Source organism: Abramis brama (assembly GCF_963993115.1).
Source record: "Abramis brama genome assembly, chromosome: 3".
Lineage (NCBI taxonomy): Eukaryota > Metazoa > Chordata > Actinopteri > Cypriniformes > Leuciscidae > Abramis > Abramis brama.
The window spans coordinates 14,205,168-14,334,048 of record NC_139965.1 but is presented as its reverse complement, the minus strand read 5'-3'; the positions used below and the strand labels follow the sequence as shown (position 1 = coordinate 14,334,048).

The following is a 128,881-nucleotide window of genomic DNA, read 5'->3' as shown; positions in this document are numbered from 1 at the left end:
ACATCCACAAATGAATAATGAAAAGGCCTGTAAAACTACTTCTCTAGAAAGCCCCAGAACTCTTGCATGTATAGTAGGTCTTAACCTCAGTGCACCACAAAGGAAACAAGATACCAGAGTGTGTCTCCCTAGATGTTAATCAGCCAAGGTGCTTGGCAGCAATGGCCACCACATGGACCTTAGCGTGGAGGATGATAGCCCAGCAGAAAAGCGATCCTGGACGATGTTCCACCAATGAGTGATTATACAGATGCTTCAGACGCAATCACGCAGAGGCGTTCACATAGCGTCGCTACTTCCGACGCAGCGCGAGTTCCCTCAATAGGGAACATAAAAGGGTACGCCTACTTAGGAAAAAATAAGTCTTTAATTAGTCTTTAATTTGTTTTTAATACCAAAGTATTATTTTCAAATACACTTCTACAATGCAGTACAAAATAGAATGCAAATGAAAATGCCGTTCAAAGGTTTGTTTTAAGGATTAAGATTTGTTTATCTGTGTGTATCATAGTGAATATACATACTTATCATAGTGTATGGGGTGTAACAGTTCAGTTTACTCCCGGTTCAGTTTGTATCACGGTTTCGGTACGGTTCGGTATGTGCTATGATCAAAGAAAAAAGGACTACTGTCAAATAGAAATAAAGAAAATAAGATCAAATAATCAAACTACAAGCAACAGCCCAAATAAATACAATAGAGCAAAGATACAAATAAAATAACATTGCATATTTTACTGTATAAATTAAAGATTAATCTTTATTAAAGTTACAAAAAAAAAACTATTTAGTCAAGAGCAGTGAGTGATTTCCTTGTATTTTGTTGTTTGATTAACATTAAAAACACAGCTGTTACCTGTAACAATTAACTATTAACCTGTAACTATTAACCTGCTGTCACTTTAAGGCGTAATGCTCAGATTCAGTACACTGTAACTGTAACTACTCGCTGGTTATTAAACAGTCCACGCTTCCGAAGTACAGATGTCCAATTTTTGTTTATTGAAGAGACACCGTGAAAACTAGACACAAAAGGAAAACAAACCATAATTTTACACACAACACCACTACGGACACAAACCAAACATAATATACAAAACATTAACACTTTTACCGTATTCGCCTGGTAACCAGCAGTAGATTAAGTCAGGAGCACTAACGTGTATCAGAATTCACATCTCATCGTTCAGTTGACGCTAACACGTCCAGGTGGAATAAATCAGCACGGGTCACATGACACAACTTAAATAAGCTAAATAATAATAATAATAATAATAATAATAATAATAAAGTAGGAATGGCAAACCAAATTATGAAATTATCACAATACACAGAGATACACATTTAAACTATAAAGTCAAAAAACAATAAAATAAATAAACATTAACCACCAAAATCACCAAGATGTCATAACCCACAGCTGACCTTCCAGCGTCAGCTACACTCCCACCAAATTACCATTGAGTAAAAAAAAAAACAACAGCAAAAGAAAACAAAAACACCTACAAAATACAACCAATCAAACAATCAATGGTAATTTCCAGGCTCCAAGATGAAAACAACAACAATTCAAAAAGCATAATTCATAATTACACATCCTTACACTAAAATGAACAAATTGTTCACCATACTTCACATTCTAATATTCACCAATATTAAACAGCACAAATCAACATGTATCCAAGATACCACCTAATACCAGCATGATGCTAATATGACTAAACTTCTAATAAGTGATAGGGCGATATTAATTTTCAACTTTTGGCTACAAGAACTACCAACTTTTGGATAGGGCGTTCGATAATAGAGGGTTTAGTGAGGCGTTCACCCCTTTTTCCCAACTTCCGATCCCCAATCTGTATTGTAACTTTCCGTACCAGTCCATCCTCAGCCTTGCAAACTTCAATGACCCTAGCCAACCTCCATTCGTTGCGGGGAATTTCCTCTTCCTTGACAATGACAATGTCCCCCACTTGCACATTCCGCCTTGGTATATGCCATCTTTGCCTGAGAGAGATATTAGCAAGATATTCTATCTTCCATCTGCTCCAAAACTGTTCACTCAAATACTGCACCTGCCTCCAACGTTTCTTTGCATAAAGATCTTCCTTAACAAACGTACCCGGTGGAGGAAGTGGAACAGACGACTTCATGGTAAGCAGGTGGTTGGGGGTTAGAGGCTCTAGGCTTGTAGGATCACTGAGGCCATCCACGGTCAATGGGCGGTTATTGACTATAGACATAGCTTCATAAAAGAACGTACGTAAAGAAGCATCATTAAGTCTTCCAGTATTTTGTGCCAAAACTGAACTCATTACGCCCTTTATAGTTCGGATCTGCCGTTCCCAGACACCTCCAGCGTGACTCGAACTGGGTGCATTCAGACAGAAATCGCACTGCTTCGCTGCCAGATATGCTGCCAGTCTCTCTTTACTCACTTCCTTTAAAGCATTCTTCAACTCATTCCTTGCCCCCATGAAGTTGGTTCCTTGGTCTGATCTAATATGTCTGACAGCTCCCCGGATGGCTATGAAACACCGTAAAGCGTTGATGAATGCATCAGTCGTCATGTCCCCCAACATCTCTACGTGGACAGCTCTGGAACAAAGACAAGTAAAAAGGAGGCCATATCGTTTATATGTCTTGCGACCTTGATTGGTGTAAAAGGGACCAAAACAGTCCATGCCACAATAAGTAAATGGTGGAGAAGGATCAGTGCGGTCACGGGGCAAGTCCGCCATCCGTTGTTGTTCTGGCGGCCTACGAGCTCTCCTACAAGGAACACACTGGCGTATATAGTGTGCTACCACCTTACTGCCACCCATAATCCAAAAGCCATTGGCTCGCAATTCATTCAGAGTCTGTCCCCTGCCTTGATGTTGAATTTTTGATGATGGTGCGCTAAAATAAGATGTGTGACAACACCATCCCTTGGAAGGATTGCTGGGTACCTGAATTCAAAAGGTGCGCATGCTCTCCTCAAACGTCCTCCCACCCTCATTATTCCATCCTGCATGAATGGATCAAGTTGATGCAGAGGATGGTTAGAAGGCAGCGTACCAGAATCTTGCCTGAGTACATTCAACTCTTCTTTAAAGGCATCCTGTTGTGCAAGCTGAATGAGAGTGAATGAGGCCCTCCTCCTTTCCTCCACACTTAAAGATTCTGATGTCTTCATTTTTTTTGCTAATCTTTGAATCCGCGCAATGACATTCACAGCTGTAGTCCATTTTGATAATCGTGACAGTTGCTGTTGAAAATCCACTTGCATCATGGTCTCGGTCCTCAGTACCTGGACAGCCTTGACCTCTGGGTCTCCGACCAACAGCTCCAATGTTCCTTGTTTAGCAAATACTTCTTTCTCCCAGAGGAATCTGGGCCCTGTGAACCAATTTGAACTGATCAACTCTTCTACAGTGAGGCCTCTCGAGGCATGGTCAGCAGGATTCTCTCCCGTATTGATGTAATACCACCTTCTTGGGTCAGTGGCCTCTCGAATTCTCTGGACACGATTAGCAACAAAGACATGAAATCTTCTTGCTTCATTGTTGATGTAACCAAGGACCACTTGAGAATCTGTCCAGAAATATTCTCTATCAACTCTGAGTGCCAACTCCTCCTTCAGCATACTACTCACAACAGCAGAAATGACGGCTGCAGTTAACTCTAATCTTGGTATAGTAACAACTTTTATGGGAGCAACTCTCGCTTTACCCATAACCAAGGCACAATGTATCTTACTTTCACTCATCAATCTGATATAGGAGCACTGTCCATAACCTTGACTACTAGCATCAGAAAAGTGATGTAATTCAGTTCTCAGAATCGGTCCGAAATTTGGAGGGGTGAAGCATCTTGAAATTTGTACCTTTTGTAGTTTGGGCAGATCATTCAGCCAGCTCTCCCACCTTGGTCTCAGCTCAGAGGGTAATGGTTCATCCCAACCGATGCCCTTATGGCACATCTCCTGTAGAACCTTCTTACCAGATATAATGAATGGGGCCAAGAACCCCAATGGGTCGTAGACTGAAGCCACCATGGAGAGAATTCCACGTCGTGTGGCAGGTTTCTCATCAAGAACAACATTAAAGGTGAGTACATCATTCTCTACATCCCACCTTACGCCCAAGACATTTTGTACTGGAAGAAAGTCATGATGGAAATCAACGTTCTTTACTTCAGCAGCATGATCACAGGGACTAATGGACTCCAACACTTCTCGGTTGTTGGAAATAAATTTGTGAAGATGCAGCTTCCCTTTAGCACACACAGCTTGAGCTTCCTTCACTAGCTTGATTGCTACCTCAACAGATTCCAGGCTTACGAGGCCGTCGTCTACATAGAAATGGTTCCTGATAAACCCCGCAGCCAAGGGATACTCACTCTCATTCATACTGGCAAGATACTTAAGGCCATAATTGGCGCATCCTGGAGAAGATGATGCTCCAAAAAGATGTACTTTCATACGATATTCTCGGGGTTCGGTGTCTGTATCTCCATTTGCCCACCACAGAAAACGCAGGAAGTCCCGATCTTCCCTAATAACATGAAATCTATGAAACATTTTCTCAATGTCGCACATGACAGCGATAGGGTGTTTACGGAAACGGCAAAGCACTCCAGTCAATCCATTGGTAAGGTCAGGCCCAGTCAATAGATGATCATTTAAGGCGGTACCTTCATACTTAGCTGCACAGTCAAAGACTACCCTGATCTTATTTGGTTTCCTATGGTGATAGACGCCTTGGTGTGGAATATACCACACTTTTCCCGTGTCTGGTTGCTCATTTGCCATTTCCGCATCTCCATCTCTAAAGACACCTTCCATGAACGTCATATAATCATGTCTGAATTTAGGATTCTTGTCCAATTTCCTCTTAAGGTGCTTCAGCCGTCCTAATGCGAGCCTCCTATTATTTGGAAGATGGGGCCGTATTTTGAAAGGAAGGGGCATCTCAAGATGGCCATATTCATTCTGATAGACACCCTCTTTTACCACCTGCAGGAACCGAACGTCATCTTGTGATTTACTCTTTTCACCTGATGGAGTATCTACAAAATCCAGCTCAAGTGCTCTGATAACAGCGGCGGGTGTCACGGAGGGGAGCTCTCTGACTGATATGCGGTGACATAAACCAGTCACATCCTTGGAATTTACACATCGTGGAATTCCTCCTATGATGCTCCAGCCAAGGTCCGTCTTGATGGCATAAGGTTCTTCATCACCGCCAACGATGACCTGTCGAGGCGCCAGAGCTCTGGAGCAATCATAGCCAATCAAAAGACCTACTCCACAATCCATCCGTGCGGGCATTTCATTTGCAATCACTTCTAGATGTCTCCACCGTTTAGCTGTATCACAGGTGGGAATGTGTGTGCGCACAAAGGGAATGAAGTCCCTCGTATAAACAGGAGGCAGGCAGATAGGGCTGTCCGAAGAAAATCCTCTAACCCGAAGTCCACTAACTCTGTGACTCAACACAACAGAATCTTTTCCCATCATGGTGGAAAGCTTTAGTTTTACCGGTTCCATTGATGCCTGCAAGCTTTCACACACTTCTTGGTCAACAAATGTGTGACTACTCTGGGTGTCTAATAAAGCATATACGCAGACTTCAGACTCTGAGTTAGATAAAGACAACCATACTGGGACAATCATAGATGTTATATCACCTTCTCCTCCATTCGTACAGCATGTTAGAGTGAATGCATTATCTTCAGTCTGCAAAGCTGTCCATGGAGGCGACATCTCTCCTGGCTGACGATCTTCATGTAACGAAGTTGGGTGGCGCTTCTTGCATACCACACACACAGCTCTATTTCTGCAGTCTTTGGAGCCATGTCCTTTTCTCAAACATGCAAAGCACAACTTATTCTCCATGACAAACTTTCTCTTTTCTTCTGCTACTTTTTCCATTAGTTTTTGACATTCCTGAATAGAATGACATTCATCACAGAACATACATTTAACTGAATTTGTGCTACGCACGAATGCAGTTTTCTTTCTACAAGACTCTTCAGTCTCACGGTCGATAATGTTACTGAATTCGGCCGTAGCGCATGCTGCATCTAAAGTCTTCGTAGTGGTTGCAAACGTGTTTACTCTTGAACGCTTTATTTCCTTAGATGGCTTCTCTTCAACGATCTTTAGTGCATACAATGACGACACAGGATTACATGCTATACGTGCTTCTTTTGATACGAATGAGGCAAACTGGTTAAAGCTTGGATAATCTTTGTCTTTGTCCAGCTGTTCTGTGACATAACGGTTCCACCTGCTCGTCACCCAGAAAGGAAGCTTGGCCAGTATCCTCTGATTCTCCTCGCAGTCATTCAGCACCTGAAGACCCTTAACGTGCGGCAAAGCATCACTACATGATTGTAGGAAGTCACTGAACTCTCTTAACTTGACGTACTCGGCTGCACCAATCTTAGGCCACCTATTAAGTTTCTCTCTGAAGGCACGTTGCACCACAAAGGAGTGACCATATCTGGCATTCAGCTTCTCCCACGCTTGCTGATAGGCCTGTTCATCTTTCCTGTAGAAGCTGCCTTCCAGAGCCGATCTTGCCTCACCATCAACATACTTCTGTAAGTAGAAGAGCTTATCTGCAGGATTTGAGCACCGTCCCTCTATAAGAGCTTTAAAGGTGGTGCTCCATTCTATAAACTTCAGTGGGTCGCCAGAAAATACAAGGGGTTCTGGAGCAGGAAGTCGAGACAGGGCAATGGACCCTTGTAACGCCTGCACTAAGGATACTTCACTTTGTGTAACTTGCTGATTCAAACATGATGTGTTGGAAACAAGAGGACCGTGGTTGCTCCTGTCACCGCTTGCTGAACCACACTGCTGACTTTTTACCCTGGACTCCTCCTCAGTATACACTCTGAGCCTTGCTTCCATAACCTCAATGTCTCTACGATCTTCAAGCTTCTTCAGTTGCTGCCTTTGTGCCTCAATGTCAGCCTCCCTTTCCACTTCAGCTTTTTTTGCAGCTAACAGCGCAGCAGTCTCTGCTCTCTTAGTTGAAATGCTTGCAGACTCCGATGCAGGTTTAGAATGGTTGCTAACGACCGTGGCTCTAGAAACTGAGGATCCATATATGGACTTAGCGTACTCACAGTCCAGCAGCATACGTAACCTTGCCCTTTCTGCCTCAGGATCAAATTCCATACCATCTTCCACCATGCGTACCCTCATTAATTTCAACAAGTCTGCCGTTACAGCTGAACATGCGTCAATTTTCCTCCTAGTTTCTTGGCTTGGTGGTGCTTGGAATCGTATGTTATCATATAGCCCTTTCAATTCAAACTCTTGCCTCTCAACCTCATCCATCATGTCACACAAGTCACTTTCAGAGCACTCATGTTTTAACTTTAAACGAACATCTCTAACTTGAAACTTCCATTTCTCATATGCAGATTTAAACTTCTTCTCTTTTTGAGTCAGTTCTTGCTCTTTTAACTCTTGCATCTTTGGTGTTAAACGTTTATCACGGGAAGATTTTCTGATTTCATTTGTCTCTAATAAAACAGAATTAAGCTCTTTAAGTCTTGCCTCAGATTTCTCTGTGCATGATGCACATGATACATGTCGATCCCTAACAACACCATCCATATTCTCATTCTCTGCAAATAAGACTTTCTCATGTGATGGAGAATCATTTTGCTCAGCTAGATCGCCCTGGACTGACATTTTTATCTAAAGGGTATGCACTTTAACAAATAGTACAAAATGTGTAATGTAATCGCAATAGATAGCAGTGAAACAATCTTAGACTGAATAACCACACTTAACTTATCAATGCCCTTAACACTTGAATATTTAGCTACTTAAAACCTTAAACACATTATAATCACAGAAGTTAAAAACCAGTTACCTCCAGGACATTTTTCTTCTCTCTGGTCCTGGGCATCTTTATCTTATAACAAGTGTACATTAACTTGTAAAACCATCCATCATTTACAAAAACATATTTCATATTGTACCTCTAACCTGCTGATGCACAGCTGACACAATTTGTGTGAGAAGATCCTCCATTGACGATGTAGCAGATTTGCCCACTAAAGCTCGCAACAGTCCATCACAGAAAGTAACACTGGACGCCAAAACTTTTTAGTTCACCACGGGACACAGTCAAACGGCACGCGAAGTCCAAGGAAAGGCGCAACAGAGCCGCGCGCTGAATACAGCAGCATTAATCACCACGGGAAACAGTCAACCTGCGCGCAGAGACCCAGAAGTGGCAGGCTGCACGCTGAAGCTGGAGGATCACCGCAAAAGCACATCTCGTAGCCGATAGTATGGAATTAGGCTACGTTTTCACTGTAACTACTCGCTGGTTATTAAACAGTCCACGCTTCCGAAGTACAGATGTCCAATTTTTGTTTATTGAAGAGACACCGTGAAAACTAGACACAAAAGGAAAACAAACCATAATTTTACACACAACACCACTACGGACACAAACCAAACATAATATACAAAACATTAACACTTTTACCGTATTCGCCTGGTAACCAGCAGTAGATTAAGTCAGGAGCACTAACGTGTATCAGAATTCACATCTCATCGTTCAGTTGACGCTAACACGTCCAGGTGGAATAAATCAGCACGGGTCACATGACACAACTTAAATAAGCTAAATAATAATAATAATAATAATAATAATAATAATAAAGTAGGAATGGCAAACCAAATTATGAAATTATCACAATACACAGAGATACACATTTAAACTATAAAGTCAAAAAACAATAAAATAAATAAACATTAACCACCAAAATCACCAAGATGTCATAACCCACAGCTGACCTTCCAGCGTCAGCTACAGTAACGGTTACACATTCGTTATCTTTCTCGACTGTTTACATTCACTTAAGACATAACCTACTATATTTGTTAGGATATTCACCAAGACAGGCATGTTGACATAATTTTTGTGTGAATTTGTCTGTTAAAGTGCAAGACTTGAAAGAGAACTCAATATTTGCGCACTTCGGATGAGTGTGCACACAAATCTTCTCACAGCGTGTGCGAGTTCTCATTCGTGTCTTCTTGCTGTTGAATGTTTAAAAAGGAAAGTGCCCGTGCAAAATCAGTTTTTGTGTGTGTTTTTAGTAATTGTTGGTTTCTTGGTAAAGAAACAAAATCAGTTTTTGTGTGTGTTTTTAGTAATTGTTGGTTTCTTGGTAAAGAAAACTATAATATTCAGAAGTAAAGAGTGTAGCTGAGTGTTTATGTCAGAATGTTTATTTTTAAACCACAACCTTCTTGGGGCTTCTTTGACCGATACAACCCTCTAATGTCAGAATGTTTATTTTTAAACCACAACCTTTTAAAAATGATATATTTAACGATATCTTTAGCATTTCTCATCCAAACAACGTCAAACTTGGCACTGCACTTACTCGTGCCCGTGGCAAGACACCTGTCGAATTTGAAATCCATCGGACTAACGGTTCGAGAGATGTGGTTAACAGACACACACACAGACAGACATACAGACGTTTCTGTAATTTATAGATAGATGCTGATTTACATATTGCATGTCACCACCTATTTGGTGTGCAATCATTTTTCACTCATTTAGTTTAATAATCTTTAATCACTGTAAATAAGAGTGACATTGTTGTATGATGCTAATTATATAATAAAAAGAAAGACTGATTAGACTAAATAACAGTTTGTGCTTGCAAAGATAACATGGCTGTAAAAGTAATTTTTTTTATGTTTACCGGTAGTTATTTTGCTCACATTTCTTGAAAGGCAAGATATATCATATAGGCCTATGTTATTTTTATTATAGAAATACATTATAGCATAGAAAATGTCCTGTTGCAAAAAAAAAAAAATCTGCACACAGATCAACGATGTGTGAGATGATTATATATACATATATATATATATAATATTATGTGCAATCTGTCACGCCCACTAGAGCCCGAACACTAAACTAACCCAGGAACATGAGCAGGTTATGTTCAGAGAGTAAGTTGCTATGGCTAACGTTACTTACATACCCTGAAAGTTACTTCCGTTGTTTTGGAACTGAAAGTTGAGGTTATCCGCTTACTCACCCTAAACATACCCGGATATGTCACATAGCCTGCTTTCTGGAATACCCCCCATGGGAACAGAATGAGTGCATTAAAACATAACATCCATGAAGTATATGACTCGACAAGGAACACAAGAAACACTGGGGTTTAAATACACAAGGGGTAGTAACAAGATAACAAGGGAGAGTGATTAATCGACATGGAAACAAGAGGGTAACTATGGGAACTAACAAGATTTAGGGAAACAGGGCCACCACGGACACGAGCAGGGAAAACACAGAAAACAGTGAAACAAGCTGAGATCGTGACAATTATATTGGTGTTTGCTCTTCAAACAGTATTGTCATGATGTCGTTTGTCACATTGCATTTATGGTTTAAGTGTTAAGCTATGTGTGTGCAGTCTTAGAAGGACAGTTCACCAGTAAAAACAAAACAAAATCTGTCATCATTTACTCACCCTCATGTGTTTCCGTGTATGATGTTTATGACATGTATAATGTATGCAGTGTTGGGTAAGTTACCCTAAAAAAGTAATTACATTTTCAGTATTGTAATTAGAATACTGTAATAATTACTCTATAATCCCATATAAACCTCGACCAGTTGAACAATGCAAGGAGGATAGACATGATACTGCTCACTTAATTCTTTCAAATAGATAATATAAAATTGCATAAATTATTCTTGAACTGAACAAAGTATTTAAAGGGTGAAGGTTACATCAAAAACATACATTTTAGCATTATTATTCTTTAAATTTTGATGTTAAATCCACTATTGTTTTATACAGAAATGTTCTATTTAAAGTATTGATGGGTGATTTAATCAAAAAGTAACGTTTAATAATGTTAAAATGTATGTTTTTGTTTAGTTCAAAAATAATTTATGCAATTTCATGTTATAGAGTTGAATACTGTATTTTTTTTTTTTATCTGTGAAACACAAAACAAGATCATTTAAAGAAAGTTTTTGTTCATTTAATTCAACAACGTTGGTCCAAAACTTTCATTGTATGAACAAAAAGACAAATTTTTCATAATATAGTGAACACTTCTTTTGTGTTCCATGTAAAAAAGAAAGTCATACAGATTTGGAACAACATTTTTCCCAATTGCTACAATGTTACTGAAGAGTAGAAAGAGAGATGCTGAGAGACATTAGAAAAGAGGAAAGCTCAGAGGACTATCACTGTAAAAGAAGGGTTATGATCAGGCAAGAGCTTTAGGACCCGCGTTAATATTAGAAAAGCTTTCCAGCGCTGGAAAGACCTGAGCAGGAAGGCCTGAAAACAGATGCTGAAGTTGCGTTGTTTCTGCTCTATACGTAGCGCCACATTTGCTTTATTTTTCACAAAGCTTTATTTTGTTTCGCTTGAATCGCTTCAGCTATGATAAAGAGACATCCACTCTTGCATTGAGTGTTGGTGCATTTGGGTGCGGAGGGAGGGGTGTGTTTGTTTGGGCTGATTTCAAATATCAACAGTGTTTCTCAGAACTCATTTACTGCACCTTTTGACAGCAATGGAGGCAAAACAGAGAGAAATTTCAAAATGGATGATTAAAAAAACTAAGGGAAGGAAAGAAAGAAGAATACTGTGTGGGAGAGTTTTAGTTAGTAGTTAACCAGGACCAATCAAGTGCTGGTTTTGTGATATGTAACAGCTTTGAAGCATTGTATATGACAATAAACCAGTAACACCTATATGGGGTTTTCCAAATACCCACACTTGCAGTCTTTGCACTTGACCTTTTGTCTACTTGCATGACGTATTTCCTGTTTTTGGCTCAAGTGCAGACATAAAGACTGCAAGTGCATGCAAATTGTGGTGCTTGTAATTAAGTGATAACAAGCAGTTGCAATTGCAAATGTTGTACAAAATACACTCACGTTTAGTGTATTTACGTTACGTTTAGCCTTGAATAACGCTCCGATGCAGTATTCAAGATAGTGTGTGTTTAGTGTGCGTTCAGGGCACTGCGCTTTGCAATTTATTAGACATGGGACAGTCTCGCACACTTACTTCTTGTCACGTACACGTGCTCTCAAGTGGTCAAGACCGCAAATGTTCAATATCTGGGACTTAACTAAGTACTATTGGCTTAAATGGGACACTCCCATATTTGCTCCACCCTAACTTCCTGATTCAATAGGAAATACAACAGTTTGTCGAGCCAATAAGGATTATTCAATTACGAATTCATTTGACTCTTTGTTTCTTCCTCAGGGTTCGTGCTGCGATGACTTTTGCACACTTTGCTATGGGCAAAAACTGTGAGTCGAAAACCTACCTAGCCCTACCTAGTGTTGAGATGTAAAGGGCAAAATCTTTTATTATTGTATGCATGACTGCCTCTTATAAGTTGTCTTAACCTGTTCCACAACTCTTATATTCTGTGACTCTGTTCTTTTAATACTGTTCTGTATTACAAATGACAAAACATAGACATAGAGTTTACGTACTGCAATTGTATAATCAAAACAAGATTTCTTAAAAAAAAAAAAAAAAAAAAAAAAAAAAAAAAAAAAAAAAAAAAAAAACATTCTTATTGCTTTAATAAATTGTTGTACAAATCAGTTTACTCTGTTAGTTTACTGTCAGTTTATTTGTATTAGTTATTTTCAGGAATAAAATGATGAGGTAAAAACCTGTTCTGGCATGTTTATATTTGTGTGCAGTGGTGCATTTGCTTATTGATATTTATCCCAGGTGTGAGAACACAAAAAAGATGATGCTTACAGATAAAGCATGGATTCCCTCCACTACACACACAACAACTTTTGTTGTGACACCATCTATACATTTACATTCTAACTAAATTTATTAAAAGTTATCATATTCCTTTGCGTAAGTGCTATTTCCGCATACAGATGGTGTTCACAAAAATGCAAATAAAAGTCTGAAATTTTGCACATGGTAATTCACATTTAGAAAAATACTTTGCATATTTTCACTTCTCGTAGCATTATTGATTATCTTTTTTTCATGTTGTTGCAAATTTTAATCCTTGCATGCACTGTGGTTTGCGCTGGCAACAATTCATTGATTGTACACATCATTTTTGACTCGCTCCAGTGGAAATGTTGTTCCACAAATGCAAAATTCAAACATAGGAAGGGAATTCTTGTGTAGACTTCCCCAAACCCAGAGGCCTACTGTACTTTTACTAGCATTGTGAAAATGTTTACTTTATTTTGGTGATATTTGTTTTTGAATTATTCTGTTCTATTTTTCTGTTGTTTTTGTAAACTGTGCAATGACATTCTCGAACTCCCATGGGTTTAGTAAGGCCTTTGGTCAAACTCCATTATATGCAATTGTGTGAGCATTTCAGTTGTGTGTGTGAGAGCATTTCAGTTGTGTGTGTGTGTGTGTGAGCGTAATATTTTCAGTTGTATGTATGAGAGCGTTTCAGTTGTGTTTGTAAAAGCATTTCACTTGTATGTGTGTGAGCATTTCATTATAATATGTGAATGTTTCATATGTGTATGTGAGAGGAAAAGTACATGTATATCCATGGTAATTCCAACGCATTCTCATCCTAGGGCGTCATATACTGACGCTTTTGACATTTCGTCTACATCCAACGCACATGGCACCCTTTAGCGTCAATATGACACGCACAGAGCTTTGTTTCTGAAGCAGCCCTAGAGGTCGATCGTGGATCAAATCGATCCACCATCAAACAGCGTATATTTTGTGCTGTTTTATGCGTTTGTGACATTTTTTTTCCCTCAGTGCAAAACTTACATTTTACAGTTATATTCTCCATCTGTAAATGTTAGAAAGTCATGCAAATGTATCCATTTTACTGCTAATCTTCATATTGAACGAGCGCTGCTGCGCGCATGCGCGCCAAATAGGAGCGCAATAATTCTGACTAAAATATACATTTTGCTTGGAAAATTAATATGCGATATTTTATAACACTAGAAATATCTTCTAATTATAATAATTTATCTTTAGGATGTTGGATAAGTTGCAGTGAACTTCTAGCGAACAGAAGTACTTCAGTGAACAGGGAAGATTTTTTTAAAGAAACTAAATATATAAAGATACAAAATATAGTTTTGGGTATAGGACCTATGCTACTTAATAAAGATGATGTATACTTATTTAGAATGCTGAGAATTACAGCTTTTAATGCAATAATTTTTTGGAGAAAGCAAGAATCCCCAGTTTTAAATGAGTGGTTAGATTTAGTTTCTAAAGTACATTATGGAGAGGATAACATGAAATTAAGAGCAAATGTATACATTTTGAAAAGATATGTGCAACTCCAAAATCAAAGAATATTCCATAAAATAAAGGAATATATATTAGCCTACATTAACTACATTTTTATATAACCCTCCCTCCCTCCCTTTTATCCACATAATCTTGATAGGGTTGCCAGATTTTAATAAAGGTATTGTATCCTTTTCTAAGGCTATACATTATTTTTTCTAAAGGCACACATCTATTCATTTCTAAATACCACTTAGTTATAGATAAAGGGGAATCAGACTTCCATGAGACAGCAATGCATTTTCTAGCCACTGCCAGAGCTAACTCCAGAAAATGTTTCTGAAATCTGTTTAATATTTTATCCATTTTCATGAAGTTCCCCAGCAAACAAAACTCTGGGTCGACCGGTAATGAAATTTGCGTAATCTTAGTCAAGACACTACAAAAGTCAATCCAGAAATCTCGTACTTTTACACACAACCAAGTACAGTGTCAGAAGGAGCCCACCTCTATTGTACAGCGGAAGCATGCATCAGATAGCCCAGGTTTGAACTTATGAATCTTCTCCGGAGTTAAATACAACTGATGGAGGAAATTATAGTGGATAAGTCTATATCGTGCATTAATAGTGGCAGATAAACTTTCTTTACACAACTCTGACCAAAGTTGGTCTTCAATTGTGGTATTTAAGTCTGACTCCCACTTTCCTTTAGACCTATACAAATCAGGTTTAGGACATTCAGATATCAGCAAGGAATACACTTTAGAAATAAGCTTACATGGTCCACTTTCTTGCATCAATTTCTCCATTTCCGTGAGGTTGGGCAGAGTCATGCTGTCGTTCAAAGTCCTCCTCAAAAAGGATTGCAATTGAAGGTAACAAAAGAAAGTATTGCTGGGCAGGTTGTATTTCCTTCTTAATAGCTTGTTTGCATATGACGTCACGTCACTGCGTTGCCATGGCGCGAAATGCAGATGGAGGGCAGGAAGTGTTGTGCTATATTTAGGAAGCACTATAACAAACTAAAAATGCCTATGTTTTGCGTCGTTTATGGTTGCTCAAATCGATCAAACTTTTCAATTTTGCTTATAGTTTCTATAATTAGCAAAGAGCATTTGTGTTAAATAGGAATACATTGTAATAATGTTAATCAAGCTGACTAAATCACACGACTGTGCAGCAGTTCACATGCACTCACAATAAAAATACAATATAATTTAAAACAAAGACAAGCTCATTATACAAAGGAAATAATATTACATATCTAGACAAATTGGGTTGCTTATAGTTAAAAGAATGTCATGAACGATTTAGGCTAGATGTATTGATTGCATTAGTGCGTGATATTGAAGAGTGCGCGCCTCGAGCGCACGGCTGACATGACAGGAAAGTTCGTGTTTCTGAGTTTTATATTCGGACATATACCGTGACAACATCTCATCTGACAGAGGACTGTGAGGCGCTGCTGACTGCGTTATTTATAAAACAAATTTAATTGCTGTGAGATTGTTTGCTGTTGCGCGCAAATCCTGGAGAAATCTAGGATAGGCTGAAATCGCTCACGTGGTGCGTCTCTGTGTGAGACAGATTTCATCACCAGTCAAAGACAGCAGCAAAGCCATAGCACAATGAAATAAGGCAACTTATGATTTCGGAGGTTTACAATAGGCTATTGTCCGGTTTCATATTTGTCGTCAAAATTTCAAAATACATTCGGGACTGAAGCCCCGGCAAAATCGGCTGGCCGCCTACTCTGCTTGCAAACCTACGTCTGCGGTCGGGAGGAGCCGAATCGGAAAATGCCCGTGTGTGTAGTGATCACCTCGTCAAAGGTGAATTAATACAACTTATGTGGCTAGTATGTTTGTGTAACGTACCAGTTTCCGAACTTTGTAAAGTCAGAGTAATTGTTTCTTCTTTTCTTTGGGTTTGTAAGTTACCCCTGTAACTGAAGACAAACGTAACGTTAAAGGCAAATCTTTCAATTCAGTTAGAAAATCGCTCCTCTTCATAACGTAAAGATCACGTCCAACATATGTTTCGATTTTTTTGTTATATCTTTCTTTTGTAATAGCGTCTAAAGTAGTACAGTACGGACTTTCGTCCATCTCGTCCATTCCGCTCTTCACTTCCTGCCCTCCATTTGAATTTCGCGCGTCATCACAATCACGTGACTGCAAACCACCTATTGTTCAAAGGACATGAAAAGTCCATCCTCATAACAATCCTCCAATGTATGAATTCCACTGTGATGCCATGCCTCCAGGATCTTGTTATTTACAGTCATCGGGATAAGTTCGTTTTGTTTTAAAGGTGACTTTGGTGACAGTCTTATCTCCTTGCCGATGGTCTTATGTACATCATACCAAAGTTTAATAAGGTGTAACAGAATTGGATTATCAGTTTTTCTTGATTAAAATTCGGTAGTTATATTTGTACACAAATTCGCTGAAGGAGTTATCTTTCAAGGAGTGAAATGCAATATAAACCCAGGATGGAATTGTGTCTTTCTCAGACATAGACCAAAGAAATCTCATTTGGGCAGCAAAATAATATTTTCTAAAATTGGCAAATTGTAGTCCCCCTGACTGATAGTCCCATGTTAATTTCTCCAAAGATATCCTTGGTACCTTGTTGTTCCAAATGAACTGTCTTACATTTTTATTAAGAGTTTTGAAAAAGTTTTGGGGTAATGTAATAGGCAATGATTGAAAAAGATACTGCAATCTTGGTAGAATGTTCATTTTAACGCAATTAATTCTCCCGATCAAAGTGATGGGGAGACTAATCCATCTGCGTAGATCTTCCTCAATTTTTTTAAGTAGTGGACAATAATTCAATCTATAAAGATTTTTTAAGTTATTATTCACAACTATACCGAGATATTTTATTCCAGTTGGGGCCCATTTGAATGCGGATGCACCTTGATACGCATGACAATTAAATGTTGTTAAGGGGATTATTTCACTTTTATCATAGTTTACTTTGTATCCTGAAACAGTACTATAGGTGTCTAATAAATCCTGTAATCGAGTGAGAGAGTGAGAAGGGTCTGTTAAATATAAAAGAACATCATCAGCTAATAAATTAATTTTATGGGTTACCTGTCCAACCTTGAAGCCCTTTATATCAGGGTCCCTTCTAATTGCTTCCGCCAAAGGTTCAATGGCTAAGGCAAACAGACTCGGAGACAGCGGGCATCCCTGTCTACTGGATCTATGTAATGAAAATGGGGATGAAATTTGTCCACTAGTAGTAATCTTTGCTTTGGGGTTATAATATAGGGTTCTCACCCAGTTAATAAATGTATGTCCAAAACCAAATTGAGTTAATACCTTAAATAAGTAGGGCCATTCCAGCCTATCAAAGGCTTTTTCGGCGTCTAACGCCACAGCCACTGTGTGGTCCGGCCTTGATTTTGCTAAATGAATTATATTGAAGAATCGACTTAAGTTATTGGCAGATAGTCGTTTTTGGATGAAGCCGCTCTGATCTGGATTAATTATTTTTGGTAATACCAGGCTAAGCCTGTTTGCTAACACTTTAGAAATCAATTTATAATCTGCGTTCAGTAATGAAATAGGCCTGTAAGAGGCACATTTTAGTGGATCTTTATCTTTTTTTAATATAACTGTGATTATAGCGGTCGTGGAGGATTCGGGAAGTCTATGCGTTTTAGATGAAAGGTTTATTACATCCATAATCAGTGGGGTGAGTAAATCTTTAAATTCCTTATAGAATTCAGGTGGGAAACCATCCTCTCCTGGGGATTTATTAGATTGAAGTGAATTGAGGGCTTTTATAACTTCTGCCTGCGTGAAGGGGAGGTACAAATTCTTTTAATCTTCTTCACTAATTTTTTGTAATTCGATTTTAGATAGAAAATTGTCAAATATGGGTCAAATCTCTAGGCAACTCTGACTTGTACAAATTTGAATAAAAGTGTTTAAATGTATCATTAATTTCTGTTGGACTATATGAGATAGAGCCTGTTTCAGTTTGAATAGCATTAATACTTCTAGTGTTTTCCTCTGCCTTCAGTTGCCAGGATAATATTTTATGTGCTTTCTCTCCCAATTCATAATACCTCTGTCTAGTTCTTAAAATGGCTCTTTCGATTTTGTAAGTGTCTAATGTATTGTATTGGAGTTTTTTCTGAACTAAGGATTGATATGTGTCAGAAGAACCATTTCTTTGATAATCTTTTTCTAGGAATAAGATTTATTTTTCTAATTTGTCAATATCTTCTGTATGTTGTTTTTTCAGGCCTTTTGTATAGGATATTATTTGCCCTCTCAGATAGGCTTTCAGCGTATCCCATAAGATAAAGCTATCGGGGGAGGAAGCACAGTTTGTTTCACAAAACAACTTAATCTGGTCTCTTATGAATGTGCAAAAGTCAGTTCTTTGTAGGAGAGTGGGATTAAGGCGCCATCTATATGGTGTTTTGGGTTTATCTGGAAACAAGATAGACAAAGTCAGTGACGAATGATCCGATAACGTTCTGGATAAATATTCAGAGTCTAATACTCTATGGAATAATTGGGTGGATAATAGGAATAAATCGATTCTAGTATGGGATTTATGAGGGCATGAATAAAAGGAATAATCCCGGGTCTGAGGGTGCATCCGCCTCCAAATGTCTATTAAATTTAGATCTTTCATATATGTTTGAGTGGTCTTGGCTGCTTTTGAATTTGAAATGGTCTTTGTTTATTTGTCCATTATAGGATCCAAACAAAAGTTGAAGTCCCCTCCTATAAGTATATTTTGTTGCCCCCCCGCAGCCTTTAGAAACATATTTTGCATGAACAATTCATCATCATAATTAGGTGCATATAAATTTAGGAGTGACCATTTTTCTGAGAATATTCTACAATTAACAAAAACATAGCGTCCTGAGGAGTCAATATCAGTATCAAGTATTTCCAAAGGTGTATTTTTATTTATTAAGATGGCTACCCCTCTGGCTCTTGAATTGAATGAAGATGACACTACCTGCCCCACCCATTCCCTCTTTAATTTTTTGTGTTCCTGCGCAGTGAGGTGAGTTTCTTGTAGGAAAACTAAATCTACTTTTAACTTTTTAAGATATGCCAAAACCCTTTTTCTTTTAATCGGCCCATTCAATCCTTTAACATTAAAGCTGACAAATTTCAATACTCTATCCACTAAGTTCTTTCTTATTTATGAGCTTCATTCGACCTCTCACAATATTACCATAAGCAGAGCATATGTAAACTTGTAAGCAACAAATAAATGGAGCACCCAAACAAAAAGGAAAACTACCCCAAAAACAACATATAGAACCCCCTAGTGCCATCTCCAAAAAATGTGGCACACCTCCCTTCATCTAGAAAGGTCTTGTATCCGTGAACAACTAATCTAACTTAAATCTAAGGTCTTCTGCCCCCAGGGGCTCTCCGCTATATAATATAGAATATTATATAAAACACTCTAATGTAGAACTGACTGTAATAAGATAACCATTCAAGTAGGTGAACATGGAACAATGCGTAAAATTGTGGTGTCTTACAGTTTGCACAATGGCTGAAATTAAGAATGTGCGTCAGGTCACTTGTTTTCTCTTCAATTTTCAAGTGTTCTCTCTCACAAACGCTGCCACTTCTCTTGGTGTTTTAAATGTTTTCTTTTTCCCATCTGAGAGCGTTACCCTCAGGGTAGCAGGATAAAGTAAAGCAAACTGGATACCTTTGGACTTCAGCTCTTTCTTTACCCGATCATATTCCTTTCGGCGCTTCACCAAGTTGGCACTCAGATCAGGAAAAAAAATCACCGGCGAGTTCTCATACAATATGGGACCGTTGCTTTCCCTGGATAATTTTGCTGCCGTATGGAGTATCTTCTCCCGATCCTGGTATTTCAGCAGGCGTATCAACACAGCCCTCGGCCTTCCCTCCGCGGATGGTCTTGGCGCGAGCGTCCGATGTGCTCGCTCTATTATTAGCGGCTCAGGAAAGTGCTCTTGACCCAATACAGTCGGAAGCCAATTGGCGAAAAAAATGACCGGGTCACTCCCCTCACAGCCTTCACGCACGTTAAGAACGCGGATATTGTTGCGTCTCCTGTAGTTCTCAAGTGACTCAACTTTCTCCATCAAATATTCGTTGTCCTTAGTCAACTTGATACAACCCGCGAATCCAGCTCGGTGACATGATCCTCCGCCGCCCCGATGCGATCTTCCGCTTCAGTGACGCAGGATGTCAGATTATCAAGCATAGATTTTAACCCCGATATGGATTCGTTAATCTCTGCCGTTTTGGTGTCCAGTTTATTGGAGAGGGCTAGGTTCCCATTTCGTATCTCTTGAAGTATAAGAGCGTTGTCCCCCGGTAGGTTGTGTTTGTCCGTGCGCCATCTTGCTGATGCTAGCTTCTTGCTGGTCTTCTTTTTCGCACGATGAAGTATGTACACTCGTCGAGTTAGTTTGCTTATTTCTGGATCTCAGATCCATTACGCGGCAGATAAATCAGAATAAAAGAGCAGTTTTTCTTTTTTGAAGGGTTAAGAGTGTTTTTAAGAATAAAGTCTTGGAGAGCATCCAGGAACACGTCCTTCTAGCTCAGCTGCATCACGTGACCCCTTATTCATTTCTTTTGTAATATACATGTGTGACAAGCCAAAGAAGCTTTGTATCAAAAGAAGTGTTTGACGACCATTTTCTAGATTGAGGAGGATTGATGCTGAGTGTGACGTCAGCGCCTCCTCTAGGATTGTCCAGAGACACGCAGTTGTGTGGGTGTGGGTGTGGGTGTGGGTGTGGGTGTAAGCCGGCGCGGTCTGCACTTCGCCGACTACTGCGTTGTGTTCTGGTGCACTGATGACAGGACACTGACTTTCCTCAAGGCACTTTATTCGGCTCAACTGTTAAGTTTCAAAGAGAGCAAAAATTCAGGATTCGATCCTCGAATCAGAATCAGCCTCTCTCAATCACGTAGAATGCAGACTCAACATTTAATCACATTCAAAAATCAGAAAATAAAATACAAAAGAATAATTAAACACATCACATTAGGCTCATATAATGTGTATGTGTCATATTGCATGTTATCTATGCTCACCACTCTGGGCTTTTAGCTCTTACATTAACATTATGCAACATGAAATAAACTATCTTTTCAATAGTTAATACATACATACGTACATGCTTTACATCTGGGCTTTTCAGTGGCATTGAACATTAATCAATACAAGAAAACTTTTTAAATGAACACATTATATTCATAACGTTATTGGGAGTACATACCTGTTAAGTTTCAAAGAGAGCAAAAATTCAGGATTCGATCCTCGAATCAGAATCAGCCTAACATAAGAAAAAGGACAACTAAAACGTGGGCTGTGACACAAGAGGATAGAATGACGATCGCTAACATACAGCTAAACAAAACACGAGGTTAGCTATGTTAGCAATTTCTCAAAACAGCAAAATTCTCGACACATCTCGATTAAATGTAAGTGCACTCACCATAAATTACACATACAAGTTACCATGTGCACTGAAACTAAAGTTTTAACAGGTAGGGCTATATCTCAATTTTTACATTGCGCTGACGCGAACACTTACCTCTCTCAATCACCGTAGAATGCAGACTGAGAAAATAACGCGAAAATTCAGTATATGACCTCACATCCAATAGAGGGCGCACATACACAAAAAAATAACTCTCCCAATACCTATAAACTACCATGACATAACTGAACAATATTTTGGTGAAATAAACTCACAAACAATAGAAAATAAAAGATAAAAGGTTGCAAAAATATATGTCATTCTTTGACCTGTTACATGTGCTGAGGGGAAGCAACTAACTAACCATGCAACATGATGCGGTTTCAAATATATATAATTTTTCTTTTTCTTTTTTTCTTTTTCCAAAGATCTTGAAACGCCATCCGCTGCTGACTGGTGAGAGCGGTGTAAATGCATAGAAAACTTGCATGTAAAAAACCTTTTACAAATCAATTGCAACTGCTTTAATGCTAGTTTTTAGTTGAATTGTGTGGATTGTTTTATGAAGAGCTTGGTTAAACAGGCCAATAAGAGACTATTAACTCAAATGAGTCCTTTATATTATACAAATGTGTCATTAAAATGTCTACAAATTTATAAATCGTCCCTAGACTGTCTACAAATTTAAAATGTCTACAAATGTATATATCTTCCCTAGACATTTCACAATTTGCACATTTTGCAAGTAGGCTACAATTTAATTTGAAACACAACAGTAACTAAATTAAATAAAAACAGTAAGCATCACAAACATATATTACATGTATTAAACAGAGACACGGTTCTGTGAGCAATTTTAAATTATAGGCTTTTTCAATTTTTATTGAAATCACGTGACTTTGGGAGTTTTTTTACAGTCTATGAGTTTGGCACGCGCTCCGATTCGGAAGTTGAAACTTGGAAGTTGAAACCGATAGAAACTGAAGCTGGTTCGAAAGAAATGATTCGCAAAGGTTTCATATCAAATTTTGAGAGTTGGTATAGCCTACTGGTTATATTTGATATAGCTGATTTCTAAAAGTGAATTCAAAATGAAAGCTTTAGCATAAGTTCTGCCGGGAAGACTCATTGTTTGCGTCACTTATTACCTTCTCTTTTATCCAATCATTTTCTAATACTAGAAGTATAAGGACCGTACTTACATTTGTCTGAGTTCGCAGATGCTGAACGCTTCACTCACCACCATCCACCCCACCACCACCACCAAGATGGTTTCTTCCCTATCCCTCCACCAATAAGAAGGCTTTTTCTCTCCATCTTCATTACTACCGCAGGATGTTCCTTCCCCTCCAACCCATAGATATAAACACTAGATGTCGCCTTGTATATGGCAGTTCATTGGAACGAATGCGTCAATAGAGCCGCCATCTTGGAACAGGGGAGCCCCTCCTCTTTAATGCATCAGCGTCAATGTAGGCAAAGCTCTAACAGAAATAAAATTTACCATAAATAGTTTTTAGTTTTTTTTGGTTCGTTCCAACGGTCAGGCAGGTATTTATCATCGAGTCCAGAGAAAATTTAAGGTTTTGATATTAAGATAATCTACTTCTTTTTCAAAATATAATGCATAGTGTTATAGGCCTACGTTTATTAGTCACATTCTTTCACTTGAGTAAACTTAGAATGAACTATCGCTACTTATATATATATATATATATATATATATATATATATATATAGGCTCTCTCTATATATATAATATAAGTATATATATATATATATATATATATATATATATATATATATATATATATATATATAAATTAGCAAAACTTGGCCACTAAATATTTCATATTCAATTATTTTAATGATCACAATTAAAGTTTTAATTTTATTAAATTGAACAAGCGCAAAATTTAGCATTCAATCAAATATTCTAAAAGATGTATTATTAATAATAATGTATTTTAACATAATATCTCGTTATTTCGACATAATATGTGTGCGTGCAACAAGCAAGATGTGCATTTGTAAATCCGGTGACACGTGTGCATTGATTTTTTATTAATAAACTGTTTTCTTACAGTGTCGACTCGGCTGCAAAGATGAAGTTGACGATCGCCATATTCGTAGTGAACGCGCCTATAGAGAGAAATGCACATAATGGATTAGGCCTACATAATCAGAGAGTAGCCTTTTTCTTTTCGTTTTGAATTATTTCGTTTAAAGACATTTCAAGCTTTGTGTATTTGATGTATTTCTCATGTCTGTGTGAGGCATACACTGAGCGTCGTTAAGTTAGGACGAGATGCGCTCCTCCAGTTCACGTGCAATGCAAGTGACCGCGCGAGCGCCTCCATGATTATATTGTCTGTTCGTTATATTTAACTTTAACTTATTGTTTGATGAAAAAATGATTAAAATTAAGATACAATTTATACAAAACGAAATTCACTTTAAAGAAAGGCTTTAAACAGTTGACATTTTCACAAATTCCAGTGTCCTTCCACACCTCCATCCCCAGGAAGAAACCCTTGAGCCCACTGTATCCTTGTGCAAAACGTACACATACATAGGATTTGTGGAATTCTATGTATAAGAATGGATGTAGGCTACTGTTTGAAGATTGACAGGGAGAGGACAAGCATAGCCTACTATTAGGACTGTACTTACAGGTTACAAGCGCCACACTGTTTTTTTCCATTAAAAGGTTTGAGTACAATCGGTAAAAAAAGTTAGAAACAACACAGCACAACACAGCCAAAAGTGGGTATTGAGGATCAACTCCTGCATATTGTACATTTTAAACACAAGGGTTATTTCTGTGCGAGAATCACAGTTCATTTTCTTCCTCCAAGCAGAGAAATGTACACTTAACTTATAAAAAAACAACAACTTGACTACTACCATCCACAGAGTAAATGTAATCCCTTGCTGTCTGGTTTAGATTTCGTTCGTGTGAACATCCATACGCAGCACAAAAGTCCGGCATCATTCATGAATTCGAAGTATAGGCGGAGAAAGCAGCGTTACCTAGCTACTTCCTATGACAAGACCCCTGTTCCAAGATGGCGGCGGTTTTGACGCATGCTTTGAATCCCAAGGCGACATCTATTGTTTATATCTATGCCCTCCAACCACCCCACCACCAGGACGGTCCTTTCCAATCAGTGTTCCCAACTTAGCAATTTTGTTGCTAGATTTAGCAACTTTTCAGACTACCCTAGCAACTTTTTATTCAAAAAGCACCTAGCAACAAATTTAGCAATTTTTTAAATTTATTTGGCAACTTTTAGCAACTTTTGGAAAGTGATTCTAATCCAAACAACACACGTACAAGCTAGCTAAATAGACAGAGCGGTTCATTCATAATTTCTGTGGAAATGTGGAAATCGCTGTGAAAACCGGAAAACAAAAGACAACGAGCGCAGGGGCGGGGCTACAGGTCTGCGAGCGGCAGCAGCAGGAGTAGCACGCATGTCACATTTTTGGCAAAATAATTTAAACACATTTCATGTTTCACTGGTTGATAAGAAAATAGCCTACATTAAATGTAATTGTAAAGTGTTTAACTGTACAATATCAATGTTGTATTTAAAAATGAAAAAATCTGATCATGAAAAAGTGTTGTTTGTATTACTTTTACAAATACATATACAAATACATATACACATATATATATATATATATATATATATATATATATATATATATATATATATATATATATTTATTTATTTATTTACAAACAAATTTAAATTAGCATTTCAAATAATATACGTATGACATAATGGCGTAGTGTTGCGTTGCGATTACGTAATGACGTCATAGCGCAATTACGTCACAACGTCATTTAGCAACTTTTAGCAACAAATTGATCTGCCTTTAGCAACTTCCCCTGAAAATTAGTTGGCAACACTGTTTCCAATACCTCACGGGGGGTCGGCTGCGCCCCTGCCTTCATCTTCAGGCAGGAAATGCTGAATCCGTACCCTCGGATTGCGAGTTACGGACGGGGCCTACGCCAAATACTTTATCGCATATATTGCTTGCTGGGTCATTAATAAATGGATGATTGTTACAATATCTTCTCCCGAGTCTTTCTGGTAGAACTGGTATTTTGTAGGCTATGTAGGGAGATATGTAGATTGTGATCATTATTTCAGTATCAGTAGGTGGCAGTGTTAAACAGTGAGTGAACGCCTCACTATACATAGCCTAGTTTTGGCAACAAGAGTTACGGACATGTCCTGCCACTTTTTCCCGTTTTAAATAGTGTTGCTGCTATGACCTTTTTCACAGACTGTGATGACGCATTTTGGTTTTAATGGTCATGAGCATCGTAAATCCTCCAACGTGTTTTATAATTAATTTTTTATAACACTATATTTTGAATTATATTACATTTGCATTAAATTACAAAGAACTATTGTTTGCGCTGTTGTGACTCGTCAGGGTGTTTCTAATACAGCGGCTGTGGGAGTGACGGTCAAAATGACCGTTATCAATCTCTCTCTATTTTTGAAGTTGTGAAAACACAATTGTGGAGTTTTTCTTTTGCTATATGAGCAAATGGGAACACACAAAAATATATATATTTAATGTATTTTCTCATTCGCCACTATAGACATTTACCTTAGTATGAAGACATCCGCTTCAAACCCGGAAATGTGAAAAGGGTGTAACGGCATTCCAATGTAGGCCTACTGGATAGGCTACTGTAGGTATTCATCCTGTAGCCTACATCTTACAAAGATCCTGTAGGCTATATATTGTTGATTTCCCGTTCACATTTGCAAGCGTTCTCGTCACATTTATTCATTTAACAGTTGCTTTTGTCTCATGTACCTGCTTTTGGTCTTGTCTGGATTGGTCTATGGATTTGTCATTTTTGCCTATATGCTTATTTGTTATTGCTTGTATTTTTTAGGTGGAAAAATCCCTCCAACATAGGCTACACACACACACACACACACACACACACGCATATGGTGGAAAATAGTACTACTACGCACAGGGGGCACAGTGGTTGTGTGGTAAACATACTACAACATCTAGTGTGAAGAAGAATAGAGCAAGAGGAAATGACATTCTTTTGTGGCCCTTCTCATGAAAGAGAATAAAAGCAACTGCTCCCATTAATCTCGGTATCACTGGATTGTTTTTATTGTCCCACTGCTGATGACGTAGTATAAGCCTAAACACATAATCAGAGAGAATAATGAGTGAACCGGAGGAACATTGCATGGTCTTCTAGTGGTTTTAATGGATTTTGCTTATTGTTTTTAATATGAAGTTTTGACTGTGACTGATGAGATTTTTACTTGCGCTATCACTAGGCTACACCCATCAAATGATATAGGCTATATATATATGTATATATATATATATATATATATATATATATATATATATATATATATATATATATATATATCATATGATATACAATGATATGCAGTCAACCCGACCGTGTCATATAAAAATAGCATAAGTTACTATTTTTGTATTGTACACAGAGGACAAGAAATCAACTGGACAGAGAGAAGAATATTGGAATCATGTGGGCTAAACTCCAAAACCTTTCCCTCATGTTTGATAGGCCGCCTCGCCTTTGAATGTTTAGCCCTTCCTTCCTTCCTTCTCTGATTTTCTGAGACTTGTGATTATTTAATCTAATCTATATTAGTAAAACCACGAGGTGAGCGAAGCTCGTGCTGCTGTGTGATGCAGGCGACACAATTTGTACTGAGATTTCCTTCAGTCAGTCAGTCAAATTTTCCTGAAAAGTAAGACAAATGCAAACTGTAAATATCAATATTACACATTTATTGGATTCACATCTGTAATAAAATATGGCCTACAACCATATTATGCTAACGAGGACGCTAAAGACCACAGCCACTTGCGCACCAGTGGTATGAGGTTTACATAGCTCTTACTGGCCTAGTAACACTCATACCCATCCGTGTCAGTGTCACGGCACCAAACTTTAGCTTCCTTGTTAGCGCACCAGTCTCCTCCGGTTACACTTCCTATTCATGCCTAGACCAATCCCTACCAATTAGATATCCCTAGAATCAGAGGGAAATTATATGTGAATAACACTAATGTTTAAACCTTGCCCTGGTTTTTAGCCTAAACTTTACTTAAACAATAAACTTGTCGCTCAAATTGATTGGAATGTTGATTGGAGTTCTGTTGAACACACAAAAAAGTTATTTTAAAGAATGTTGTTAACCAATCTGTTGCTTACCTATTGACTTCCATTATATGAAAAAAAATATAGATGGCTACTATGGAAGTCAGTGGGGACCAGACATGGTTTGGTTACCAACATTCTAAAAAAAAAATTGTGTGTGTGTTCAACAGAACAAAGAAACTCATACAGGTTTAGAACATCTTGAGTGTGAGTAATGACAGAATTTTAAATTTTGGGATGAACTATCCCTTTAAGAACATGTTGTAGACTACATGGTGAAATCACCAATAAAATAATTTTAAACAAACTTATTTTGGATTATTTCTATATCATTTGTGTTACAGTGTTGATATATTAAATGCCTCGAGCGGAAATCTCATTGACTCATTCCACAGAACTACTACTAAAAGAAATTTACTACGTGTCGATACGCCTTCTCTCTGTGGTAGAAAACAAACAGGCAAATGATGCATCGCTCAGAGTGTCGCTCTCAGTTCTGGTTAAGAGCCTTCTTTTTAGGTTTCATTTTCCTGAAGACCCCCAGCGCTACACTTCTCCAGACTGAAAGCAAGGTAGATGACACTTTTTTTCGTTTTTTACTAATATATCGAATGTTTAATGCAATGTTAGATTTTTCTTCAACAATTAAACGTGTTTATCGAATAACTGCGCAATAAGAGTTTGTTTCTTCAAATGATCGCGTGCTAAATGCGCAATGAAATATTTTATTTCATGCTCACATGTTGTTTAATCAGAAAACTTTACCTTCACAATAAGCACACAATCTAAAAACTGATCTCATTATAGCCCGCTTCTAAAAAGAGAATAATAGGCTACTACATTTTCAGAAAGTTCTGTATTTTATCGGTCAGATTCTCAAAATAGCTTTTTTTTCCACTCATGGAAAAAGGAACGGTTAATAAGTTCACTTTCACCTGCAAATCTGTAAAACTTTTAAGGGAGTTTATAACTGACTCATTTGAACAGCAAACAGCGACTTTGAAAGAAATAAGTGTAATGGGAGCCCCCCCAAAGGACTTTATTGTAAAGGTGTCTCTGCAACTCTAACAATAGTGAATTCAGGGTGATTGGGACACTTTTTTTTGGAAAACGTGTCCCAATCGACCTGAATTCACCCTATAGTTTAATATTCTTTGGAATAAAGTGTGACACTTGTAGAAACTCTTTACTTCATTTACCTCGATATCATTGTCTATCTCTCCATCACGTCCATTCTTTCTTTGCAGTCATGGCACATGCAACTACTACGGTTGTGACAACCCAGCATGTCTCCTCTGGGACCTGGACCACAGGCATCTGTGACTGCTGTTCTGATATGGGCACTTGTAAGTCTACCTACTGAACCATGAACTTTCGGTTCCCTTTCCCACAGCATGTTTGATTGTGCAATCCAATCTGATCCTGGTTTGATGTTGCATAATAGCCTAAGTTCCAGAGTAGTACTGAAAATGTCCGGAAAATCAGGCAACGGCAATCAGGCTCTCACAAAGCACTAATTTTAAAAAGTAGGAACAGAGTTAATGTAGGCCTACTTTATGAGATTATGTATTATTTAGAGCAAAGTTTTCTTTTCAATCACTGCTTAAAAAAAAAAAAAAATACATTCATGTTTTCTGTTCCTATTTGTAGAATTAGAAAATTTTGAGATCTTTATAACCTCAACTTTGCATAGAGATGTGGGTTGTAGCCTAACTAGTGCTTTAGTGCCTGCGCAGCTCTAAAATCAACCCACGTGTGTGTGCGTGTGTGTTTCAGGTTGCTGTGCCCTGTGGTGTTTCCCATGCATGCAGTGTCAGACGGTCTCGCAGTTTGGTTGGTGTTTCTGCATGCCATTGCTGGACTGCTGCATGATTGTGTCCTGCTGTCTCCGCCAGAAGATGAGAGATCAGTACAGTATCCATGTGAGTTTACACAAACACACACACAGACGCACACGTGTGCAGCAGATGATTTATAGAGGAAAGACTAATAATAGGATGTTGCTAAAGCTCGCACAGAGGAGATGAGAACATTTGTTAACCGCTAACAGCTTCCTGTTCGTCTGTCTGGTGAATGCACTGACGTGCCCTAGCACAAAAGTACTACGAACAAAACTTTGTGTAAGTAAAAATAACCGTGTATTCCAGAAAGCATGGTTACCGTCAAACATACCCTGAACTCTTGGTTGATTAACTCAAAGCTTGCTTGCTCGAGCTGTGCTGGTTCCAAAAACACGTCCGGGAGTAAGTTCAATCAACTCAGAGTATGTTAACGGTTAACACACACCAGACATTCTCAACAGAGCAGCGAATCGATGAGTCACCATGGAAACAGACGCTAAAACGAAGCACGCCATACTACTTCTTTCTTCTTCTTTTGTTCAATGCTGATTTACATACTTATTGCATGTCACCACCTATTTGGTGTGCAATCATTTTTCACTCATTTAGTTTAATAATATTTAATCACTGTAAATAAGAATGATATCGTTGTATGATGCTAATTATATAATAAAAAGAAAGACTGATTAGACTAAATAACAGTTTGTGCTTACAAAGATAACATGGCTGTAAAAGTAAGTTTTTATGTTTACCGGTAGTTATTTTGCTCACATTTCTTGAAAGGCAAGATATATAATATATGTTTCTGTTGCAAAAAAAAAATCTGAACGCAGATCAACGATATGTTAGATGATTATATATATATATATATATATATATATATATATATATATATATATATATATTAAAATAAAATAAACATGACCTTATTTTGATAGTTCTTTATATATCGATATGACTATATATATATATATATAATATTATGTGCAATCTGTCACGCCCACTAGAGCCCGAACACTAAACTAACCCAGGAACATGAGCAGGTTATGTTCAGAGAGTAAGTTGCTATGGCTAACGTTACTTACATACCCTGAAAGTTACTTCCGTTTTTTTGGAACTGAAAGTTGAGGTTATCCGCTTACTCACCCTAAACATACCCGGATATGTCACATAGCCTGCTTTCTGGAATACCCCCCATGGGAACAGAATGAGTGCACTAAAACATAACATCCATGAAGTATATGACTCGACAAGGAACACAAGAAACACTGGGGTTTAAATACACAAGGGGTAGTAACAAGATAACAAGATAACAAGGGAGAGTGATTAATCGACATGGAAACAAGAGGGTAACTATGGGAACTAACAAGATTTAGGGAAACAGGGCCACCACGGACACGAGCAGGGAAAACACAGAAAACAGTGAAACAAGCTGAGATCGTGACAATTATATTGGTGTTTGCTCTTCAAACAGTATTGTCATGATGTCGTTTGTCACATTGCATTTATGGTTTAAGTGTTAAGCTATGTGTGTGCAGTCTTAGAAGGACAGTTCACCAGTAAAAACAAAACAAAATCTGTCATCATTTACTCACCCTCATGTGTTTCCGTGTATGATGTTTATGACATGTATAATGTATGCAGTGTTGGGTAAGTTACCCTAAAAAAGTAATTACATTTTCAGTATTGTAATTAGAATACTGTAATAATTACTCTATAATCCCATATAAACCTCAACCAGTTGAACAATGCAAGGAGGATAGACATGATACTGCTCACTTAATTCTTTCAAATAGATCATATAAAATTGCATAAATTATTCTTGAACTGAACAAAGTATTTAAAGGGTGAAGGTTACATCAAAAACATACATTTTAACATTATTATTCTTTAAATTTTGATGTTAAATCCACTATTGTTTTATAATAATAATAATTAGTTACATTTATATAGCGCTTTTTCTGAGACCTCAAAGCGCTTTACATAGAATGGGGAATCTCCTCAACCACCACCAATGTGCAGCATCCACTTGGATGATGCGACGGCAGCCATATTGCGCCAGAACGCCCACCACACACCAGCTTACTGGTGGAGAGGAGACAGTGATGAAGCCAATCAGTATATGGGGATGATTAGGAGGCCATGATGGACAGGGGCCAAGGGGCAAATTTGGCCAGGATGCCAGGGTTACACCCCTACTCTTTTCGAAGGACATCCTGGGATTTTTAATGACCACAGAGAGTCAGGACCTCGGTTTAACGTCTCATCCGAAGGAAAGTGAACGTCTCATCCGAAAGTGTCCCCGTCACTATACTGGGCATTAGGACCCACACAGACCACAGGGTGAGCGCCCCCTACTGGCCTCACTAACACCTCTTCCAGCAGCAACCTGATTTTTCTCAGGAGGTCTCCCATCCAGGTACTGACCAGGCTCAGCCCTGCTTAACTTCAGTGGGCAACCAGTCTTGGGCTACAGGGTGATATGGCTGCTGGCTATACAGAAATGTTCTATTTAAAGTATTTAATGCAATAACATCAGAAGTAACTAATTAATCAAAAAGTAACGTTTAATAATGTTAAAATGTATGTTTTTGTTCAGTTCAAAAATAATTTATGCAATTTCATGTTATAGAGTTGAATACTGTATTTTTTTTTTAATCTGTGAAACACAAAACAAGATCATTTAAAAAAAGTTTTTGTTCATTTAATTCAACAACGTTGGTCCAAAACTTTCATTGTATGAACAAAAAGACAAATTTTTCATAATATAGTGAACACTTCTTTTGTGTTCCATGTAAAAAAGAAAGTCATACAGATTTGGAACAACATTTTTCATATTTTTCCCAATTGCTACAATGTTATTGAATAGGTCTGCTTGTAATTTTCACATCCTCATTTGTATGATGCAGTTTACCTCTTTCATTTTTGATATAGAACTGAGGAACAGGTGTTAATGAAGAGGAAGTTCCTTTTTAAAAGTAAAATAGATGTGGCAGTCGTTTTATAACCGACATAATCTTACATTCTAAAAACTCCTTTATGGGTATACGTCATGGCCATATAAAAATATGGAAATACAATAAACCCACTTAAGTATAGCGTCTATGTCAGAGGCACTATAAACCTTTATAAATGATTGACTAGGACTATGACTTTGATATTATACAATATGAAACCATCAGGACGCAGATCCATCTGAACTTTGACTTACTTCCCAATACATGGCTATTGTGAGTGTGTAGCTTCATGTGAATGCTATATTTGTGCATCTAAATAACTGGTCATTGACCAGATCTTGTCCAAAAATGTATGCAGGTCTTGATGGAAATGACATCACAATATTTATTTCCATCAAGAGGCGCATACATTTTTGGTCAAGATCTTGTATTGTCAATGCAAGAGTCCAGCACTCTGTAAAGTCTCCTCCAGCACATCCCAATGACTTTCAGTGAGTTTAAGGTCTGGACTCAGAGGAGCCAATTCATGTGTGAAAATGATTCTTCTTGCTCCTTTGAGCCTGATGAATCTTGACATTGTCATCCTGGAATATGGCCATGATGTGTCTTCCTACATAGTGGTTTAAGAACTGAAAAGCTACACACTTCATCAATTAGGTTTAGAAGAACTGTTACCAAGCATATAACACACTAGTAACATAATAATCACTGCAATAATGATCCAGTCATATACTCTTAAGCATTTGCCTATTTAAATCCAAACAGCGACTTTTTTTTTTTTGGCCGGGCAGTGTATAACATATGCCTAGAGCACCTCCTAGTGGTCATTATATAAAACACAAAAGGAACCTACATGAGATATTGCTTAATAACTTAACAGCTTTAAAGCAACACTAAGGAACATTTTTTACCTTAAAATAATGTTTCCAAAATTGTATCAGTGGTTCATCAAGTCGTAACAGGGTGAAAGGCACTTCTGCATTCGCTTTGCGGCCCTATATCTGCTATAACCGCACTATGCAAGTTTGCCAAACCGGGTCGCGTTTCTGTAGTTCGAATGAGAAATAAGAAAACTGCAAATTTGACTTGCTTTACGTCAAGCGTTACAATAGTCATTCGTTTCTGATGTCGCAATACATCATACTCTCATGAAATCATGCAACATACTCTACCTTGTCTGTGGACATCGTTCATTCCAAAGCCGGTGCTGGATAAACAGTGGGCGTGTGTGCGACGGTAGGCTGCGGGCGGCCGAATTATTTACGACAGCGGTAATGGACAATTCCACTTCCAACCTGTAGGGGGACCGAACTTTAACTAAAAAATATACACAATTTTGACAGAATTCAGTCTGATAAGAGTGTTTTCCATCATAATGATGGAAATATAAATTTTTCGCCAGGCACTAATTTGCAGACTCCTATGCAGTTGCAGGGTCCACTTGTGGACACACTCGTGTCCACTCATGATGGGGGAGGAGAGAGAGTGAGCCAATCAGCAGTAGGGGGCGTGTCCGTTCATGATGGGGGAGGGGAGAGAGTGAGCCAATCAGCAGTAGGGGGCGTGTCCATTCATGATGGGGGAGGGGAGAGAGTGAGCCAATCAGCAGTAGGGGGCGTGTCCACTCATGATGGGGGAGGAGAGAGAGTGAACAAGAGGGAGATTTGAAGAAAGACTGTAGAAAGAGAGATTGCTGAGAGACATTACAAAAGAGGAAAGCTCAGAGGACTATCACTGTAAAAGAAGGGTTATGATCAGGCAAGAGCTTTAGGACCCGCGTTAATATTAGAAAAGCTTTCCAGCGCTGGAAAGACCTGAGCAGGAAGGCCTGAAAACAGACGCTGAAGTTACGTTGTTTCTGCTCTATACGTAGCGCCACATTTGCTTTATTTTTCACAAAGCTTTATTTTGTTTCGCTTGAATCAGCTATGATAAAGAGACATCCACTCTTGCATTGAGTGTTGGTGCATTTGGGTGGGGAGGGAGGGGTGTGTTTGTTTGGGCTGATTTCAAATATCAACAGTGTTTCTCAGAACTCATTTACTGCACCTTTTGACAGCAATGGAGGCAAAACAGATCAGAGAGAAATTTCAAAATGGATGATTAAAAAAACTAAGGGAAGGAAAGAAAGAAGAATACTGTGTGGGAGAGTTTTAGTTAGTAGTTAACCAGGACCAATCAAGTGCTGGTTTTGTGATATGTAACAGCTTTGAAGCATTGTATATGACAATAAACCAGTAACACCTATATGGGGTTTTCCAAATACCCACACTTGTTTCCTGTTTTTGGATCAAGTGTTGCCATAAAGACTGCAAGTGCGTGAGAAAATTGATTTTCAATACTTTGCATTTTAAAATAAACTTCTAAATGTCTGGTCAGTTGTCCCTATGTAACAGAAGACTAATTAAGTGATAAAAAGCAGTTGCAATTGCAAATGTTGTACAAAATACACTCATTTTTGTACCAATAAAAAGAATTTCGGGGGATGCGATTTCCCGAACCTAATGCATGATGGGATACGTTTAGCCTTGAATAACGCTCCGATGCGGTATTCAAGATAGTGTGTGTTTAGTGTGCGTTCAGGGCACTGCGCTTTGCCATTTATTAGACATGGGACAGTCTTGCACACTTACACGCGCTCTCAAGTGGTCAGGACCGCAAGTGTGTGTGTTTTGAAAGGCCCTTTATCCTGCCTTTGCTTGGAGAAGTGACATTTCAATGTAAGATCGAAGGAAGTAAAGTCTCTGTTTGGGCTATCAAGGAAATGCAACTATGCGATTCATATCAATTCATGTTCAATATCTGAGACTTAACTAAGTGCTATTGGCTAAAATGGGACACTCCCATATTTGCTCCATCCTAACTTCCTGTTTCAATAGGAAATACAACAGTTTGTTGAGCCAATAAGGATTATACAATTATGAATTAATTTGACTCTTTGTTTCTTCCTCAGGGTTCGTGCTGCGATGACTTTTGCACACTCTGCTTCTGTTATCCTTGCGCCTGGTGTCAGATGTCCCGAGAAATCAAGACTCGTGCCCGTTCTGGCACCAGCACTGTGATAACCCAACAGGTTATGCATAGTTAGAGATCAGTTTTGCTGTGAGTTCTGGTAGTATGGGCAAAAACTGTGAGTGGAAAACCGGTGCCCTACCTAGTGTTGATGTAAAGGGCTAAATCTTTTATTATTGTATGCATGACTGCCTTTTGTAAGTTGTCTTAACCTGTTCCACAACTCTTATATTCTGTGACTCTTTTCTTTTAATACTTACAAAACATAGACACAGCATAGACATAGAGTTTACGTACTGCAATTGTATAATCAAAAGATTTCTTAAAAAAACAAACAAACAAAAACATTATTATTGCTTTAATAAATTGTTGTACAAATCAGTTTACTCTGTTAGTTTACTGTCAGTTTATTTGTATTAGTTATTTTCAGGAATAAAATGATGAGGTAAAAACCTGTTCTGGCATGTTTATATTTGTGTGCAGTGGTGCATTTGCTTATTGATATTTATCCCAGGTGTGAGAACACAAAAAAGATGATGCTTACAGATAAAGCATGGATTCCCTCCACTACACACACAACAACTTTTGTTGTGACACCATCTATACATTTACATTCTAACAAAATATATTAAAAGTTATCATATTCCTTTGTGTAAGTGCTATTTCCGCATACAGATGGTGTTCACAAAAATGCAAATAAAAGTCTGAAATTTTGCACATGGTAATTCACATTTGGAAAAATACTTTGCATATTTTCACTTCTCTTAGCATGTTGTTGCCAACCTTAATCCTTGCATGCACTGTGGTTTGCGCTGGCAACAATTCATTGATTGTACACATCATGTTTGACTCGCTCCAGTGGAAATGTTGTTCCACAAATGCAAAATTCAAACATAGGAAGGGAATTCTTGTGTAGACTTCCCCAAACTCAGAGGCCTACTGTACTTTTACTAGCATTGTGAAAATGTTTACTTTATTTTGGTGATATTTGTTTTTGAATTATTCTGTTCTATTTTTCTGTTGTTTTTGCAATGACGTTCTCGAACTCCTATGGGTTTAGTAAGGTCTTTGGTCAAACTGCATTTGACTTTAGCTGCATTCAAACCTTTGTTGACTTAAAGGGATAGTTGACCCAAAAACTAAATCCTGTCATCATTTACTCTCCCTTAAATTCTTCCAAACCTGTATGAGTGTCTTTCTTCTGTTGAACACAAAAGAAGATATTTTAAAGAATGTTGGAAACCTGACAGCTAGCCATTTAGTTTTTTCCTTTTCCATAGCATTCAATGGCTACCGTCAACTGTTTGATTACCAACCTTCTTTAAAATATCCTCTTTTGTGTTAAACAGAAGAAAGACACTCATACAGGTTTGGAAGAATTCGAGGGTGAGTAAATGATGACAGAATTAGCATTTTTGGGTCAACTATCCCTTTAAAGTGGCTCTATTGTGCTTTTGTACAACATCCAAAACCCACAACAACACCGACCAAGCAAATAAATATAGTAAACCATAGGATAAAAATGACAAATTATTTCCATGTTTTTGCCACAAAATTACATTTATTATGTACTGAAAGCCCACACTCTCTTTCCCACTCAAATGCACAGTTGCACAGAAACGTGTTGTCAGCGCAGCTCTGAAGATTTGATCAGTAAAATAGTTTAGCAACTTAAAAGCTACATGACATTTCTCACTACTCACTTAAAAATGTTGGGTTAAAAAAATAACCCAACGTTTTTTAGAGTGTAGCGAGGTAATAACGGCACTGTTCTTGAAGCGGAAAAACGTACAGTTTCGCTATTAGAGACCCTGCTGTTGAACACAACACATATTCAGGTAATTCTCTCATTACCGCCACGGTTGTGCACTATTTTCTAATAATTCAACTGCCTGTCATCAATTTTTGCCTATGTAAAGGTTTTCTAAAATTTAGTTTTGGAGTCTCCTACAATAGGTTTCCATGCATCCAAGGTCAAAAAACATCTTACATTTTCTCACAATATACATTGCACATCTCCTCATTTCTCAAAGAGTCTGAAAACAGTTTGTTCGAAGATTCAGTCTGTCTAAACTCCTCCTTTCCGAGAGTCTACTCTGCTCTGATTGGTCAGATGGCCCAGTCTGTTGTGATTGGTCGACCGCTTACACTGAAAAAAAGAAAACCTTCTTTTTCTAAGCACAACCACTGTCCTTGATCTGAATCCATTCAGCAATAACAGTTAAACCTGTTGGATTATCATAAAAAAAACTATGTACATCGGTTGCACATATTAAATTTGGGTTTACGCAACATGATTTATACATGTTAAAGCTACATAATTTATGTTTGTTAAATAAACATGATTAATATATGTTAAAGATACATAATTTGTGTTTGTTAAACAAACATGAATGGCACAAGACTAAAATATGGTGAGATGAGAAACATAAAATGCATAAAGTGCATCAAAGTGGATTCTCAGCGCTGAAAACAGTGTCTTCTCGACACGAACACGAACCAAACTCTTCCAGCTTCAACTACAGTGTTTGAGGGCCAAAGTAGACGTTGTTCACAATGAACACCATAGACTGGCATTATGCGAATGAATTACATTGTTTTGTAGGTTTGCAACATGAAGTGAGACTGGAATTACTGACGACTCATTTAAGCAGTTCAGAGTCGATACTTTCTTTTAGAAACAATAACTTTATTAGTCATGTAGATGTGCACTTTTAAAACATTGCATGAAAGGTAATATTTAAAAAAGCATAACATGGGATCTTTAAAATCAAGACACACACATAAATGTTTCTGGTCTAACAAGATTGCCTGTATATTTTATAACCATATGTTTTAAGTGATATAATGATACCAATCTACTGGAACTATCAAAAATCTGCTTTTTACTTTGAAATACTAACAACCTGTCCATAAAACATGGCCAATACTCATACATAGATGGTCCCACACAAAACACTAAAATTGACATTAACGATAACAAAAAGAAACAAAACTATTTAAATAAAATATAATCATGTGACGAGTCACACAGACACTTCTGGGAATGTCCTTTTACCGTTTTCACCGTAAATGATATGGTATTTCATCGTTTTTACTTGCAGTTAACCAATTAACAGGTTTTTACTGTGGCGTTTTTCAGTTTTTTTTATGTAAAAACTACTAAAAAAATGTACAGTGTGAAATTTATATAATGCAGGCACAGGAATGCATCTGAAACTTAATATGTGTAATTTCCCATCACATGGAACATCAGCAACAGGAAATAGTCCAAGGAATGTGCAATGTGCAAGGACAACACACACTCTGCTAGTTGAGATGTTTGGCCTTGTGGGAACAAAACAGAACAAAACACTGATATCATTCATCATAAATTAATAAAGTGTCTTTTACAAGTTTGACTGAGGGAAACTAAGCACAACCACTGTCCTTGATCTGAATCCATTCAGCAATAACAGTTAAACTCCTCACACAGGGAGTAGTTTCATTTCCTGTGAAACAGAAGTTATTCTGCTGAACTTTGAATTGTTGGACAGCTTCCTATCTGACTGACCTTGAGGGAGTTTCTTCAACCCAAGACACTGCAGTTTTATATCTTCCTTCTCTGTTTGACCCAGGATTAATTTTTCATACTACAAGCAAAATTAGCCCTAGAACATCTCTTCACATTCACGCTTTGTGTTCCCAGGCTGAAGGACACTGTTTGCGACTCCTCTTTTATTTTTTATTCATTTGGAAGTGCGCCATCAGACCATCCATTATTCTCAGAAACCGAGTAATCATATATCCGTCCCTCCCACGGCTCCTTGCGCAAGCTCTCCACCACTCCCTGTGAGAAAGAGGAGGAGAGGCAGGACATGAGTGGGAGAAGTTCTAGATGAATAAAGATAAGGTCTGTAATAGTGACGTTTTTCCCCTTCTTTTTGGGGAACATGCAGCCTTTCAAGCCTGGGCAAAACAGATGAAACTAGAGAGTTGGGTTTTTTTTCCGAAGAGTTTTCTTTCGCTTATCTAGCGAAACGATCTGTCATTTTCTAAAAATAAAATAAACATTCAAATACTTTTTAACCACAAATGCTCGTCTTGCACTAGCTGTGATGTGCCACGCATAACATAATACCGTTGAAAGGTCAAGCGTGACAAGGTGGAAGTACCGATTGTTTACAAAGCATGCAAACATGCATGACTAAGTCAAACGGCATTTACAAAAAAACGTAAAACAACGATGTTGGACAATTTTGAAGTTGGAGGAGAAAATGAGATGGATTTTTCGCCCTATACCTTTCTGAACTGGAATACGCGTGACCTTTCAACATGATTACGTAGCCTAATGTGTGGCGGGGGTCAGCCCTATGTTCCCACAGCCCTATGTTCCCACGGCCCTATGTTCCCACATTTCTAAGAATTTTTTAAAATTTGTCTAAACCCCAGTTACGGGTAGGTTTAGGGGTGGGGTCAGGGGTAGGCCATTTGTGGGAACATAGGGCTGTGGGAACATAGGCATGATCCCGTGTGGCGTATAGCAGAGCTAGTGAGACGAGCATTTGTGGTTAAAAAGTAAATAAATGTTTTTAGAAACTGACCGATGGTTTGGCTAGATAAGACCCTTATTCCTAGACTGGGATCGTGTAGAGACTTTGAAGCTGCACTGAAACTGCAATTTGGACCTTCAAACCGTTGGACCCCATTGACGTCCACTATATGGAGAAAAATCCTGGAATGTTTTCCTCAAAAACCTTAATTTATTTTTGACTGAACAAAGAAAGACATTATTAATTTATCAGTAAATTTTAATTCTGAAGTGAACTAATCCTTTAATCACAAGAAAATCCTCCCATACCTGCTTGGGTGGTAAACAAGGAAAGTTTGGAAGTAAAGAAACAGAACAGTTCCTGGTCTGAAAATAGCGGAGGAGGTGACAGCTCAAATTCAGAGGACAGCTCTGCGTAACCGCAGAAGGAAACAATTTGTATAAGTCTTTAAAATACCTCAGTCCTTTTCCTTTATTGCACCACACCAGAGAAACAGGGTCAGTAATTCATGGGGGAAATGAGTGATTCATAAATAATGGCATGAAAGAACGAAGAGTAAAAGTGATCAACTTAAAATATCTCCTAAATTGAAACCATATGTTAAAAGTTGAAAATATCAGTAAATCTGGAGGGGTTAATAGGCAAGGTAAGTAAAGCCTTAAAGGGTTAGTTCACCCAAAAATGAAAATTCTGTCCGTAATTACTTTTTGTATTTTTTGTGCTTTTTGTTGCGCTTCTGGGTTGTACGTCAGAACGTAGGCTCACTATTGGCCAGCATCACACACATGACCAGCGTCGGCCAAAACATTCTGACGTACAACCCACTATTTTAAACATTGTCTTTACTAACTTTCTGGGCCGGCAAGTTTCAAGAGAAGCCAATGGAGGAGTGATCCAGCTCTCAGATCTAATCAAAAATATCTTCATTTGTGTTTCGAATATGAACGAAAGTCTTATGGGGTTGGAACAACATGAGGGCGAGTGATTACTGACAGAATTTTCATTTTTGGGTGAACTAACCCTTTAATGAAGTGGAAAGACATGAATTTGCCTCTAATCTACACCAGGGAGCTTTTGACGAGTATTCTTATGAATATTAGCTGACCAAAAATAGCCTTTAAAGTTAGGTAAAGACAGCCCACCACTATAGGTTTACAATTTTGGAGTAATACTTTACGAATCCTGGGAACTTTACCATTCCACAGAAAAGGAGTCACAATTTGTTCAATAGACTTAAAAAACAAACAAAGGCAAAAACAAAGGAATACATTGAAATAAATAGGGAAATTTAGGAAGGACATTCATCTTCACTATGTTAATTCTTCCAATTAAGGATCAGGGAAGATTACACCAACTTTGAAAGATTTCGTTTGAGCTAGCAAGCGGGTATAATAGATGATAGAGATCTAAGTGACATTAATCCCAATATATTTAAACCAGACCTTCTCAGCCTAAATGGGACATCAGAATTTTTAAGTCGCAGAGCCAAGGCGTTTATGGGGTAACACTCACTCTTTTGAAAATACATTTTATAACCGGAAAAAGAGCCAAATTTATTCAACATAATTGAAAGAGTAGCTGTGATCGGGTTACAAAGTATAACAACAAATCATCGGCATAAAGGGATAATTTCATTTCGTTATCACAACAAGAAATTCCTTTAAATAACAAGAAGGACCGTATAAGGCAAATGACAGAGGCTCAATGGCAAAGCAAATAGCAAAGGGGAGATCGGACATGCTTGACGTGATCCACTCCTTAATTCTGGAGTATTCTGTGTCATTAGTGTGTACACTTGCCTGCGGGTTGGCATATAAAAGACATCCATAAAATCAAAGCATTCCCAAACCCACATTTTTTAAGTACAGCAAAAAAGATACAGCCACTCAGCTTATCAAATGCCTTTTACGCATCGAGAGCAATTACCTCCTCCAGGGACAACAGAAGAATGTTTGGAGTAAATTATGTTTGAGAGAGTACAAATATATATATATATATATATATATATATATACAGTGTTGGGATTAACGCGTTGCAAAAGTAATGCATTACAGGAACATATTACTTTTTGCTGTAACGCAGTAGTGTAAGGCATTACTAATCAATTTTCAGTAATATTTTACTCGGTACATGTTCGGTAATGCTTGCGTTACAACACACTTTTAGCCCAAAATGTAATTGTTTTAAAAAAAAAAAAAAAACGGAGGGAAAAAACAGCAAGACCACGAGCAGTGTTGTGCAAGTTACTTCCAAACTGTAATACATTATACATTACTTGTTACTGTTATTTAAAAGTAATTCTTTACCTTACAATATTACTGTCTCAGAATTGTAATGCGTTACATTACTCCTGTATTACTTTTGAGTTATTTTCACCAAAATAACTACAGAAGTAGAACTTAACATTCTAAAATGACTAGGGCTGTAACGATATGAGATCCACGAACCTGTGTCACGGTGTGATAAGGCAGAATCGCGACACACCCCTTCCAACTCCCAGAGTTATCATTCCTGTCCAGATCTAATGCTACCACATCTTTAAACTACTATTAGTATTATTTGAAATTAACATTATAAAATACGTAGACCTACACCACAAAACCAGTTGAGGATAAATTCTTTAAAATTGGGCAATTCCAGCGTCATGGACGTGACATTTGCAGTTAAAACATGAAATATAAATGAATTGAAACGTCTGTTTATATATCCATAGGCTACTCCCTTAATAAAGGAGTTTAGAGATTAGAAAAATATCAGTCTACATATGCGTTTTATATTTATTATGAGGGAAATATTCATGCATGCGTGACACAAAAAATCTTTAACTTTTAGGTAGCAAAACATTTTTTAGTAATTCTGTATATATATATATATATATATATATATATATTAAAAAAAAGCTGTCTCCCTTTAATAAAACCTGTTTGCTCTTGTAGTCCCTCCAGTTGGAACCGCCTAACAAGGAGGATAAAGAAAGACTGCAGTCTCTAGTGTCAGTCGTAGAGCGCCGCTTGAGATTAGAGGTGTGAGGTTTCCATGCACAGCTCTCACTGTCCTACGTCATTGAGCCAACACTTTCGCTAACTATCTTAGCATCAACATTCTTTAGTGAAAGAGGCCTGTAGGAACTGCAAGAAGTGGGATCTTTATCTTTCTTTAGAAGTAATATTATGGAGGCTTGAGTCACGCTCAAGAAAATATGTAGGGGCTCAATGGGAGGGGGGGGGGGGGGGGGGGGGGTATGGGGGGGGGGGGGCATTCCCAAACCAAAATGTTTGCAGGCCTCACATATAGCTAACTGAATCAATGCAATCTTATGTAAATTAAATAGAGTAGGCTATTTAAAATTGTATTGAGACTTGAGACTGATAATGTACAGTCTGTGGCATAATCATTTTAAGTTGTGACTGCTACAATGTTGTTACTTGTCAATTCAGTAAATTTGTCATATTTTTTACAGTTAGAATTACAATTGCAATTTGGCATGTTTCATCATCATCACACACACATGATGATGATGAAATGAAACATGCCAAATTGTGAAATTGTGCAGATATAATTTGGCCAATTTGTCATACACGGAAAGAAATTCTAAACATGCAAAAACAAGAGAGAACCAACTAAATATTACTGATATTGTAGTCAAAGTAGCCTTTTCTATGCTTTTTTCTATGAGCTTTTAGATTTTCCATGCTTTTTTGCATAGAAAATTAAAACCTGTAGCTGTAGTTTGCCTTTTTTTTTTTTTTTTTTGCCAAATAATTTTGTTGGATAAATACCCTAACGGCCTAACCATATAAAATATTGGAAAAATATATAAAATATTTTTCACACATTTTGATGGTTTAATCAAACTTGTAGGGTCATTAAAAATAAATATCCCCTATGGACATCACTTTTGGCCACTACTGTATACTTACTAAACATACTAGGCTATATTAGACACTTTTATCCAAAGCAGTTTACATTTCATTCAAATTCATGTTTTCTCTCGGAATCGACCGTGGCGATGTCCGGGGTTTAGAATGACCCAGGGTTAACTATTTCAAGTGTGAAAAGCCCTATTGAAAGCCCGCGAGAGTTCAGGGTGTTGCAAATTTTCTACTTGCATTCTGTGCTACTGATTCCTGGGTTATCTTACTTCACGTTTCACACTTCTCTTTACTTCTCTTTAAACCCTGGGTTAACGTTCTTATTTGCATATTTGCGGTGTCAGTGTCATTGATTGGATGAACCAGCACGCTACCTGTTGTTCACGTAAAACCTCTAGCATTGCGCATCCTTTTAGCCTATTGCCGACTGTACAATCGAGTTTATACTGAATGGACATTATAAAGGTAAGAATAAAACGGTCTTTCTTAACTCAAATTGTCGCGTTTTCAGTCAGCATTTGACTCTTTTTTTTTTTATCTCAAACGCTAAATTTACTGTTTATATGTGCAGTGTTTCTGTGACTGTACAAAGCACGCAAATATGTACGCGATTGTTTGTTGCTAAGTAAAGCGTCTAGCTTTAACATTGTGACACCGCTTCCAGAGTGCGAATTACCCCACCATAATGGGGGGGTACTGCTCCTTCACTTCTTCTATGACCATCATGGTCCACTACCATATCAATCCCCACCGTGATCGCCAAGTGCAACATGTGTTGTGCAACACACATACAAGGTCTAAACATGCGACAAACTGATAATCAGTAGGCTACAGAATATCTCATTGTTATTATATATCCAAAAGAAAACTGTTTTGATCAACTCTCAAAAGTTAGAAGTTAAGTGCACTGAAATACCATTCTAATTACTAGTAAAAGTAATACCTTTACAAGAAGCCTATAGCCTATTTCAGGGTTTTCCCTGGCTCAAAATGAGGCGGAGGTGGTAAAATCATAATAATGTATTTTAATAATAAGATAATTAAATTTGTATTTTTTTATAGATCATCATAGCCTAATGTGTTTCCCACATTTTTTTGTTGGTGGAGCTTGTTACCTCTAGGGGGGTCCGGGGGCATGCCCCGCCGAAGAAAAATTTGTACATTTTAAAGATAAATTCATTAATCTGGTGCACTTTGAGTCACCCAAATCCACTATTAAAAATAAATAATCCACCCGCAAACCACCCATATTCTTTGATTTAGATATCTGCATCTGATCATCACATTACAATTATTCAAATTCTTAGTGTTAAGCATGATAATATGGTAACATATCACACTGAAGTAGGCTGATTTAAAATGAACATTTATTTAAAATAAAAGTTCTTCTTTTGGCAAAATTACATTTCCTTAATAGCCTAAACAGAGGCTTTACTCTCTTCAAGCTTAAATTGTCAATGTTTCATTACATCACTGTTTGAAAACACTCAGAATAATTTTTTTGTACATTTATAAAGGGCATTTTCCCCTAATTTTATTAAATGTATGCTCCATCTTTCATTTCAAATTCTTAAATTTGATAAATATATTCAATTAAAATAATTAGACACTAGGCTGTTACCAATCAAATTAAATAATTTACATTGAAAAATTATAACTGTATTAAATTAGATTATTTTAAATATTTTTGAATATACAAATAAGGAATGTTGAAAAGAATGATACTTTATGAAACTAGCGTTTTGTCATTCAGCGTTGACACTTGCTTGAGAAGTTGAAGTCGTTCTCTATCTCTGTTGCTTCTAGCCACGGTGGTTAAAAATGGTACAGTCCACAATAGGGGTGTCTGAAATCGCTTTACATTAAAATGTTCCTACAGTGAAAATAGGAGTTGACTTGTATTGTAACTGTAATTATATTTTTTCACAATATCAGAAAAATTATCTGACCCCCCCAAAACTGATATTTCTGTAATTCGAACTATGACCGCTTCGTTCACACTGTACACGTTTGGCACCGCAATGCGGGGTTAACACTCCAACCCCTGCTCCTTTACCCAGGGTTAAAAGCGGTTTAGAACGACAATAACCCGGGGTTAAGCGCAATGTGAAAAGCCCTTTTGAGTCCGTATTCAAGTGGTGCTAACTGTGGAGCCAAATGACGTCCATATCCAACTCTCTGGACGTCTAATGGGTGGAGGGATAGCAAAGTCAAGGAAATTCATAATAAAATCCTTCATAAACTCTATCCTGTTAACTCAACAATTTATAAATATTCTGATATTGATGAAACTTGCTCTTTTTGTGGTTTTGTTGAAGAAACAGCTTCCCATTTATTTTGTAAGCTAATTGTAGTATATGCCTATAACTAATAAATTCTGGGCTGATTTAAGTAGGCTACTTGTGTTTTTAGCCCTTCAAATGTGACCCACACCTTCATACTCAAAGAGGTTTTCTTTTATTCTGAAAAACCTAAACTGCTGTCCCATGAATATGTTGTTAATTTCTTTATCTTGTATGCAAAATTCCTCGTTCTCAAGCAAAATGGCTTAAATCTCAGAATTGTATTCTCTTATTTCATCCCTTAGACTTATAAAAAAAAAGTGTAACATTTGTTATTCATTATGACGACGTAATAATGCACTAATAATGATGTACGCAAACTCAGGATATTTATTCTTTGTTTTTGTTGTTATGATTGTCCATTGTAAGAGATAGGCTAGAGGCCTACAATCATGTTTCATTTCCCTGATCTTGAATGTACGTTTAAGTTCTGAAAAAAAGGTGAGGGGGGTTTGTTTGGATGATGGACATCCAGCACTTTTAAGTTTACCTAGGGGTGCCGAAGGAGAAAAACACAAAATGTATGTTTAGCTGGTTTAAACTGGTAAAAATAACAAATTAAAATGTCTTATTGACCAGTATAAGGCATGTTTTGGGTACTTTTATGTCAGTTATGGATGGTCATATACAGTATGTCAGCAGAGTTGTAGTTTGTCTTTCATTAAGGGGCTATATGTAAGAATTTTTTTATGTACTGATTCGGGACGTTTTTGCAAGGAAAATCAAAAGGATGTGACGTTTATGAGAGAGCAATTCTGTACTGTAATGTCAATGTGTCATGCAAAGAAAAGGGATTATCTCAAATATAGGCTACTTTATGATCAAACAATTGTAGGAGTAATTTTAATTACCTCATCTGTCAACATGATGGCGGTGAATTGCAGAGCTTGTGCAAATATATCCACATTTCTCTCTGTCTCTGTTGCGTGTTTATTTTGTTGGATAGGCTATCCATTAACAGTAAATCACTAAAAAAGGTATTTCCAACTTACTTCTAAGTGAAGAACGACCAAGAACTTCGCCGTGAGTAGGCTATCCACCTTTTTCCTGACAATAGGAGGCACTTCCACTCAATGACTACGTTCACACTGTAAGTTAAAAGATTATTTGTGTATCTGATTGGAATCTAATCTAAAATTATTGATGGCCACACGCAACTGTTCAGATCCGATTTGTGTGTCAATGCCGCTCTTTCGTTTTCTGGAATATCTGCATTGGTTTCTATGGCAATGACATTGAGTTGGTACGCATATGCCAACAACAACCGCAACATGGAGGGGTTTGCAAATGCAATACATATGCTGTCTTATTTAAAACATGGCAATGTGTAGCCTCAGCGCTGGACTACTGCGTCTTCTGAGGCAGCGGCAGAACTGTAGGAGGCAAGTATATGAGTGGCTTTCCCAGACAGCAACATAGTGTCAGCCCAGATCCGGCCTACATCTGGTACACGTGGATTCCACACGGTCCAGATGTGGGCCGGATCTGGGCCGACATTATGTTGCTGTCTGGGTTATTCCGCACTGTCGTCTCCACCGGTTTCAAAACTTTGTTTTAGGCTATTGTCATTCTGCTCGTTCGACACTTTGCAACAACACAACCTTGTTTCTGCAGCGACCTTCAGCATGTTTCCTATAACAACGTCTGACATGTTTACAGAGAAAGTGTGAGAAAGTCACACTAAATCCGATCTGAGCAGTCACACTGAAACGGATTTCCAGAAATCCGATTTAATAGGATTTCAAACCACATATGAATGTAGCTTACTAGCTTGAAACGGATTTCATGTGATTTTTGGCCGTTAACACTTGCTAAATATAATTGGATTTCATTCGGATATGCACAAAAATCAGATTTGGACTGACAGTCTGTACGTAGCTGGAACAAATTATTTCAAATTATAAAGTTGCTCTACAAATAGCCTAATCCTTATCCTTCAGTTTGACTGAATGAGCTGTCAATTTCCCCTCATGTTTTATTTTCAGACGTCAGAGGAATAACGTAAGGCTTGGTATTTTAATGTACCACAAGAATATCTGTGGCAAGAAAGACAACATATAACTACTGCTCTCCCGATTTAATTTACGATATATCAAAGTCCCTTTGTTCTTTCCCCCCTTATCTATCCCCAGATGAGATGTAACTTACAGATCCATTAGAATATAATTGGATTTAGTGGGTTTGAAGGCACTTAAGAAGACGTTTCACCATTATGAAGGAATGAGCTACCTCCATTTGAAAAGGAAACTAGGAAACCAGCTAGTCACAGCGGTTAGGGTGTCGGAAACATTGTCTGGAATTTGATCCTAATCGACATCATGCAAGAGAGTCTGAAAATCAAATGAACGTTGCATGCAACATGCAAAATGCATTCAATTACTTTTCAATTCAAACTACAACCACAGCTGAAATAAGGTGTGTATGGAGCGTTATAGGTGAAGTAACCACTTTAAATTGCAAATAAATATAGAGGAGACACTGTTAGCTCATCTTTTCCAAGGTAGTCAACAGAAACACAATCAAATGCTGAAAATAGAGATATGATAGTAAGAACTTGGCGAAGGCCTTAGAGTACTTAAATACTTGTGCAAAGAGATGTCTATTGGATCTTTCATTGAAAGGTCATAACTTTTGCTACATGGAGTAAATGAAGATTTGGAATTGTATTTTCCTTCAATTATTATTGTTCTTCTTTGCACGTGGTTATGTTTTTGTGTGTGTATACATTGGCTACTTGTTCTTGTTTTTTAAAGGGACAGTTCACACAAAAATGAAAACTGTGTCATCATTTACTCACCCAAGTATGACTTTTGCGTCTGTGAAACATAAACAAATATATCTTGAGAAATGTTTTTTGTGTTTTTTGTCCATTCACTGGAGGCCAATGGAAACCAAAAGTGTTTGGAAACCAACAGTCTTCAAAATGTTCCGCATACCATTAGTGAGTAAACTATGAAAGAATTTTCGTTTTTGAGATCACATCAACATTTGAATTAAAGCAGATCCTCTTTAAGATATTGGACTTCCTCAATCGGCCTCGCAGTGTCAGCGGCCGTTTACATGACACCATTTTCAACTAAAAACCTTGTTTTTGTTAAACATAAAACATGTTTTATGCATTTTAGCTATTGATTTACACGACAACAGCATTTTAGGTGCCTGAAAATGCTCACTTTTTAAAACGGGTTTCAAAGTGCAAGTTTTTGAAAACTACCATTATCGCCTCCGTTTAAGCTACAAAAAATGCGCATTTGTGAAAACGGTGATGTCATGCACATGCTTATTACGTGTTCACTCTATAGGCATGTCGTTTTTCTTTACAAAGTGACATCGCCAACTACTGGCCTGGCATGAATAAATATATTGTGCTAAAAATATAGTATTCTCAATTAAAACAGGAGAGGATTGGAGCCAGAAACCCGTCACAACTTAACAAGCGGTTTAATTTTTTACTATTATAATTTTTTTTATATGATGTTTTGTTTTGTATTATATCAGTATATGCTCATGTTCATGTTCTCTGCAATAAAAAAAATCCTACCTCGTCTAGATGCAAAATGGCACCTACCATACTGTTCTATTCTCACTATTTCTGCAGTTATTAGTGTTTTTTGCCCATACAATAAAAGTGGGCTATGTTTCTCAAAAGCATCGCTAAGTTGATCGTAGAGATCACTGGTTCATGATACTTTTGGGAAATGTAGTTCTGTCTGGTTACCAACGTTTTTTCAAATATCTTCTTGCATGTTTAAGATATTTGACTTCCTCAATCCATTGGCCTCACCCACAGTCTAACCATTTCAAAATGACATCTATGCTGTTCTATTCTCACTATTGCTGCAGTTATTAGTGTGTTTTGCCCATACAATGAAAGTGGGCTTGTTAGAGTTCTGTCACTTCTGTTTGGGTTACATCTTGGGTTGGTGACAGAGCTCTGGCATTCCCGGTTTGTCATGTGTTTGTGTATAGTCTGGTTTGTTGTGAGCACATGGCTTGTCATGTATGTCCTTGTGCCATGTGCTCTCCTGTCCTGTCAATTGTCTAGCCCCTCCCATCTTGTTACCTGATTATTGATTAATTTGTCCCACCTGCTTTCCTCGTTACCCTCTTGTTTGCTTCCCTATTTATGCCGCGTTCCAGGCAACCTGTAACCCGTGTTTTTCCAACCTTATACCCGTGAAAGTGCACTGGAACGGCAGTCAAACCCGTGACTTCCCACCCGTGAACTCGTACTAGATCGATGTACTCCCAGTTACGAGTTGGAAAAACGCGGGTTACAGGTTGCCTGGAATGCGGCATTAGTCTCCCTGCTATGTTCCCTCGTGTTTCCAGTTTTGCCAGATGCCTGTCTTGTTTTCCCCCACGGGGAGTTTGTTTGTAGTTTTGTTTTGTTTATTTTTATTACTTAATAAAGATCCTTATTTTTCTGCACCTGAATCCTCGCTTCACTATTTACCATTCCGTGACTGGGCTGTGTTTCTCAAAAGCATCGCCAAGTTGATCGTAGACATCACTGGCTCATGATATTTTTGGGAAATGTAGTTCTCTCTGGTAACCAATGTTTTTTCAAATATCTTCTTGCATGTTCCACAGAGAAAAAGGAAACTACACATGTTTGTAATGACAAACCTATCAACTATGAAATAACTGACATTTTTTTTTGTTAACCTTCCCTTTAACATTTTAATTAAAACAGGTCATCTTTAAGATATTTGACTTCCTCAATCCATTGGCCTCACCCGCAGTCTAACTGTTTCCCGGTTCAAACGGGTTAATCACATTCCAAAACCTAACAAACTGCTTATATAGGATATCATTTTTTTTCATGTGATATTTCTTAACAGAACTATTAAGAGTTCACATTAGGAATGGGCACTAGACCCAAAAGTAAAGTTCAGTCATTAATTACTCACCCTCATGTCGTTCCAAACCTGGAAGACTTTCGTTCATCTTCAGAACACAAATGAAGATCTTTTTAATGAAATCTGAGAGATTTCTGTCCCTCCATTGACAGCTACGCAACTGACACTTTGATGCTTCAAAAAGTTCATAAAGTGATTGTAAAACTAATCCAAATTAAGCGGTTTAGTTCAAATTTTCTGAAGAGACTTCATTCTGCTTTATATGATGAACAGATTTAATTTAGGCTTTCATTCACATGTAAACATTCATCAACTCACACATCAGTTGTAGTAAACTGAAGCTCAAGCATGTTCACTTGAAACGTGAGAACCAATGAGGTTCATTCTCGTGTTATGCATCACGTTTGAGCTTCTGTTTATGTTTACTGATCAGTGTTTATATGTGAATAAAAGCCTAAATTCAATCTGTACATAATTTACATTTATGCATTTGGCAGACGATTCTATCCAAAGCGACTTACATTGCTTTTCAAGGTACACATTTTTACATTCTTATCATATAACGCGATTGAGTCTCTTCAGAAAATTTTGACTAAACTGCTCATTTCATATGGATTAGTGTTATGATCTCTTTATCAAAAATATATTTTTTTGGTTGAACTATCCCTTTAAACTGAACACTTTGATGACTTAATTAATCAGCGTGAACAGATTATCTGACAAACGTAGTGAAGTCATGTGACAACAACTAAAATGTTTAATGTGGAATAATGATCTTTACTTATTATTTACAAAAAAATCCTTGTAATTTATAAGCGCTTTGTTAATGTGTATTCGTTTCTTTTGTAATCTACATGTGTGACAAGCCAAAGAAGCTTTGTATCAAAAAGAAGTGTTTGACGATCATTTTCTAGATTGAGGAGGATTGATGGGAGTTACAGATCTGAGTGTGACGTCAGCGCCTCCTCTGGGATTGTCCAGAGACACGCAGTTGTGTGTGTGCTGAGGGGAAGCAACTAACTAACCATGCAACATGATTCGGTTTCAAAGATCTTTTTTTTTTTTTTTTTTTTCAAAGATCTTGAAACGCCATCCGCTGCTGACTCCTGCTGGTGAGAGCGGTGTAAATGCAAAGACAACTTGCACGTAAAAACACCTTTTACAAATCAATTGCAACTGCCTTAATGCTAGTTTTTAGTTGAATTGTGTGGATTGTTTTATGAAGAGCTTGGTTAAACAGGCCAATAAGAGACTATTAACTCAAATGAGTCCTTTATATTATACAAATGTGTCATTAAAATGTCTACAAATTTATAAATCTTTCCTAGACTGTCTACAAATTTACAAATTCAAAACTGTCTACAAATTTAAAATGTCTACAAATGTATATATCTTCCCTAGACATTTCACAATTTGCACATTTTGCAAGTAGCCTACAATTTAATTTGAAACACAACAGTAACTTAAATAAAAACAGTAAAACTGAAATTAAAGGACATCACAAACATATATTAAATGTATTAAACAGAGACACGGTTCTGTGAGCAATTTTAAATGATAGGCTATCTCTTTAGTTCTGTGTTATACAATAAAGATTAAAAACAATTTTTATTGAAATCACGTGACTTTGGGAGTTTGACACGCGCTCCGATTCGGAAGTTGAAACTTGGAAGTTGAAACCGATAGAAACTGAAGCTGGTACGAAAGAAATGATTCGCAAAGGTTTCGAAGCTTCACGAATCGTGTTTCGAAAGCGTCCATTACTACAACAAAACACCCACGGTTTTAAAACAAGGATTTTCTTGTTACAACTGGGCACAGAAAGATTGTTGTGTGCAGATTCTGCAGAATGTAGGACCAAACAATCTGCTTTTAGTATTGTTTCCAAAATCTCACATTTTGAGAGTTTATATAGCCTGCTAGTTTCTGATTTGCTGATTTCTAAAAGTGGATTCAAACTGGTATTTTGTATGTAGGGAGATATGTAGATTGTGGTCGTTATTTCAGTATCTATCAGTAGGTGGCAGTGTTAAACAGTGAGTGAACGCCCAAGTTTTGGCAACATGTCCTGCGTGTTGTTGCTGCTATTGTTTCTGTTGTAAACAGAATAGAATCTACACAGCTATATATTTTTTATAGCTTTTTTTTTTTTAACTAAAAAACTATTTATTTTATTTATAACTAATATTTTTTCAGCAAGGACACAAACTGATCAAAAGTGACAGTAAAGACAATAATGTCTTAATAATGTAATGTTACAAAACATCTCTATTTGAAACAAATGCTGTTTAACTTTTTATTCATCAAAGGGGGGGGGGGGGAAAACATACTTAATGTTTCCAGAAACATTAAGTATTATACTTATATTACATATATGTATATATTATATATATTACTACTAATATATTACTTTGATAATAAGAAATGTTTTTAGGACCAAACATAACACATAAATATATATAAATATAACAATTGTTTTTATTGTTAATGTGAAGTGAAAATGTAACAGTTTTAGTATTTACCCAAGGTGCTTAGATCTTATCTTAGATTACCTTTTGCCCTTGTTTTCCCCCCAAAGCAAGTAAACATGCAGACACTACTTCTTCCTGTCTTAACTGTCACTGTTAATGCGACATGTTTTGTATTTCAATGAACATCAGACTTTCCCCGCCTATTTCTTATTGCACTTTCTGAGAAGCAGGAAGAACGTGAGCTTGTTAACCACAAACGACTGCCAGTGAGCTAAAGCGAGAGAATTCACACATAGACGAACTACACAGCCGCGTGTCGTGACTCTGGAAAGCTCTGATGGAGCTCTACACAGAATCAGTGGACTATCTGAAGTCCCATGGCATCTCGCCTGGTAAGACTGTTTAAACCAAATTAACCTTGCCTTACAATATTTGTCTGGTTTATTTACTTCAGCCTTGAAGCATATGTATATATACATATATATATATATATATATATATATATATATATATATATATATATATATATATGTATATATATATATATATATGTATATGTATGTATGTGTGTGTGTGTGTGTGTGTATTATATATCATGTTATGTTTTTCTAACAGTGGCTGATGATGAGATAGTGGATCCGGACTTGCTTCAGGATGTGTTCCCGGAGGAGACGGAGTGGGTTTCTCAAAGCCCCCTGCAAACTGATCCATGTTTGCCATCCACTCCAGTAAGTGTGCAGTTCAAACCTTTACATTATATATGATGTATATTGCAGGTCTATGTCAGAATAACGAGACTGATAATTGACTAAAAAATTAAAGTGCATGATACTGGTCGGCGGTTATTCTCAGTGCTGAATTATCCGAGTGATGCGAGGACAATGTTGTAATGTTTTTCTTCCAGACAGCCGATAGCCCAGATGACCTGCTTCAGAAGAGAATGGTGGTCCTGAAAGGGGTTTTAACCAGCGAGGAGATCTACCTGACAGAGCTTGAGACGCTGCTCACGGTAATATGCTCAGACTCAAACAGGACTCTTACTTACTTATCCTTAATATAAATATTCGTATATAAATATTCACATTTCTTGGCCGAAGCATTTCCTCAGTGTGGTGTCGGAAGACTCTTACTTTCCAGACTGTGCAGATTTGGATTTGGAAAGTAAAAACCACTGTGGTCGAGCATCATAGATAAGAGAAATAAATAAATGTTATTTCTAACTTATATTGCCAAGCCTGCATATTAGCTACTTCCTTTATTCATAAAAATAACCATAACTGCACTGCCGTTTGTTGCCTAGGTAACAGTTTATTTTTTGTCTTTAAATACCTCGGGATTATTCATATTTGTCCAGTCCATATCAAGTTAGGGTTTCTTCTCATGCTCAAGATGCCTCTCAGCGCTTATTTTTTTAAGATTCAGTTTCAGATGCACGTTATTTAAATCAAACCTTCTGTCATTTCCTGTAGGTCAACTTCTGTTTCTCTTAGTGAAGTATTGCTTCCCTTTCTAGTCAAACCATTAGTGGTTATCATTAAACTAGAAGGTTTCCAAAAAGTCCAGGATGACATGCAACATAATGTTGAAGTACAGAATGCATGAAAAGTGTCAAGTTTTCAACCACTTCCTCACAGGAATGGTGCCAGGCATTCACACATAGAGTAGTTTTATATGAAGAGGGGAAAGTATATTTAAGTGTTTTACTAATGTTTCAGATAGTTTGCATTGTTGTTTACATTATTAATACTATAATGAATTTATAAACGTGTACATTTTCAGCTGGCCACATCAGCAAATTTCAGTTCCCGATCATTCTTTCGTTCTCTAATGTTTGTCCGCTCTCTCTCTCTGATTTCTCTTTCTCTGCAGCCCATGAGAGCTTTGAGGGCGGCAGCGGGAACCTCTCAACCCGTGTTGTCCACGGAGCAGGTTCAGACTGTGTTTTATCAAATCCCTGAGCTCAGAGATCTGCACAAGGACTTCTACACTAGCCTTCGGACTAGACTCCAGCCAGATAAAGTGATGGATCAGCAGGCACAACAAGACCAGGGGAGGGAGGAGGGCCCGGATTTGCAGCTTTACCAAGCGGAGCATTATTTATCCGTGGGAGACCTGTTTCTTAAGTTTGTGAGTTATTATTATATTTTTTAGCAAACGTGTTTAGGTTGGTCATATTATAAAACATATTATATATTGTAAAATCTTATTTTACAACCATTCGCAGTTCACAATTGACATCAACAGAAATGATAACTGAACATGCTATATTCTCTCTTGGCCTAATTTTTGGTGTAACATCAAAGATTTGACTCTATTGACCCATTTGGTCGCACCATTTCCCACCTAAAAAGATTGAATGTCAACTTTTAAACTTTTTTTTTTTGGTTATATTAATCATTAATCAATTTCATGGAATTGAAGTTCAGTAAGTGAGTTATATGTTGATTATGAAGCAGCTCTGACCGATTCGGTGAGTTTATTAAGTGAAGGATTTGTTACTCGCCCTCATGTTGTTCCAAACCCGTAAGACATTCGTTCATCTTCAGAACACAAATGAAGATCTTTTCGATGAAATCTGAGAGATTTCTGTCCCTCCATTGACAGCTACGCAACTGATACTTTGACGCCTCAAAAAGAGATTTTAAAACAAGTTTTCTGAAGAGACTCAATCGCTTTATATGATGAACAGATTTAATTTAGGCTTTTATTCACATATAAACATTCATGAACTCACACATCAGTCGTGGTAAACAGAAACTCACGTTCTCGCGCGTCAAGCAGGTTCGGTTGAGCTTCTGTTTTTGTCCGCTGATATAAAGCCTAAATTAAATCTGTTCATCATATAAAGCGATTGAGTCTCTTCAGAAAATTTGGACTAAATTACTTCATTACTTTATGAACTTTTTGAAGCGTCAAAGTGTCAGTTGTGTAGCTGTCAGTGGAGGGACAGAAAGCTCTCAGATTTCATCAGAAAAATCTTCATTTGTGTTCTGAAGATGAACGAAAGTCTTACGGGTTTGGAACGACATGAGGGCGAGTAATTAATGACAGAATTTTTAATTCTCATTGGTTTGTGAATCGGTGGTTCTTTTTACGTGCGGAGTGTGAGGCTGCGGTCTGGAAAATTGTTGTGCATCATGTCAGAAATATGTAAATATTAATTATTCCAGATAGCATACTTGTTAATGGAACCTGATTCGACATGAATCATGTGACATGAAATTAACAATTTCACACTTTGCATGGACCACTTTGCGAACCCCAGTTTGAAAAACCGCAGGTTTACAGAATAGCTCAGATATATTCATTTGTTAATAACTTAGGCCTATATTGTTTCCACCTTATTTTTCATGTAAGAGCTGGAGTGGCCATTTGTAAATTCAATGGCTGCATCCGAAATCGCATACTTCCCTACAGTATAGTAGGCAAAAAACAGTATTTGAAAGAAGTATTTCTGAATACACGGTACTCATAAAAGAGTAGGCAAAAAGTATCCGGATGTCCTACTTCTTCCGGCGAGATTCTGAGGTGTGTATAAGATGGACACTTTACTATCCCATGAGGCCACAGGAGAGGATTTATGAATGACAGTGAAGCGAGACAACTGACGCTGGTAGGTCACATGATAATGACAACATGGCGAATGTAGTACATCCGGATTACATTCAAAATAAGTACCTACTCAAGAGAGTATGTCTGAGAGTCTGGCTTCTGGTGTCATTCGCTTCCAGTCTATTTTTTAGCTGTACAGAACAGCTTGTTATGCTATTTGAGATTGCAAATTGGTATTTCTTACCATATTTTAATGTAATGTCGTAATTATAAAAAACACTCGTTTGTAAGGCATTAGTTTTACCGTTTACTGCACTTTGTTATTCTTAATCTCGCTTTTTTTTTATTGTGGTGTAATTTGCAGGTCAACCAGTTAGGTGTGTATCGGGGCTTCATTGACAACTATGAGAATGCAGTGGAGATCGTGCTGAAGTGTATGCAGTCGGACCAACGTTTCAGGACGCTTGCAGAGGTCTTACACATTTCCCTTTTTTGCAAAGCATCACTATTGTTATCTCTCACACTTGTTCTGGGAAAAAAGTCCCATAGAGTTAAGATTGGCATGACGTGTAAGATCATATCTCTGTGCCATACCATCTATTTAGAGCACCCTAGCAAACATACAACAACATGAATGGGCCATATCTCAGCACCAGAACATCATAAAGACATTGGATGATGTCTGCAATCACACAAAACGCCCTTGCAACTACAGACTGCCGAGATTTGCCACTGCTTGCACCGTTCACATTTTAGTTAACTGTATTGTCTTTTAGAGGAAGTGCGCAAATCCCTTTGTCTCTTGTTATCTATAGAGTATGATGTCCTCCAAAGGCTCAGACCATGTCAAAACTAAGTACACCTTTGAAGGTAAACACTGCTTCTCTTTATGGTTTTGAATAAATGATTAAATGCTGGGAACATTCAATTATTATTATTATTCTCCGCAGCTCTCCTGTATAAGCCGTTAGACAGAGTGATGAAAACCACCCTCGTGTTGCATGTGAGACACTGTTCAGGATCACATCTCTCGTTTATTTATAAATATTAATCCATGCCTATGGATTTATTAACGTTTTTCTCTATCCTCCTCAGGACCTGTGGAAGCACACGCCCCTCGATCATCCCGATAGCATCACGCTACAGGAAGCGCTTCGTCTCACCAGCAGCTTCCTGTCTGGGGTCAATGAAAGGTCGCAGTGCAAACGTGCTGTCATGCTTAGCAGAGGAGAGGTACTCCCTCACCCTACACTGCATGTGTCATGTGTTCATGCATATTTCATTTAAAATGTAACATTCTTCATCATATGCACATGTGCATGTCCACAGAGACGTCAGCTATTGCGTGATGGGTTTGTGGTAGATATGTGTGAGAGTGGGCACAACCTGAGACACCTCTTCTTGTACGCCGACATGCTGCTATGTGCTAAACTGACAAGTGCAGGGTGAGCCTCCACTGATCACTGAAAACCTCATAATAACATCATAATTTAAAACAATTCTGTTATGTATTAGCATGATATGGATGTGTACTGTATGTGCTTATGTGTATTGTCATTTAAAGGAGGCAGGCACAGTACAGATTTTGCTGGTACCTGCCATTGGTCGGCCTGAAGCTGCAATGGGCAGCTGAACATATGCCCTCATCAGACTACCAAATGAAAATCAGTAAAACCAGAGCCAAAATGTACCAGCTCAAACAAGCACTCCAGCAACATATGGTAAGGCAATTTGCATGTGATTGACTGGGTTTTTCAGTCATTAAACTAAACAAATATGAGAGGAGACAGAGCCTTTGCTATTGCCGGCCCTAGGCTGTGGAACAGCCTTCCGGTTTACATCAGAGCGGCTCAGTCTTTAACTGCTAAATCTTCTCTTAAAACCTTTTTTTTTTCTTTAGCTTTTAATTCATTGTGAGTTTTTGTCATGAATGTGTGGTTTGTCCTTGTTCTTTATCTTGTGTATTGTTCAGCGCTTTGGTCAGCCTTGTTTTTAAATGTGCTATATAAATAAATACAAACTTGAAACAAATATGCAAAATTAAAGGTGCTGAAAGTGGATCGGACTGAGCTGCACAACCCTCTTGTAGCCAATCAGCAGTAGGGGGCGTGTCCAATCATGATGGGGGAGGAGAGAGCGTGAGCCAATCAGCAGAAGGGGGGTGTCCACTCATGATGGGGGAGGAGAGAGAGTGAGCCAATCAGCAGTAGGGGGCGTGTCCACTCACGATGGGGGAGGAGAGAGCGTGAGCCAATCAGCAGTAGGGGGGTGTCCACTCATGATGGGGGAGGAGAGAGAGTGAGCCAATCAGCAGTAGGGGGCGTGTCCACTCACGATGGAGGAGGAAAGAGTGAGCCAATCAGCAGAAGGGGCGTGTACACTCATGATGGGGGAGGAGAGAGAGAGCAAGAGGGAGATTTGAAGAAAGACTGTAGAAAGAGAGATGCTGAGAGACATTACAAAAGAGAAAAGCTCAGAGGAATATCACTGGGAAAAGAACGGTTATGATCAGGCAAGAGCTTTAGGACCTGCGTTAATATTAGAAAAGCTTTCCAGCGCTGGAGAGACCTGAGCGGGAAGGCCTGAAACGGACGCAGAGGTTGTGTTGTTTCTGCTTCATATGTGGGTAACATTGGTTTTGACATGTTTCAAAGAACCAAGATATGCTGTTGATGTAATGTGAGCTCTAGTAACAGGACAGTTTTGAGTGTCATTGTTTGTCTTGATCTGCTGCTGTTGGCGACTAACAAGCGACTATATACTCGTGTGTACTGTATGTTCATTTTTTGTTCTTCCTTGTCGTTTGTTCATCATCTTCGCTTTATTTTTCATGTACCTTTTTTTTATTTGCTTGAATCGCTTCTGCTAAAAAGAGACATCCACTCTTGTATTGAGTGTTTGTGCATTTTGGGGCGGAGCAATGAAGTGAGGGGTGTGTGTTTGTTTGATCTCAAATATCAACAATGATTTTCAGAAATCGCTTACTGCACCTTTAAAGCGTTAGTTCACCCAAAAATTAAAATTCATTAATTACTCACCCTCATGTCGTTCCAGACCCGTAAGACTTTCGTTCATCTTCGGAACACAAATATAGATCTTTGTGATAAAATCTGAGAGATTTCTGTCCCTCCATTAACAGCTATGCAACTACTTCTTTGACACTTCAAAACATTCATAAAGAGATCGTAAAATTAATCCATATGAATTTAGCGGTTTAGTCCAATTTTTCTTAAGAGACATGATCACTTTATTCTTTTATTCACATAAGGTTTTATTCACACGTAGGCTCACTATTGGGCGACGCTGGTCATGTGTGTGATACGAGGTGACGTGCAACACAAACGCGCTACGCTATTACACTACTTGAATAGACTCGAGGCCCAGAGAGAAGGAAATGAAAAGTGGAATAAAGTCATTATTTTTGTTTGTTTTTGCGCACAAAAAGTATTCTCGTCGCTTTAGAAACTTAAGATTGATCCACTGGAGTCACTTGGACTATATTAACAATGTCTTTAATACATTTTCTGGGCCAGCAAGTTATAGTGTCCATAAGCCTGTGGAGGAGTGATCCAGCTCTCAGATTTCATCAAAAATATCTTAATTTGTGTTCCGAAGATGAACGAAAGTCTTACGGGGTTGGAACAACATGAGGGTGAGTAATTACTGACAGAATTTTTGGGTGAACTAACCCTTTAATTAACCAATGAAATAAGCTGCAGGGTGGGATTTCTGGTGAAGTGGTTTGGGGAAAAAAATCACGCTTCATTAACTTTGAAGCAGGAAGAAGCATCGAGAAGACTTAACCCTCACACCTATTTCTTTTTCATTTTCTTCTTATGTTTCTGTTTTTATGAAACCCACTGAAACCCACCTAAAACCTACCCTTACGCCTTAAAACCCTTTAAATTGGAAATCTACATACAACAAATCAGGTTTCCGGGGTATAACGGGGATGGGGAGTCACAAGGTGACGTATTGGACACGGGCGTGGCTTCTGTCGTCACGCTTGGATGTGGGCAGGGTTGGTTGTCCAGCACAGAATGCAGCGAGCTCTACTTGATCAGTTGTGGTAAATGGAAGCTCAAGCATGTTCGCTTGATGTGCGAGAACCAATGATGTTCATTCTCCCACATTTTTGGGTGAACTATCCCTTGAAAAGTGTTAATGCATCAGGGTGTAACTTTATTTTGGAGTTTTTGCTGACAATGGCGCAGAGGTTTGGTAAATCTCCCAAAAAAAAGTTCTAAAGAGGAAAAGTAAACTTTTTTAAAATAACAGAACAGATGTGAAGTTCCCTTTTAGATAGCTTCATAATTGTGTGTTTGTTACAGAACGGAGGCAAGGGATCAGTTTCTCGTGCTGTTGATCGCTTGAGGAGGAAGTTTGAAGAGTGTGAGATCTGGCTCTTGACAAACACACCATCTTTTACTTTAGACCTACACAGCACCAGTGGAAAGGTGAAATCACAACACCACAGCACGCAAGCACATCCTCTCTGTCTAAAACAGGCACTAATTTTTCTGATTCAGTTTTTAATTTTTTTTAATACACTTTATAGCATTTTTCACAATACATACTGTACTGTTCCAAAGCAGTCAAGTAGATACAGAGAATAAAGGTTTAATACCCCTAATGAGCTGAAATGAGCTTAAAGGTTTGCCAAGTATTAAAAAAAACTCCCTAAGATGTTTAGTTAAATAAGGAAGAAACCTTGAAAGGAACCAGAGTTTTCTGAACAAAGACCCAAGTATGACTAGATTAAAATTTCCATCCACAGAGTCACACTGTCCGACTGTTTTCTCTGTGTGACCTGAATGAGTGGAAAGAAGCCATTGAGAAACAGAGCGGAAACTGTGAGTGCATCTTTTTCTAACTGTATTTTGCCCTGATGATTGATTTTATGATCATAACTCGCATTTTTGTGTATGTATGTGTTTGACAGGTATAGAGACGGTTCCTCCAGACCTGCTGTCTGTAACTGGTTCCTGTATCAAACTCAGAATGACTCAACAACCTCCCCTTCACTGCGTTCGATCCAGTAAAGACACCTCTGTATTACTCTTTCTAACTTTTACTCAGTAAATTTTGCTCTCACATTGCTATCACACTTGTGCACAACGAATGCTCTCTCTCTCTCTAATTTTCACAGATGAGAGTACACACATATGTGGTAGCTTATATGTGATGGTTCAGTCTGCGTGTGGTCTGCAACACCCGAGCAGTAAGTGACAAAACACACGTTGTCTTTAGACGAATGGAAGTTTCCCAACCACACATCAAACCCACAAACACATCCAATACATTCTGCTCTAAATATGAAGCACAAATTGCTTTCATAAAAGCTGTTTCCGAAGTAACACCCTACAAAGAAACAATGTGCCCAATAAGCTTCATATAAAATTAATAATTAAAAAAAGCACCAATTTTCAATCAATATACTGTATATAGTCTTTTTAAGGTGCAGTAAGCAATTTCTGAGAAGCGCTGTTGAAAGTGGATAAGACCGAGCAGTACAACACAATCAACAGTAGGGGGCGTGTCCATTCATGATGGGGGAGGACAGAGAGTGAGCCAATCAGCAGTAGGGGGCGTGTCCACTCATGATGAGGGAGGAGAGAGAGTGAGCCAATCAGCAGTAGGGGGCGTGTCCACTCATGATGAGGGAGGAGAGAGAGTGAGCCAATCAGCAGTAGGGGGCATGTCCACTCATGATGACGGAGGAGAGAGTGAGCCAATCAGCAGTAGGGGGCGTGTCCACTCATGATGGGGGAGGAGAGAGAGGGCAAGAGAGAGATTTGAAGAAAGACTGTAGAAAGAGAGATGCTGAGAGCAGAGGTGGACAAAGTACACAACTTCCTTACTTGAGTGAAAGTACAGATACTACTGGTCAAATATTACTCTGTTACAAGTAAAAGTTGTAAAGACCGATTTTTACTTAAGTAAAAGTACAGGAGTACTTGTTTTTAAAAGTACTTAAGTATCAAAAGTAACTTTCAATGCATTGTTTTATTATTGTTGCATTGTTTTATGTAATACTTACAGTACCTTATGCCTCTGAATCTATGCCTGCCTACCCTCATATCAATATCAAATTTATTTCTAGAGCACAGTTCCAGTAGTGGGATTGAATGTGAGATTGAATAAGTGCACTCAATAACGTCCACAATGGTTTCGGACACCCAAATGGCTGTTCCCTCAAATATTGCCCTATTTAAAGTTTTTTGGCTTTTAGTTTGAATATGTTAGCCTTACTGTTATAAGCTAGTGTGCACCAAAACAATGACAAAATTCGCATTTAGAAGACCAAACCCAGCGTTGAGAATGAAAATCAGGTTGATGTCAGAATCCAACACCAGATAGACATTAATCTCCAACGTTGGACAGACGTTGTATTGTGGTTGAAAAAGAAAATCGGGTTGACATCAGAAACCAACATCAGTCGGGTTCTGATGTCAATTTGACTTTCATTTCCAGCCAAAATACAACCCCTGCAAAAATGCAACAGCTCAGAGGAAGATCACTGGAAAAGAAGGGTTATGATCATGCAAAAGCTTTAGGACCTGCATTAATATTAGAAAAGCTTTCCAGCGCTGGAGAGACCTGAGAGGGAAGCATTGCTTCTGCTCCATATGTGAGTAACATTGTTTTTTTCATGTTTCACAGAATCAAGATATGCTGTTGTTGTAATGTGAGCTCTAGTAACAGGACAGTTTTGAGAGTCATTGTTTGTCTGGATCTGCTGCTGTTGGCGACTAACAACCAACTCTTGTTTGTATTTACTCTTGTGTACTGTATGTTCACTTTAGGGCTGGGTATTGACACAAATTTCACAATTCGATTCGTTTTCGATCCCGATTCGATTCAATATTGATTATTTTGGATATCAGGTACAATACATGGCAAATTTTCTCAAGGAAAACAAATCTCTTAACTAATGCTGTAAACTATGGGAGTCAGTGGTAGCCTATAGGCTTCATTAGCCTACTATAATATTGAAGGTAAAAATGAACTGATTTGTATACAAACACTTAAATTACACTTTTTATGATAATAAAGTTATATGAAATATAAACATTTAAATGGTGGCTGTCATAAAAACCTGACAGATTTATTCAAACATGCATTAAAAATTGAAGAACATTAAAAATTATAATGAATATGTAATATGGTGCATATATTTAGCAAAATGCTCCTCTCTAGAGTTAATTTTTCTAGCTGACTAACGAGTTTATGGTCACTGGATATGGTTTTTCTAAGGTAAATGTGACGTTACATGACATTGTTTACAAGTTGATTTACTGACGTCTTTCCACGGTTGAAACACTGATTGAGCGATTCCATGTCACATGATACGGATTTCAATAAGTTGTAATCTATCTTTTAACATGCGTTCAGATGCTCATTCATGTTTATTTCGTGCTGTAACTGGTATTATTAAGGCGGAAGAGAAGGTCATGTGCGCGCTAAGCTGCGCCAGAGCGATCTCACGGCACAGCGCCAAAACGGTATTTATGGTTTTGAATTTCGTAAGAAAATGGATGTAATTTGAAATCTGAGACTTTGTTTCATATCAATAGTAACAAAGCACAAAGATTATTGTGATTTATTGGATGGGATGCGCGCTACAATGTTACATTCATTCATCAGCTGAAAACAGGATGACTAATCGATTCTTGGGATTTAAGAATCGATATCGGTTCGTAAAAATGAGAATCGATTAAAATCGAGAAATCTATATTTTTTTACCCAGCCCTAGTTCACTTTATGTCATTCCTTATCGTTCATTCGTCATCTTCGATTTATTTTTTGCAATGCATTATTTTGCTTAAGCTATGATAAAGAGCTCTTGCATTGCGTGTTCGTGCATTTTGGGTGCGGAGCAATGAAGTGAGGGGTGTGTTTTTTTGGGCTGATTTCAAATAGATACAGTGTTTTTCAGAAATCGCTTACTGCACCTTTAATTAAAATTCCATGCAATGAATGCTTTGAACAATGTCTTCCAATAAGCATCTTGTCTTTATTTCACCGGACCTTTCAGGTGCATATGTGTGTGTGGAGGTAGACGGCTTTGAGTTTTACGACAGACGAAAACAAACCAGCCTTTCAGCCTTCTGTGTTACACCACAATGGGATGAAGTGAGTGGTGGGAAGCCATTGTGAATTTTTAGAAATCAGATAATACAATCTGTGATTTGTATTAATGTACTTAATTTACTGAATTGATTTGAATTGTATGTGTTGTGGCGTATAGGAGCTTGTGTTTCAAGTGGACGGAGCTCAGCGGCTGTTTCTGGTATTTGTGTCGCAGTGTCAGAATGACACACAGGATGACATTGTGGGCAGGGCGGTATTAAATGTGAGTTCATGTACACATAACTTTCAAACGTATGGGGTCAGTACGATTTTTTGTTTATGGAATTAATACTTTTATTCAGAAAGGATGCATTAAATTGATTAAACGTGTCAAACGTAAAGACATTTATAATGTTATGAAAAATTAAAATTTCAAATAAATACTGTTTGTTTAAACTCTCTATTTATCAAAGAATCTTAAAAAAAAAAAACGTATTATGGTTTCCACAAAAAACTAAGCAGCACAACAGGTTTATTTGAAACCAGAATTATTTTTGTGGAACACAAAATGTAGGATTTAGCAGAATGTGTAAGTGGCTCCAAAAGGATATTTCTTGTGTACTGTATTATATGTAATCCAAAGCCAAATGATGCTCAAAAAAAAGTCCAGTGTGCATAATACTACGGTCTATAACCGAATCATTAAGACTCACTGACGGTTTTACCATCATCTGTTATAAGCTTTAGGTTAAACTACACAAATATATACAGTTTTGGTTCAGTCTGTCCATTTAGGTGTTGATGTAATGTATAAAGGAACAGTATATGTGTGCTTTACAGCTGGACCCTGACAACATGTTTAAGAAGTGGAAGAAAGTCACTTGTTCTTTGGGCCAAGTTGATGTTACCCTGTCAATCAAATACGTGCCCCACCCTCTCGAGCCCCCTAGCACCACCCCTCTCGTACAGGAACCAGTGTTCTGTGTGCCGATTGGACAAGTGGCAATGTGAGTTTACAATCCAAATCATTTTTACAGATCACAACTTACTAATACTGTAAGGAAGCTGCCATAATGCTGTATTTATTCAGTATTGTTTAAATTGAGTCTAGAAAGTATTTGAACAGGTGCTGTATGTATTTTTTTGTTGTTGTTACTGTACTAAAGAATAAAAATACTATGTTTGCAATAAGTTCACATACTTGTTTCTCCAGAAAACAATTCTACTGCCAGTTATTCTACTTTGAAATGTGCATTCCTTGTCAAAATGTCTGTTTTTGTTTTGGTCTGTTTGTTCCCGTCCGCTGCCAATTTACCCAATAGTATTTTCACACCCCGGGTTGCCAGTTGGCATCCGAAAGCGCATACTCTCTTGAGTAGGTACTTATTTTGAATAAGTAATTACTTCACGACCGCTAAAAAGTACGTTCTATATAGTAAGAGTGTGTGTAGTATGAATGTAATCCGGATGCACTACATTCTCCATGTTGTCATTATCATCAGACCTACCAGCGTCTCGCTTCACTGTCATTTACAAATCCTCTCCCATGGCCTCATGGGACAGTAAAGTGTCCATTGAATGCACACTTCAGAATCTCGCCAGAAGTAGTATTTTGAAATTATTACACAGATTTGTACCCATTTTAACCACTAGTGCTCAATATTACATTCTTCATCTTTAAGCCACAATTAAAAATGTATTAATGCTATTGTGTTTGATAGCAAAGCAAAATAGCAAGAATATTAAAGCAAAATATAAAAGCAAGTGGCATTCATTTATTTACATTTTTAACACTTCTCAAGCTAAACGTTTCAAAATATTATTTTTAAAATCTTAATATGTACATTTCTGTACACTTCTATTAAATTTAATGATATTCATACAATTTCAAAGTGATATAAGTGTCCAAATAATCTGTAAATTAGGAGGAAGACATGTTACAATCTTCTAATAAGCTTCCTTCTGTCATCATGAGGTTTTCATTTGTGATTCTGCTTTTTAAGAGATGAAGAAATAGAGCTGTTTTGTCATCAAAAAAGGAAGAGGAAAATGAAAACTGAGTGAGAAGTGTTTAAAGGCTGAATTGTTTCTGTCTTTGTGTGTTTACAGGCAAGAGAGTGTGCTGGTCCCTCACATTGTCCGTTCCTGTGTGGAGGAGGTTGAGAGGAGAGGCATGACTGAAGAGGGCATCTACAGAATCTCAGGAGCCAGTAGCGAAATACAAGCACTTAAACATGCATTCAACACTAGTGAGTCTGTGTGTGTGTGTGTGTGTGTGTGTGTGTGTGTGTGTGAGGGGTTGAACAACTTACATTTATATGAATGCATTAGTGAGAGAGCGATTGTGTGAGAATTAATTCTACTTTGCAGTGTTTCTCTATTAATAGTGAAGCTTGTGGGTTTTAGTTACCAAGAAATGTGTTAGAATGTTTCAGTTTCTAAGCTATTTTATTGATAAATCACAGAATTTTTCAATTACAGAAATGTTGACAATACATTTCTGCGAATGATTCTGTGTGTGTGATCTGCACGCGATGTACGAAGCTACTGTCTGTATGTGTGTGCGTTACAATGCGGCACTCATTAGTTTAGAACGGCAATTAACTTACGTGTACAATAAGCTGTTTAAAACGTGCATTCACCTGATCAGTTTTGAGCATCTAGATGGTATAATCAAACATATCTTGTGGAGAGCTCTCAGAGTATGCAGTTATTTTGTCATTTTAACTGTTGGAAATGGAGTAAAGATGTATTATCCTGCTGCGCCCTCTATAGGCCATGATCAGCGACTAGTCGACATCAGGCTTAAAGTCTCCGTGCGGTGAACATCAAGTTTTTAATGTTGTTTATATGTCTATGTGGAGTTTTTAATATGCTTTTAGACAAGCCATGTGCAAATTCATAAGTCGACACCATTGCTGAGTATTTTCTCCTTAAAACTGCAGTGAAACAAAGTCTCAAAATCACGGTTTGAAATCGCTGGTGTTTCTGACGTCACAAACTACCTTGTAACCAATCAGATCAACGTGTGATCGTCAACGAGTGGATCTCTGAGCTGCTGCGAGTGAGTGGAGGCGGGGCTCATTAGCATATTAATAGAACCGCGTATACTAAATGTGGCAAGGGTGTACACAGTTACATTACATTTTTTTTTCAAGGAAAAAACGCTTATATGTCATTGTGTCAGTTTTAAGGGATAAAATGATTGACAACAGGGGGACTTTAAAGCGTCATGGCAGAGCATTAAAGCCGACCAGTCTGTGCAAACCCTAGTGTGTGTGATTTTCACAGTCCTTCTCTCTCTCTGTAGATTACCGCGAGGCTGTGACTAAACTGAGGAGTATAGATGTGAATGCTGTAACAGGCACTCTGAAACTGTACTTCAGAGAACTTCCTTTTACTCTTATTCCCTCTGAGCAATTCAAGGAGCTCTCAGATGCACTAGGTGAGCCCTTCACACACCTGAAGGCAAATGAACACACACCTGATGACGCATTTGTAATGACAATCTCTCTCTCTCTCTCTCTCTCTCTCTCTCTCTCTCTCTCTCTCTCTCTCTCTCTCTCTCTAGACATTGCTGATCCATATCTCAGGGCTGACAGCATGCTGACTCTGTTGCAGGCTCTACCAGATGTAAACCGCAACACTCTCCTCTTCCTCTTACATCACCTGCGACGGTACATAACATCCTTTGAGCATGTAACTGTCAAAACACTGATTTAGTTTCACACCAGACCGACCTGAAATCACTTCTGCCATTGATGGATGTAAATAAGAAAATTATGTTTCTCTGTTTTCTTTTCTTTCGCTCCCTCTCATGCACATAACTCTCTCTTTTCCTGGCTTCCTCAGTGTTGCAGAGAGAAAGGAAGAGAATAAAATGTCTCTGAGTAATTTGGCCACAGTGTTTGGCCCCAGCCTCTTGCGCCCTCCAGTGGCTCGTGTCGACATATCTCAAGAAGTGGAGGTTCAGGTGAGTAATTATTGCTACTTCATTACAAAACATAAACGTTTGATGTGTCCAGTGTAGTATTGAGGTATTATAAGCGAGATAATTTCCTGGAAGACTGATTGTTTACGCACACACATGCATTTTTTGTATTCTGATCATCTGGGGTTTATTATAGAAGAAGTGAAACAGCACATTTCTACACTCAGTGGTATACGTCCCCTCAATGATTTGTGGACTTATGAAATGTGGAAGAAAAGTCCCCTTTCTGTGTGTTTTTTTTTCCATCTAGTGTGGTGTTTCATTTCCATTTGTTGTTTCCACAATTTTTGGGTTAATGGCCTATTTATCTTAACAAGCAACACATTATAATCACATTAAAGTCAAGTTAATGCAAGTTAATATTAATCTTCTTTACAATTATATTTTTGTACAGTAATACAGTAAAAAGGATATTTCTTTTCAGTTTTCTTGGCCTGCACGATTTAGGGGGAAAAAATCGAATTGCAATTTTTCTGATAAAAATTGCGATTCCGAAAGAAAAATCATTGTATATCAATTTTACTATAATAATAATTATTACAAAATAAAATATTAATCTTAATAAAAATATTGCTATTGTAATATTTCAATGTAAAATCAAAAATATAGTATTTAAGAAAAATTATTTTATTTTACCTTAAAATTACAATACAAATGTTTATAGCTTAATTTCTTCATTTTTAAACATTAAATCATCAAGCTTTTATCTTGCCAGAATACCACAGGGAGCCATTAAAGCTTCTGTTTTCTTGACCACTTCTCATTACATTTTCACTCCGAAACATGCAGTTCATCATATAAATTGATTAAATCACACCCATGCTGATTTGAAAAGCCATATCCTTATTTTGTTTCTATTTTTATTAACCGTGCATCCCTGCTTATAACTATTATTCGGATATTATTTTTAATAGTCACCTTTTTGCAGACCATTAGTTATTTACATTTTTGGCAAACACTGCATGTATACTTTAATGTACATCAGTTTGACCCATTCATCCGATTTGTAGACCAAGTGTGAAGTAAGCGTTATCAAATTGAAGGATTAATCAGCCAATCACAGTGAGGAAGAGAACATGATAGGCGGGCACTGACAGGGTAGTGAGCCAATCCTAGCCTTGTGTCGTCTTGCATGATTTTTCACATCCACACCTGTGTTTTTGTTTTTCTGGTCACAGGTTCAGGTGATTTTCCTCTATCTGCAGTGTCAGAACCTCCCAGAAGCTCTTCTCACTAAACATCTGGACATTGATGAGCTGGAGACATGAGCCTTCAACACCCAGACTCCTGTCTGTCTGCATATCCATGTTCATGTTCAACTCACTTTATTTTACAGATGTTTCATATTTTATTTTAAGTTTTTTAATGTCATTAAACAAATGACATGACCACAAGTTGACCATGTTTTAATGTTTCAGTACTAAAATACAGTCGCATTTACCATTGCTCGGTATAATTTCATGGGCAAAATCCCGGTATTCCAATAGAAATCTGCACGTTTGGGAGTTTCGTAAGAGAATACGGGTTTGACTCCCATTGCACGCTCATACAGACTGTATTCGAGACGCTTCTGTAAGTTGCTGTTTGAATGGGGCATTTCGGGACTCATTCCTCTAAGCCAAGGCCTTGTTTACACCTTGTATTAAGATGTGTTTTGGTCGATTGGATCATAAGTGGATGGCGCTAAATACAGGTGTAAACAGGATCTAAAACGTTTTGAGCTTGTCCACTTTCTACCACTACTCAGTCGGCCAGATTTCTTTCATAGTGTAAACACTCATGTGATCAAATGCGTTCGAACAGCAAGAAAAGACTGTCTGCTCTCCGTCTACTGATCTAATGCGTAACATTATGAGAAGTGCTGGCCAGACAGGATTTAAACTATCAGCTGAAGACCCAAGACCCTGGGTGAAAAACGATGAAAAATGTACCAAACACAATGTTCTCTCACCATTCCTGGTTTTTAACACACACTCACAGCGTTCGGCTAATCTTGCGGCTGTCAGAGCAGAAACTAAAGCTGATGCTTTCCGTAAGTTTATCCGTTGTCTCCGGTCGTGTTCATGTGTAAATTGCGTGAGCTTATTTTGTCCATTAGATCGAAAGATTTGAAAAAGCCCAAACATTTACCCGCCCATAGACTCTCCCCTCGAAGAAATCAGGACAGAAGTGACAAAAGAGACAGATTAAAACACCAGGTGTAAACGGGAATGTGTCTCCCTCGTCTGATCGACCAAAACGCATCCTAATACCAGGTGTAAATAGGGCAGAGCGTCCTTTGATTCAGGACAGAAAAGTATTTTCTTGTGGAATGTAAAGGCCTCGACTGACTAGGACCTTATAGAAACAGACACTCTGGGTGGGCCGAGAGGGTAATAGGGGAGAAAGGTGAAGTGAGACACTTGTAATATCCTACCACAGATGGCCAATTCTCTCACTCACACACACACACACTTGTGGGGGTTAACAATAACTCTGCCGCTCTCCCCACCCCCTCACCCCCACCTCCATGCAAATCAATCCGCTATGGTTCAGCTTCAACAAGACCAAGTTCACCATGACATGCAGGAGCACTTCAAAGAGACCCATGCTTCCTAACCTCTCTCCCGCGGTTTCTGGGTGTTGCTTTTCACCTCAGCTTATGCCCCACCTGGCCGGGGTGGGATTCTCTCTCCCTCCCTCGGCCTGATTTTGACTTTGATCCATAATCCAAACTCGGAAAAGCGCTCCTGTTCCCAGCATTCCAGTCAGGAAAAGTGCAGCGATGTCAGATGTGTGCAGTAACGCCATCCAGACATGAACCCGGTTCCAACGTAGCATCAAATGAGTTATGAAAAAAATCAGTGCTCCCACGCTAAGACAGACACCAATAAAACAGGTTCCTGCGGTTAAGTGCTAACGCAGACGGAATGATCAGAAAAAGGTCTGGATATTAGTATAAAAAGGAGTGAATGATGGATTGAATGGGGAAAAGCACAATGAAAGATGGACATTATTAGCAACGGCTGTACCTCTGTAGGGGGTCGAACTGAAGCTTAGATTTGAGGCGCAGTTTGAAATGTACATCAGATGCTAACAGACAAAATAGCCACATGAAATATGATCAGATCACTTTAGCACAGGGTTTTCAATCATCTTGATGCCAAGGACCCCTAAATATGATAATCCCCTTGCAAGGGAGCACCTTCCTAAAATATAAAATCAGCTGTATATATTCATGTATTATACATAGAGCAGCTATATATATATATATATATATATATATATATATATATATATATGACACATTTGTACTGTGTGAAAAATAGTAAACATTTTTTTTCCCCAGCTTTTATGAACGGATCATTATAAAAGTCCACATTGTTATTGTAGATTAAATAGAACACGAATAACATCAAATCAATATTTTTTTTTTTTTATGAGGTTAAACTGATTATTAGTCACTCAAACAACCTTTATCTAAACGCGCATATCCGCCATGTTTTGTAGTTTTGGACACTGGGGCGCAGGGCAGTTGTACAATCGTTATTGCTGTGCATTGTGGGATTGAATGAGTGCACTCGATAACGTCCACTATGGTTTCGGACACCACTACAAATGGCTGTCTACTCAAATAGTGCCCTATTTAGGGGGGATTTCAGACACAGCCACAGTTTCTTCCCCGACTGCAGCAACTTCCATGTTTATTACAGACAATAAGAAGTGTCGATTTTGTTCTCTTGAACACATGGGATGGAAACCCTGCTTTATTCGTGAATGTTTTATGCAATATTCCAATTTTGCACATAAAATGGAAACTAAAACAAAAAACTTTACTGAAAAGTTTCCGCTGCAATGAAGTAGAGATAAGCACAAAACTTCAGAATATGTAGTGAAACTATTTTTGCTATTTTATTGGATTAAATATGTCACAATCAACTTTACACTGATTTTTCCCTTTGCAGAAAAAGTTTAAATTAACTCTTTCAAATTTAAACCAAGCTTTCTCACTTGCACATACTGTACGCAAAAAGCAAGATCCGCCTGTGGGAGTAACAGTTCTGAAAGGCAGGTGTTTCCATTCTTTTTTAGTAGTATAACCCGGCAGTCAGTTAGCCTAATCAAGATTTGGAAGGTCAAAGTTCATTTTAATTTGAGCAAACCCAACTAGCAGCACATCCTGATGACACACAGATGCAGACTCGACTGAGTCGACTGAGCTCACGGCTGCCATTTTGCCACTGTTTGGATGCATTTTTTTATTATTATTTTTACACATTATGTAGCCTATATGTGTTCTGTTGAGGTTCATTAGTGTGGCACAGTGAACCAGTATATATGTACCACAGATGGCACCAGTTTTATTAGAGTTAACGCCAAGCAGGGATCTTGTTGCCATGGACGCAGTGTGTTTGTATGAGAGGCATGCATGCAGGGATCAACTGGATTGACCTCCTCACTCTCGGGTTAACAGAAGCCGTGTGTGTATCTGGTTCCCTGTGCCCGACTATGCGTGATCTGAACAAGAGTGTGTTAGCAACATGTTCGCGAAGGCGTATTAAACAGTGAGGTTCAATCTGGGGTATCATTACTCACACTGTGAGAAAGAACAGAAGAAAGTGAGCGAGCGTGAGTGCGGTGGAGGTTGTTGAACTTTGCCTCTGTAATGCACTGTAGGCCTCATGTCTCGTAAAAATTCCCCTTGCCAGCCAGTAAACACACGGGATCCAGAACTCGCCGTTTATTCCACCTGCATTTACTCTGTATGTTTCCTAAAATAATATTCCGGGTTCAATACAAGTTGATAGCATAGTAGCATAATGTTGATTTCCTCAGAATAAAGAAATGAGTCAAATTTACTCATTTTTCCTTAAAGGAACATTATTAATGATTATGATTTCACTTTTTTAACTTTAGTTGGTGTGTAATATTGCTGTTTGAGCATAAACAACATCTGCAAAGTCACGACACTCAAAGTTCAAAGCAAAGGGAGATATTTTCTTTTAAAGTAATCACTTTTTAAGGACTACAACAAACAGCTGGTAGGGACTACACAACATTCCTCCCGGGATAGTGACATCACCAACCCTAAAATTTACATAAACCCCGCCCCTGGAACACGATTTATAGATTATTAAGACAAAATATGCTTCAATGACTAGAAGATAACTACACATAAGCTACATAAATTCATCAACTAACCATTCAGAAATGTTGTCTACATGCTGTCACTTCTTCTTGAGTCTCTCCATAATTGTCTGACTCCGGTTTGAACATAAAAGGCTAAAAGTTTTTGAATTTTTCAGAGATGTGTGAGTGCAAGCTGTTGTAGCTCCGCCCTCTGTGCCGGGAGCAGCAGCTCATTTGCATTTAAAGGAACAGACACAAAACGGTGCGTTTTTGAAAAATTGACAATTTTAACATGCTATATAAAAATATCTGTGGGTTATTTTGAGCTAAACCTTCACATACACACTCTGGGGACATCAAAGATTTATTTTACATCTTGTGAAAAGGGTTTTATACCACCCCTTTAAAGATGGCATGAAACCGAAGTTGTGATAGTCTTTTCTTCCTTATTGTGACATATGACATACTGCTTCTCAAACAAGAAAAAATATAGGGTATAGGAATTGGAATTAGGAATTGTTTAATAGCAAAAATGAAAAGGCTATAATTGTATAAAACCACTTACATTCTGTTTAAACTTGTATTTGTTAAAGTTGTGTTGCTACAATGGGATCTTCACAGAAAAGATTATTAAGCAATTTTTTTAACACTAAAATTAGCTATAATAACACACATCTATGTCTTTCTGTAGGCTACTTCCTTCCAAAACAGTATTTTAACGATTACAAATCTGCCACTTTCACTCACATTGTTAGATTTTTTTTAAAGGGCTAGAACTCCAATGTAGCCTATTAATTGCTTTTTATTGCCAAAGTTGTCTATGAAAGCCTGTAGACTGATTTTTTATGTGAAGGACTCGGGACGTTTTTGCCGGGAAAATCGCGTCACTATCGAGTGCGAGCACGAGCACATGTTGCAGGCTGCAGTTCACTTAACGGCCACCGGTGTCACTAATAACAAGGGTTTCTGAATTCTGCATTCAGCCCAGAAAATGAGGGTTAAATGGAAGCTTATTTTGTTGTGATGTCCTCTTGTACTGAACCCAGAATTCATGGTTAAATGTACAGGTGAGTTTGAACTATTTTGTAAGTGAACAAAATGTCACACATGCCATGTATCTACACCTCACAACTGTGTGTCCAGATAGTGTTAAGAGTGTGTTATCTGATACACGTTCTTGGCTGCTAGACAAAATAGAGGACATGTGGGTATTAGGGCACGAGAGTTAGCGAGAAAGACTTCCTGCAATATTGTTCTCAAAACAAGGCAAGCAGAGGGCAGTTTGCCCTTCAAGCTGTGAGAGATTTTACACTAAATTAACTCGTCAGTCAGCAGCCAGGGAGGAAGACTGGAAACAGGTGTTTCCTGCGCAAACAAAGCAGGTGCATCATTGCTCGCTTTTACGGTCTTTCGCCATTTGTCTTTCCTCTTTCAGTCTCATGCATGAACTATACTTCATTGTGTGTCATATGAACATGTGTGTATGTATGTTTTTTTTTCTCTCTCCCTTTCGTACACTTTTTTTTTTTAAATCACTGATTTTGTACCTTCTGTTTCTGTTCAATGGAAATTGACTAAACATTACCAGTCTTGTTAACAATATTTATTATGAGGTAGAGCGTTAAGTTAAACAGAAAAAAGTTGTCACATTTGATGCACAAATATTTTTAACATTTACATATGGTATGATAGTTTAAAATATTCACAAGTAATAAGACTTAAAGGGATAGTTCACCCAAAAATAAAAATCCGGTCATCTTTTACTCTTCTTCAAATTTTTCCAAACCTGCATGAATTTCTTTCTCCTGCTGAACACAAAAGAAGATATTTTGAAGAATATGGATAACCAAACAGTTGATGTAACCCACTGACTTTCATCGTCAAGGGGGGAAAATACTATGGAAGTCAACTGTTTGGTTATCCATATTCTTCAAAATATCTTCTTTTGTGTTCAGCAGGAGAAAGAAATTCATACAGATTTGGAACAATTTGAGAGAGAGAGTAAATTACAGGATTAAAATTTTTGGGTGAACTATCCATTTAAAAAGGCACCATATTAACAATCTGTTGTATACAGCCTGAATTCATTGAGATAAAAAAAAAAAAAAAAACACGGTTGCACTTTATTTTACAGTGTCCTTACGTGAGAAAATACTGGGTAAATAAGGTAACAGCATTGGTTAAGGTTAGGTTTTGGGGTAGGTTTAGGGTTAATGCCTAGTTATTACCAAGTTATTGTAATTACTGTTATAAGTACATCGTATGTACACGGGGAACATGACTGTAAAATAAAGTGGTACCAAAAAAAAACCCCTTACTTTAATTACTGTGCATGGGCACATAATCCGCACTGACATATTTTACATTTTACTCTCTTTAGCCACACTTAACGTGTCTGTCAATGACCGAGACCAGATTGGGTAAGATTTGTCAGCTGCTGATCTGAAAACAATGTATCTCTTACAGTCCAACAATAGGAGTCTTACATGTTTGGCTGTCAGACATAATAACTGTGAATTTTAGCGCAACACTCGATTGAACGGGGACGGCATTTAAGAAACAACTCAAGTGAGTAAAACATGGTGATTTTCCGTCTTTTAATAGTTTGATTAGACTCGTCTTTTCCTGACTGAAGGTGCAGAGCATGTGACATGAAGAAGAGCATGAAAAATACCTGCATGTTTTACAAACAGCTCTGTAATATAATGAATATTTAGGACAAAATACAAAAATACTGAGATACTCGCAGCAAAGCGTGCGAATATTCATTGGATTAAGTGGCTCTGGATAAGACACAGACAACCGAAATATCCCTCACCATGCATTTGTCTGAGCCAAAGCCCACTCCAGGCATTTCTTAGCTTCCTTTTGTGTATTCCTGCTCATAATAACTCCCTTTTTCAACCAGGTGTCCACGTTGGACACGTTGTCAGATGGTACCGCTCGTGTTTGTTGTCCTGACTTGTCCTTGAATCACCTGAGAGAGGATCCTGGGTGTCCTGCAACACATGCTGTGTTTCCTGAAGGAAGGGTGGCGTGACGGTTTCATCCGTATGGCCCTCTTCAAGGTGTGTTACTGTGTGTTTTCCATGTACGTCCTGAGTCCCTCCTCGTCCGTGTGTGAGGTCTGATCCTCTGGATTGTGTGGTTAAATGATACATCTTATGTGCAGTGTGTGTATGTTTATGTGGTCTGTGTGGCTCAGACTGCAGTTTGTCGAGATGTGGGGGTGTGTATTCCTCGTATGAGTTCGAGTGAGAGTGTTTCTGCGCAGTGGTGTTTCCCTGTGGGCACTTTCCTCGGGTGTCCTGCCCGCGGAAGCCTCTTAATTTCGGGCTCCAGTGTTCCCTCCACTGCAAGGCCATCGTGGTGCGGTCTGCGACTAGTCGCCTCTCTTCAGGGACCCAGCTCCGGCCGCTTTCCTCCGAACCGATCAGGAGAAAGCTTCGGCCCATCTGAAGCGCGGGGCAGCCGCAGCTCAGATCCCGATCGGGAACCCAGAGGGCCTGAACGCCTCGCTTTACGTGCGAAGAGCCCGTGCGAAAAACAGACTGCACCAATATGGAAAACTGCCACCATGGACCAGAGCGTTCCTTACCTTTTACCTGCACCTTCAGCACTGGAACAAAAATATGACAGAAAACAGGGACAAGCATGTTAGACAACTTGACTAAAGACTGGAATAGACTACAGGACTTTTGCCTTCATTTGTATTCTGGACGCTAGTCAGAGCCAGTCTGCAGAATTTCAGCAATTGGAGTTATAAAAATTGGTAACACTTTATGTGATGGTCCACTTTAGACATTCTTCTCTAACCAGGGTTCCCACGGGTCCTTGAAATCCTTTTGAACGTTTGTGAATCTGAAAAAATAAATTCAAGGCCCTGGAAAGTTTTTGAAAATAAACATATATAGATACAGGTCCTTAAAAGTGCTTGAATTTATTTGTGAAAAATTCCATATTACTCCCTCCGGTCCGCTAATGTGTTATTTCGCCAACTCTTCGTGGTCTATGAATACTAGCTTGCTTGATTTACGTTAGTTACGCACATTTACACGTTACGTTAAGTGTTTCCCGCGTGAAGTACTTTGTGTTGTACATTGCCATGACGTTCACATGTTCACGAAACTACTATGATGATAGCCCACCTCAGCGTTTCATTTACACACCATGAAACATTGCAATTATAGGCTGAAACGATGTTACCTTACTCTCTCTTGAAACGTGTCCCCACATTAAGTCCTTGACTTTGAGGGTACTGGACCTGGAAAGTCCTTGAAAGTTCCTTGAATTTGAAGTTTACCTAGGTGTGGGAACCCTGTCTAACTATAAGTAACTTTGCAACTATATGTCAACTAACTCTCATTAGGGTATTAGTGGACTGTCTGCTAAATATCTGATAACACTTTATTTTGATGCTCCACCAACAGAAACAACAGTACTTATATACTGACTATAAGTAATTTGTCAACTACAAGTCAACTTATTCTACTAACCCGAACCCTAACACTTAACCATAACCTAACAGTCTACTAATACTCTGATGACAGTTAGTTGACATGTAGTTGCAAAGTTACTTATAGTTAGTAGAATCTATCGAAATAAAGTGGAGCCTAAAAATCTTCAGAAAGTTGAATATGTTGAGCTTTTTAAGGCAAGTAATTTCACTCAAATCTGAGAGCTTCTAAAGGCGACTGCAGTGATGCAATTACTTTACCACTTTTTTTATTTAGAAGGCGGGACTTATTCCGCCATATTGTGCATTGCACTTTCTCCCATTCGTTGTAATAGGAGTGCACAGTCTTTGTATATCTAAAGTCTTTGTCCTGGGTCTTTCTAAACCCCCAGGTAAACAATTCTTGCTTGACGTTTCACATTGCTCATAATTTACCCTGGGTTAAAAATCAATCTTGGGTATTTATAAACCATCATTTCACACTGAACCGCGTATCACATTTTTAACCACAAAAAAGCACACTGTGTGAATGGCCCCTAACACCGCATCGTTGTACACGTTAGGCACCAGAAAGGTGAAGTTTTAAAACATTTGCCACGTTTTTAGAACGGCGTGTCATGCACAAGACGCTGCAAAAGACCGTCAAACACATCCGTCTAGTGCATGATTAAGCAGAAAAACTATGGAAAGTATTGGAAAAACATGTTCTGTGAGAAAGGTCCCATAGTCTCAGCCTCAGACGCCACTAGAAGATTTACCCATTTAAACTTGTTCTTAATTATTCAGTTTGGGTGAAAGTATGGTGTAACTAAAGTAAAAAATGTGATATATAAACTTTCTTTTAGTTTATTATGTAATACACAGACACGCCCACGGACCGTTGGCTGAAAAATGCATGACGCAGAACAAAACGATCTGTGATTGGTTGCTTTACATGCATGTCAGACGGTCTCTGGGCTGTCATTGGCTAATGAAAGCTGCGATGGAGTCCAGACCTTCTGCCGTCGGTCTGAAGGTCTGGCTACGTGAGACTAACTGTCTCTTAAAAGTCCGCTGCGGTGAAAATCAAGTTTTTAATGTTGTTTATCAGTCTATGTGGTGTTTTTAATATGCTTTAAGACAAATCATGTGCAAATTCATAAGTCGACACCATTGCTGAGTATTTTCTCCTTAAAACTGCAGTGAAACAAAGACAGTCTCAAAAACGCGGTTTGAAATCGCTGGTGTTTCTGACGTCACAAACTACCTTGTAACCAATCAGGTCAACGTGTGATCGTCAACGAGTGGATCTCTGAGCTGCTGTGAGTGAGTGGAGGCGGGGCTAATTTACATATTCATAGAACAGTGTATACTAAATGAGCTTTTTTATAATATGAAGACATTTTTTTCAAGGAAAAATATTTTAATATGTATTTTTGCTGATCAAAGATGAATTTTAAGGGATCAAATTATTGACTTAACACAAGAGCAGGGTTTCATCTGTGATGGAGAGCCAGTGTTGCTTCTCCATCCCTCAAAATTGTGTCTTTATTGTTTTTTTGTGTCATGCATGTAATGATTGTTCATGTGGGTATTTACTGTTTTATTTCCTGTTGTTAGAAGAGTGGGCCATATGTGTGTGTGTGTGTGTGTGTGTGACCCTGGATCACAAAACCAGTCACAAGTAGCACGGGTATATTTGTGGCAATAGCCAACAATACATTGTATCGGTCAAAATTATAGATTTTTCTTTTATATGTATAAGTAAGGATAAGTAAAGATCATGTTCCATGAAGATATTTTGTAAATTTCCTACCGTAAATATATAAAACATTTATTTTTGTGAGTGAATGCAGCACAATCGCGAACGTAAATGGACAACTTTAGAGGCGATTTTCTCAATGTTTAGATTTTTTTGCACCCTCAGATTCCAGATTTTCAAATAGTATCTCGGCCAAATGTTGTCCTATCCTAGTAAACCATACATCAATGGAAAGCCTATTTATTCAGCGTTCAGATGATATATAAATCTTAATTTAAAGAAAATGGCTCATATGGCTGGTTTTGTGGTCCAGGATCACAAAAACGTGATTGTGACTTTTTGTGTCTCAGTTTTACATATCTCACAGCTGTGACCTTGTTTCCCATATAAGTGACTTTATATCACATAGAGTGACTTCATTTATTAATTTTAATTATTTTTTTTTATTCTGAGGTGTAAACAAACTTCCTTAGTTAAGAGGACATACCATAGTCCTTGAGACAGTATGTCTCTAAATTCATTTTGACTCTTGCTTGGGAAGGTGGACAGTAAGAAAGACACTCCTCGCCTGCAGTGAGAGAAAGAGAGAGTTAATTACACACTTTTATTTAAACTTGATTTTTTATTTATTAATGAAAGCAATAATGGACCATAAAAAGTCCAATGAAACGGTGAAATCGCACTTATGAATTCAAAACTGGGAACATTTCGGAAAATATTTTAAATTGCAGTTTGTATAAACTAGACCACCTGTATCAATCTCTCCAAGAAGGGAAAGTGAAAGGCTGCTCTATCTCTCTATTCAAGAATTTAATAGAGCTCAGCGGTCCAGGAGTAAAAGGCAGTTCTGGAGTCTCCCGAGAGCTCGAGTTGGCCTGTCTACTCAGTGTAGATCACAGTAATGTGTGTGAAATCAATCAGCACTGCACTTTCTTAGATATTAGCAGCAGCTGCGGCAGGTATATATTACCATAATCATGGCAGACTTTACAATATTCTGTTGCTGTCAATGGTAAAACACGTTTTATTCAGAAAGAGAACGTTTTACTGTCTGCTGGTCCGCAGGCCAGGTTTCCAGATAGTATGGCACTGGAAAATACTTCACTCAGTCGACTTGAGACTCATACGAGAGGCTCTTGTATAAACAGCAGGAGCTCCTTTTGCAGTTTCAGAAAATTGTGACCGGTAGAGCCAGTTCCAGGTTTTTTTTAATTTTTTATATAGGCTTGTTTCCGCCACTGAATAAAACAATAAAAAAAGGGTGATTCTGATCTTCCTTTGTGTATAGAAAACATGCATTAACACTTAGAATAAGAGATGATGCTAATGTAGACTTATTTCTATACATTCAGATTTATTTGTTTTTAAAATAAATATTCTATATTATTTTGGGTTTATATTATAATTATGATCATTATTGGTATACTATATATGATCAGTATTACCTCTATATACTGTTTAACCAATATGATCACATATAATATTTAAAATTTGGTGCATTACTTATCTTACACTGTTAATTATAGGGACGTGACGTGAATGATTCCAATTGTGCATCTTGTTAAGGAGATATATACTATTGCTTTTCTAAATTATCTAATGCATCTAATGATTAAAATTTTTAATGAAGCCATAAAGCTATAGTGACACTAAAGGAATGAATAGCAGTACTAAACTACATGCAGCTTGTGCATATGAACATGAACAGAATTGTGTTACACACCAAATGCTACAGCACAAAGCTAATCCACTAGGGGGCAGTAAATCACAATTAATTTGCTCTATTATTATGCAGTAAACTGTATGCACCTTATTTTAATACAAATTTTGTTATTTGTTATTGTTTGGTGATATTGTATGTATCATGACAATAAAGTACTTTAAATTAAAAATAAAATAAAAATGTTAAAAAAATGACAGTTCAGAGTCCTACTTTTTGTGATAAATTAAGTGTATCTGACCAGAAAGCTCAAAATAAAATGATTGTGTGTTTGCACATATATGAACTGTCAAGAGATTTTTTAAATCACACAATCTCCTAATAATGTAGATACAACACAAAGTCAGTATATTGTAAATATTTTTTAATGGTATCGTTTTTATGAACGAATGCCATCACTGATTTCAATAATGATACTAATATCTCTATTAAATGGATTTTTTTTTTTATATCAGTTTAAGACATTAATTATAGCCATTCAACATTATAGTATAATTGAAAGCTTTTAACTTTAAAATTTATAACAACTTTTAATTTAAGTGAACTTAAAACAATCTTCACATAAACCTATTGTAATGAAAGTCACATGTACAAAGATGTGATATCTTCAATATCAGGGTTCAACGATAAGGATTTTTTTCTATTGGCCCAGTCAGACCAGTTCAGATTTTTACTTGCCCTGCCAAAATGCACAAAAAAAGTTATGGTTTTTATGGTTTTTGACCCATGTAACCTTGTAAAGAGTGCTTTAAGATTTTCAGATCTATACAGAAATATCTGTATAGATCTATGGTAGGATATATACAGAAATTGAGTAAAGTTATCAAACACTTCACAATCATTACTGCATAAATTATAAATTAAATAACTTTTGTAGCTTTGATAAGGATTGATCTTTATTCAGTCAAGCGAGTGATTTTCTCTTTTTCTTTTGTTCTTTTATTATCCTTAATGACAGACAGTAGTGGGTTTATTAGGCTGCTGTCACTTTAAGACCTGATCTGACACGCATCCTATTTTCTCACAGCTCTTTATGTTCATTTAGACTGTGCTTACAATGATACTCCACAAAACGGGCATTTTTGCACAATTTTGCTCTGTCTGAAGTGGCTTTCTGTGCGCACAAGTGTGTGTGTGTCACACAGACAGGAGATTCACAGACACACACGCCTGTACTGCACTGTGTTCTCTTTTGTGTCTTATCGTGCTTGAATGGTTTAAGAGTATTTGCATGAATAAGAGTGTAACACTAGCCAATGGATGACGGGAAAAAACGGATGCAGCGTTAATTGCGTTAAGTAAGGGATAATCCACATCTAGCTGTGCATTTAATGCACGACTTGGAGGCAAAGAAGTGCATTCAAATTGTTTAATGCACTGCTAGCCGTGGATTATCCCGCTTATACCATGGCCATTTGCCAGCATTGACCACTTAAAGCTGTTATTGATGTTTGCAGCACAATATTTTACCGGTTATTTTCGTCACTTACGGCTCCTAGATCTAGCATTCTTCCCGCTTTGAATTAGACACAGAGATAAAGTAGTGTGTAAGAATAAATGTATTTGAATGAATTATAGCATTTATTTGAATTAATTATTGAGAGAGAGAGAGAGAGAGAGAGAGAGAGAGAGAGATGCATACCTGCATCTCTTCAGCACCTCTCTCTCCATTAACAACAGAATGCTTGATTCTGATTGGTTGTCGAACGGTCTAAGCCAGGGGTGTCAAACTCAGTTCCTGGAAGGCCACTGTCCTGCAGAGTTTAGCTCCAACCAGCTCCAAAAACACCTGCCTGGAAGTTTCTAGTAATCCTGAAGACCTTGATTAGCTGGATCAGGTGTGTTTAATTAGGGTTGAAGCTAAACTCTGCAGGGTTGTGGCCCTCCAGGAACTGAGTTTGACACCCCTGGTCTAAGGTGTGCAATTATTTTCAAAGTAGTTCCAGGCAGTTCTTGACCACATTACAGGTCCATATCACTTTGCCAAATGATTTCGGTTATTTTAATTTTATTAGTTATTATGGAAAAGCACATCGTTACTAGCTCTAAAGTGACGTTTTTGAATTAGCAATGGAGGCTTGGTATGAGATGCATAAGAAATTAGTCCCACACAATAGCGTTTTAAATGACAAAAAACCTGACAAACATCTTGAAATACGTCATCTGAACAATGTTTTGAGGTTTGGTAACCATAGTATAAAGCAGAGTAATTGACTCCGGACCGTTGAATTGTTAGAAAAATAATGCACACCTGAGGTGTAACGCTTCGTGTCGTGGCCGCATTAACAATTCAACGGCCCATCTTCAATTATTCCTTACTCACTGCACACCTTCCAGCCAATCAGAATCGAGTATTCAGACAGACCATGGTATAAATATTTTGAATGCATTAAAGTGAAAAAATGTATCGCATGCTTTAACATTAATTTTGACAGCTCTATATAGGTGCAGGTGAAATGAAAAAACAATTGCTTACCAATGCTGTACTGAGGCTGGTAAACTGGGGTGGGCGGCGCAACCTCCTGAATACCTGAACGAACAACAGACGGGCAGAAAGGGGGAAGAGGCTCTCATTAAATTACAGCAAGCAGTGACAAGTTTATTTGTGTGTCTTTCATTTTGTCCTCCCTCTTTTTCACACCTCCGCTGTGGGTGACCGGCTCTAATCCCTACAGTGGCTCATTAGGGCATACTTGCCATTTGTGAGTGTGTGAGGGAGAAAGGGGACGTGTGTGCTGTGACTGCAGTTCGCCCTGTTGTCTTTTAGTGCGTGTGGAATGCTTGTGTTAAAAAACAAGCGTACGTTTGTCACATTGAGTGAGCCCAGACAATTTCGTGCATGTGTGTGGTCTTAAAGGTCAATAGGGCCACCTATCAGGACGCCCTCTGCCACACACGCATACATACGGCCCATGATAGGTCTGGAGCGCTGGGTCAACCATATATTACCCATGAGTTCTGTACTTCTGCCCATATCTCTGACACAACTGGGGCACTGACACCTTATCCTCCTCCTCCAACCCCCCAAACTCCCTCAGCAATAACTCATATCAAGCGTCAAACGCTTGATGCTTCAGATGCTTCACTCATTTTAGTGTTTTTAGCCTGGGAGGCATTTAGTAGGTCTGTGGGCGTAAGAGCTGGCATTGTGTTGCGAATGCAGACCCGAACAAATCCATTTGCTTTAAAAAGGATGTAGTATATAGATAGAGTTTAACATGGATAACATGAGACTTCCTGGTCACTGTTATCCAAAATAAAAACCCCACAAATCTTCAAGCGCTAATAATATCTAATGTCTGGGTCACTTTCCCTGTGATAAACGACGGCTGCGTTTCCTGCTCCTGGTCCGCTGGTGCTGGTTATGTTTTTAGCCGCGGCTCGCCTTTGGTGCTGGAAAGACGGGAGCTCACGCTATAAATATCCATGTTGAGACGTTCCATGTAGAACAACAAACAAGCTCTTCTATCACTGAGCCGTAACCCGTGAAGAATTATGCGTCTGTCATGCTGGGAGGGAAACGGGTCTGGTTGTGCAGTGCGACAGGTGCTGTTCGCAAAGACCATGTTAGCTTGCAGCGTTACGTGAACTCTGAGATATAAAAATGCAGAAATACACATCGGATTATCACTTACTAAGAGTGAAGTACCCAGAAATCCAGAAAGATGATTGCAATGTTGAAGAAAGCCAAGTGACACAACCTGAGAAATTTCAGGACTTTGTATGGAACTAGTTATTCACAGGAATGAGGGGAAGGTGTTAGAGTTTCAGAGAGCGGCTTCTCCTAAATCCTGCATAAACAAACAGTGGTTTGCAGAGTGACAATGATACTGACTTTGGAGTTTAAATAAATTAAGCAGGTTAATCGGGTCAAGGACAGTCGGGGTGAAAAATAGCAAGAAAAAAAAACACGATAGACCTTAGTCAGGTTTGATGCCATATTGAATTTAATACGGATGAAAACGGGGCTGGCTCACACTGCATAAAGGTCCTAGATCATTTTTACAACTCACAACATTTATGGAGTTTTTGTCTACTGAAACCTGGCCACCCTGATAGCGCCTGTATTCAGTTTCACATGACCCTTCAGAAATCATGCTAATGTGCCAAAATGGGACAGGTAAACAGTTGTGCTGCGTAATAGTTTTGTGGAAACCATGATACTTTTTTTCATGATTCTTTGTGTTTTTAATTCTTTGTGTTTTTTATTCTCTGTAACTTTTAACTTCTAACTTTTGTAACTGGAAACTTTTAAGTTTACTCTCTTTTTCCTTTTTTTAATTTTTTTCTTTTTCACTTTGGCCAACCAAGGTTGTTTTTAAATGTGCATTATAAATACATTGTATTGAATTGAATAGAAAGTTTAAAAGAACAGCATTCACGATAGTGTAGAAATACAATGATAGCAAGTGTGATGTAGTACACACAAATAAAACTAAAAATGTAGTCAAATTTACAAAAATGCAGAAATTGTTTTCTATTAACTGAAAGCTGTCAAGTTTAATTCGATGCAAGTCGTAGGCCTATTATAATTCTGAAGTCAGACCTAGATAATGTGAAAGTCTCTCGACAATTGTCCAGTATGCATTATGTTAATCAGACTTCATAGTGTGCATGCAAGACAGACCTGATGCACGACATGCATTTAAAGGCAGGGTAGGCGATTTGTTGTTGCTGGTTGAAAGTCTCTTCACATCCAGTGATCTAAATGTATTTATATGTATGTCGTCTGTGGAAGGAGTAGGACCATAAAATGTTCGTCCAATCATTGCATTCAACGTATGTATTTCCATGCGTCCATGGACCCTTCTTGCGCAGACATCACACGTCATCAGTGCACTTCATGCTATGCTAGACAGTCGTCAGTCACCGAGCAGCGCAACCGAAACAGCATCCGCCTTTTACAGTTCCTCGTGAAACAAAACAACAAGCTTAGGCTATACTGCGTTCACACCATAACTACTGTAATTTAGAAGAGATGGAAACCCGTGATGTTATAGCCTACTCGGAGCGGTTTGTGACTCGAATTTATGCATTTCAATGGCAACACTATCAACGGCGAAATTAATCTGCAGCAGTCAGGTGATACAGGTCAGTGCTCTTTAAGTTATGTTCATTATTATTGTAATGTTATGTTTTGTGCTTTGAGACATGAGCAGCCGCGGCGCTACCACTGGGCCCACCCATTTTAGGACCGGGCCCACCCATGTTCTACTATGGTTTTGTACGTTTCTTCATTCGGATTTATTTGCGATTCATTCCATTCTTAACAAACAACGCAGTTTACATGCTTCGTCCTTGTTTCATTATTCATTAAGATAATTAATAAATGCACGCATAATTATCAGTGAACTTGATAAATGTTGCAGATATGTTTTACTATGCATGCACAAACAAATGCCTTTCAACTTATGTGTGCAAAATTCAGAATAAAATGAATGTGCAGCAATTTGTACAAATAGAGAGTCTGTAGGCCTCATTTAGTTTCATATTTGTTAAAATATTATAATGTTATTTTTTCATCTATGTTGATTATGAAAAGTGAACCGCACGAGTAAGATAGGATGCGCAATATATCGAGAGACATAGAGTGGGTCAGACATGATTTTGACCACTTAATTAAGTTTTGTTTTGTAGAAAACCTTTTTTTTAAGTGAATTTCATTTTGTATAAATTGTATCTTAATTTGAATCATTTTTTTATCAACCAATTGCCTGGATTTAATATAATATAATATACAGTTATATAATATAGCAGACGATATAATCACGGAGGCGCCCGTGCGGTCACTTGCATTGCTCGTGAACTGGAGCGCATCTCATCCTAACTTAACGAAACTCAGCGTATGCCTCACAGACATACGAAAACGAAAAGAAATAGGCTACTCTCTGATTATGTAATCCATGATGTGCATTTCTCTCTATAGGCGCGTTCACTACGGAGATGGCGATCGTCAACTTCATCTTTAGCTGTTGTTGCTGTTAATAAACTAAAAATAATTGGCCTATAATTTTATTAAACAATAAATGAAATGAAATTGTAATTGTATTAAAAAAAGCAACAAAAAAAATCCTGTTTAAGGGTTTTTTTGTTTGTTTTTTAACCTATGCTAATTACGCATTCAATTCAGGTAGGCTACTGAGTCGCTGTCCTCAGTGCCGCAGAAAAGCGCTGAAACGGAGATGAAGGGGAACCCGTTTTTATTTATTTTTTATTTTTTTGCCTTATTTTAACTGGCCCATCCAGTTTTCTGGAGGCCCACCTACAATCAAAATCCTGGCGCCGCTAGTGGACATGAGGTACAATGCAATACAGATTGTTTCAAAACAGCTTGATACAGTAAAATAACAGGAAAATAATGCAACAAAGTTTGTTTCGGCTGTACAGCAGATCTAGAAGAAAATAGCGTCAAAAAAGTTATTCAGTTAATTTATATATATATATATATATATATATATATATATATATATATATATATATATATATATATAGCCGCTCTGGAGAAAACAGGAATGTCATCGTCCAGCTCAGTTCAGTTCTCATATAATAGTGTCATTGCATGCAGATCAATAATATTGTTGAATATTAAGATACAGTATATCATTACTAAACAGCCATTGTTATGGCCAGCAACTTTAGTTATTATACAGAATACAATTGAAATGAGTAGCGCAAGGTGTGATACTTACGGATACATGGCCGGAGTGGGGAATGGCCTTGCTTGTACCCGGGAGCACATCGGTTACACCTCTGTCCTGTGACTCCGTCTCTACACAAACACTGTCCTGTGGACTGGTTACACCAGCGGCCCACTGCACCCAGGGGATGGCACTGGCATGCTGACAGAGACAAGTACAAATGGAAAGGATGAAAGTGAAGAACGAGATTAGGATTTTTAAAGGGATAGTTCACCTAAAAATGTCTGTCATCATTTACTCACCCTCAAGTTGTTCCAAACCTGTATGAGTTTCTTTCTTCTGCTGAACACAAAAGAAGATATTTTGAAGAATATGGATAGCCAAACAGTTGATGGGACCCAGTGAACTCGATTCCCCCCATACTATGGAAGTCAATGGGTCCCATCAACTGTTTGGTTACCCATATTCTTCAAAATATCTTCTTTTGTGTTCAGCAGAAGAAAGAAATGTATACACGTTTGGAACAACTTTGTTGAGTTTGATTTTTCATTTTTGGGTGAACTATCCCTTAAAAGAACTGAAAAGAGGACAGTAATGTAGTAAGGAAGTGTGTTAGAGAGAAGAGAATTATCATAAGACTAAGGGTAAGACTAAACATATGAAGGGAAATGACGAGTAATACTACACAGAACAAGGCATCTGTGGTTTGTGTCTTCAGTTGTAATTCAAGTCTCATTGACCCCTGAGCAACATTTTCCCCCGTAAAACATATGTGTGATGGCTGGGAGACCTTCTCTGCTTCTGCTCAACCCTTTTTCATCCAAACAAAGCTCCAACCGTCCTACAAACATTTATATATGCTTAAAAAGTCAGGTCTGTTTTAACATTAACACGTTCTAAATCTTTCAGTTCCCAAATTTTTAAGATAATTCTATCACTCAATTCAAATATTTAGGTGTTAGCAGAGGCTTTATGGTATTTCCAGGACATAACTTAGAGTTTGTATACATTTTACAAAGTTGCGCACTAAATTACAAGTAAACATTGATGTATGATATGTATGCAGAGTATATTGGGACATTGACTAAAATGCACCGTGAGCGTGCCATAGACATGAGAGCAGTCAAAGGGCAAGTGTCAGTGCACATACCATCACTCATAGTGTAGCCATAACATAGACACAGACTATGCTGCCTTTCACAATTCACACACCTCAGACCCCACAGATGGCAGAGTCCCAAAAAAACAAGCTTTTTTTCACTTGTGGAACTGTAAGAATGATTCACTCACTGACATACCAGCTTAAACATGATTTCCACACAAAACACACTGACAAATCAATTGTTACTGACGTTGGCAGGCCTTGCGGTGGCTGAGAGGTTTGGTGTGGTCACGCGTGTATCCGTTCTGGCAGAACTGGCAGTGGCGTCCCGTTGTGTGGTGCCGGCACTTCAAGCAAATGCCTCCACTGACTCGACCAGACTGCTGATACACGGCCATACTGAACCTACACTTAGTAGAGTGACCATTACATTCACATGCTGGAAGAGAAAGAAACAGAAGAAAGATGAGGGCAGGTTGAGGATTGAATAATCCTTACGTTTGTTTGAGAAACAATACCGTATATACGCATTTAGATTGTATCTTTCTTTTTTCTTACTGCGCTTGCAATTTTTTTTTTTACTTCAATAAAAAAAATCTTCCAGTGCAGCAAGATAAAATATACTCCTATTAAAGATTCTCTGACACCAAGTCCTAGGCTGCATCCAAAATCGCATACTCTCTTGAATAGGTACTTATTTTGAATAAGTACTTTGCAAGTACTAAAAAAAGTATGTTCTACATAGTATTAATGTAATTCGGACGTACTATCAAAGCCACTTAAAGGCAAGCCTGCAACCTTAGATGATATAAATCGTAACGCCTGTCGCCTGCTAACGCTGCGGTAGACAGGGAAAGAGACCAGAGGCCGTTTTTTTTAATGGATGTCAATGGAGGAGAGGCTTCACTACAAAATCACTCCGAAACACTCAGATCTGAGTTCGCTCTGCCGCTGACCCTGCAGTTATTGGTATGAAACAGCTTCACAAACAGCCTTTTCAGCCACACAGTTTTGTTATTTTTGTGTTGTCAAATATTCATATTATCACTCAAGTATTGGGATCAAATGTATAGTTCGGATATAAACACTGATGTCTGGGGTTGCGTTAAAAATAGAGCAAATCACCTTTTGAAAGTGACTTGGCGCTTCAAATAACGATTGTATCGATTACATCACTTGTCCGGTATGACAAGTGACTGTTAAAAAATGTATTTGTCATTGAATCATTCATTCGAGAGTTTCGTTCAAAAACGCTGATTCATCCAGTAATTTAAACAAGTTGAAGCATTCATTGAATCATTCACTCAAAACCGTTTTTAACGGTAAACATTTTAAGTAGACTGCAGCAATTAACATCTTGTCAGAACCTCTAATAAATTACATGTTATTTAGTTTAGTTATCTGTTGAGAATCGTGGAAGAATCATGATCTCTGTTTGAAACAAAAAAATTGTGATTCTCCGTTTAACCAGAATCATGCATTTCTATCGTGAATTTGGACATACGATACGACACTTGTCACATACTGTTTTTAGCCTACTATATAGTAGGGAAGTATGTGATTTAGGACGCAGCCTTAATACGTGGCACTGCTAATTACCCAGCATGCATTGCGACTGGAGTCAAATCAGAGTGAGTTTGATCTAATTACTCACCAGGATTGTAAAATATAGATGAATGTCATCAATCTAATCATCCAAAGTAAAATAAAAGGTGTTGGATGTTGTAACATTTTATGAAGTATAGCTAATCATGTAAATTAATCTAAGGATTTTCAGCTGTTTACACTGGTAAATAAAAAAAAAATCATTAATGCTGTTGTTTTTTACAGTGGATTTTAAATGATCATAATGCAGATGTTAACATGTTTTATATGATATTGTGTGGAAAATAATGCAGTGAATTATTCTAAATCGTATATTTATAAATGGACATTTAAGCACAGACAGACCACCGGACACACACAGGCTTAAACTCACGGACGCACGGGTGTGGTTGGCTGGGTGTGGCCCGTTGCCATGGGCGATCAAAATAAAATTGCTCACATACGTCACAGTCCGGCCCAGATGTGTGATGCTCACATTGACACACGGCACGCCCCTGGTTGTCACGGCGACAGCGAGAGGCGTGGCCATTGCACTTGCACCTGCCTCCCACCTGCAGGTCGGAAAGGGCGAGAGGGGGTTTCGGTGGGGCATAAAGAGAAGATGGGATGAGGTGCTGCGAGACTTTTTTTCTCGATTTAGAGCGGGACTTCTCTCTCCCTCCATTGTTTCTCCTTCTCCTCAACTCTCGCCCTTTGGAGCCCTGTTGTGGGATATTTAGGGACCAATCACACGTCCCATCCTGGCATGGCTTGAAACCGTCCTTCTTACGGCCCCTTCCCACTCTACCTTGAGATCCCATCTCCTTTTGTGTTACATTGTGACCACTTTGCTGCACGTTGCTTTTATTCCTAATTCTTTGTGTCGAAGTCTGTTTTTCTCGACTATTTCCCCAAATTTCCGATGTCTTAACGCCAGTGTTTTTCTCGCCAAACCTCAGGACTTTATCTCCCCTTTCTCTCCATCTAAACGCACCTCCCACTTCATTCAGTTTCTCTTCTCCTTTTCTCATTTTGTCCAATGATTGATGAAACACTATCTTTATGTCTGTTGCAGTCACCCAGTCTTGGAGCCCTGGACTATAGTCAAAATCCGGCGAGGAAGGACGTCCATCCAAAGTCGAGAAGGCCAGCATGACATTTCCACGATGCTTCTGCAATGGTCTGGGATCTGAACACAGCGGCTCCGTCTCCTGGTGCTTCGTCAGAGCGATAGACTGTGCGGGACGTCCGAACGCGCCCATGCAATCGCTTGAATAAAACTGTAGAGGGCGCCAGCTCCGGCCGAAGTCCATTGACTTCAAGATGGAGATGGAGTAGGACTCCATCGACTCCACCTGTTGGCAAAACTGAAGACTAATGTAAGTGACTTCAAAGCGTCTTCCCAGGGGAACCGTCAAAGTCCAATCCCCACCAGCCGAGCCTTCGGCGGCCGTCCAGCACGTTAGGTTGTGGGGGTTATGAAGGTCTGTTAAAGCGCTGATGTTCGTCTTGGGTCCTTGCTGGAGGTCCTCCATCGTCACAGGCATCCCGTAGGCCGTGTTGATGAACTCAGACAGGCAGTGGCGCGGACGCCCGTCCAGGTGGTGGCAGGGGTCATGAGGAGAGGTCCAGCTGAGAGGAGATTGAGAAAGTAGAGGAGAAAGATGGGAGAGAGGGAAGAGGGTGAAGAGGAAAAGAGGGAGGAAGGAGAGTGTCTGGAAAGGAGGGGAGTGATATCTGGTCATGATGTCATCAAGCCTGTGACAGTGGGGAAGGAGGAAAAAGAAAGATGAAGACATTTATAAGAGGTCAGGATACTGATGGGTTTACATGACATTTGAGTGAAGCGATATGGATTTTCTCAAACATCCCAGCTCACGACACTCATTCTAGCTTCTAGGTCGACCATTTTACACACATAATCCAGCCAATCAGAGACCTTTGTCAGTAGGAGGCCTCGCTTTATCTGGCCTGTGTCAGTGCGTCTTAACTGAATGCTTTTCATTATATATTCATCTTGACATTTTCAACCCTGTAAAGAAGGAACAGAGTCAATCGAGTGTATAAACATAGAGAGATTGCAAGAGATGACATAGAGCATGTGGCGCAGCTGCTCCAACCCCTTTCTCATTTATCATATTTATGGCTTTCCACTCTTTTAATCTAAACCTGCCCAATGCAGAAGGGGAATTAACAGTGGAGATCGGAAGAAGCAGGATAGAAGGAACTAAAGGATTATTTTTTTTACCTTAAGCACATGGCCAGAGAACCACTTTCGAATCAATGGTTTTCTACAAAGAAAAGGCAACCTGATCCTGTTTTTTACCTTTATTTTCAGTGCAATGAACTGACTTAAGAATTTTGTTCCTTTGTTCACTTGCCATAGAGTAAAAATGAAATTCAATACAACTATAACTAACATGGTTTTTCATTTCTGGCATCTTTTGCAGATTATTTGGCCATGTTTCTTGCAGACAGGGCCATCACATCGCACTAAAAAAAAGTTTTCAGCGTGGACTGATTTTACACCACTTCCTTTTTTAGCCAATGTCATTCAAAAGTTTGGCCAGACCTACACATTGTGGTCTTTTAGGGACTGTTTACACGCCACCATTTTCAACTAAAAACGGAAAAACTTTTAATGCGTTCTGACCGTTCAGTTACACAACAACAGCATTTTCAGGGCCAGAAAATGCAAACTTTTGAAAAGGGGTTTCAAAGTGCAAATTTTTGAAAACGAAACCATTATCGTCTCTGTGTTTTTGCTGCTCAAGATACTGAGTTTATTAATGCTTCTCCAGCAAAGTGTTGGTTTACGGCACCACTACTACGACCAGCGGAGATGCATTACTGAACGCCAGATTCTAACATTGCCATCTACTGGCCAGACATGCGAAATACAGCGTTTTTAGTCGTTTTCGCAAATTCGTGAGAACGGAGATCGTTTCGACAACGTCTGTTCGCTAAACTTTTTTAAAAAAACACGAAGGAAAAACTTTTCCGTTTTTAAGTAAATTGTTGTCGTGTAAACACACCCTTAGATAGAGAGAAACTTTAAAACAGGTGTGTCGAAACTATGGCTGAGTAAGTGAATGTATGAAAATATTTTTGGTAAAGATGGAAAATGATAATGATAACACATAGAAAATCCTGTGGTACAGTGACCCTTAAATAGATTTAAATTGTTACGAAACACGAAAAAATTCAATTGACACAATCACAAACCAAAATGTAGGAATTAAATATAAATATTGGCAAAAAAGAGTGTATTATTATTATTTTTACAAAAAATATATAATAAAATATTATTTTGACAAAATAAAACCCCATGGTCAAAATTCCTTAGGAAATGCATGTTTGTCTTTATGGACACAAAATGTAAACTGTGGTCAAAATCAAATACAACATATATGAGGAATGCATAGATTACGCTTTTTATTGAAAACACATTTCATAAATCACACCCGATTGGTTCAGTTTGACCCCCTTTATGCATTCTAGTGTTAATACGCCACTTTACGGTTCCCATCTATTCCAGGACTCAACATTTGATTTGTCACCCCAGTCTGTAATCCTGAACCCCGACTATAAATCCCAAATAATTAACTTGAGGCAAGATGGCTAGAGAAATTAATTCTCGCTCTGTGTGTGGGACAGAGAGAAAGATTATGAGAGAAAGGCAGAGAAAGTGAGAAGGACAGAGAAATGAGGGGATCTGCGCTAAGATTAGAAGATAAAATAGAGTGGCAGATTTATAGAATGAATGTGAGAAATGCGTGTTCAACTTGAGCCACTTCCTTTGGCAAGACGGCGTATAAGCCTGTACCCGCCTGGCCCTCGGTAATGAATCTCTGTCTTCTTGGCCTGATGATGGAGTGTGTTTATTTATCTGATGAGAATCTACACCAGAACTCTCGCCTGCAGACATGAGAAACAATGCGCTCACTTATCCTTAGACAGAGTGATGTACAGCCCTGACAACTTGTGGCTTTAAAAACAGGCCGGCAGATGGGTTGCATTTGAGAGCTAACACCCTTCGCTTCCAATGAAACGCACTGTAAAATCCTCGGTGTTCGGTCTGTGCCTCATATGATCAGTTGTTAACTGTTAGAAGTGTCTTGTTATGAACACTTTTGAACTGTTCCCTCAGCTATTCTCACCTGCCTTCAAAGTTCTGAAAATATTCCTAAGTGCTGATGATTGATGACGTCCTAACAAGCGTTTGACATCGACAGCGAAGTCAGCAGGGATGCATAAACGTCCCGGTAGGAGCTGGAACACTGAGAGATTCACGAGAGGAGCCACTGGCTCAATCAGCTCATAGACTGAAATATGAGGACCCGCTGAGGGACATGAAGGTCAAAGAACGCGCACTAAGAGGGAAAACCACCACACTTTCTTATCTATTGTTCGTTGTGTTTCTATTCATTTTAATTTAAGTTTTAGTTTAAGCATTTTTGCTCTGAAAAATCGCCTCTACAACACGAGGTTAATGAGCGTCCAGCTGCGGGACAGTCCAGTGCTCTTACCCACCGTGGCACATTCCCAGGGTCATTCCTCACATGTTGAGACGTGCCCCGGGGGAAAACTGAGAACACTGTGAAAACCCCTTCCGCATTAATTGATCGCCTGATTAATTGAATCTCCGGTTTCAGAGAGGCGGTGAAGTATCTGAGGGCGATGCGTAAGACTGTAAGTTGGGAAAGTGATGAGGGTGTGGAGATATTCACGGCTGTCGGGTCTCGGGAAGGGAGGGTTTGATACACTCTTAGCATGATTTGCGTTATGTCCCTGACTTCGTTGCACCTCTAATTAAACATAGCTCATTACACATAGCTTGATGGATTGAAGCTTAAACAATCTGTTTATTGAGCTCGTAAGGACAAATTCAAACTTGTTCAGTAGGCTTCAGTCTGCTGCAGCACGCATGTATTACCCTGGATACAGTTTCCACAATTTACCATAATTCACACCCAGCGTAGTGTGAGAGCTGCTAAGTGTCCTTTCCTGTTCACCAGAAGTTAGCTTTGAAAACGATCGGGGGCGCTTCTTCATAAGTTATCACGAAGTCAAAAAGAAATGACCGGATCAGCTTTGTTTGTGCTCGAGCCAACAAGACGAGGCCCAAGTGTTGACTGAGAGCCTACTTGGGGATAGGTCACAAATATGCTTGCCAAAAATATATTTCATCAAGCTAATGTAAAATTTGCCCACAGGCACAAAAATAATTGGACTGAAAAATTATTGTTTACTCTGAATTTACTGGACTTTTAACCACGTTTGAGCAGAAAGAATAACCGATGACATATTTACAATAAATTTATAAAATAAAAAAGTTCAGTTTACTTATTTAGATTTAAAATTAACGTTTTGTCCACTTAAATTAGTAGGCTAAAGGAAATTTACTTAATCCTAAAATTAACGGATTAAGTAAATTTCCTTTAGCCTGGTAATTTAAGTGGACAAAATGTTGAGAAAACACTGACTCGACCAATGGCGTGAGTTGGGGATGTGGTTAGGCTATATGTTTAATTGATGTCTGATTGAAAAGCGATCCGCACTTACTTTCGGTGGCTAAGAAATTTCCGCATAGAAATTACAACTTCAGAATCCAAAAGGATTCTACATAGAAATTTCTTAGCCACCGAAAGTAAGTGCTTTTCAATCAGACATTGATTAAACATATGACCACACCCCCAGCTCACGCCATTGGTCGAGTCAGTGTTGTCGTCAAAACAAATAGAGTGATTCACATATTGAAACTGTGTTTATAATTTTCAAGAAAATGCAAATGGCTTACTTAGTTGTCTCTGCATCTTGAGGTGAGATTTTACTATTTTATCTTATATAAAATTATACAAAAACAACATGTTTTACATTGTTTTAACTTATCAAAATAAAAAAAATTCAACTTTTTAAAAAAAAGTAATACAAGATTCAGTTAAGTTAAACAAGAAGTCAGTTTAATATAATTTAAGTTGAAATGACTTAAACATCCAAGTTGATTGCACTTAAATTTAAGGCAGCAAATTTACTTTGACACGTCTATGGTATTCTTTTCAAGCTCTTTACAAGTTGAACAGAGATCGAATTAAGTTAGCTAGAAGAAAATATGACTGACAAATACATAAAAACTTTGTGACAAAAACAAGAATAGGAATTAAGCGTATATCATGAAATAAAAACAAAAAATGCATAAAATCACCATATTTGCAATAAAAGCCAATGATTTAGAATGTGATAGAAAGTCTGCTTTTTTTCTCTCCCTGAAATATGATTTTGCACACATTTGGCAGGACTCGGATCTATTCTTAGGAGAGCTGGATACCTGTCAGTTCCCGCGCTCGCAGAGCTCCTCTTAAATTCATCTTAACCCTTGGGTATGATGTCGGACAGATGAGAAAGATTTGGCCTGCTTAACACATTTGAACGCTCTTCCTCATGGACGACAGCCAGCCAAGGTTGTACTGAATCCTTGACAAGCGATCCCCGAGATAGGCCTATACGCGTGGGATCCATGTCCTTGAAATGGACCGGTTTAAAATTGTGTGATTTATTACTGTCCATCATTAATTAATCAATCACTGTCTGTCTGTTCATTTTTCCCAGAAGAATAGCAACAACAAGAACACAATGCACATTCTCTTGCTCTTCCAAATACCTGACAGAGTTGTAAGAGGGAGATCCAAGCTCGCTTTCTCTCATGCCACACACACACACACACACGTACGTTGTGTTTCCATGTTTTATGGGGACTTTCCATAAACATAATGATTTACATGTACATCATTTACAATGATTTACTGTATAAACTGTATATTATATCCCCTTACGCTAACCCAACCCCTTTTTGCATCTTTACATTTTCAAAAAAACATCACAACATATAAAAATATAAGCTGTTTTCCTCATACGGACCAAAAAACGCCCCTACAAGGACCAGGATTTCGGATATTGCTATCTTTGTGGGGACACTTTGTGCCCATAATGTAGTTACCAGGCCACACACACACACACCTGTTTAGCAATGTAGCAGCTGTCAGTAACACCTCTGCTAGCTTCCGGTTAATTTCAAATGACCCTCTTACAAAAAATTTAAGATGTGCAAAGTATAGAAGCATTGCGCTTGAAGTAATATAAGATTAGCTTTCAGTTTTCACTGATGAATATCGAACACTAAGATCCTTCATCACAAGCATAATCATACACAGCTCTGGGAACCTGATGCACAACCAAAGCATGTTACAAGGGAAAAAAACACCCCAAAACATCGAAGGAGAGGAAAAAAAAGTGTTTTGTGAAGTCTTATTCAAGCAGCCAAGCCATATGTAACCTTTTGTGCTTTGAAGTTTACATAAGAATATTCATAGTGCGCTTATGTCAACTTTAACATATGCTTAATCGGTCCAAGCAAGGATACCTCATGTTTGAATGGGAAAACACATGCAGTAGAGCTACATTAGACAGCGGCACAGGGAGAGAAAGAAGGGAAAATGAGAGACCGCTCTCTCTCTCTCTCTCTCTCTCTTTCTCTCTCTCTCCCACGCTTTGTGCCCTGGCAGTGAAATCATGAAATCTCCCTGCAGGTTTCGTCTCAATGTTGAAAAACAGATGCACATGAAATCGTGATTCCATCCTCCAGTTATGCCAAGCACAACATTCCATGATGAACCTAGGGTGGAACAATTAGCAAAGGGGGTTTCACCCCATTTATCCTTAATTAAACGTTCAAAATAAAGATTAACCATGTGTTTTAGAAGATGCACCAGATGCATCATCCTGTCAAGTATGCTGTCAGGTGGTCTTTCCACTCAAATTCAGATCATCCTATATATATATAAAAAAAGATAACTGATCTTTGCAGGCCTATCAAGATTTCCTCCCAATTCTATATATTTCACTGTAATCTGTGTTTGAATTGTGCAATGAGATTTAAATCACATGGGATGTGAACTAAGGCGAACCCTATAATGATCATTTAATGAAAAATTCAGTTTTATGGAGCTGTAATTACAACCATTCGTGTTTATCAGCTGCCCCGACATATGTCACAGAATAACGAGGCACGAAGTGCGCCCGCAGAACACGGAACGGAAATTGCATTTTTACTCAAATATAACGGTTTCGCAGCTGGCCACCTACATGGCCTTAAGCTGTTATTATTATTTATTTATTTATTTTATTTTTTACGACGTTGAGTTGCAAGATCTAACTGATTGTGTCCCATTATATACATGTTAATCCGATGGAAATTAGCCTAGGCTATTTAAAATTAATTATGGACTTTCTAAATTAGTTTTGCATCATTACATTTGATAATTATGCACCTTAATAAGACATAAAACACCATATGAATAACAGATCATTTGTCGTCTTTACAAAATGCCAGATTTGAACGTTTTGCTACTTGAACTGCGCGCGCGATTCTGGAAAATACTACAGCCTGAAATCTACCCTGTAGATATTTTTATAATTAAACAACGGATAATGAAAACAACATTATTCTTAACATGCAAGGGAATGTGAAAAAATATATTCCTTAACTGAGCCTAACCTAAATACTGTTTCAGGATTGTTTGACAAGATTAGCGGTGTGTGCGTAGACGAATGGTCTCATTATCCTTAAATTAAGCGTAGCCTTCCGGCAGAACGATTTTGTACAATTCACAGATCATCCAAACCATCCGCAACTGACAGCTACAGGTTCCCGAGTCCTGACTATCACGATCAATCACGTAGTTTCATAGGCCTGTGTTTAACATCGCTTTATGTTTAAGTAGGCCTATATATTCATGAGTCTAGAGTCATGATAGCGCTTAAAAGAAAAAAGTTATTAGTAGGTATAAAATTAAGACCCGATAAGCAATATTTACTAATAATAATAATAGGCTACAGAAATAAAATATTTGTTTATTTATTTACAAATGGTTTAAAATAGACCTATGCATTTTAATATGTAAAACTGTTTATTTAGGCTATCTAGTTACCTTGGTATTCATTTTTTTTTTTTTTTTTTTACAGGACAACAACAATTTGCTATATGGAATATCCGGACAAGCCTTGGGGAAAAGAAAAAGGTAAGCAACATGCAAAATCTTTTTTTTTTGTTTTAATTAGCCATACGTTTTATATCTGACGGAAAAACTGATAAAAATAATATAAAATGATTGTTTCTGTCTGAATACTGTGATAGCCTAAAACTAAATCCCTGCTTGATGTTGCAAGAAAAGAAAAAAAAAAGAAAAAACTCGCTATGCCCCATGCATGCACATAGCATAGGCTATCTAAAATATATTTTGAATTGAAAAATCCAATGAAAAAAAATCGCCATGTGATGAACAAATTTTACTTTAGCACTATCCCCGGTTAAGACTAATCAACAGCTCGGTGTGTTAGTCTAAATTTAAATCTCTTGTCAGCAGTCCCGAACAAGCCGGTTTTAATTTAGCTACAGAAGCGGAGACTGAAAAGGTGCACATGCACGAGCAAAACTGAGTTTACCTACCATGTGCGTGTCAATGCGGGTTACCAGTGTATCCGCGTCCTGGCTGATCAATAAGAGCACGACAAGTGGACAGATCTTCTCGGAGCAGCGCGTTCAGTCAGCAGGGTTACGTATCACCCTGACGTCAACTCCTTCACACACACACACACACACACACACACACACGGAATGCCATGCATTAACCACTTTAAGTACATATGCACAAACTTTCTTGGTTTTCTCACTCTTCAGCTGAGTAAATATCACCTAAGGCAATTTTGGTTCTGCACCGTGATCTTGAACTTGCACCCTTGCGGGCGTCAATTCAAAGTTCAATGCGCAATTGAAACACCACTTTGGGTAACCCCTGCAGGAACGACGCGCTCCCTCTCTGGAGAGGATCTAAAGCTGACACATATGGAAATAGTGAGTGAGGGTGAGGCAAGGGGAGAGAGTGAAAAAAGAACAACTGAATTAAAAGGGAAACAAAAGAAACTCCCAGAGCGGTCCCATAAAACTGATTGATGACTTCCCTGGAGGACTGTTTCCCAGGTGTATGGATGTGTGTGTGTGTGTACCCATGCTAGATTGCATGCAGTTTTAAGGTTTGATGTTTTTGGATGCGTGTCAAGTACAACAACACTTTATTGAGGGATGAACTGGTACAATTGAGCATATCACATATTCTTGGCATTCTTACACTACACAGATCAGTTTGACTGGGGAACTACAACACACAAACGTGTCTGCTGGATCTATTACACCATGTGAGATTGAAAGCAGACTGGAGAAGGTCCAGAGTGTTGGAGAGAAGTGCAAATGTCACCAAAAAGAGGTGAGAGCTACTGTGGTCGGACTGCAAAACAGCTCAGAAAATACATATTACAATGGCACTTCATTTGTCAGTGTTATCAAGTTTTGGGTTTCATTTATTTTTCAAAGAAAAAAAAAAGTAGGCTATTAGCCTTTGATTGCAATTAGAGGTTCTGTAACCTCTTTAAATATTAAAACCAGCTTTAGTCATTTATCACAGTTTTTTTTTCTCCTTCATCTTTTGTTGTCTAAACTCGTCTCATTTCCACTCATTTCATCCTTAATTAGGTTTCATGTATTTGATGATGCAAACAGTGCAAACTGTGTTTGATTTTCAAACAGCTGCTCTTGAGAGCTTTGTTTTTCCTGGAGACGAGAGGAAGTCAGAATCCTTGGCATAATTTCTGTTTTGATTTCATAATTAATTCCATGGATACACATTTCATAAATGTTTGGATCGACTATCACATAGAATAACATTCAACATTTGAGGGGTAACGGTGCCAGAAAAATATATAGTTTAATATACGATGGCAGAAATTAAACCAAATTAAAATAGATGTTGAACCCTTAAAATCACATTTGTAAATGTCTCCTCTGGGTTTTTTTTGTTGTTGTTTGTTTGTTTTTTTGTGGTTGTACAGAATCCAGAGAATATTATGGAGTAGAATGTTGAATAAAGAATTTTCACAAGTTCAAATGATTATTTGAATTTATATTTTTGTGGAAATCCAAAATGCTTTGTCCTGTTACACTTCACAGTCACTCAAAGTTCAGGACTGCTCTGGTACATTATGCCCAGGTTATTATTCTGAATAAAGTGCAGGCCAGCAGAATGGTTTCTTTTCAAAACTATATTGTAGTAGGCCTACCCCAGGTGAAAAAGACGTACTATTAAATGTATTAAAAATGCATTTAAGTATATTTGTATTGTACTAAAAACATACTCAAGTACATTTTTTATATATTTAATAGTACGTCTTTTTCACCTGGGACAGAGTGCTACACTGATTGGTATTTAATGCATGCATTAAAGGCAAATGTTCAAACTGACATTGAATCATGTGATGCAGGTATAGTACCGTTCAAGAAAAAAGGTCTGTTCCCAGATCTGTGCTCTACAAAAAAATGACCTATAAATGACCAAGAACAAAAGAACTGCACTAGTGGTAAGTCATACATGTGTGATTAATAATGTTTAAAAGAATGTGTAGTAAAGTTAATGACTGCAATTGGTCATAGAAGTCATTAGCAGCTAGCCCTGCTTTCTCTTGAGAATTTAAGAAGTTTTATTGAACAAAACCTTTTAAACTGAAATCTTTTAGGAAAAGTGAGAGTGAAAAAAGTAAGAAAAAGTGCAGCATATAAGAGATTTAAATACACAATCCATTGATTTAAAGGTACACGCTGTAATTCTAGAGGGTTAAAAACAAAATAGTATGCATTTTGTGGAAGAACATTGTTTTGGTTGTGCTTCGGCTCTGCCATATTGTGGATGAATATGACCTTCCGCAATAGATACAATTTTACTGAACTCAGTTAGTGATCTACTATGGCAATTTATCTGTTATCAGTGAAATAACTTACTCACCTGTTGAGTAAAAAACACCTAATCTCCGCATCGCATTTCTGAAAAGCCAAGCCAATGTTGCTTTTGGTTTTGTTATGCTCTTTAGATTCTCTTTTTGCTAGCAGATTATGTTAGGTTTTTTATTTAATTATTTATTTTATTTTTATAACGGGTGATTCCCATGAGATAATAGATTTAGCTGCTCCATGTCAACCTTTCTCATTGAGAAACTAACCGCTGCCACTCTCACACCTGACAGTAGCTGGAGCAACTTCTCTCTATTTACGGATATGACGAGCACTGGCGAGGGATGTATGTATGCAATTTCCCGCTAAAACCATCCCGAAAGGTCTACATTATAAACACTTATAGGCTTCCCACAGTGAATCAGGGTAAGACAAAAACCACGTTTTGGAAGAAGGATTGATAACGTGTTGACTCGTTATTTAAATTTTGTTAATTTGAACAAAAAAGTTAAACAGTGTAGGCTACTTTAACATTTTAGACGTCATAAAGTAAAAAAAAAAAAAACGAAACTTCCTAAAAGGTCAGAATTTCAAAGCAATCTTTATATCATTCATTATATTCTAGACTGGAGTAGGCTACGTGTAGTGAGCTGCCTGGAGCCCTTATTTGTAAATGTAATTCGGCCCCTGTTGAATGAATAATTCTAATATTTATATTAGTTGTATGCCTGAGATGACAAACATGCAATTTGGTTAAATATTTTTTCCAAATATCTGCTTCTCTTACCTCCCTAAAAATGGTTTAAAATCTAAAGTGTTTATTAACGTTAATTATAAAGTCAGTGACAAACATCAGATGGACCCAACCCAGCTCGTGAACAGATTGAACCAATCAGAGTTGAGGCGGCAGTGCCTGAAGTTAAAGATGAACTTGGTGGAAGAGCAGGAGAGTGACTGACAAAATGTCGGGGAAAAGAAAACATAAATCAGGGTACCAGAAACGCCATGAAAAGAAGGAGAGGGAGGCCAGGAGAGTTGTTGTATCCCAGTCGATCAAGACGTTCTTCAAGACAGGTTGTAGGCTATTGTTATTTCGCTGGGAATAAGAAAACTACCGTCTACTACAGCCTGCCGGGTACTGTCACTTTTCATTATCGGGGCGCACCACAATCGACTGAATGATTACGACGTGTTCAAAATCCGTGTCTTTTTACACTATTGTAAATAGAGTTATAAAAACTGACACGAGTCACGACGCATTGCATTATGCACCTGACCTGCCGGCTGATCATGTATTTATTACATCAAGAAAACACGAATACAACACACTGCACTTGGATTGATAAATTATAGCTTTATTTAATAATATTAGTCCATATTATATTTATTAAAAAATAAGAAAATATATATTTTTTTAATTTGACTGCATTCTTGTCAATTTCTAAATGTTTACTTTTTGATTTATGAAAAAAACATTATTTTGCTGTTACTTTTTTAAAAATTGGTTTTTATTATTATTTAATAATGTTTCTTTTTGTTGGTTTTTATTAGTTGTAATTTTTATATAGGCTAAACGTTTAAAATAAAGGTTTGACAACAACATCACCATCTTCTGTTATATGTGGGCCTCCATCTATTGTACAGTATATGATATTGGTGGAGGGTGGTGGGGGCCACATCAATATTTTTTTCAGGGGGCCCCGAATCCTCTAACTACGGCCCTGATGACACCCACTCGTGATGATGTCACTTAACGCTTTAGGCATCGGTTATCGGTTTATTCACACGGCCTGGCAGTTAATCATCTGGACCACTTTATGAATGGACAGTTTGTTTTTTAGTTTATGTTTTATGACTGGAGCTCTCCTGCCCCCTTGTGGTGTCTAATACTTAAGTCCCCTTTTGGTCGCCATTGTGGTATTTTTCCTTAAAACCCCTGCATAGTTAATAACCCACTAAATAAGGGTCAGTGTTGCATTGAACTCTATGGGCGTTATTTTTTTGTGTTATAATTTGAAGGTGCTTCGACAGACCTAGAAGCATGAATTCACTTGTCATGAATTTAACCACTAGATGACAGTTCATCCACATCATGTAGCCTAGCTTCAGCCAATTGGAATCAACAAGAATTGATTATCTATCATGCAAAATAATATATTTTTTTTACATACATATATATAATATTAAAGTTCGAAGAATAACCATTTGCACAGTAAGCACATAAAAGGGGACCTATAAATTGTATTGCTTATTGGACACAAGCATTTACATACACGGGATGAGGAGTTCACGATGACTAGAGGACATATGCATTTTAAAACTGCTCCAGGTGAGGCTCGAACTCACAACCTCGGCATTGCTCTGCTTGTACTGCTGTATAAGTACCGCGCGCTGACCGATTGCGCCACTGGAGCTCTACACATTAAAATGATATCGCATCATCACGTGACCGTCAATATATAATCGGGAAATCTTTTCTTGGAAATCTGGACCGAAAGACTTCGTACTTACACACACAAATTAATAAGGCACAGACTCATGATTTATAGCAACAAGGCATTTAAGAAAAAATATTACTGTACATATCACATGAGGAAAATATTTTAAAAGTAACCCAAAATACAAAATCATAACACCGTCTGTTTGGTTTGTGCATAGTTGTGCTGTAACGATCAGTAAAAATACAATTCCCAGACTGGTTTATCATTAAAAACAGTTAGTGTTGTATTTGCTTTAACACATGAGACAGTATACAATATAAGGCACATTCTGTAACACTGCATAAAAATAGAAATTCAAAATGTCTGCATTGACATGAGGTAAAACATCAAGGACAGCTCCCATCCCATGATCTGGCAAAAAATAACAGATTTGGAAAATGTTGAACACTGACAGATCGTTAATGCTCATGCAGATGCTTGAGAGGATGCTTGGTTCCTATGTCGCTTTGTGCAAATACGTCATACAGGTTGTATATATTCATCAACCATTATGGCTCTGCTTTCACAGTTCTCCTGCATCGTGGGTCTGTCTTCCATCCTCTCCCTCACTCTCTTCTTTAGATCCTTTCATTCCCATGTCACCTTTCCATACCTCATTCAGGCACTCTGAAAGAGATGGACATAAGGCCTGAAAATAGTGGCTTGATGTGTGTGTAAGTGCATGTTTTTCAGGATGGGTATTTACTACCTTGGTCCGAGTCTTTGAGGACATGGGTTGCACAGAAGAATTTTTCAAGTTTCTCATCTTGACGATGAAAGTACCAGTTCTCCACAACCTCTTCATGCTCTTCTAACATGGTCTCACACTGTAATATAAACATAAAAAGACATAACATAACTTTCCCAAAAGGAATTTTGATTTGGATATCCAGATATATGCAATCATCACTACCATTAAAACATTATATTCACTAACCTCAATCGGGGGGTCACTGAGCCCATTTTAGGAGGACTTTGTCCCCCTAAATGTCCACCCAGCCCCCTAAAAATTTGCGATTGACTAATTCGTGATCGCCTCAGTCCCCTTTAAAACTAATATGAAACCGGCGACAGGCTTCGGCTCATCCCGTCTGCGTTTTTTATTTATTTGTATTTGTATGAAATTACTTTCATCTCAATGGCATGAGATTTAGTGACTTTTCCTAATCTTGATATACTTCATAATTCAGTACAATAAAATTGCTAAAAAATAAATAAATTCATTTTTATAATAAATCCAAAAGAAAAAGATGCAAAAAGAACTGTAAAAGTGAGTGGAAATGGCAAATGAGCTAATGAGTGGTCCTCTGCAGCCATCTACTGGTTATAGTGATAATTTCATGTCATTTACATGTTAAAAGTGTTTGTTTTCCACCAGAGAGTGACAGAAATCCTCCACTAAAACATGGCACATTTTTCATGAAGTTAATTTTACTACACAAATGTAGAGTAAAAGAAAATGTTTAAAACTATGTGTTGAAAAAAAAAATTGTTACCCTCATATTGCCAATCTAGACAATTACAGTAATATAAAGTTTGTCTATATTCCTAATGAATATTAGCTAAATTATTTAAAATAATTAGAAATAGATTTAGAATAATTGATTATTTAAAATAATTAGAAATGAACTCAATATCCAGGGACTGACTTGATAGGTAGAAGTAGAACCTACTGTATTGTTCATGCCTACTTTAGTCTACAAACTATGAATGAGTGTGTATTACCTGTCTCTTCATCTCTGCCACCTCCACTGATGGTTCATCCCATAGTTCGTAAGGGACACCCAGCTCTACCTTCACTCCCTTGTCCACCAGGTTCTTAAGTGTGTTCATGGTTTGACTTGTGCCCTGACAAACACAGCAGTCAAAAATCAATCATCATTAGTCTGCAACCAAAGACCTACACTTTTATAGTATCTCTTTAAATGAGGATTGACAGAATTTTATGCAATTGAGGACTGGGGAAATAGTGCTACGGTGAGCTTAATACTTTGGCATAGCGAAGGCTTCCTGGTCTCTCAGCATGGACTTTATACTGCAGAATTCTTTCACAGATGTTGTCCATGGCCTCAGTGAGTCGTGTCTCTCTGGAAACAAATAAATCGTAATAATGGCAATAGGAGGGAGAACATCAATAGATTTTAATTTTTTTCTTAACTTCAGGGTTCTTTCTCTGGCAGTTTTCTCATAGGGACAGAACGGATATGGCAAGCGGTTTTGACTTTTATTCATTCCAAGGATATAAATTCTTGATATGAACCACTCAATTTTCACTAGTTAAAATGCTAGTATTCATTACTTCAATGAGCTCATTGTTTCTGCATTACATTATTACATTGTTTAAATTAATACATTTTTCGTTAACTGTGATTTTGTATATGTACATTTCTGAAATACATAACTTAGACAGTTACCTCTGGTAACAGATCACTCTAAATTGTAATGTAGAGACATGCATTTTCTGTAAAGCTGCTTTGAAATGATGTGTATTGTGAAAAGCGCTATACAAATAAATGTGAATTGAATTGTCACTAGTGACAATGTTAATCTCTGATATCATGAATGTGATTGTTACTAGTAAGAACGCCATTTTAGATATCTGAAATTACTCTCCTAATTACTGATATCAGAAATACATTTGCAGATATCAGAAATTACAAATGTAACATGGTGAAATACATTTACAGATATCAAGAATTAAGATTTCAACTAGTGAAAACTGAGTTCTTGATATCCGGAATTTATATTTGTACTAGTAACAAAGTAATTATTGCTATCACAATTTTAATTTTTACTAATAAAAAATGTATTTATGTGAAAATAGTAAGAAATCAATTCTTGATATCAACAATTGAATTTGAATGGCAGCATATGGTGACATAGCCTAGTGAAAATACAATTACAGATATCAAGAAATAAAAATTTTACTAGTGGAAAATGTAATTCCTGCTTTAAAATAAAAAATGCCATTGTTACTAGTAGAAATCTAATTCCTGATATCAAGAATTTGCATTTTAACTAGTGAAAACTGAATTGTTGATATCAAGAGTTCATATCCTGGGAATGAATAAAAGTCAAAACGGCTTGCCATAAAACGGAGGAGTGGGTAGTGTGTATATCATCTTCACTACTTACGAAGTGTTGTATTTAATTTTGCGCCTGCGCTTGCCAGTGTCCAAAACTTCTCCGAGCTCCAGAACTTCCTTCGAGCGGCCAGATTTTTCTAGGGCGTCCTGCAACTCCACCGTCAGTAATTTACAAACTATTTAAAAACAACAACATGCCTTAAAATATTAATAATGCAATAACTTCTTCATGTGCTATTTTAAAATGTAAATATAAGTGCGCATACTATCTCTGCACTAGTGGATCTTTGTAGAATAGGTTTAATACATTTTAGGATGGTTTTGTGATAGTTTATTTTATCGTTCTACAACACATACGGGGGAAAAATATACTTTCTGTTTCTTACCCTCGCATTTATTCGGCAATCGCTCCTCTTGGTTTGCCAAAACGAGGCTGAACATACAAAGCAAGAGAACTGCAAACATTTCCATAGTGACCTCTGTTTACAAACTTTGACTCAATACTCGTTCATATTAAAGCCACATCGACATGTTTGAGGATGGTCACTTCAGGCTAGTGGAACAGAGCATGCGCACTGCCTTAGCCGATGGTAAGTGATGGCAAACGGGAAAAACGCGTTATCGATTTAGGCATAGCTAATCGAAAGCTGATCGGGCTTGAAAGAAAGTGCGGTTTCATGCCAATATTAAAGTAAAGAAAATGTAAGACGTAAGATTTCCTAAGATTGTGGAGAGTGCAACAGTAGGTTCATTCATTAGGCTAATTCTAAAGATACACCGGGACTATGTGGCGTGCAGTGGTGTTCTGAAAGAAGGAGGAAAAGTCCTGTTTTCCCCCCCAATATCATGTAGAATCATGTTCTAATGTTGTCACATTTTCCTGGTCAGATAAACATTACTTTACATTATATAAAAAAAAGAAACCAAGTGCAATTCTATTATGGCTATTTTTACATTAATGTATCAATGTTCTATTTAGGCTATTAAAACTCAGTAAACATACCATCAAGTTAGTGTTTTTAAGCAGTTTTTACATGTATTCCAAAATAACTAAAGGCAGTAACAATTTAAAATATATATTTTATTTGTGTATTGATGTTCAGCTGTTCTTCTTAATAGTCAGCTTATTTTCGGATCATCAGTCATCGAGCTCGGTAAACACTGATCACAGAAACGAAGATGGATCTACTTTTAATTTCCTCATGCTGATTGCTCACTAAAAAACCCTGCAGTCATTATGTTTTCAGGTTTGATTTTGATGTGACAATGCAGTGATATCTAAGTGGGTCCGTTGTTTACTTACTTTTTACAGTTAGAAAAAATAAGAGGCGGCATTTATCGTACGAACCAATCATAGCAGGCTGGAGGCATTGCCTCCTCTCACGTGATTTCCCCCCATTAATTCTCAATTACCCCCCACCATACGCACCATACGCTTTAGGGGGTCTGTTAAAAGTCAATGGGCTCAGGGGAGGCAAGAGAGACGCGCCGTCCCGCTGTAACTTTACCTGCGACTGTCGCTGTTGGACAGTGTTACTTTAGAAAAAAGAGCGACTTATACACTTTTTAATGTCACGTTGTGTAATATTTGCATTGTTTTATTTTTGAATTATAGGTTATTAACTCATCTTATTTATTTTTTATTAAAAAAAATTTGGAGGATGCACTGCCTCCCTTGCCTCCTTGAAGGAAACGTATTTTTCCCTTGAACAAAGCACATAATCCAAGGATGCTCGAGAGGGGATTGTTTTGGATTATTGTTTTGGATTATTGTTTGGATTATTTTCTCATGCAATTTTTTGCCTGCTCAAACTCTTTACTTTTAAGTCTTAATTTAAGATCTGATAAGTTCTAAATTACTAACATAAATTGCAATGGTTACAGGTAAGATTTTGAAAGAGATAGAAAAAGGATATGTGTACGATTTGTTTAAAGAGTTGTGATTTTACTTGCGCGCTGAACACTTAGCAGAGTGATATAAAAAATAGCCTTCATCTTTTTAAAGAACCTTTTCTGTTGACAAAAAATGCATAAAAATTAAACCTAAAAATGTAAGTTGTTTTATCATATAATATTATTTACAAAATAGTCTGCATTTCCCTTATGAGAGAAATGAGAGAAATCGGGTACTCCCTCATTGCCATTGTTGTAGTACATTCTGTATAGGTCAGAACATAAAGGCCGACCAATGCCTAGTGGCTTATATTCAACTACATACTATTGATAATAGAGATTTAATCCCATGACCTTTTGGCTGTCAATAAGACAGAAGCAGTGTCTATGTGATCTACTGTTCCTCCTTGAGCGAGTTGAACAGGTTTAAAGTTTAAGTGATGTGTATTTATAACAGTGACATGTAGATTGCATTAACTCAATTGGCTGGCACTTGAGTTTTAAGCAATTCTTTCATCTGTAAAATCCATTTGGAGAAGATAAAAAAAAATCCTTGGCAGTAATTTGGCTTTTTATTGGTGTTAATATGCCTTTATTGGATTAGCTGTTGGTAGGGAATTAGTTAAAGTTTGTGTGCCTTCATAAGGGGTGTCTTGTCCCTCTTAGGGATTCAGGTGTCAGTGCCACAGGTTTATTGACAGCCGATATGGCATGATGAACCTTCTGGTGGGTCCTGTGAGGGAGGAGGGCCGAGGAGCGAAGGAAGGAGAGAGAATGATGAGAGAGATGACAAATCCAGACAGAGAACTGAGATAAGTACGACGTGAGAAACTGGAAATACTCAGATGAACACGAAGGCCAAATGGTGAGCGAGAGTGATTATGCGCATGAATGCACGTGTTTGCAGGGGGAGCTGCATGCCTACCGTAATTAAGGGACTTGTAAAAGAGGAAAAGCCCATGTGTTAATGTGAGAGAGAGAGACACAGGAAGACAGCGATGATGGGGACAGGTGGCAGAGAGAGAGGAGTTGTGGGTCAGACAGAGGGAATGACCAAATACACAGAAAAATAAGGGGAAAGGGCAGAAAAAGAGAAATGGTTACACAAGAAAACATACATGGTTGTAGCAAAAGAGTTACACACACTGTATTATCTTTTGAAGCTTGAACGTTTTATACATTTTGTGGTATTTATTAATATTTGATGACCCTTCCTAGCTATTGTATAGGGAAGCTTTTGTTTCATTGTAAGCTAGAAGACAGTGTGTGTGTGTGTGTGTGTGTGTGTGTGTGTGTGTGTGTGTGTGTGTGTAAACCCTATGTTATGTGGACCAAATGTCCCCACAAATATAGTTTTATTAGTAAATTTTGACCTTGTGGGGACATTTTTGGCCCCTGTGAGGAAAATAGCTTATAAATCATATGATGTTTTGTGAAAATTTAGAAATGCAGAAATTTTTCTGTGATGGTTAGGTTTAGATTTAGGGTTAGGGGATGGAATAGAATGAAAATCCAACGTGTGTGTGTGTGTGTGTGCTTGTTTTTCTACATCAACCAGGGACTTCAACCTAAATGCACACTGACTCATGGGGACTTGTGTCACCTGGGATGAGGAAAAAAAACATTTAAATCATTCAGAATGAGTTTTATTGAAAATGTAAAAATGCAGAAAGTTTTGTGTGATATAGGTTTAGGGGTAGGGTTAGTGTAAAGGGAGAGAATATACAGTTTGTACAGTATAAAAACAATTATGTCTATGGAGAGTCTCCACAAAGATAGTAAACCAGTGTGTGTGTGTGTGTGTGTGTGTGTGTGTGTGTGTGTGTGTGTGTGTGTGTGTGTGTACACTCGTCTCAGTATCAGTAATTGTTATGTCACTGTGTTTTGAGCTAGACTGGCTGGACGGATGGAGTTACATCCATAAACAAACGACCGTCCTCGTGCAGGTAAACACACACAGATATAAAGGCACTCGACATACACAACATTACATGTTATGAAGATTAATTAAATATTATATTGAAAATGCAAATTAATGCTAGAGTATTTACCTATTTAGAAGACCCGAGGACACCCATACCTGGTCTACTGGTTGTCACAGCGACGTCAAACAGAAAGCCAACACCTGCCACCCCGTTCCTGTTATATTAGACACATGGACTCAGCAAAATGGCTGATGACCGAAGTCTTATACTCATCCTACACAGATACACTGCCAATAACTGCCTTACCTGAAACTGGCTTAATTACCGGATACATCGCGACAAGGAACATATTACGCAAAGGCAAAGCAAAAAAACAAAGGTGAGGTACAGGTAAGTGCTATATCTGTGGGTTTGAATTTAGGCTTCAATAGAAATGTTGTATTGTTCATACAGTAGTTTGATATACTGGGATCATAAATGAAAATGGGTTGATTTAAAAATGAATCTCATATACAGTATCAGATGTAAATTTCTGATTATTCTGTGAATTGTACAGTGTCATTGTCAGCCATCAGTGCCATGTGTTAAATTGTTATTTTATTATTATTTTAATATTGTATATATATATGGAATATATATGGAAATTTAATTGTAGGCTACATGGTAATGGGACTACAGGTTTGCAGATTTAATAAGAAATAAGTTGCTTGAACATGGTTCAGTCCTGTTGTAGAAGTTCAAGAGCTACACAGATGAAAAACAATTGCCCTAACAAGGATGCGATTGCGTTACAATTGGCCTCCATATGTGAATCATTAAAATAACTACCACATTTCCTGACAACCCCACTGTCAAGGATAATTATTCTGGTTGTGAATCGGAGGTGAAAATGTGTCCAAGGAATTTTGTGGTCAAGTTACTTTTTAGTCATAATTCAAAGACATATGTGTACTACGAGTAAAACTTTGCCCACTCCTCAAAAAGAAAGAAAAAACACATCAGGCGTTTTGTTTAATAGAAGCAGGAATGAGTGCAAATTTTACCGAGAGAATGATCCTAAATGCAGACTCAAATTTACATGGAAATTGCCTGAGAACAACAAGGTGAATGTTTTTCTGCAATTGGCCAGTCAAAACCCTGATCTCAGTCCAGCTGATGATCTGTGACAGATTTTGAAAATTGCAGCATCTGACTAACCAGAACAGCCTGTGGTGCAAATCTGCTTAGACAAATAGGCCAAAATCAAACCTGAACAGTGTGTGCTGCAAGTTTATCCACCACAAAATATTAATATGCGTTGTCTGAATACAGGGAAAGAATTAGGGACATATTTTTATTTGTTGTTTTAAAAAGAAATTACTTGAGTGTTGCACTAATAATTGTTTACATTTTTCTAATAAAAGGGCCTATTTGTATAATTCAGAAACCCTTGTTTTAGCGACACCGGTGGCCGTTAAGTGAACTGCAGCCAGCAACTTACTGCTCGTTAGCTCGCACACGTAACAAGAGACTGATTCAAGGCCTCAATATACTCTCAAAGTTCTTCTTCGTTCTTCGCTTGGAAGTAAAAAAGAAGTTGGAAATACCTCTGCTGTGATATACTGTTAACAAACATCCAGAAGCTGCCGAGAGCGACGTTTAGATGAATATTTAAATGCTTTCCTCTCACAAAATGAACACACAAATGGCAGCGCTGAGAAAACAGCAGTTAAGAAAATCATGTGATAATGTGGATATGTTTGCACCAGCTCTGCAGTTCACCAACATCGTGTCTACAGATGAGGTAATAAAAATTACAGTGTTATGATAGTTTGATTATAAAGTATATTTGAGGCTATAGACTATATAGATCTGGCTATGTGAGACAGTTTGAATTAATCTATTTTCTTTGCATGACACATTGATATTACAGTACAGAATGGCTCTTTCTGCATTATCCTGCACATTGTATAATCATTCGCTTCCTGTGTCATTGAACGGAAGAAAGGCACTCGCGTTAACGTCACATCCATTTGATTTTCCCGGCAAAAACGTCCCGAGTCCTTTACATAAAAATCAGTATACAGGCTTTCATAGACAACCTAGAAAGTCGGGGAAGGTCTCGTTTTTTACGTTTTTTTTTAAGCTGTTTTGATTATGATTACATAATTTCTTTGCATAGCCCATCGCCCCTTTAAATTACCAAAGAGAACAAATGTGTTTAAAAATCGTTCTAAATACGTTTGCAAGGTTCTACAGCATGTTGGGATTCTGTGTTTTTTGTTTGTTAAAGGGACTCCGATTCAGTTAGCGTGTTTCCCTCAAGTTAAGAGTGCAGTGCTAGTGTTGGCCTGTCCGGTATGTGCACACAACTTGGATCCAGACTTCACACACACATACTAGCACAAACATGCAAACACTCAGCAGCACACTTAGCTGGCCCCTGGCCTCCCTTTGACCCTTGCCAGACCCCCAGTAGATAAAATGTCCCCCTAAATCAGATCCTTTCGCACATACACATACCGTCTCTCTTGCACACAAACACACTTGACTGGAAGCTTGACTTTAATATGAGATATCCAATAACTCTTAAACCCTGATCCCAAACTTCTCATCAAACCTCTCTAAACACAACTCTACCTACATATTTTATTTAGCTGTTTTAGATACAAAGGGACTCCTGACACATTAACCTCTCCAGGGCATGTCTAACCCGTCTCCATTTCCAAGGGAAACTACACCGTCTGCAAATACACCATTACCCAATCATCCCCGAAACTGAAGCTAAACTCCAGGTTACAGAACAAGACTTAACATTGTGGTTTAGAGATTCTGATCCGGTACTGCTGTATGTGGACAAAATGACATAAGATTTTGTTTTAATTACTGTCTGATATGCCAGAGCTTTAAAATAAATGAACAGAGATTTGAACTATTGGAAATTAAATGTGTATATATATATATATATTAGTGCTGGGCAACGATTAATCGCATCCAAACTAAAAGTTTGTGTTTACAAAATGTATTATTTATATATAAAATATTTATATTTATATATAATATAAATTATGTATAAATATATATACATGCAAATATTTCTTATACATGCATATGTGTGTATTTATATAAACAAAATAATTATACACAGTACACACACATATATTATGTAAACACAAACTTTTATTTTGGATGTGTCATTTTACACACAGTATTTTATTGAATTGTATTTATATTTAATGCATCCATTTTCCCCCCATCTTATATTCCCTCAACTCTGTTCATATTTCTCCTCCTTTGTCTACCCCTTCTGAATTCTCTACATTGTCCTTTTCTCGTATCTTTCCTCCTTCCCTTCTTTCCACTTCTCCCCTGTGCAGTATGCCAGAGAAAGTGTGCACGTTTCAAGGTCAGTGTTATCATAAGCTGAAGAGATCATGTCTGAGCCGAGGAGCTCTGTTCCAAGATCCGTTCTTTCCTCCTTCAGCCGAGTCACTGTTTTACAAAAGAACGCCTCCTCCAGGACTGACGTGGAAGAGACCCAGGGTAAGAGAAGCTGACCGTGGACTGCTGCTTTTTTGTATGTATGTCTGTGCACATGTGCTAATAGTTAATTTTGTTAACTTTTGGAAGTATATTACCATGTAGATGGCCTCAAAGATTTTGTTGGAGCTAAAAGATTCACACCATTATATTAGAAAAATGTATTGTTTTTAAACAAAGTTTGCAGCCCAAGTCTGATGTTAGTGTACATACGGTCTGGTGGCAGGTCAGTAGTTTCTGACGCTCTAGTATCAGTGAGTGGATCTGTCCTGGTGACTCTTGTGATTCTAAATGTGGCTGCGCAGTCAGCAGCGTTAGAGATATGTTTAATTAAAGGCCTTTCTGCCGGCTGCAAGGCGTCGGTAACCTGACTCTTTGGGTGTCGCCTCGCATGTGTGGCTTCAAATGAGGGAGGTTACCAACATTTTGTTTTACATTTACACATGCTATGCTGATTGAAAAAAACAAACAAGAGAACAATTAAAGCAATATTCTAGAACTGCAAGTAAAATCTAAAAAGCTAGGTTTTGATCAGAAAATATATTTTATAGAATAATTTAATGAAACGTTAGTACTTTGCCATTGTTTTATACTGTTATCTGCTACTTGACTACTAATGCACACAATCTTCTTTTAGCCATTAAAATTGAATTCAATATTATTTAATTAAAATAACAATTTATATGTCATTAAACCATCTTCATGTTGTTACAAATAGTTAGGTGAACTGTCCCTTTAATAATATGTGTCTAACCTTAAACGCATAGAAATAGTTTGAGGGTCTTTTCTCTCACACGCAGGAACTGTGTAAAGACCCTCGACTATTTGTGGATGGGATCAGCACAAGGGATCTGCACCAGGGCAGTCTGGGTAACTGCTGGATGGTGGCAGCCACATCATGTTTGGCAGCAGAATCCTCACTCTGGAAGAAGGTCAGATAATATATACACACATACACACACACACACACACACACACACACACAAAAGTTTGGGGGCTGTACGATTTTTTAAAAAGAAATTATTTTTATTTAGCAAGGCTGCATTAAATCGATATAAAGTGTAAAGACCTTTATAATATTACAAAATTCAAATAAATGCTGTTTTGAACTTTCTATCTTGAAAAATATTTTATCACGATTTCCACAAAAACAACTGTTTTCAACAAATCAGCATATTAGAATGATTTCTGAAGGATCATGTGACACTGAAGACTGAAAATTTTAAAATACATTAAAATGGAAACATATACTATATATTGCTCATTTATCGAGATTTCACTTCTTACTTTTGTATTGTCTCATATTCAGGTGATCCCAGACCACGCTGAACAGGAGTGGCACCCAAAGCGCCCGGATCTCTATGCTGGAATCTTTCACTTTCGTTTCTGGCGACTGGGCCAGTGGACAGATGTCGTGGTGGATGACCGTTTACCGGTCAGCGAGGAGGGAACGCTGCTCTTCTGTCGCTCTGCAACGCCACGGGAATTCTGGAGTGCTTTGCTGGAGAAAGCCTATGCCAAGTGAGACACTTGTGAAATAAGGCAGAATCAAAACATATATGCACTTTCAATAAATGATGTGCTGAACTAGGACTGAAATTATGTCTACATACATCGTAGACCAAGCTCCTTTATTTCAAAATCCTATTATTATCTCTCTCTCTCTCTCTCTCTCTCTCTCTCTCTCTCTCTCTCTCTCTCTCTCTCTCTCTCTCTCTCTCTCTCTCTCTCTTTGCCAGGCTCAATGGGTGTTATGAGGCTCTAGAAGGAGGTAATACAGCCGAAGCTCTGGTTGATTTTACAGGTGGCGTCTCTGAACCGCTGAGTCTGAACCAGGAGGAGCTGATCATTCACGCTGACCAGAGAAAAATGCTGTTCCAGACACTAGCCCACGCACACAGCCACAAAGCACTCATCACTTGTTCCATTCGGGTTAGAAATCATGAGGAAAAAACATTCTAAACACCCTCAAATCAAGCAAATACCACATGATAATTGGTCTGTGTGGCCTGATAACAATAATGACTCATTCAGCCATACAGCCCTTATTACCTCTTTCATTTGTACACACTCTGTGTCTCTTTGTTGAAGCCAGCAGAAGGAGAGCAGGTGGAATCAGTTCTGGGCTGTGGACTGATAAAGGGTCATGCATACGGTGTGACTGCAGTCAGGAAACTGCGCATGTCGGAGACTCTGCACGTCATGTGTAACGCAGCTCGTCTGTACATGGTTCGGATGAGGAACCCCTGGGGCACGGCAGACTGGACAGGAGCTTGGAGCCTGGGGTGAGTTCATGTTTGCCTATCTCTCAGAAACCCATAATCAATGATTACGCCACTGGTTAGCGGACCCCACAAATGAGTTCTTGACTTTTCACATGTTGCGTTCTAGTGAGAAGAGGATTCAAGAGCTTGTCTAATTAACATTGGCTAGCAATATTTAAGTGAGGTAGGCTCTATGTAGCGAGACTTCAGTTTTGGGTTTGTGTATTCAAGCTAAGGAGCTTTACCTCCAGGGGAGTTGAATGCAGAGGTTGTGTGAGTTTGAGCATGGTTTTAGGATTCAAGTGGGAAAACAAATAAAGAGCCAATGTTGGTCTTTCATTTTAGACTATACTAGAACTCTGGACCTACTGGAAAGTCTTTATTCAAGGGTTAACATGAAAGTCAGGTCTAACATTGGCTGGCCATCTAAACACAAGGTGGACAATCTGTATCGTGGGTGCAAATCTTTCAAGAGTTTGAGACAACACTAGGTCCAGTGGCTTAATCGGTTAGTTCGAGTCTCACCTGGAGCATGGTTTTAGGATGCAAGAAACATGTTATAAAACTAAGGTCAAAGATTAACATGTGAAAGTCATAAATATCAGCATTCACCTCAGATTCTATACTTGAATAGAGACATTCCGGTAAGAATATAATTCTAATGAGCCTAATATTGTCTGGCAAACTTCAAATGAGTTGGGGCTTGTGTAATCAAGCATCATAGCTCAAAAGCTAACATTTTTTGCAACCATATCTCCTATGGTGCAATCGGTTAGCATGCAGAGCTTGTAATGAAGTACAGACCAATGCTGAGGTTGTGAGTTCGAGCCTCACCTGGAGCATGGTTTTAGGATGCAAGAGACTTTCTAGTGAGAAAAAAGCATCTAAATCTTTTTTTTTTTGACAGTTTTTTTTTGACTTTTCTAACTTTAGTTAGTGTGTAATGTTGCTGTTTGAGCATAAACAACATCTGCAAAGTCACGACGCTCCAAGTTCAAAGCAAAAGGAGATATTTTCTTTTAAAGAAACTGCTTTTTAAGGACTACAACAAACGGCACGATATTCCTCCCGGGTTAGTGACATCACTAACCCTAAAATTTACATAAACCCGCCCCTGGGAACGCGATTTAGAGATTATCAAGACAGAATATGCTAATCAATGACTAGAAAACGGTGCGTTTTTGCTCACCCTCAAAAAGTGACAACTTTAACATGCTGTATAAAAATATCTGTGGGGTATTTTGAGCTAAAACTTCACATACACACATCAAAGACTTATTTTACATCTTGTGAAAAGGGCATTATACCACCCCTTTAAGCTAAGTAGCCCTCAAACTGAAAGTTTCAGTTTGGCTTTTTCCTATGGTATTCATGAAGCAATAGCTCCAGGGGCACACAATCAGTCAGCATGTGGTACTTAAAAGGCAGTAAAAAGCAAATCAGTGCCGTGGTTGTGTGTTCAAGCCTCACCTGGAGCGTGTTTTGGTTCAAAAAGCATTCAAGTTCAAAAACAGATTAAGGGCTAACATAACTGGCCTTTCATGAAAGACTCTATACTAGAATACAGACATTTCAATATGACAAGAGTTCAAGGGCTAATGTGAAAAACCCTTCTAACTTTTGTTGGCCATCTTCAATCGAGGCAGACACTCTGTAGCGCATGTGCTAATGTTCCAACAAGTGACACTTGGGGGTTCGGCTTCATATTTATATTAAAGCTAAGCCAAGTAATATAACCCAGGCCCAGGCTTTTTCCCATGATATTTTGTGACATAATTCTTTGAAAACCGCTCCAGTGATGCAGTCGGTCAGCACATGATACTTATAAGGCAGTACGAAGCAGAGCAATGCCGAGGTTGTGAGTTTAAGCCTCACCAGGAATGTAGTTTTTAGGATGCAAGAGACATTCTAGAAAGAAAAGAGTTTAGGATCTAATGCAAAAGACCAGTCTAACATTGACTGACTATCTTCAATTGAAACGGAAAATCTTTAGCCTATGTTGTCGAATGAGACTTTTTGATATTTTACAACAGGGATAAACTATGATGAAAGTATTTGAGATTTAATGCTTGTGATATCTTCATTGTGTTCACACTGTTTCCCTTCGCAGGTCTCCACAGTGGCAGCAGCTTAGCCGCAGAGAAAGGGAGAAGATGGGCCTCATTGTCCGAGATGTTGGAGAGTTTTGGTAATGTAAATTAAGCTACAATTAGGGATGTACCGATGTGAATAGTTTGGCCGATACCGATAACCGATAATTCTTTATATGTGACCCTGGACCACAAAACCAGTCACATGGGTCATTTATTTTAAAATTGAGATGTATACATAATAAATAAGCTTTCCATTGATGTATGGTTTGTTAGGATAGGACAATATTTGGCCGAGATACAACTATTTGAAAATCTGGAATCTGAGGGCGCAAAAAAATCTAAACATTGATAAAATCGCCTTTAAAGTTGTCCATTTATGTTTGCGATTTTGCTGCATTCACTCACAAAAATAAATGTTTTATATATTTACGGTTGGAAATTTAAAGAATATCTTCATGGAACATGATCTTTACTTAATATCCTAATGATTTTTGGCATAAAAGAAAAATAGATTTTTGACCCATACAATGTATTGTTGGCTATTGCCACAAATATACCCGTGCGACATGTGACTGGTTTTGTGATTCAGGGTCACATATTTGAAAGCTGATAACAGATATATTGGCTGATAAATCTAAATCAAAATTTTAATATAATTTTTAAGAGCCTGATTACAAAAACAAAAGTCTCACCATTAAAAGCCACATCCCAAGCACACAATGTAATGTTCTCATTATAATTTTATGTAGCCTATATGACAGACATCGCTGCACATGTAGCACTGTATTGAAATGTATTTATGTATGTATGTACTGTATTTTCCTTTTTGAAGTGATTCCAATCATATTTCAAGCAATTCAAAGACATCATGGAGAACAGTGCGCATCAAGTGTCTCAGGAAATAATCCATTATTAATCAGCTTTAATATATCTGCCAAATTTTATTATTGGGCCGATGACGATAACAATAAAAATATATCAGCCAATACTGATATACTGTATATCGGTGTATATATATCGGCATCCCTAGCTACAATTGGCACAAAAAAAAGTAGTAGAGATAAATTACACACATTATTCTGTTGTGAAACATGTTTTGACTCAATATTGTACATTTCTTGTTTTCTTTAGGATGGAGTTTGAGGACTTCTGCCGTTACTTCACAGACATGGTTGTGTGTAGGTTGGCAGAAAAATCCTTCCTCTGGCCACAGACCCACTGGAGGGAGGTGTGCTGCCACGGGGCCTGGACCTACGCATCTGGGATCCCACTTCCTTCCTCGTCTTCTTGTCGTCTGAACATCAAGAACCAGAAGCCTTCAGCAGGGCTCCAGTGGTCCAATCAAAGGCCAGCTCAGAGACGAGATAAAAAAGAGCAAAGACTGAGTGAAAGAAAGAAGGAGGGACCAATCCAAGGAGAAAAACAGAAAAAGAAAGAGCGTGCAGAAGTAAAACCAAAGCAAATGAAGGGAGGACGAGAGCGTGTGAATAAACAAGGAGGGGTGGAGATGAGATGGGAGAGGCAACTTGACAGGAGAAGTCGATGTGGAGGATGTATCAATCACAGAGACACATTTCTACACAACCCCCAGGTGAATAACTCTGGGAATTTCTGAACCAAAATTCACCAAAATCATTCCTGTGGTATCTAAAGCCCTATTCGGACGGGACTTGTTTTAATGGAGGATGTTAGAGAAATTCTCTGAGAAATCTCACCCCGTCGAATGTGAATGTCTGTGATTGCAGATGTTGTATTATCCTAACGCTTCTCTCGAGTTTTTTGACATACCTGAGCTACCGGTCTCACATGCTTTCATTTTATTTCAATATGAGAAATCTCTAATGAAATTACAGACATCAGGTGACAAGAATTGTAACTCGGACATCGTTTAGAAAACTAGTCCTGTCCGAATAGGGGTTAAGAGAAGCTGTAAAATGACCTCACTACAATGTATTTAACAAGTCTAAATCTACTGTATCTCTCTCACCTTTCCCGTGTGACCTTTTCTCTCTAGCACCCTTAATCAGATATTCCCTAATTTCACATTCACATGCTTGTCATTCATCTCTCTCTCCATCCCTCTCTTAGTTCATTTTTGAACTGGTTGGAGACGGGGCAGAGGTGTTGATAAGTCTGCAACAGGAAGACAGGAGGATGAAAAGGAGGGAAGGAAGGGGGGAGAACCTACCAATCGGCTTTGAGGTTCTAAGGGTAAGTGACTGAGTAGTCAGAGATGTACAAAGAACAGATTTTGACTGTGTCTGTTTCACTTTTGTGGATTTTGGGGTTTGTTTAATTTTGTAGAAAAAAAAATCAAAAATCAGTCTACGCAATATCACACAAGCAATAGTGGTGTCATATCATCTGATATTCATACAGCTGTGTATAAGATATTTTTATTTGTAAGAGTTGACATATCTGTTCCTGAATGAATCAGTGTTTTGGAACAAAACGGTTGAGTGAATGATTCACTCATAAAGACTGGTCGCCACATACTCTGGCGTACCAATATAACCTGCACCGACTGACTACCCGTAACATGGAAACAGAGCAATACAAATTGAGAAATGTAACTAACTGTTATATCATTTTAACTAAATCACTGTAAATCTTTAGACTTTAGTAGAAATGTACATTTATTTGGTCTTCCTCTTTCCGTCCCCCCAGCTAACTAAAATATATTTAAGAATGTTTTGCTAATGTTCCCATGAAGTTATGTAAATGTTATTTTTGAATGTTTTTTCTTGGTTATGCGAACGCTAAGGAAACATTCTATTTTACAGGAATGTTACATTTGAATGTTCCCTGAACATTCTTAAAAAACAGATAATTTTGCACGAACGTTCTATTAACTTCACTGGATGAACTTTGAGAGAAGAGAAGTTTGCCAGCACGTTAGCTTCAGTTCTGAGAATGTTCCCTGTCCTAGCTGGGCCTCTGTTTTTCTTTCCGTCAGGTGGAAGTGAATCGTGTGTGTCGTGTTCAGTGTTTATGTGAGCAGGCTGCTAGCTCTGTGTATATGGACTCCCGTAGCGTCACTTTGCGTGTGACTCTTGGTCCTGGACGCTACGTCATCCTCCCCACTACTTTCCAGCCTGGAGCCACTGGTCGGTTCCTTCTGCGTTTTTTCTCACACTCACACGTGCGTCTCAGGTACAGGAGATTGGGCCACTCTGTGAATCTGCTGTTTTGCATTCAAATAACCTACTGATAAGTAAAAAATACCGTATATACCCGACTATAAGATGACCCTGAATATAAGACGACCCCCCCATTTTCCAGACTTATTTTTGGGACAAAAAGAGATTTTTGTGGAAAAAATCTGGTTTTCAACAGAAAATCATTTTATTTGAAAATTGCTGTGATAATTCATTCTCTCTCTTCCAGCACGCGCGCGCACCTTTCTCTCTCTCTCTCGCTCTGCGTCTCGCGCGCGCACCTCTCTCTCTCTCTCTCTCTCTCTCGCTCACTCGCTCGCTCTGCGTCTCGCGCACGCACCTCTCCCTCACTCTCTCTGCGTCTCGCGCGGCAGAGAGGAGCAGCGTTTTAATTCAGTTAACGGCTCGATTATCAGGATTTTTGTGCAGATTAACATCTTGGAAGGGAGAGCTGGTTTTGTCTTAATGGGTCACGTTTCATTCACTATTTCATATTAATTCCGTTGTTCTTTCTCCCTTTCCCCCCGTGATTTTGTCTATATCGCGAATATAAGACGACCCCCCCATTTTTCAGCCTATTTTTAGGACAAAAACCTCGTCTTATAGTCGGGTATATACGGTACGTAGTAGTTGCCTTGTAGTTTTAAGCCGGGCCATCACTAAAGGTGGTGACGATTCTCAGGCCTCCCATCACTCACTGTCTCTACCTATTCTTTTATTTTGTCTACTGTCTTCAGGGAGTTGAAGGAAGAGCGACCTGCTCCTTCAGTTTGGCAGTGTTGTATTCCTGAGCCCAGCGCTGTAACTACAGTCCATCTGCTCAAAGCATCTGTCCTTAGCCATCCCAAACAAACAGGTTCGACAACTCTACAACTCATAAACAACTGACCAATAGAACAACAAACAGGGCTATGATTTTAGTGAGCATTTTATGTTTGGGTCCATTCATTTATAAAAAAAACAGTCTTAGGGTGTGTTCACACTTCTAGTTCGGCTCTCTTGGTGCATTTGGTCCGGACCAAAAAAGAAAATGAAACATTTATTTCTGGTTCACTTAGCGTTCACACTGCCATTTTTAACACCGAACCTAAAGATAAAAAAAGGCTTTTATGACGTATATTTTGCAACCAAAACTTGTCAAACATCCGAAACAATGCTGTGTGCTTAGCTAAATGCGCTCATATGTGCTTAGCCTGTATATGATGGTATTTTGACCAGCTGAGAAATGTGTAAAGGAGTCAAAACAGTGAATCCCTCTGTCACACACACAAACAAAGATCTGCTGCGATCTTTTCAGCGTTCTCGGTCTGCTTGTTTGGTGGCACCAGGGTTTGGATATCAGCGTTCACACTTATTTAAATGAACTGCACTAACAGCAATTGCACCAGGGTTTGATTTAATCCAACCAAACATGACAAGTGTGAACACACCCTTAGTTATAACTAATAAAATTAAAAAAGAGCAAATTGGTCTTGAAAATTAAAGAAATTGTCAAGTAGTAGAACATTATGTAAAACATTCTAACAAATAGAAAATTCTGTCCTTATTTACTCACATTCATGCTGATTCATGTTGTTTATAATGAAATAATCCCATTTAGGAAACCTGTTTTAATTTATTAATATTTGGGTAATGGACTCTTTTTGCTTTCACAAAGTTGTTAGCAAGCATATTTTATTTCTAGCATGGAAGAAGCACTGTTTCAAATGTAATTATACTCTATACCTTTACACTCTTAGAAGAAAAGGTTCTATATAAAACCTATATAGAATATATATAGGGTTCTTTAAAGTTCAGTCAAGAACCCTATGGTTCTATCTAGAACCCGTTTAAGAGTGTATATATTTCAGCTCCTGATGTGTATGCTGTAATCCGGTGTGAGGAAGACTCTGTCAGGACTAGAATTTTCCAAAAAGATGGAAGCCCTGAATTCAACACCAAAGCCATATTTTACAGCAGGAACCCAAAGTCAAAAATCTCCATTGAGGTCAGATGCTATACTACATTATATATTGATAAAGTTTGTATATGAGTGTAACAAAGGGTAATTGTGTGTGTTGGATTATGCATAGCTGTGGAGAAGAGGCTTGCTGTTGGACTCATTCCTGGGTGGAGCACGACTTCAGACTGGAGGAAATGAACAAGGACAAAACAGAGTGATTGACTTGCAGGGTGGCCAATCACGGGGCTGTGTTTTTGTAGAGATCTCCTCCAGCCAGTGCCTGACAGACCTGTGACTGGCAGGTGTGCTCAAGGTAATGACTGGTTATATACCATCAATGAACTGAACAAGACAAACAACATTTCATAACTAAACAACAACTAAACTTCAGCACAGAAGCCATGGACACCATGAACGTCTTACAGGGACAATCCCTCTCGAGCATCCGTGGATTATGTGCTTTGCTCGAGGATTTTATTTGACTGCACTGACACTATTGGATGAAAACTGAACCGAGCTGGTGAAATGAACTAATTTAATAATTGATGATCGTTACAACGGAACTAAATCAACATTTTCTGCCAGGGCAAAAAAAGTTTACAGATATTTCCTTTAACACCTAAAACACAACACAATGCAATACATAATTGAAAATAGGGGTAAAACACCTTTGGAAAATCAATACGGAAGATTCCTTTATATTAACACAGTACATTGTTCCCCTTTTCTTAGAGTGCACTGAATATAATTACACTAATCTACTATTCAGTTTGACTGGGTGGTAATGAGCTCTTTAAGGGCTCTACTAACATCTTAAAATGGCCCTTAACATCTCATTTAAATTCTGCAAAACATCTCAATTTAAATCCGTCAGTTCAATTCAGTTACTTAATTCAGTTCATGATGCACATTGTTTCAACAGAAAATGCTTGTTTAATATTTAAATGAATCTGTGAACTTGCCAAAGCTTGTAGTTTTTGTACTGATTGGAACAGTAATAAATATTTCAGTCAGTTTTGTTTGTATGTGCGCGCCAGTCTGAATAAACAAAATGATGGCGTTAATGGGAAGACTAATGAAAAAGTAAGTAAACAGCTCAGCCACTAAGATATCCAAAATCAAACTTGAAACAGCCTGAAAACATGTTGACTGTTTTTTTTTAGTGAGCAATCAGCTTGAGGAAATTAAAGGTAAATCTTCGTGTCTGTGATCAGTGTTTACCGAGCTTCATGATGAAAACGAGTTGACTATTGAAAAGAACAGCTAAACATCAATACACAAATAAAATATATTGTTTAAATTTTTTCTGCCTTTAGTTAATATTTTGGAATAAATATACCAATGCTTAAAACACTTACTTGATGGTGTGATGAGATTTATACTTGGTTTTAATAAATAAAACAATACAAAAATACTAAAAAAGAGAATTGTATTTGGTTTCTTTTTTTATGCAATTTAATGTTTATTTAACCAGAAGAATGTAACAACATTAAGTTTAACTAGGACATGAATTTACATTTGATTTGTTAAAAACAAACTGAGTACCTCCTCGTTTCAGAACACCACTGGTATGTGTGTGTGTTTGTGTGTGTGTGCGCGCGGCCCTGGCAAACACTATGATGTGGGGACATTTTTGGTCCCCTTGAGGAAAACAGCTTATAAATAATACAGAATTCTGTTTTTTGTTGTTGATTTTTTTTATGTAAAAATGCAGAAAGTTTTCTGTGATGGGTAGGTTTAGGGGTAGAAAATACAGTTTGTTTGTACAGTATAAAAATCATCCAAAGTCCTCATAAAACATGGAATCCCAGCGTCTGTGTGTGTTTGCCAAGGCCGTACAGAGCCCTGGGCCTAAAATGAAACATCAAGAAGACCCAGGTCCTACACCAGTCTCAGGAAAAGAGTCTTCGTAGTCCGAGACCTAACAGCCCAATCAAAACTCCTGGTTTACAGAGCCTTTGTCCTCCCCATCCTGCTGTATGGAGCAGAGTCATGGAACAATAGCATCAAAGATCCTTACGAAAGATTCTGAGGATCAGCTGGGAGGACAGACGCACCAACATCAGCATCTTGGAGGAAGCCAACATGAGACGTCTGTGAAACTTTGTGATGAGACAGGTTTAGGAACCTGTTCTAGACTGAGAGTGTTGCCACTCCTAATCCACTCAGCATATGCTGAGATTCGAGTACAGGACTGGCAGGACCCTCTTGCTAAAACACAAGCTCCAAGAGCCATTAAGAGTTTTCAAGAGAAAACAGGAATTGCAACTTTGCTGAGCCAAATAATTTGTGTGATATCATCATCTTAACCTTAAAAGCTAAATACAATATTATTTACCGTGATGTTATGTACGGAAGCATATTTGAAATAGATTCTTAAATTTGTTATTCCACAACATTCGACCAACTGGGAACACATTGCACTGGATTGAAGCTCCTTTAAGAAATCCCTGCATGAAGGTGAACGATGCCCACACTGCACCAAAGTATGTGGATCGCGGATTGGCCTCTACAGCCATCTGAAGACCCACAAGTAGACCCAACGGAGAGGACAGCCTCGAGTGACCAGCAATGATGATGATGGGTGGGTGAGTGGAATTCTTGAGCACATGAACTGAAAACAAGGCAAAAGCAATGACACCGTTTTATAGTTATTTTATATGTAAAAGAATAGTGTTATGGGAAGTGTGTGTAGATAATCCACCAAGAGAGAGATGCGTGACGCAGAACGAACAGGAACCATTAAGCACTACACACAAGAATATAACATTAACATAGGACAAGGAGCTGAGGAAAACTAGGCTTAAAAAAGGGAAGATAATCAACAGAACAGGGAACAGGTGGGTAACTTAGGCTCAATCCCAATTCAC

The 128,881-nt window shown here is 38.0% G+C and overlaps 5 protein-coding genes across 12 annotated transcripts; 3 read left to right on the top strand and 2 right to left on the bottom strand.

Annotated features, from left to right (window-relative positions):
• The first annotated feature begins 28,377 nt into the window (after nt 1-28,377).
• On the top strand, nt 28,378-36,229 carry ponzr1 (plac8 onzin related protein 1). The gene is made up of 4 exons (XM_084109027.1): nt 28,378-28,535; nt 29,211-29,309; nt 29,740-29,885; nt 35,715-36,229. The coding sequence occupies exons 2-4, from the start codon at nt 29,213-29,215 to the stop codon at nt 35,847-35,849; spliced, it is 378 nt and encodes a 125-aa protein (XP_083965153.1). The 5' UTR covers nt 28,378-28,535; nt 29,211-29,212; the 3' UTR covers nt 35,850-36,229.
• Nucleotides 36,230-54,090: 17,861 nt separating this feature from the next.
• Nucleotides 54,091-70,862, top strand: LOC311078862 (active breakpoint cluster region-related protein). The gene is made up of 22 exons (XM_084107907.1): nt 54,091-54,244; nt 54,468-54,580; nt 54,757-54,861; nt 55,722-55,979; nt 57,769-57,876; nt 58,220-58,274; nt 58,355-58,407; nt 58,500-58,637; nt 58,734-58,849; nt 58,969-59,125; nt 61,736-61,861; nt 62,182-62,257; nt 62,347-62,442; nt 62,554-62,625; nt 65,443-65,540; nt 65,656-65,760; nt 66,318-66,484; nt 67,587-67,726; nt 68,788-68,922; nt 69,049-69,154; nt 69,330-69,450; nt 70,647-70,862. Exons 1-22 carry the CDS (start codon nt 54,190-54,192, stop codon nt 70,734-70,736), a joined length of 2,490 nt encoding a protein of 829 aa, XP_083964033.1. The 5' UTR covers nt 54,091-54,189; the 3' UTR covers nt 70,737-70,862.
• A 5,697-nt stretch (nt 70,863-76,559) lies between these two features.
• On the bottom strand, nt 76,560-101,436 carry ntn5 (netrin 5). Its single transcript, XM_084110360.1, has 7 exons — nt 101,324-101,436; nt 92,213-93,576; nt 90,485-90,673; nt 89,184-89,333; nt 84,971-85,024; nt 81,262-81,342; nt 76,560-78,196 (listed from the first exon to the last, which is right to left on the bottom strand). Exons 2-7 carry the CDS (start codon nt 93,561-93,563, stop codon nt 77,478-77,480), a joined length of 2,544 nt encoding a protein of 847 aa, XP_083966486.1. The 5' UTR covers nt 93,564-93,576; nt 101,324-101,436; the 3' UTR covers nt 76,560-77,477.
• LOC311080398 (calpain-5) lies at nt 100,840-127,368 on the top strand. 8 transcript variants are annotated; one of them, XM_084110361.1, is made up of 16 exons: nt 100,842-100,895; nt 102,012-102,137; nt 113,004-113,056; nt 113,170-113,414; nt 116,392-116,557; nt 117,355-117,486; nt 117,864-118,075; nt 118,294-118,486; nt 118,646-118,839; nt 120,929-121,006; nt 122,043-122,502; nt 123,000-123,122; nt 123,868-124,064; nt 124,807-124,925; nt 125,920-126,056; nt 126,142-127,368. In XM_084110361.1, the coding sequence occupies exons 2-16, from the start codon at nt 102,122-102,124 to the stop codon at nt 126,304-126,306; spliced, it is 2,490 nt and encodes an 829-aa protein (XP_083966487.1). In that variant the 5' UTR covers nt 100,842-100,895; nt 102,012-102,121; the 3' UTR covers nt 126,307-127,368. The 8 variants fall into 8 exon arrangements, 7 of the variants coding, with proteins under 7 accessions (XP_083966487.1, XP_083966489.1, XP_083966493.1 ...); XM_084110363.1 differs by lacking the exon at nt 100,842-100,895 and adding an exon at nt 111,777-111,975 and having other exon boundaries at nt 102,005-102,137; nt 113,000-113,056; XM_084110367.1 differs by lacking the exons at nt 100,842-100,895; nt 102,012-102,137 and adding exons at nt 109,302-109,377; nt 111,777-111,975 and having other exon boundaries at nt 113,000-113,056; nt 113,170-113,425.
• On the bottom strand, nt 106,174-109,823 carry cnpy4 (canopy FGF signaling regulator 4). The gene is made up of 6 exons (XM_084110368.1): nt 109,604-109,823; nt 109,267-109,393; nt 108,122-108,218; nt 107,857-107,979; nt 106,841-106,958; nt 106,174-106,758 (listed from the first exon to the last, which is right to left on the bottom strand). Exons 1-6 carry the CDS (start codon nt 109,686-109,688, stop codon nt 106,655-106,657), a joined length of 654 nt encoding a protein of 217 aa, XP_083966494.1. The 5' UTR covers nt 109,689-109,823; the 3' UTR covers nt 106,174-106,654.
• Nucleotides 127,369-128,881: the final 1,513 nt, after the last annotated feature.

Bases quoted from the DNA above. Each gene is read 5' to 3' on its own strand.
- ponzr1 (XM_084109027.1), top strand. From the start codon at position 29,213: ATGGCACATGCAACTACTACGGTTGTGACAACCCAGCATGTCTCCTCT. The intron at 29,310-29,739 runs GTAAGTCTACCT...TGTGTGTTTCAG, and splicing joins CTGTTCTGATATGGGCACTT to GTTGCTGTGCCCTGTGGTGT. The intron at 29,886-35,714 runs GTGAGTTTACAC...TTTCTTCCTCAG, and splicing joins GAGATCAGTACAGTATCCAT to GGTTCGTGCTGCGATGACTT.
- LOC311078862 (XM_084107907.1), top strand. From the start codon at position 54,190: ATGGAGCTCTACACAGAATCAGTGGACTATCTGAAGTCCCATGGCATC. The intron at 65,541-65,655 runs GTGAGTGGTGGG...TGTGGCGTATAG, and splicing joins TTACACCACAATGGGATGAA to GAGCTTGTGTTTCAAGTGGA. The intron at 66,485-67,586 runs GTGAGTTTACAA...GTGTGTTTACAG, and splicing joins CCGATTGGACAAGTGGCAAT to GCAAGAGAGTGTGCTGGTCC.
- ntn5 (XM_084110360.1), bottom strand. From the start codon at position 93,563: ATGACCAGATATCACTCCCCTCCTTTCCAGACACTCTCCTTCCTCCCT. The intron at 90,674-92,212 runs GTGAGTTTAAGC...TTTCTCTTCCAG, and splicing joins CCAACCACACCCGTGCGTCC to CATGTGAATGTAATGGTCAC. The intron at 81,343-84,970 runs GTAAGCAATTGT...CTCTCACTGCAG, and splicing joins CCAGCCTCAGTACAGCATTG to GCGAGGAGTGTCTTTCTTAC.
- LOC311080398 (XM_084110361.1), top strand. The intron at 116,558-117,354 runs GTAAGAGAAGCT...TCTCACACGCAG, and splicing joins TGACGTGGAAGAGACCCAGG to GAACTGTGTAAAGACCCTCG. The intron at 124,926-125,919 runs GTTCGACAACTC...TATATATTTCAG, and splicing joins TAGCCATCCCAAACAAACAG to CTCCTGATGTGTATGCTGTA.
- cnpy4 (XM_084110368.1), bottom strand. From the start codon at position 109,688: ATGGAAATGTTTGCAGTTCTCTTGCTTTGTATGTTCAGCCTCGTTTTG. The intron at 107,980-108,121 runs GTATTAAGCTCA...TGTGTTTGTCAG, and splicing joins GAAGCCTTCGCTATGCCAAA to GGCACAAGTCAAACCATGAA. The intron at 106,959-107,856 runs GTAATACACACT...TTTATATTACAG, and splicing joins TGGCAGAGATGAAGAGACAG to TGTGAGACCATGTTAGAAGA.